Source organism: Antedon mediterranea, chromosome 5, assembly GCF_964355755.1.
Source record: "Antedon mediterranea chromosome 5, ecAntMedi1.1, whole genome shotgun sequence".
Classification (NCBI taxonomy): domain Eukaryota; kingdom Metazoa; phylum Echinodermata; class Crinoidea; order Comatulida; family Antedonidae; genus Antedon; species Antedon mediterranea.
Genome location: NC_092674.1, coordinates 10,074,731 through 10,216,378, shown reverse-complemented (window position 1 = coordinate 10,216,378; position 141,648 = coordinate 10,074,731). Strand labels below are relative to the sequence as shown.

The 141,648-nt window shown below is 32.8% G+C and overlaps 2 protein-coding genes and 1 pseudogene across 4 annotated transcripts; 1 reads left to right on the top strand and 2 right to left on the bottom strand.

The window, feature by feature from the left end:
• Positions 1-23,280: 23,280 nt before the first annotated feature.
• Positions 23,281-52,316, top strand: LOC140049248 (DNA repair protein RAD50.L-like). Its single transcript, XM_072094093.1, has 41 exons — positions 23,281-23,349; positions 24,102-24,287; positions 26,542-26,625; positions 27,030-27,131; positions 27,933-27,995; positions 28,496-28,537; positions 28,881-28,954; positions 29,847-29,952; positions 30,749-30,817; positions 31,321-31,410; positions 31,873-31,933; positions 32,315-32,392; positions 32,771-32,847; positions 33,433-33,534; positions 35,657-35,726; positions 35,822-35,922; positions 36,458-36,562; positions 36,967-37,068; positions 37,191-37,303; positions 37,396-37,494; positions 37,795-37,881; positions 37,976-38,068; positions 38,635-38,760; positions 39,128-39,263; positions 39,365-39,478; positions 39,733-39,825; positions 40,269-40,416; positions 40,746-40,803; positions 41,357-41,558; positions 41,715-41,744; positions 42,193-42,273; positions 42,372-42,430; positions 42,791-42,938; positions 43,160-43,333; positions 44,307-44,432; positions 44,761-44,813; positions 45,175-45,260; positions 47,446-47,588; positions 49,812-49,945; positions 50,300-50,428; positions 51,117-52,316. Exons 2-41 carry the CDS (start codon positions 24,159-24,161, stop codon positions 51,172-51,174), a joined length of 3,945 nt encoding a protein of 1,314 aa, XP_071950194.1. The 5' UTR covers positions 23,281-23,349; positions 24,102-24,158; the 3' UTR covers positions 51,175-52,316.
• A 2,531-nt stretch (positions 52,317-54,847) lies between these two features.
• Positions 54,848-132,007, bottom strand: LOC140049177 (rho GTPase-activating protein 6-like). Of its 3 annotated transcripts, none has more exons than XM_072093996.1 (9): positions 130,340-132,007; positions 85,611-85,764; positions 71,665-71,775; positions 71,341-71,510; positions 67,681-67,905; positions 59,818-59,968; positions 59,365-59,516; positions 58,910-59,086; positions 54,848-57,491 (listed from the first exon to the last, which is right to left on the bottom strand). In XM_072093996.1, exons 1-9 carry the CDS (start codon positions 131,066-131,068, stop codon positions 56,346-56,348), a joined length of 3,015 nt encoding a protein of 1,004 aa, XP_071950097.1. In that variant the 5' UTR covers positions 131,069-132,007; the 3' UTR covers positions 54,848-56,345. The 3 variants fall into 3 exon arrangements, with proteins under 3 accessions (XP_071950097.1, XP_071950099.1, XP_071950098.1); XM_072093998.1 differs by lacking the exon at positions 130,340-132,007 and adding an exon at positions 105,197-105,438; XM_072093997.1 differs by lacking the exon at positions 130,340-132,007 and adding an exon at positions 100,364-100,444.
• On the bottom strand, positions 70,003-70,120 carry LOC140050550 (5S ribosomal RNA; annotated as a pseudogene).
• Positions 132,008-141,648: the final 9,641 nt, after the last annotated feature.

Sequence of the window (141,648 nt, the reverse complement as noted above, 5' to 3'; positions counted from 1 at the left end):
AATATTTTGATCTTAATAACCTATTATAACATAATACATAGGGTGGGGTGATAAGGTGATCCTGGACCGGAAATTTAAGAAGTACAAACGCTCGATCCAGTTCAGGCCGGTCGGGTTTCTCCACGAAATCTAAATGGGGTGATTTCCGATATCCTCATTCCTTAGGCCTACCCCAAAAGCTGGTTTCCTCATCTCATAACCCAATATATGTGGTCTACAGATGTCACACCATACCTGGTCTCAATAAATGTAAATTTCAATCATATAATAAGTTTACAATCATAAATAGATACAATTTTTAAATTTGATTAAAATATTATTATTTATTAATTTACAATACCAACAGTGGTAATTACCGTTACTAGTTAGAAGAAATATACAAACAGGCCTACAATACATTTGTTTGTTGTTTTTTTATAATCGGTGCTCTACGAAACCAACATACCATATATACATTCACGAAACATGCCAGGATGATCCATAAAACTCTGTCTACACTATCAAACTAGTTTGACAAAAAAAGTGTGATGTGCCTAAATATGGTAGCAATAATATGTCCGAATATGGTAGGGATATGACATCATCATGTCCATATATGGGCACATCAATTTTGTTTGTCATACAGTTTGATAGTGTAGAGAGCTTAAAGCTGATACAGCTTATTTCTAATGTGTTCCAATTAACACACAAATCTAACATAGGGCTCTGTATAGAAAAAATAACATTGAACAAACACAAACATTGATTATACCATGAAAAAAATAAAAAATAAACAATTTGATGGACTGATAAGCGTTAGTTCGACACAAAAGCTCTACAATTTCTCTCTGGCTACTTTATCATTTTGCTTTGCTTTTTTCTACATGTAAATTTTGCACTGTATTTTTTTTATATTGAATTTTGTTTGTTGATAGGCCTATGTGTTGTTGACGTGGGTTTGGTTCAGCACATCTTTTGATGACAGTTTAAACCTTTGCTTTTTACCTCGACAACCCCGTTCAACTTTGTTGTTTCTGATTGTCGAAAGATTGAAAATAAAAAAAAAAATAAATTTTATTTGTATCTCCATTGGTATCCAGCCACTGATACACGCAGAGCATTGTTATTTTTCAGTAATCTGCCTTTGATTTATATGAATATCGGTTAATAAACAAATAAAGCATAACTATGATGATAGCATTCCTTCACAAAAGGACAATAATCTTAAATGTAGCAAAATGAACAACTTTGACCATTGTTATATATTTTTTACAATTTTTCTTAGAGACAAATTAGACTCTTTGGTTTACATCATTTTGGATACTAAACAAACTGATTTATACTGATATATTATTGACAAGTTAGAAAATAATTTGCTTGAAAAAAAGAACAACCTAACAATATGGCATAGTTATTTATATATTGATAACAACCAGGACCGAGAAAATGTAAAAGCTAAGCAGATTTTGCACTTACTGTACTCCACACAATAATAATAAAATCAATTATTGAAAATACACTACAAAAGTTAAATATATAAAAGTTAAGTATTTATTCAGAACATCAATTTTTAAATATTTGAACTTTGTACGTATATATAATCTAGGAAGGAAACAATGTTGGAATAATATGCTCTATTATCTGCGGCCATCTTTCAATTACACTTATTGTCGCTATTGCTGGTCTTAGAAATATTTAGTACGGCCTAAATCATGAAATATAGGCCTCTTGGCAATAAAATCAATGATTAACATACGGGTAATCGTAAAAAATTATTTAATGTTTACCTTATCACCACTGTTCTATTCTGTATTTAATCTTATTCTGATGATGGGAAGTTGTGTGTTCATTTCACTGAGCCTTTATGGGAATCGCGTTAATGTTCACTTTTTTAGTCGCGTGCAACGCGTAGTTTACTATGTCGGTCGGTCGGTAAACACTAACTCAAATTTGCGCACGCGACTGCAGCCATGTATATGGCCTTGTTTTTTTTTTTATTGAAGTCACTTAGTATTACTTGTCATTTTTAGTCGCGTGGACGCGACTCTATAGTTCACTATGTCGGTCGGTCGGTCTGTCTGTCGGTCCGGTATCACTATGCGTTTTAGCACGCGACTTATGGCTGTTGGCCTTGTTTTTGTTAAATTAATTTGAAGTAAAATTAGTTACACAAAATGAATGAATGAACACAGCGTCACATAATTTTGATGTTTTGTGCATGTCAAAATTCAGGCCTAGTTTTCTGACTAATTTGGTAAATGTGTTTCATCTACTTTGTAAACGTTCACCACAGACACATATCCAAGAAAAAAACGAACAAACATAGTTTCATTAATGGAAAAACCTCAACTGACAGCACATATTTCGTGTTACATTTTTTCTGTAATCCTTTCAGTGGGTTCCATTTTTTCTATCCTGGTAAACAACCACTTTTATTAATCGTCAATCGACATCAAATTATATTACATTTCATTCAAAAAGATAAGCTTTCAATATATCACTTGCTTTTTAGCCACTAAAGGTCCAATGATAAACTAATTAAAACATAGGGTAAAAACAATATTTTAAAAAGTGATTGAAAGACAGACAGATACAATAACATTTACATGGTTAAAAGATATATAGGCTTACAGTATCTTTGCAAATGTCATCATTGTAGCAGAGCTTTCCTTTTTGGCATCTTTTCATAACAATTACTATTTGGTTTGGTGTTTATTTTCTTGCATCATATAGGCTAGTACTTGGAGGCTATGCCTACTTTATTTCAGTTTTGTTAATGTATATTTATTTTGTATCCAATTATGGATGCTTCTTTATCAGCTTGAATGTAGGTGATGCGCACACAAAAAGTAAACGAAGCTTAATGAGCTGGTATTCAAAAATTCAAAATTCAAATTCAAAAATCTTTTATTGTCCAATTACATACAAAATACATACATGCCATTGGAAATGTGTCGTTTGATACACTACATACATAACAATTAAAATTATATAGAGTTATACTGTACATCAGAAAAGCACACGTAACTTAAACTAAAACTTAATTGCGCTGATCCTCACCAAAAGTCTGGTGAGTCGATTTCGTAGGAGTTTAAAAGTAGGCCTACCTGAAGTTCTCTTTTCAAGAGACCAACGATGTTAAGTAAAAATTGTGTTTTCCATATCCCATAATTCACAGTAATGCTACAATTAGGTAAAGTTAGAAGAAGACGTTTTCTTGAACGTTATACCATGGGCAGTTTTAAGAAGACACATGCTACTGCTATAAAGCAAAAACACAAACACAAAATGTCCAGGTAATTCATTTTTAATTTTTCTTCTTTTTTACCAGGACACAACACAATCTATTTTGACCTTTTTTTGAAACTTTTTTACGAAAATCCTTTAAGCAGAATACAGGTGCAGATAAACTTGATTTCATCCTTCGCAGGATATTTACATGATCACAGTTCTAGAAAACTTAATTAACACTTTAAGTAAATGCATCAACAGATTATCTCTGAAAATTGTCGTAATCATTATATTATATATATTTCAAGACAATAAAATTCATGGCCGTGATCGTTACAAAGAGTACATGTTACTTATCTGTCAAATCATCTACTCTCTCTGATATGGGTAACTTAACTTATTCTTAATGTATATTCAAATATTCTTCAAAATCACAGCATATAATAAACACAATACGGGATGGGGTGATTAGCTGATCCTGGACGGGCAATTGAGAAGTTCAAACGCTCGATTCAGTTCAGGCTGGTTGAGTTTCTCCACGAAATCTAAATGGGATGATTTCCGATATCACAATTCCTTACCCCAATGAAAGCTGGTTTTCTCATCTCATAATTAAGATGGTTCGAGTATACCTTTATATAGATGAACTGTCACACCATAAGCCTAGACAATATCATAACTAGATACAATGTTTGATTAAAAACTTTAACCCGCTATTTATATTATACCATTTTTCTTAGAGACAAATTAGTTTCAAATTAACATGTTTGATACAGAAACTCTGTAGTTTACACCATGTTTGTTACCAAAAAAAACTGTGATTCTTCAAATAGTTTCAAGAAAGATAGAGCAATTTAGAAAATGAATAAAATAATAACCTGCAATATGGCATAGTTAAGTAATTAACACGTTTGATGCAGAGACTTTTTGGTTATATCATTTTGGATACTAAACAAAACTGATTTTGTGTCTTCTGTTTTAAGCAACTTTGATAGGCGTTGTATTGACGGAGCAAGTTACAAAATGAAATTGGTCGAATCAGTAATATATATTGATAACCAGGACTGAGAATAGGCGAAAGCCAATCAGATTTTGCACTTACTGCACACAATAACCAGATCACTTTTGTAAATTGAAAAATTATTAAAAATGCAGTACAAAGTTTAATATTATATAAAAGTTAGAGAAATAAAGTGTTTAGTTAGAAAAGCCATTTAAAAATCTTTGAACTTTGTACGTATAGGTAATCGTTCGTATAACCTAGGAAGGAAACAATGTTAGAATAATATGCTCTATCTGCGGCCATCTTTCACTGACACTTATTGTCGCTAGAGTCTTCAAAACATTTAATACGGCCTAAATCATAAAATATAGGCCTATTGTCAATAAAATCAATTATTATACGGTAAAGAAATGTTATCATGTTTACCTTATTACACTGTATATATAATCATTTATATTTTTCTCTTTTTTGCAGCAGAGGCACAATTCTTTACAGATGTGCAAACAAATAAAAGTACATACAAGTGGTTTAAAAACATACATAATAGTAATTAACAAAAACAACTTATGAAATTATAAGTAAGTAAGTAAGAAGAAATAATAATAACAAGGTATTATACTAAGGTTTCATTTCGTTCTTTCAGTTTTTAAAAATAATTTACAATATTTGTCAAAGATTATAGTTGTTAGTTCATAGTTAAAATTATTATTATTTGTTTAATTTGGTATTCTTTATAATTTTCGAGATTGTAAAAAAAAAAGTGTGGTATTTAGGTTTAGGGGGAACTGTTCTATTCTCTATCTGTTCCATCTTATTCTGATGGTGAAAAGTTGTGTGTTCATTTCACTGAAGCTTTTGCGAATCGCGTTGATGTTCACTTAATATCTTGTGTATTGCTTGTAATCTTTTCTTGTTTATTGTTATTGAAATAAAATTGGTTTTTAACAAATGAATAAATGAACACAGAATCACATAATTCTGTTGGCTAAATTGATCATTATTGGAGTTTCAAGCATGTCAAAATAGTTTTCTGACTAATGTAATTATTGATAACAAAGTTGATAACTGTGTTTCATCCACTTTGTAAACGTTTGATGTCCCCGAAGAGACTAAGTTTCTATCTTTTTGACCTTTTGGGCCTATTAGCCAATGATGTTACTCAATGAATTACTAAGATTCGAAAATGACCTAATATGGAGAAGTGGATGTTTAGAATATGGAAACGGTCTTAATGATTTGAACACACTAACAATAGTAGGTCTATGTTTCCAAAACATCGTAATATGACATTAATATATGATAATTTCCTTTTTAAAATCCTATATGATTGTGAACTTAGTTTCACACTCAATGACCAGTCCCGGAGATACATGGATTTCTTTGATTCACAAACCACACATTCCATTATACAAATTAAAAAAATGATATACAAAACAAGACACATACAATTTAAAAAACATGTTTAGTTACAAAACAAACTAAACATGTTTTTTAAATTGTATGTGTCACCTTTGTTCACCACAGACACATATCCAAGAACAAAACGAACAGCAAGATAATAATGACAGCACATATTTCGTGTTACATTTTTTTTCTGTAATCCTTTCAATTTATTTTGTATTCATATTCATCATTATCCAATTAACCCTTATTATCCTCATTCTATACATAATTATACATTACATGTTACATAGGCCTATATTATATTTTTTATTTTACAACGTGTTGTAGATGCTATATATAAGTATGTAATATGTTATAATGTTATCATTATTATTCAATTTTTTTCTATCCTGGTAAACAATCACGACAATCGATCAACATGATGATAAATAGTAATTATTTATTACATTTCAAGATGCTTTCAATATATCACTTTTTAGCCACTGAAAATTTAATGGTAAAACAAATAAGGATCTTAAATATACTTAGGATAAATTAAAGTTTACATGTTTAAAAGATATAGACTTACAGTAAATGTCATGATATACAGTATTGTAGCAGAGTTTTCCTTGGTTTTTGAGTTTCAGTTTCTTTATTTAAGCAATGAAGGCCAATTGAAATACTGCACATAAATATCAAAATAAAACTAAAAATAAAAAAACATTTGCGCAAAGGAACAGATCTTGATCATAAGAATAGCCAAGAAAAGTTTCCTTATTTCGGTGTTCATTTTCTTGCATTGTAGTAGTTGGAGGCTATGCCTATTTTCTTTCAGTTCTGTGTATGTTTATATATTTACTATGTATCCCGTAATGCACGCTTCTTTATTAGCTGAAATGTAGATGATGCGCACACAAAAAAGTAACCGTCCATACGAAGGGGTTATTGAACTGGTATTGTGCTGACCGTTACCCTATAACGTGCACCAAAAGTCTGGTCAGGAGTTTGAAAGTAGGCCTACCTTTTTCATGAAGTGCTCTTTTCAAGAGACCAACGATGAAAGTGTCTCGCCAATCTATGTGGCCTATTCTACCTAGCCAAATGCAAATCTCACCTACTATAGGCTAACCTATAACAATCGGTTCATCAGTCAGTGGTCAACAATTGTTGTTTATTTTTTTTGCAGAAAAAAACCTGCAAACATAACAGCTACTGGATTGACTATAAAAGAAACGGTTAAAAAAAATCTTTTCTTCAATGGTCAAATCGGCCAAAGGACCATGTAAGCCTGAATCTTACCGAAGAATTGTGAAATGGACACTTCTTTCTTATATACACTACTTTCTTTTTTTTTAGTTTTCTTTTTATATTTCTTTCTTTTTCTATTCTGCACACTCAATACATCTTCTTAATTTGATATCTCGGTTAATGACCTATTTAGCAAGTTAAACATTGATGTTGTTATGTGGTTTATTAGGAAAAGAATGTCATATCAGTTTCCAAGGTTTACCTAAAGTGAATAGTTTCCTTATAGAGTAAACCAAATGTTCAGGATGCGAGATCGACCTCATTCATAACCTTATAAATGAATACCGATCTTTTTTAAAAAATCCAATAGGCCTAAAAAAAAACAAGGCCAACAGCCATTAAGTCGCGTGCTACAATGCATAGTGATACCGGACCGACAGACAGACCGACAGACAGACAGACAGAGCGACCGACCGACATAGTGAACTATACTGACCGAAATTACTGAACATGTTTAAAAATGTTGAAATGTTTAAAAACATTTATTTTTTTTAATTTACACGTGCGTAGCCTGTCACTTTCGACGTGCTCGTATAACGTAATTTCGAGTTGAAAAGTAAGTCAAGAAAACAGAAATCGGGCAAAAGAGTGCGCAATAACATTTAACGCGCAGTGCGCGCGCAGAAATATGCGCACTCATGGCAATTTTGTAAACGCTTAAAATTGCCTGAAATGTACTCTTATTTCATCGAAAATAAATTTTGAAAATGTAAAGCGCGCGTACGCATGCGTTACATGCGCTACGCACGTAATTGTATTGCCATATGATGATTTATGCCCTGAAATTTATGAGTACCACATTTTATTTAATTGTGATTCATGGTTGTGAAGATATGATTACAAACGTGATTTCGTTAAATCGTGCGTAGACCGCGTAATTTTTTATTGCGCACCGTGAAAACATAACCACATTGATTCCTGGCCATAAGGGATATACTGTGAAAAATTGACCTAGCTAGATTAAACTGATATCAAGATAAGGTCAGAAAGCGATAAAACGCATAGTGATACCGGACCGACAGACAGACAGACAGACAGACCGACAGATAGACCGACCGACCGACATAGTGAACTGAAATTTTTAAAAAACCATGATATATTGAATCAAGGCTTACCGTATATTATATTAAGCAACTTATGAGTGTCCAAAACAAACATGCCCTCACCCCCCCCCCCCACCCTTCTAGTCGCTAAGAACCATTTCAAAAGTATTCTATTGCACTAGTTCAGTAACTATATTTTATTTTTGATACTGTTTGCAGTGACTTTTCTCATAAACCTCTAGATTTGAAACAAACTAAAATCATAATATTGGAGTACAACAAATATAGTTACTGAAGATCATTTAAAACATAGGCGTGGAACCAGATTGGCCGCATCCATCACTAACACCATTTCCCTGCCACCTTTACTCCTTTGTGGCAACAACAATTGGCATAGTTTCACTTCAAACTTTATTTCAATATTGCATCTAGGTGGCATAAATTGGCAGATTCAAACCATAAATAAAATCTTAATCTAATCGTTTTTATTACATATATTACATTAATATGATAATTACACGGCCTTAACATGTTTAAACACCGGTTTTCGTCAGATCAAAGTTAAACAACGTTTGGCCCAGCTTGGATGGAAAATCATATGGGGATATCAGGTGCTGTATATTATGGAACTGGGGTCTCATTAAGCATTTGAAATCAGCACTACTGACTCTCATGGCAGCCCCTAAATCTAGTATCTGCATGACGTATTGGCTTATGCTCTCCTCTGGTTAAGGTGAAAGAAGCCCTTGATCAATGATAGGACCAACCAAAGTGCTTTAAACAGTCTTGGCTTAGTTTCGTCCATCATTCTGACATTGTCTTTCGTGACAGACGTCGGCCGAAGAAAGAAAAAAATTACATAATAATTATTATTATCATTATTAATATATCCTTATCAGTGCTAAACCGGTTTTGGTCAAATGACGACAAAGGCGGAAGTGAGGATGGGATGTGTATGACAGAATTAACATTACAAAAGCATAACTGTTTTAGTGGTAGATTTTAGGAAATTGAAGAATTACCGGAAACAGGTAAACATGTATTTATCACAGGAGTTCATTTGCAGTCTGAAAATATAAAAAATGAGTCAGATTTGCATATCTCTATTTTTACTCCGCCCCCAATTATTTTCTTATGCTATAAAATTGATGTTTTACAACTCAATCGTTAATTGTTTCCAACTTCTTTCCAACCTGAAGATCAATACCGGTATAATTATTAACTTATACCTATTTTCTTTCGAATTTCAATATGAATTTTTCAGCTGTCAACTTTTGTACCTGTTTATTTATTTGGTTGGTGTGCGTGAATAGCATGCCGTTGTTAGAAGACAACAGTCGAAGTTTATCATCGATAGAGGAAAGTTTAAATAGATTTAGAAGACAGGGTTCTGTTACAAATCCTGATATTTGTATTTACAAAAGCAGTACAGCACTTTATTTACAGTCAGACGTACTATCGTTTAAGAGTCTTCCTTGTCAGCCTACTAATATAACAGGTATGAAATAGTGGTTTTATTTAAATCTTTTTTTAAATAATTCCAGAACATTATTTATCTTATTAACAAAGATTTATACTCATTGAAGTATTGATAACGGTTCGAATATGTTTTTCATTAATGTAACTTAATCTTTTTTTTAGTATCTTCATAGGTCTATACATAGCTTTTTTAGTCTTTAATTTATTGCATTTTTGTAAAAGTCTCTACTGATTAATTTTTGGCTGGATGGACCGCCCTCGTAACATGTTATTTAAATTTTTTTTTAGTTAAAAACAAATTAATATGATTAAAGGCTAAATTACATTCATGACATGTTTTAAAAACGTTTGAAAAAGTATACATAATTTTTATGTTTTTATTTGTTAACATTTTGTTGTTTTATTTATTTATGTATTACGTATACTTCGTTTGTGTTGATTATTACCACTTGTTAAACCAACTGCAGTATAAACAAATTGTTTTTTTTTGTCAATATAATTTATTTTATAACTTTAAATTACTTTATAATGCGCAATTTGTTTTTGATAATTAATACTAATAGAAACAATATTATCCCAATTTAGTATATTTGGTTATCCGCACTTGGCGGATAACCCCTTGTTATTGTCAGGATCTTTTTCTATGTTCTTCTTTCTTTCCACGATTTTTGTTCGCAGCGTATCTCTAATTCTGGCAAACATATGATTCTATAACTTTGTCAAAAGATTGCTCTGTAGCTGTAGATGTGCAAGAAACTTTTTTTTTCAAATTTTGAGTCGCGCAGCGTAAGTTACGCGCGATTTTGTGAATTTCAATGATTGATCATAGAATAAAAACTGAAATTCGCTTTGTATTGAAACTTGGTGAAAGTTTAAGTCATATAATGCGCAAACTTTCTATTGGTTAAAAATGGCATGTTTCACAAAAAGTTACGCGCGCACGCGCGTTTCAAATTTCAAAATGCGGAAAATCAATTTCTAATCAATTTTCTACGCGTTTCATGTCATTTTAAGCATTTCAAAAATTCCCAGGCGTGCGCAATTTTTTTACGCGCGCGTGCGCACGTAGCGCAAAAACATCTTTTTTTTGTTTGATTTTTGTTTTTCCAGCCTTTTCTACTAAATTTACCAATTTTCAATCAATTTCGACTTAAAATTACGTCATACGAGCACGTCAAATTGAACAATTTGCGCGCATTTTTTATGAAAAAGTTCAAAAATTCGTTAAAATTATGCCTTTCTTTAAAAAGTCATAAATTCTAAACTCCGTGGTGAACATTTTTAAAATTTCAGATTCTGGAAGTAGATGAGTTGTAGATATCGAATCATGCATCGATAGGGCTAACCGGACATTCTGACGTCATCGTATGGCCATTCGAATATAAAATATAGGATTTTTGTCTCTTTCACATAGCTCATCACATTTAATAGAGCGCATCTCCACTTATCCGTATTCCATTTCCCCCATTTTGTTATATTGTCTAGGCCAATCAATTATCTTTCGCACGATTTACCATTTTAAAAATTGTGATAACGTCATCATGTTCAAAAGCGTCAATAACTTTGGTCAGTTATTTTCACCTTTTCTGCACTGTATGTAGTACGTATACAGTATATAGTGTATACCGTATATACTTAGACGTGACGAAAAATAGAGAGCACACTGAAATTGTTTCAATGCCTTAATCGTTTTTCTGCGCGCAATATTCCAACGTATGACGTGCACGTGGCCTTTGCGCTGCGGATAACCTAACTCGTCCGTAGTGACGAGTTCAAATCTAGTTTATTATTAGTTTAGTATTATTTTCTCTTGCACAACTGAATTGAATTTATATTTTGTATAGAATTTATGTTCAAATCAGAAGAGCATGGTAATGGTACTACAAAATTTCGATTAAGACCAGAAGGCAACAACTTTCTGTGCCTGCTCGAAAACAACAACGATGTAACATTGTCTTCGGTGAGTTTAACTTGATTCCTACGATTCAATATTGCTTGATCGATATTATGTAGCCAAATGCATAGTCCGTCTCATTTTTTCTGCGTTCTTCAAACTCTTATAATATCTTTGTATCTGCACATGTGTTAAACATTGATTTTGGAACAGAATCGTTTTTTTAATTCCATGCGTTAATAAATTACCGAATTGTGTTCTACCAGTGTACTCTTTAACATGATGCTACAAAACACATTATTGAAACTGATATTCAAATTAATTTCAGTTTATTTGGCGTCTTAACATAAAACATCATAGTATAACAAATATCAATATAGGCCTAGAATAAATAAAAAATACATATTAAACATTAAAATACATCAATAAAAATCATTAAATAGAGTGTATAACAAATGGCCTAAAGTCGTTAAAAATAATGTGGTGCCTAGAAATGATAGCAATTCTCTGTTCTCTGTTGGAGTCCCCCGGGCCTTGTTCATGTACAATATCCGGAATAAATTGGATTGAATTGAAGTTTAAATATGATAAATTATTCTATGTTTAATTTTTAAATATTAATGTTTAATTTTAAATATTGATGATTAATTTTAAGTATTCATGTTTCATTTTTAAATATTAAATTCATTATCTTTTGTTTTTTTACCTGGTTTGCAGAACTGTGCAACTGACGATTCAGTTTGGAAATTTTCTGTAGATGGTGACAATCATAGATTGTGCCAAGGTAATGGTACTGGGGTGAAGTGTTTAAGCCTGAATGGTTCAAGCATTACAATGTCGGCGAAAGACAACACCAGTAGCTCTATCAACATGAATTTTACCCAGACTTCAAACAGTTGTCAGAGCATTTCTTGTCCAACATCCTAACTGAATTATTTTTGTCTATTCTTAATACTATGCACTATATCAAACAAAAATCGATTTTGAAAAAGAGTAATATGGTTATTATTGTATTAAGATAATCTTGATATTTCATTGTTTGTTATTATTATTATTGATGTTATAGTTCTATTGTTCTTATTCACTATTTATTCATTCACGGAAATAAAAAAAAACAACATGAAACCGGCCAGCAAAACAGAAATAGGCCTAGTCAATAAGAGAAACTAAACGAGAATTAGTCGCTGAGATGTTACAGTGGGGGCGGATTTAGAGATAATGGATGGGGGGAGGTGGGAAACAGGTGGTATCTCCTCCTTTCCCTACATGGCACTGTGACGTTACCATCTGCGTTTTATCATGCGTCCCGATGTGTTTAAACTCCTTAGGTTTGTTATAGGCGATCTCTAAGAAGGGTTATCATTAATTATATACCTACGCCTCCTACTCCTGATACGAATTTATGGATCCGCCATTACAATTCAGTCTCGCAGATTTTCTCATTTCATCGTTATGCAAAATTACTATTGTAAATTAGAATAAATATAATTGATCGCTACTTATCTTATTTATTTATTAGTTTAAAAACCTGTACAAAGTTTAAATAACTGTAACATAATATAATCAACAATGCTGCGTATAATTATCATGCCAATAAATTTCCAATGTTACATTCCGTTATAAATTACTGTTCATAGTATTTAAATTAATTTAAATAAAGCTTTATATATTTATATATATCATTTGTAATTTGTCATTATTTCGTCTGTTAAGTAAAAGGCTAATTTTATTCACTGCCTATTACTTTTTGTACTTAGAATATTTCACAGGGTAGGATCAAAATAAATGTATACACACCATAGCAACCATTTTAGGGTAAATTCATTTGACATTTTTAGATGATAAGACATACAAACTGACAAGAAAAGACGTCAAAAGTGATTAAAATTGTTCTTGTTCGGGTGGAGAAGCTATAAACTCAGGCGGAGAAATAATTGAAAATAATTCACAGTACTTTACTGATATCCATGTACAATTTATATGAACTGAATGGAGAATATCTAGAAGACTTTCTCATATGGCCAATAAGCATAAAGCAGTGGAACTCAATCTCGCGTTGGCTGCTGCTAAAGCCTATACATTTTATTTGTAAATGTGGAGTTTTTCAAGTTTGGAAACATTTTGCAAACTTCAGAGCAACAAAAAATCAGTTGCACGTCCTAACTAATGTAAGAACTAGCGAACCTTTTCTTAAAGTTTGCAAACTAAAATTGTTAAAGTTTTAATGAAGTTTGTAATACTCTAAAATTTTAATTACATGGGGTCTATAAGGAGAAGAGAAGACACGAAACAAAAAGTAAAAAAATGCTCAATTTTGATAATATAGATTCGCTTGTTATAATACACTTTTTGCCAATTTTGTGCTATCTTATTTACGGTTATAGTTTGATGGAATAAAGGGCTTCTTTTTATTTAAAAAAAATATATTTTAAATTAAAATGTAGTTCATTTTATTTCATAAACACTTTCAAAAGGAGGAAGAGATAAAATAATAAACATCAAAACATACACAGTACACAGCAATCAAGAGCAGAGATTTTTATTTACCCATAAATATAAAGTATAAACATTGTAGCATAGATAAAACATAATATATCAAGAGAACGGCTAAAAAATAGTCTAATCAAGTTCAGCCCCTAAACATTGAAATATACATATAGTTATATAAATAAATTAGGGCTACCTTTTTAAAAATTAAACATTTTTTTAAACACACTTTATACAAATTCTCTTATGAAATAAATACAAATCTTAAACAAAAAAATAATATTTTTTAATTTTTGATTTATTTATTTAAAAAAAAATCATCTGGGATGTTATTCCACAGCTTTGCACCAGAATACACGATTGTTCGAATGTTGCTTTTTAGTCGCGTGCAACGCGACTCTACAGTTCACTTTGTCGGTCGGTTGGTCGGTCGGTCGGTAAACACTAACTTATATATGGCCTTGTCTTGATATCAGTTTCATCTAGCTAAGTCAAATGTTTACAGTATATTCCTTATGGCCAAGAATCGATGTGGTTATGTTTTTATGGTGCGCAATCAAACATTAGGCGGTCTACGCACGATTTAATGAATTCACGTTTGTAATCATATCTTCACAAGCATGAATCACAATTAATTAAAATTTGGTACTCATAAATTTCAGGTCATATTTCATCATATGGCAATACAATTACGTGCGTTGCGCATATAACGCATGCGTACGCGCGCTTCAAATTGTCAAAATTGATTTTCGATGAAATTATAGTACGTTTCAGGTTAAACCTTAGTATTCACTATTCACCCGATTTATATTTTACAACCTTTCTTTAATAATATCATCAAGAATCTCCATGTAGGGCTTTCTCTTTCCAGCCCTTGGTTTTCTCCTCATGCCACCTCTTCTGATAATCTATAAGATTTCCTTTTTCATTAACACCTCCTTTAAAGCAAATTGCAGCATCTACTGTAGTATTTTTACTCTACTCTACAGCTCACTATGTCGGTCAGTCGGTTTGTCGGTCGGGAAACACTAACTTGAGCACGCGACTGCAGCCATGTATAGGCCTATGGCCTTGTTCTTTAAGAATGCCTCAAATTTACATAGAAAGTCATTCGTTATAGTGTTTTAATACTAGAAAAAAGTTGTGCAGCGCAACACAAAATACTTTCCTAATATAATGTCGAATTGGACAAAATTGTTAAAATCGCGCATTTGGATAGATAAGATAGTAATCCGTATTTACGTAGCACTTGAAACACGATGAGATTGGAGTTGCTGTGCAGCGCAGCGTACATTCTTTGATGGTCAGATCATGGCAATTACGTAGCGCTTGAAACACGATGAGATTGTATTTGCCGTGCAGCGCTGAGTACTTGCTTTGATGGTCAGATCATGGCAATTACGTAGCGCTTGAAACACGATGAGATTGGAGTTGCCGTGCAGCGCTAAGTACTTGCTATGATGGTCAGATCATGACAATTACGTAGCGCTTGAAACACGATGAGATTGGATTTGCTGTGCAGCGCTGAGTAGGCCTACTTTCTTTGATGGTCAGATCATTGCAATTACGTAGCGCTTGAAACACGATGAGATTGGATTTGCTGTGCAGCGCTGAGTACTTGCTTTGATGGTCAGATCATTGCAACGTAGCGCTTGAAACACGATGAGATTGGATTTGCTGTGCAGCGCAGAGTACTTGCTTTGATGGTCAGATCATGGCAATTAGTTGGAAAGAAGTATCGTATGATTTAATTGGAAATAGTGTAGGAAATTGTTGTATGTACTGTGGGAATATATACCAATAGCGGAAGTAGTACGATGTATTGTATTGGAGTCAATACAGTTCACTGGGATTGATTACACCATATTAAACCAGTAGCGTTTTCAAAACGCCAGTCACTGCCGATCAGAAAACATAAGAGCATGCGCAGAATGATTATTTAACCTAGTTACATGCGCAGTACGTACCAGATACAACACAGCCACATCAACCCTCTCACGTATTTAACACAGTGAAACATTATTTTTAATTCCCTTTATTAAAGTTATATAAACTTTATTCAAGTTCAGTAGAAAATATTGGAATGGTAGGAATAAAGATTGCACTGGGGAAAAATGTCTGTATCTTCAAAGTGAATATTGTTATATTGTACATTTGTACTCCAGGAAGGTTATAGTAAACAACACAGAAGAAACTTTCACAACTTTAAATATTTCCGTTTATTAGGAAGTTCACTATAGTTTACCGCAAACAAGCAGCCGGAAGAAAAAAAAAAACAAGATATAAAAATGATATATTATATATAATATGTCATTACAAGCTAAACATTTATTTTAAAAAAAGATTAAGCCTATAAAAATATATTTAAATAACTAGTTAAAAAATAAATAATTCTATTAATTGTATATGTTAAAATCAAAATTCGTTCATTACAATTAGCTATTTAAGAGTTGTAATTGGTTTTCGTTTATATCTTTCCGCCCGAGCAATAGTCATACTTTCAGTTTATTGTAGTTACCTTTATCCTTTATTTAAACAATAGGACCTATTATAACTATTTCGCAGGTATCTGTGACATCACGTTTCTACAGGAGGTAATTTTTAAAGAAAATCTTCTCCAAAACTAAGATATGGTTAAAATTTAAGAGCCATTGTCTGTAAAAATCAAAGATTTGGTGGCAGATGTAAAAAAATGGATTTCTCTCAAATTTTTACCATGAATAGACATTTCAATAAAAAGCATATCTACAACATTCATTTTAATTTTTAGCCTCCGTTGCCATGACAACGGTCAATTATCCAAATTTTGATGTTTTTGCCATTTTTCACAGATTTTCTATAGTGAAAAAGTACAAACTTGTATACTTATTTTAACCAAAAATACTTACAGTATACAGTTTTTGTTTATAACAGTGTAAACAACATGTATTAAGTTCCATTTAATGTAGAAAAAAAATAAATTACAAAATGGAGTTTGGTTGATACCATTATTTTAAAAAGGGGTGTTTTAAAAAAATATTTTTTTATAAAAGTATACCTCATAAACGTACCTATAACTTCCAAAGTGGTGTTTTTAAATCAATGAGGTTTTTTAATTTGATAGTAAATAGGTGTGTAAACAATAATCACGAAAAAAACACTGGGGTAAATTTCGTACATAGGTTTTGTGTTGCCAGGAAAATACGAAAAATACAAAAAATATAACAAAATATCAACAAACAAAACACATGAAACACAATTTAAATATGGCTAATCCAATAATAAAATGTATATGTGGCTTGTCATAATGCTACTAGAGTCATACAAATAGTTTAGATAAAATAGGAGAATGTGTTGCCAGGTTTATTTCAATTAATTGCCAGAAAAACAGTATTTTGCATTGAAATATTTAGTTGATGGCAAATAATGTTAAACTTGGAAATAATTGCGTCAATGGTTTTTATAAATTTTTAAATCTATTTTGTGTAAAGAGATACAGAAAGACCTCCAAAAAAATCTGACCTTGTAAATATGTCATTTGAGGTCAAAAGGGGTCAGAATGCAAAACAGGACAGGTCCCCACTTTACTACAACTATTAATGTTTGATCAAAATTTACAGGATAGTTCATAACAATTCTCAACAATTTTCATATTTTACCTATAGTGTTACCTTAGCAACCATTTCTATGTGTAACTAAGGAAAGTAATGTTTTTTTAAACGTAAAAAATGGCGTTTTTATAAATACAAAGAATTGATTGCATTTGTAATTTTTCTCAATTTTACTTCTACTGCATTCCATTAATGACAAACTTGACCTTGTAAATTCATTCATTCATTATTTATTCATTTTTTACCATAGTAACTGTTTCTATGTGAAAATTTCCAAAAAATAAGGGGTTTTTCATAAATACAAAACATTTTTTCTACATAGTTTTACATTTCTACTTTTTGCCAAATTTACTTTAAATACTGAATCCTAATAATCTCAGAAAGAAAGTCTTGACGAATCTGAATAAAGGTAAAAAAAATGACCTTTAGTGTTATCTTAAACCTGTTTACGTAACTAATGATATTTAAAAAAAAAAATTAAATATGGAGTTTTCATGAAAAAAAAAAGTTTTACATATTGAGGTCAAATGACATCAACATTTTACCTATAGTGTATTGTAGCAACTGTTTCTATACGTAACTAAGTACAATATTTTTAATATGGGGTTTCATGACTACAAACAATTGATTACATAGCTTTACTATCTTTTCCCAAATTTACTTATCTACTGAATCCCAGAAAATGTCTGACCTTGTGAAAGGGTCATTTGTTGGGTCAAGTTATGTCAAAATGTATTATTTATTGTATCTTAGAACCTGTTTCTATGCATAACTAAGGATAATTGTTTTTTTTAAATACAGTTTAACCTCCCGTAAGTGGCCACCCTCGGGACCTGGAAAAGTGGCCGCTTATAATTGTAGGCCTATTATTATTTATAATCAGGTGGTTTAGTATTTTTTAGCATTTTCAGACAAATTTTAAAAACTTTTATCATATGAAAAAGGGTCGGTCAAAATCTGTGTAGTTTTCTCATCTCTTCACAGTAATGTTTTTAAAACCTCTTCAAAATAAAGCTAATATATAAAGAAATACAATAAACATGCACCTCTAATTCATAGGTCCATGCAATAAGTATCACATTTTTCGATTGGCCGCTTACAAAAAATCTCATTTTTTGTATAAAAAGGTGCCCCAGCTGCTTACGGTAAGCACCAAATGCACTAATTAGATAGGAAGAACAAACAGGCTTTTCAAAGTGCGTCCGTTATAAGGGAGGTGGCCGCTGTAAATAAAATATGGGGTTTTCATGAATAAAAATAATCACAGAAGAAAGTGCTTACGAATATGACCTTGTGAAACGGTAATTTGAAAATGCAAATAAGGCATGCCTGCTAATAATCTACAAATTTAAATTTGTATGAGATAAATATGCAAAATCTAAAGAATATCTCAATTTTAGTTACCATAGTAACTGTTGATATGTATAACTAAGGGAAATTAAATAAATATCAGATAATTATTAATTAATAATTAATACTGAATCCAACCATCACAGTAAAAAAATATAGAATTTAAAACCAATATTTAATAATAAAGTGTGATATTTTACATGCTGATCTTAAATGAAATGAAATTTCAAATCAGGGCTTCAATATTTGTTATGTAGCATTAACATACCATGAGTATATCATTGACTTTTGATTGGTTCTATTTTGGGGAGGGGAAAGTGGTGGATCCAGGACTTTTAAATAGTTAGGGGGTTGAAGGCGAGGGTCTAAAAACTTAACTTTATGTCCTATCTTTTGCATTGCAATTTTTAAGTTGGGGTGGGTGGGGGCTTGGAGAAAGGGGAGGGGGTGGGATGGAGGAGTTTGAATCCGTCTATTCATTAAGGCGATACCAGCGGCAGTGTGGGTGGTGCTTGAATGCATGCATTTGACACTCTATAGTGGATGATCGACCAAAGTGTTGCAGTTTATCTTTTTGTGGTTATAGTCGGGGTGCGGGAGGGGCGGAGGGAGGGTGGTAGTCGAAAGTGGTGGTGGATGGGCATGTGGGATCTGCTTAGGTTAGTAAATAAAAGAAGTAAACAAATGAAAGAGGAGCTTCAAAATAAGAAAGGAGTAATCTGTTGCAAAGATTAAAATTCACAACGATCTGATAATTTATTCAAATTTCCAGAGGATATAACCTATAAAATGACATTAAAACTGGGAATTACAGAATCTATAATTAAAGATTTATTTTTTTTCTCACAACACAACTAGAACTATATAAAACATTAAGAATTTTTCTGACCAATGAGTTTCAAATCAAATAATCAAAGAAAATAAAATGTTTTTACTAATATACCATGTTTTTTTTTTATAAAAATGCCTATGTTTCTCGCAACACTGCTTGTAGATTTTAAATTTACCCCAGTATTTTATTTTAGAAATCAATTATTAAACATTAGAACTACCTATTTGTAATAAATCAGCTAAAAAAATACACCACTTTGGGCGTTATGGTGAAGTAAAGTTTAGTTGCATTGAACAATTTAAAAAAAGTGAAAAACACCCCTTTTTAAATAAATGGTATCTCCCAAAGTATGAAATAAAAAAAAATTAAAAAATTTGAAACAGGTAAACAATGCATTGTTATTATGCATACACTAATTATTTTTTATAATTAAATGAAGAAAACAAAAATATCGTTCATCAAAATAGTACCAATATCCATTTTAAAAAACCTTAAAAAAGGACAAAATTTGTCAAAAACACAAATTTGGCCGTTGCCTTGGAAATATACATGTGAAAAAAAAAATACTTCATATTTGATTTCTCTCAACACATATATAGCCATGTGCAAAATTTGAAAGAAATCCATTTTTTTGAGTCTGCCACTCTTTTTGATATTTCTTTGATTCTTACAGACAATGGCTCTTTAAGGTTTAAGGTGTAAAAAAAAACTTAGAAAACAGGTAGTAATTAATTTCCGAAATCTTTAAGATACTCTTTTTAAATTAGTTACAACAAACATTATAAATTCGTTAATATTATTATTACACTGTTAATTAAACTATTGCACAGCATATCTAAATTTCATAGTTTATGTGAAATACAATTTTCTATAATTTATTTGTTTTCATTCTTTCATTGATGTTATTTCACTGTTGATGGAATGTCATATTGCAGATGTAAACTAATTTTTTAGTTAAAGGTCAAAGTTTTTCCTCATTTATTTGTTTTTAGTTGTTTCGTTAATAGTTCTTTTACTTTTGATATTTTGAAACTTTAAAGTAAAAGTTTTGCCTTATTTTCGTTATTAGTTATTTAAATTTACTGTTGATGGAATGCCATAATCGTAGTTTGTTTAAATCAATGACGGACATATTTGAGTCCCTACGTCGTTCCTCGACCAAATGATACTTTGTTGTTTTGTTTTATACATTTGTTGATGTTTGTGATTTTTGTTGAAATAAATGTTGAAATGAAGGTGCACAGACTGGCAGTACATAACTTACAGGCATAGTTAGTTTTTTTTGTTGTCTTATGTAGGTTCGAACCACTTTTATTTCTTCATCAATAAAAAATGAGGTTTGTGAGTTTCTAAGAAGAATTAAAAATGAATCACCTCAATTACTGTCACGGTGCATAGTTTCATGATAAGTAAATTGCCATCCATCCATCGACAATAAATTCATAATTTTGATTTTTAAATAACAATTTAGCAAACTTGCTTGTTTGTTAGTTATATTCATTCATTTAACTCAAAATTCCAAAGATAAATTAAATTCGTTGCTACTACTGTGTGCACTTTTATTTATTATGAATGTACAGTATATTATATGCAGTAATTCTCTGTAATGTATGTGCCAACGACTCAAATGCCACGTACCTTCAATTATATACGTGACATTTTAATTTTTATTTATTTTATCATATCATAAAGAATTCTTTGGGATTAATAGTTGTTTAGATTTATATGTTGGTGGTTTAAGTTTTTCTGGAAACGAGGAATACCCGGTTGTATGGCTTCCTATACGAGACCTTCGTTTAAGTATACGGTAATAAACGGAAAAGTATTATCCCATATACCGATGCCACAAGAAAGGGCGGTCGGGTCTTCACCACCAAATAAAAGAATACTAATCTAAATATTTTTCTGTAATTAAAATGTACTTCATGGTTTTTGTCTATGTATTTCACTCTTCCTTGGTATGTAATGTCCTGGATGTTCATGCATTAAAAGTTTTTTTTTTAGTTTCCACATTAACGGAGCTTATCAAATAAGATGTTCTAGTTAAGTGCTTTTTATACGTAATATAGCCTATGTGAAACAAAAAATGATATCAAAACCAGCGACGAATCATCCGAACTGTGTGTGTATGTGACTCGTAAAAGTTATTGCACTGATTGAACTACAGAGACCCAATCCATAATCGTATGATATCATCTGGATTTGCAATTAGATGTGTATTAAATTATTTAACACTTGTCGCGGGTGTGGTAACACAATAAGGAAGTATTTGGGAGTAATGACTTCATGTACGATCTTTTCAGAAATACTATATTTCCTTCACAGGCAAAATAGAGCGGGTAAAAGGCCTCATAACCTGATTTGATTGGTTATCTAAGACCAGGTATATTAGAAAACACCAATTAAGGTATACGACACAAGTTACACTTCTATCGGGTATTAAGCCTATTCCTGTCACAGTGCCTGTTAGCAGAATAAAGGAAATGGGTTTCAATGAATGGGAGTTAAAGTTCAGAAAAAAAGGACGGGTAGACCCATAAACCTCAGAGCGACCCGGATGTTTGGTTCATACAATGTTCTCTAATAGGGCTAACATTAGCACATTGTATGGACTCTAACCTTACGGTTCTCATAATATCCATTCCATGCTGCTGTCATTCTAAATATATTGTTTCCAAACTGTTGTATTCATCTCATTAACTTCATCCATTTTGTCTTGGTAAAAGAGATGATATATTTAATTATTCCTTCTACTCTGAGTTTATAGCCGAAGCAACAATTTTAAGCAACAATTTTAATATCTTTTCTTGCCATTTCATCATCTACAAATGTTTAAATGGAGGAAAAGGGATTTATTTTACAAATTGTTAATATGTATTGAGAAATCGAAATATAATGTAGAAAAATGTTTTCATAAAAAAATGCGACTCTGGAAACATTTGAACACAAATGGAAAAATTTAACTGACTGAATACAACAATATAAACTATTTATATATTTTTCAATGTTAGCTGGCTTTTTTTTAAACTGACGAACTTTTCTTTTGTTGATTGTTGTCGGTCTTTTTGTTCAATGTATTGAGTATATAAATATGGGGAACATTTTACCAAAAAGTGTAAGTATTGTATGTATATTAAGAATATATTATATGACAATAAAAGTGGGACAAACCCATGAAAGAAGAAAAAACATTTGTATAAGCCTAGCCTAACATAAATACAAACGTTCGCCGTTTCAACAATAAGTTGTGCCCGTACTGCAATTCTATTCTAATTCTATTTTTCAATTCAACATAATTTTAATTAAAAAAATATACTACATATAAAATCTTCACAATTCCACTGACAAAGACTTTGTTTATGTAGAGCATCTTGTTTGTCGAGTAAACAGGATTGCCACCCTTGAGAAGAATGTTAAAACTAATCAGGTTATCTTAATTTGCCTGAATAAAAATTAAAAGAATAAATCATAATTATTATTTTTTTTTCATATTAAAACAAATTGCAAAACGCCCCACCCTATTATATAATTTCTCTTTTACTTGGCAAATATGTGCAGTTTCTTACTGAATTTCTTTTTATTGGAACTTAAAAGCATTTAAAGTTAAGTCTAATTAGAGAGTCTAGGCCTACTCATTTTAGCAGACTTTTCAGTGTTTGTGTTTTGAAAGACGCCCTCTACCCACTTGCTTAAGAATTGTACTGTCGATCGCGCGCGAAGAAAACATGTGGAGTAAATAAACACATTCACCTTTGGTAAACTAATTAAAGGTAAACAGTTTTAGTTTACATTTGTCATATAAAAAGCTAATTTCAAGAAGTGAGTGTACTGCAGTAGTAGTTATAGTTACTGCATTGGCTAGGGCGAGGCGTGCAGTACTACCCAGCTTCTTATTAAGCCTAGAGAATCTAGCTAGGCTAGGCAATCTGAATGGCATCCGACTTGGTGGTTGGCTGCTGCCGGACTGGGAAATTCCCACCCGACGATTAGAATGAAAAAGCCTCCTACTAACTGTCTAGGCTAGGCGTAACTAAAGCTCTGTCTACAATATCAACCTAGTTATTTTGTCACATAATAAAGTTTGATAGTGGAGTTGTGGCTTGGTGGTTATGATGCTTTGTTTGGGTTAAAGTCCCGTGACATTATGTCAGGATTTTTTCTAAGGACCAAATTACTCAACTCCGATCCCAAACAAAGACTTGTAATAAGACTTTGTTTATGTAGAGCATCTTGTGTATATGTTTGTCTTGTGAACCTCTGAGGGTCCCTAATGATCAGCAATAGCTGGATGGATCACCCTCATTAAATTTAAATATGGTTTAAAAAAAAAAAAAAAAATAGATCAGGGAAGAGTGAAATTACACATTTTTCAAACAAAGTACAGTCAGTCAGTTTTATTAATAAATAATTTGGTGAAAAGGCAGTTGCGAACAATGACATTTTGACAATCAATGTACAGTTGGACTGAAGCTTCCTTTTAAATAAACTAATGCATTGATTGATAATATTTTTAACATTTTAGGGCAAGGCACCTATTGCGATTGTAAGAAATCGGAATACCTAAATGTAAACAAACGTAATGTCTTCAATCAAAAAACTTAGTATTCAGGGGATAAGAAGTTTTGGTCAGGAAGATGGTGACATGCAAGTTATTGAGTTCTACACCCCACTCACCCTTATTGTTGGTCAAAACGGTGCTGGGAAGACGGTAAGAAAAAAAACTAAAATTGAACATAACAATAACATGTCGACTTGCAAAGAACGTCACATCCAGTCAGTCTAATTACCGAAAACTTTAGAAACACCCATCAGTAGAGGGCGACATTAAACAAAATATATATGTCTATTTCGTGAGATCCCTACCTGTATAGACTCTACATATGCCATTATTCCCAATATGGACACCCCTCGAAAGGAAAATGGAATAGTCCAGCGGGCCGTACAAACGTCTCTCACGCATGACATCGTCCTCATATTCCTTTCACTTTCCATGGAAAGCGGACGTGTCACCTTGAAACCTTGAAGGAAAACTAATTAAAAGAACAATAACAAAGGACACCTGGCTAGTAACGCATACCTTTGTGGACTTTATTGTGTTTAGCAGCATTCTTGTGAAGGAAGCTTCTATCAACAGTATCCTTATTGTTTGTAGCCATGTCTGCTCGTAAAGCCGCAGCCTGTTCCGTGTGTGGCGGGCCCCGCCCGTCCACGAAACTGGACCGCCATTTGGCGTGCCCGCGCTGCCGCAAATGCAGCCAATCTGCAACCTGCGAGATATGCATACGCTGACCTGCGGCGAAATTCATTACCGCCGATGAGTGGGCCTTGGCGCACTCTAGCCCCCCTTGTAGGCTTTGGTGCCCAGTGCGTGCGATGCAGACATATGTTAATCGCACGCAACATTTACGAAACGGAGTGTCACATCTGTTTGTGACGACAACAAAACCCCATGGCCCCGCCTCTAAGGATACGATAGCCCGTTGGGTCGTTTCCGCCATCAAGTCAGCGTATGCATCTTCACGCTTGCCGCCGCCAGCTCATATGCACGAGGTGCGCGGCTCAGTGGCTTCGTGGGCGTTATTTCGGGGTGTGCCCGTTTTGGATATTTTAGCGGCAGCATGGTGGAGAGCTCAGACCACTTTTTCATCTTGCTACCTTCAGGACGTTGTGTCGTCCCAGGCGACCGTAGCGTCGGCTATTTGTCGGCCTTCTAAATAGGGTAAGTTTGGGTTTAATCATAATCGCGCCCTCCTGATGCCGGTGCTACTCTGCCATATGTAGAGTCTATACAGGTAGGGATCTCACGAAATAGACTACACAAACCAACAGTGGTGTTGGTAGTCTATGAGTGAGATACCTACCTGTATAGCAATCCCTCCCGCCTCCCTTCGCCGTGATCACGTGGATCTCGGAATATGAGGACGATGACGTCATGCGTGAGAGACGTTTGTACGGCCCGCTACGGCGCCTGGACTATTTCATTTTCCTTTCGAGGGGTGTCCATATTGGGAATAATGGCATATGTAGAGTCTATACAGGTAGGTATCTCACTCATAGACTACCAACACCACTGTTGGTTTGTGTAATTTGAAATATATATATTTTGTTTAATGTTTTGTTTTCGGTATTTAGATTTTTCACGCTGCTGCTTTAGCCCGCTACGTCCCAGGAGGATGACTCATTAAGAAACCGAAAGTAAAGCAGCAGTTATATATCTAAGGTTGACAGTTTTGCTAAAATGCATACTCGACTGTAATTTATAGGTACCACCAAAAAACGTCTGGGAAAGAGTCTAACGGTTGAATGACAAATCCCAAAGCATTTGTGGTATTTATGAGTCCCATGATATTATATAAGGATAATCAGATGATACTTCACACTTGAATGAAGTATCTAGGCATGATGAAGTGACCCCCAGACTTGACCTTAGCAATAAAATAAACTAAAGTGACTGATATGAAACACAGACTCTGTAACAAAACAATAATATTTCACATTATAAAAAAAGAAAAGAAACATTTAATTATAACTCAAATACCATTGTCTGACGACAGACAATTTAAGTATTTTTTGCTTTAAATTACATTTTTTCAGGTAAAATAACTATTATGTGACAATAAAATGAGACAAATTTGAAATAAAAAATATTTATCAGAGGGACAATATATCTTTAAAACTGTTACGTCAATAAGCGAGCAGCGTTTTTTGTAAGAAATATTTCTTGTTTAATTTTGTTTTGGTTTGTTTACGGTTGTTTGTGGTTGTTTTCAGTTATTTTCGGTTGTTTTCGGTAATTAGACTGAACCGTCACATCAATTGATCAAGAATACTAACAGAAAACATATTTAGGGATTGTTTTCTTAGTATAAATGCACATTGGTTTTTCTGTTATAAATACTTTTAATGTAATTTATTATTTAGGATATTTTGTACAGTAAAATGTGTTTTTCTTTTTTTATTAGACCATTATTGAAAGTCTAAGATATGCTGCAACAGGAGATATGCCACCAGGTGTGAAGGGAAGCGCCTTTGTACATGATCCAAAGGTATATATTCACAGAAACAGCTATACATTACAATATGATCCTTCAAGAGCTGCTATAATACTGGCTATTGTTGTGTTTCAAGTTTTTCTTATTTGAAAACAGTACTTGACTGAATGGCACTTAATCAATTGTGGCACTTAATCAACTGTGGCACTAGTGACACTTATTCGACTGTGGCACTTATTTGACTGGGCACTTACTCGATTGTGGGACTTGTTCGACTGTGGGACTTGCACAACTGTGAGATGTATTTGACTGTGGCACTTACTCGACTGTGGCACTTACTCAAATGTGGGACTTATTCGACTGGCTGCTTACTGATTTCACTTACTAGTGACCTTTGTGTAGCATCGTGTATGCAAACTAAATTTACTTAATATTTAAAGCAACTTATTTACATGCAGGTGGCAGATGAATTGGAAGTGAAAGGACAAGTGAAGATAAGAATCAATGATATTGCTAATAAACCAATGGTTGTGACACGAAACATGATTGCTACACAGAAGGTAAGGATGTAGCAAAAAATGTGGAAAAAAAGGGGAATAACCAGCACTCAAATATTCAATTGTATATCTAGCCAGGGGCGGATGCAGGGATGTTGCCCTAGTGGCCCGAGCAACACGCTTAATTTTATACTAAATGTTTTTTTCTGCCACTAAATTGGAATTTAGATCCCATTTCATCGTATACAATATCCACATAAGGTTATACACACTGTCACTAATCAAGAGGGCCCCTTGATTGTCAGCATACGCTGTTTAGGGTCACCCTCTATAAATGTAATAAAAATAAATAAAATAGAAGTCCAAGACTGGAAGAGAATATTTGTAAGTGCATCGTAAAATTTAACCACTAGAGTCACACCAATACCGTGCACAATGTATCGGCAGTTAGCACTTACTGTATCTGGACTCTTTGGGCAACCCCATTCAAGTAGTCCTGCGACCACCGCTGCTAGCCCACAGGTATAACAGTTACTTTATGTACAAAATACATGCATAATGCACATGTACACACACTGTTTATGACTGAGTAGAGTAGCGGTATATACAGCACCCAACGTGATTCCCAGACGGTCTCCTATCCAGAACACAACCTGTCAAAGCATTGCTTAATGATCTGGTCAATTATAGCAACATTTTGAAATAAAATATATAGGTTTGTCTTTAATTGCTCTCAAAACAACATTCATTTAGTAAAAATTTGATGCAAGTTTGAAGCATAGAAAAAAATAGCTCACCTCAATTTCTCATGCTATATTTATTATTATTATTTATTTATTACTTTTGAACCAATTAATTTTGCAGCCAAACAAAGTTGAGTTCAAAACGGTTGAAGGTACCATATTTAGATTCACCAAACATGGACAAGTAAGGCTAATTCATGATTGAATCTCTAGCAAGCAATTGTATACTGTATTCATTATAAAGTGAGAGTGTCAAATGGCTTAGCACTTAAGACAGTGCTTCCTAAAGAGGCAACACTATTGACCCGGTTCGATGCCGACTCGCTCCTAGTTCTGGTGGAACAAGTCTTCTCGGATAAGGACTATAATCTGTAGGTCTGGTGTACACATTTTAAAGTACCAAGTTCATCATTCGAGACAAGTAGGGAGTTACCCCGGTTCACAAAATAGCCCCTGTATCTGGAGGATTAATCCTTGCCCACATGTGCCTAAAAAATATATAAGAATATACAAACTACCAATTTGTAGCTAATTGACTGAATTACATGGTGAAATGCAAAAAAAAAACCCCAACAAACTACATAAAAGCATTTACAAATACACCCTTAATGTGGTACCATTGAACAGCGCCCTCAGTGGGATAGTATAACAGTATACGCTTTAATCAATTTATCTTCATTTCAGAGAATAAGCACAAGTTCAAAGTGTCTTGAACTCAACAGAGAGGTTGGTGTATAGTAGGATTATTTATTTATTTTTGCAAATTCACAGAAAATGACTATTTAAATTTGTTTATGCAAATTAACATCTTAGGATTATTTAAATTAATTAAAGCCTGTTGGCATAGGATAATTTAGATTCGTTTATTCAAATTATTATTTAAAGTGTTTATGTAAATTAACAGAGACCTTGATAGAATGATTTAAATTTGTTTATGCAAATTAACGTCTTATGATTATTTGAATTAGTAAATCATACTATTAACTAAGTAAAATTATGTAAATTAACAGAAAGGTTTGCATACGTTTAATTAAATGTTTATGGAAATTATTTGGTTTCCCATTACCAGATGGAAAGGTCTTTAGGAGTGTCCAAAGCAGTTCTTAACAACGTTATATTTTGTCATCAAGAAGACTCTAATTGGTAAGTATCTTTAAAATAATAATATCATTCTTATACAGCGCTCAATGCCTAAAGCCTCTAAGCAGTTCACGTTATTACTCCGGCCTTTTTTTGATCAAACACATATCATGTATCCATTTTGTACACCGGGATGAGAGGCAAACATAAGGAAAATGTCTTGCCTAAGGACACAAGCAATGCGACGAGCGTAAAAATCGAGTCCAGTGCCTAATACACTGAGCCACAAACTTGTTTTTACAACTCGCAATGTCCCTGTTTGTGATTTGGTAACAAATGCATTGGTTCGTGATAATAATTGGTTTGTATGCCACTAATGTCACATGTTGTGTGGAAAGTTCCCAAATAACCCTTTTTTGCTTGTCAGTTTTTAAGAAAAAGAAAAAGCTAATTATTTGTTTATTTTTTATGGTTTGGTTTCAGCTGGCATTGCACAGTCATATATTCTAGTGCCATTTGTTGAAAGCCTTAAACTGTCCTATTCAAATCAGTGGATACAATCTCATTAAAATATTCTCCATATTCAACTCATAAACATTATATTACTTGAAAAAAAAAGTATAAGTACTTGCTTTGTTTGTTAGCATGATTTCCACAATTTTTAAGTTATTGTCCTGAATTTTTGGGTGTTAATAGGTATACACAGAACATGCCTATTGATTTTATGGAAATTCATATATTGGTCACGTCACATACGAGATATGAAATAGCACACCCTCTGTATTTTTTTAACATGGACCAAAATATCAAGTAGTGAGCCTCTCTCTTTGAATAATGTTTTCCCTGATATATTTATCCAAGTACTTCACTCAGTTTCTGAGTGCCTTCAGTATATTATTTGTATACCATAATACTTGATTTTTGCATTGATTTTCTGAATGTTATTTTATGTTAGGCCTCTTGGTGAGGGAAAGGTTGTGAAGACAAAGTTTGATGAGATTTTCGCAGCAACTAGGTACATCAAGGCTCTGGACAGCATTAAAAAAGTCCAGAAGAGTCAAGTAAGTATACAGTTTAATTGAAATTCACTATACTAAAAATACATACCATAAAATGGAGTCTTTTTGAGAAGATGCCCATCCCGGAAAAAATCCCCCTTCTTTGGTTTGCAAAGTAATCTAAAAAAGAACCCCATCTCAAATTGGGCTTATTTTTTATATTGTATGGCCTTCCTTTCGAGATAGACTGTATTTGAACGTGAATGGAATAGAAATGTGTATTATCCTGTTTTTCATATTATATCAATATATTAAGTACCTTACAACCCTACACAATCAAGCCTATTTATTGTACAATGTACTGCTTTCCAAATGGTACTTTGATTGTATCTTGTATCTTCTTGTCTGCTTCCTTGGCAAGTATTTGGCAGGGAATGTCAGAAACTTACATTATTGCAATAGCAGTACAAACAATTTACAGCATTTATTTCGAAAGGAAGCCCACCCAAGAATCCTAAAAAAAATAAGCCACAACAACCATACACACAAGAAAGGTTAAAATGCAAAATTAAAATCTGAATGACAAAAATTATTTCAGACGATTTTGCCAAACCACACTCAACGTATGCAAATAACCCAAATTTCTTCACCTTAAACTAGTATGATTCGTATTAAAAAAAATGTCTGGATGGATGTTTTAAAGTTTATTTGCCCACCATCATTTTTGGTTGCCATGGCACCTCGGGCAACTGATTCTGCAAGCACTGATTTCTAAAATTGTAAAATGAAGTACTAAAGCCTAATGCATGAAGCAGGAATCCTACCATGTTATTTGAATATTAATATTTGTATTTTACAGTCAGATGATGTGAAACAATTCAAAGCAGAATTAAAGTATCTAAAAGAGAACAAGGACAGATCAGTTCAAGTAGGTTAACTTAAAATAAAAAAAAATTTATACCGATTAAATTTAAATAATTGACTGTTACCAATTGGGTATATAATAGGCTAATCAATCTAGGTGGAGAAACACAGTTACAGCGTGGTTCCCACTAGCGACGCAAAGCAAAGTATTGATGCCAAGTGATGTATTGCATAATCACAAGTGGAAACTGACGACGCGACAGTGCTGCAAACATCGCAGGTTTGATTTTACGCAGGTGGGGGCGAGCACAATTATTGGAAGGGGATTTACGTAGGTTGTGTTACGTTGCTTCACTAGTGAGAACCAAGCTATGAGCGTCTTTGTGAGATGATGAATCATGGTACTGTACCTACTCAATTATGTTGGGAAGGTCTACACATTGCCACATATATATTGTAGTGACTGTAGCATTGTGATGGAATACAACTTAATCTATATGGCAGTTTGTAGGTTAGGCACACTCTAAACCATTTAAAGGAACTGGAATTTTTTATGTTTCTTTTTAGCTGGAAAAAGACCTTGAAGACATGAACACACGGATGGAGGTGTCAAAGGACACAGTTACCCAGATTGCTAATAAGTTGACACCTATTGAGGTAATACAAATGAAATATCATTAACAAAAATGGAATTGATACTTCCTATATAATATATAATTTTACATTTTATTATTGTATATAACCAATTACAATTTTTAAAATAGATTCAAATCTTCTTCTATAAGACTTAAACTGTTCATTGTATATATGACTGTGCACTTTAAAGAAACTATCTTTCGGAAGAAAAGGGGTTTCATCACTGCCGTCGTCGTCATGAACAAATGAGCACCGTTTGAAAGCAACTCAACACCCTTGAATTGAAAGTTGTAGGTGTAACATCGAGTCCACAGAGATTTCGTACTACTACTGTATAAAGCACAAAATATATACAAAGTATAGCGATGTGAAATGTTTGTATTAGACTCTATTAAATATTAAAGTCAATCATTTTTAGTAAATCTAATTGTTTACTATTTTAAATTCATTTCATCATTTATTTATTGTAATAAAATCATCTAGGAAAGACAGAAAATGATTATCAGTAAACAAGGTGATATAGCCAACCTGGAAAGCAAAGTTGGTGAGTATACTTTATATTTTAGCCAATCAGGCTTTCAGTCTAAAGAATCACAGGTACAGTAGAGCCTTTCTTTTTCAACATCCCTATTCTGGCACCTCTATTAAGGGGACACTTTCTCATGATATGAACTAGGAGTATCCAACCTAACCCTTTTTATATGCAAGGTGTACTTCTATTAAAGGAACACTTATCATTTTTTAACAACTAACCCCTGCTTAGAAGACACTCCTAGTAAGGGGACACTTTTTGGGTCCCGAAAGTGCCCTCTTAAGGGCTCTACTGTATAAAATATTACTGTACGTTTCTAAATTATATTTCAATTCATCTTTAATCCACAGTATTGTAATTTATTGGTATAATTAATATATTTTAATTTGTTAGCAAAACTGAAAAGCGACAAAGAACATATTGTAAGAAGTCGAAGAGAAATAGAAGAAAGTTTGGAGGAGATTTTCGACGGTAAGTTATAAGTTGTAGAGATACTGTAGTAAGTTAAAATGTGCATCACTATCAGCATCTGTAGAACACCATTTTAAGAGTAACTTATGTAAATTTGTTCATGAATATTTTATTACATGTCTTTTAGCAAGTTTTAGCAAATACACATAAAAATGTATCTAGGATTCCTTTGAGGCATTCCAATTGCTATCGACGAAAAAGAAAATTTATAGTGCTTTGGGTTGTAGGTCCCTTGCCATTAAAAGAACTGTAAGGTTGATGGTTGAATGCTTAAGGCAGTGGTGTTATAATACATAGCTGCTTCATGGCTGACACCCTCTCCATTAGTAAGTCTTTGCAGAGTAATTTTTAGATAAAATGGAGTATTTATTTTTATAGTGACAACGGAAGAATTAAAAGCAATGATTCGAGAACACAAATCTAAAGTCGTTGAAAAAGCTGAAAGCCTAAAGCAGGTAAGGCCTGGTCCTAAAATATGATATGACTAATTATGAAAGAAAAATAAGCATCTGCAAAGTTCATGTTTCAAGAGTCAGATTCCTCTAGATTCATAATACAAATTTTCTTGTGAGGTGTAACCCAAATTCCATAATAGAGAGCTTGTGATTAGTGATGACTGACGATCAACTTAAATCAGGCCAATTGATGTGTCGTCATTCTTCGTCTGGATCTAGGAACCATCAAACCTTTGTCGAGGTGGAGAGAGAGGACTTAGTCCCGTTATTCCTGCCTGCGCACAATGAACTACTGTAACATGACGTAGTTTAGTCACCGTTTGTTGCAAATCCAAAGCTTCTTTGTGTCTTTCTACAATGCTTCTTAAGCTCTGTCTATACAATCAAACTTTATGTGACAAAAAAACTGTGATGTGCCCATATATGGACATGATGACTACCATATTTGGGCATATCACTACCATATTTGGGCACATTACACTTTTTTGGTCAAACTAGTGTAGGCAGAGCTTTAGAGCTTTACAATAATTCTTTGTTATGACCATAATTTTGAATGTTTATTTTCAATTTTGTTTTTGCTTTCAGAGTGAAAAGAGAATGAGTAGACAGACAACATATTTACAAAATCTCACTGACGGGAAATCACGTCAAATGGTTGCCCAGGGCAAGTTAGAGCAAGAGGCAGAGGTAGATATATATTTTATAAAATTGTTATTAATTTTCTTAACCAAATATGTTAAAAATGGCCAAGTGTGTGCTGGTTACCTACCTAAAGAGCCAACAGTATTGGCATGGGTCTTCTCGGATAAGGACTATAAATCGTAGTGTACCCATGTGCACTTTAAAGAAACCAGTTCATCATTCAAGACAAGTAGGGGGTTAACCTGGTGAAACGGTTTACAAAATATCCCCCGTATCATTACCACCTGATAGGACAGTGATTAATTCGCTATTGGCAATTCTTGGCCACATGTGCCAAAAGACATAAAATAAAATTTAATAAAAATAAAAAAGCACAGTGCAGCTATAAAACAATAGTTACAATCGCATACAAATACTCACTATAGCAAACTTATGAAAGGTAAATTATACAAACTAGATGGTACGCTCGCTTCGCTCGCGTACCATCTAGGTTGTGCCCACAGATGGTTCTCGAATACACAGTAATTTCAGCGTAACAAAACTGGCGATTTCAAATGTACGTACCGCAGAACTACAATACATTGTCGTTTACAGAAACGAATAAATAGACACAATGATTTATGTAGTCAACTAAAATTAGCACCCTGGGAATTACTTTCGAGGGAGAAACTTATCACAAAATGAGAGCAATTGTTTAAGTCAAATTTAAACAAACTTAATAAGGGTTGAGGGATGGGGAAGAGGATGGGTGCAAAGAAGAAAAATTTTTAAATATATTCTTTATCCATTTAGTAACGAAATATTTTAATATTTCGTTAATTAAAATTGTTTTCATGTTTTACAAATAATATACCACTAAACACAGTAAAACATTGCGATGTAATACTTTGTTGAAACTATCACCGTCCTAGTCGATTGAAACTGTACAGTACATGGATTGTAACGATACATCACTACGACGTGGATATGTTTATATATGTAAAACAATTTGTGAAAACCACCTCTATTCGGGGCAAATCATAAATTCGATTTAATCGTCAATAAATATTAAATTATCTACTCAACTTAATTAGTAGGCCTAATGGTTTTCAATTGTTTCTTAGAGCCAATTCATACTTTAAGTTGGTTCCTACCCTACCCACCAAAGTTGTTCTGCGTTTAGGGCATGTGATGCACCGTAGGCCTATCCTCTACTGGCTTTACAACGCTACTCATGCCAGTGAGGGAAGGGTGATGATGTGGGTGGTTTAACTGCAATAATAAAGATTTGTACATAATATGCGGCGACTGAAAACACTAGTTCATTATCCGTTTAAAAAAAATCTATATCCAACCTCTGCAGTACAGATTGAAAAAAAAATGGATCAAATTTCTGTTATGAGTATACAGTACTTGCCTTTACGACGCCTGAGGGAATAGACACTTGAATTGTGGAACAGAGATTGGAATGTTCCATTCATCGCAAGTCAATACATTTGTATAAACGTATATTAAATTTATCAAAATAGTATTTTTTAAAGAAAATCGGCCTGTCTTCAACATTATGATGCTGTACTCGAGCTGTTCAACCGGTTTTCAGCCATTAAAAACAATTATCGTAGGAGGAGATAGGAAAATGTGAAGTATCCTCGTATTATTGTGTGCAGGTATTTTTCAAGATGGACATCCATTAGACAGTGTATACCACGATCGAAAAACACCCCTATTGGGGGAAAATCGTTGAACCTAAATTCGTTTTAATTGTCAATAACAAATTATCGAACTCAATTTAATTAGTAAACAGGGTTACATCAGGTGGTTTAAATCAGTACCGAGATTCTAACCAACTTTATATACCATCGAGTAAAACATTCTCGAAATAACGTGCGATTTACCGAATTTTGCCCAATACGTAAATTTATATATAGAAGCATGCATAAATAAAAATTTCCAGTCAAAAAGTATCTGTCCACAATTGCAAGAGGCACAAAATGCACTGAATAGGTAGAGAAAAAACCATCGCCGGCTTTTGAATTGTTGTTCTTAATGGGAAGTGAACACTTACAAAAGGTACCAAAGATACTGATAGATATGAAGAACAGGTATTTGATGATTTTCCATTATATATGATTGATGCCCACTTATGAGAGAGGTGCAACTGTATAATAATTTAATTTTCTCTGTTTAGAACCAAAAGAAAAAGATTGGTGATAGAAATAAGCTAATACAACATACTGTATCAAGTCTGAATATGGCTGGTAAGTAATTTTTTTTTTATTTTAACAGAGATATTGGCTACTTTAACTTGTTATAGGTAAAATCTGATTTATTATTTAACATTTTTTGGGTTTAGGCTTCAGTCATTCGGACTTTGATATGGCAGATGTGAATAGATTTCTGGCAGAACTTACAAACATGATAAGTAACCAAAGCGATGAGAGACAACAAAGAAAGGTATGTTAGGCAAATAATGCTAATTACCAAACAAATGCTTATATATATTGTATGATGCTTAGGTAATGACATTTTTTTCGACCATGAAAAAATCGTCAAACTTTGCCAAGCCAAAGAATTGAACCTAAAACCCTTAAGCTCTGTCTACATTATCAAACTAATTTGATAAAAATATGGTAGTGATATGATGTCATTGTGTCCACATAATTGTGTCTTACAATACAATATAGTAGATTATTATATAGATAATTAACATATCAGTTATTTTCTATATTCCAAATTTTCTTATATTTCAGATTTCTATTCTTATGTAATTAATTTTATTTTTTGGTTTTTGTTTTTCTTTTACTTTTTTTTTATTGTATCTGTTCTGAGGGTCCCAAATGATCAGCAAATACTGGATGGATCACCCTCATTAAATATGGTTAATAAAAAAAAAGAAAAAAAAAAAGATTTTATGTTGAATTGAATAAGTTCTTTTTAGCTGCCTATATTTCTAATAATTATCTTGTATTGATATTTTGTTGTCTGATAGGAATCTTTTGAGGAGGAGGAGGCAACACTTCAGATGGAGGTGGATGACATAAGAACAACCCGTACAACCCTCCTGAGCACAGACAAGATGAAGACACAAATGATGGTAGTTATTTTATTTAGCTCTGATTCACACAGATTAAAATCTTACAAAATGTAAAATATTTAAAAAAATTGATACCTTGGTTCAAATGTGACATTGAAACAAGTCTGTAATCTTTACAGGTGTCAACATTGCCTGTAAAGATTACATTATGTAACCCAGCAATACATTTGCACAATGCTTATCTCAAATAAGTTTTTGAATCTGTGATTATATTACACTGCAACACACTAGTGTTTGAATACTTGAGAGAGTGTAAGTCGGAAAGATTGTGCCTGGAGATATTTATTACATTTTGTTGCATTTGTACCACATGTGTGAGTATTTAGAAGTAGTATAATTTATCTTTTTTTTAAATATTACAATACATTTTTAGATGCCTAATATAACATTCTTTATATTAACAGAAAGAAAATCAGGCAGAGCTTAAAACCATTAAACGAAAACTACACAATATGGAAGAAAATGCACACAAGTTGACCAATCTGCAGAGAGAGTTCCAACAAGCAGTAAGTTTGTTAATTTAACAAGTAATGCACTCAAGTTAAATTGGTTTTGTATATTGGGGTGATGCTGATTTTTTCATTCAAATTCAGATTCTCAACATTTAAAAATCATTTTGAATTTATAGGAAAACGACTTAAAATCAGCTGAGAAAAGGCTAAACCTAGATCAATTCAAAGTCGAAATTCGGGAACTGCAAAACGAAAAAAAAGATAAGGATCGTAAGATAAGTGAGCTCAAGTAAGTTTTTATGTGTCTTGCAATATTCATTAATGAATCCATTGATTATCATACATAATGATCATACAATATGATTTCTTTTTAATTTTTAGTAAAGAATTGTCAACCCTGACTCAACAATCACAGATAAGAACACAACATAGTATGCTTCAAAAGAATAAAAGTGACAAGGAATCAGAAATTAAAAAAATGTAAGCAAATTAAATATTGAATGTCAAAAATGTAAATGTGAGGGAATTGCGGTGTGAACGGCTCACTTTTTTCTCCTCTAAAGGTCCCTTCATGTCGAGTGCTGTCATCAAACCGGCGGTAATTATCGCTGTTGGTTTCGATTGAATAAAATAAAATAAATGAAGCTATTTTATATATGATATATGACTGGTATTGGATATTTTGTATGTAATTATACTGTCTGGAAGTATAGAAGCATTTAAAGTATGGTATGATTGAGGATAAACTATACATTTGTTGTTTTCCTCATAATTTTTTAGACGCAACCGACATGATGATGAAGTTCAACAGCTGCTTGGTCATTTTCCAACAACAAATGTGAAGTCTCAACTTCAAGAATTTTGCATGTAAGACCTTTGGTTGTATTAGTCCTCTAGGCCTATCACACAAATACTTGACAAGTCTAATTTTGTTTTATGATTTAATTATCATTTAATTAAGGAAAACAACTAATGAGCTGAGGCAGTGTCAAAAAAGATTACAGGCTGGAAAATCTGAAATATCTGGAAAGGAGACAAAAAGAGCAATGATTATGTAAGTTTGAATTTATTTTTTTGTAAAATAGTGTGAAAACCTGTATTTATATATATTTATATATTTTCAAATAAATGTTCATATTGGAAATATCTGATTTGAAGTATGTGTTTGTATCATTGTTGATTTTGTATCATGTGTAGTGCATTATTTTCTTCCATTTAACGATTGGTGATATTATTGCACAGTCAGATATTAGTAACAATTTTGTTGTGGATCGTGAATGATTGGAAAACCAACCTTCAGTGTTCGCAGTCTACTAATGTTCTATCCTTTGACCCTGAATTTTTAAATGGGCTTAATCGAGTGAAGAGGGAAGTGGCAGATTATTAATGTTAATATAATTGATCAGGATAGACATTGGGACTGATGGTTTGTGGCTCTTGGCAGACACAGTTTGGTGAGAGTCTATTGGTGAGAATAGGCTTTTGTGGACACAACCAAAATACAACATATTGTATGACACACACGATGGAAAGATGTGGAGAGAAGGTGTAGCAAATATCTCTTGTAAAAAAGTTAACAAATTCTTTGCTAATCTGTATTTAAAATCTCAAAATGTATAGGGACCAACTAAAGAGGAAGGAAGATGAATTGCGGATGTACGAAGAAAGATTATTCCAAGAGTGTGGCAGTCAAGATGTTGATAGCAGCCTCAATGAACTACAGACAACTATTAATAACCTCCAAAGGTAATGTCTTACCAAATCTGAGGTGATGGTATTAATAACAGTAACAATCTTAATGAACTCTAACGGAACGATCTTTTATAATTTATTCCAATTATATGCATATTTATAATCTTTTGATTTTGTCTACTTAACTTTGTGTAGGCTGTGTTGTGGTTTTGTAAGATAAATATATTATATATAAATAAATATAAAGATTCTGGTAAATATTTCAAAATATTTATTAACAATACAGACTGTTTCATGAGAGAGATAAAAATACCTCCTAAATCTTCAGGTGTTAGGCTCTGAGTAAAGTAATTAGAAGAGACTGTTTATAGTTAATATATGCAAGCGACAGAACAATATTATTTATATCGTTAATTTTCAGTGAAAAGGGAGCCCTCTCTGGTAGCAAGCACCTATTTGAGCGTTACATAAAATCGCTGAGGCGTGCTGAAGCTCAATGTCCTTTGTGTCATCGTGGATTTGATGGGGAGGATGAAGTTGATGAATTAGTTCAAGAGGTACATAATAATAAAGTTTATTTTCACTATACTGTTATTTAGAATAAATGTAGCCAAATAGGACGGTCACATGACAAGATTATTTTTCGTTTCGAATTTAGCTGGAGAGTAAACTGCGTATGGCGCCGCAAAAAATGATTGAAAAAGAAAACTTAATTGAGCAGAGTATGGTAAAGAGGAACAAACTTGTACACATGAAACCACTTAAAGAAAATGTAAGTAACGTAATGTATTAACATAGGCACCATAAAAAAGGGGGTTACACCAGTGTGTACACACACAGCCACTTATCATAACTGGGTTCTGGGAGAACAGTCTTTGACTGAAGAGGCCACCCAGTATAAAGAATAAATAATAATAAATTTATAATTGTTGTTAACACAGTCATCCTCCTCAACAATTATCTTCAACATCGTCTTTTTGTTGAAATATTCTGTTTTGTTGTCAGTGCGTATTTGTTTTATTTTAGATGAAGAAGTTGTCTTCCGAGATTCCTGACCTCAAATCAAAGGTCACATCAATTGGAGATGAAATTGGTAAACTACGCAGCACTATATCCCAGGTATGATCAGGTTCAATGTGTTTCTCTAAACTACAGTGGAACATCTATTGATGACACTTTTTGAACCCAACAAAGTGTCCCCTGAATAGGGTTTGGCCAAAGGTGTGTGTCCCAAAGGAGGGGTTCTACCGGCTACTACTGAATTTATCAAATGTGAAATCAAATCAAATTTACCACAACACAGTCAGCATTGTTTACCAGTAATGTTGGTATTATAATTAGAATTTTTGTCCTTTTGAACTTTATGAAAAGTCTGTTTTGGATGAGTTATCAGTTTTGAGAGAGTCCGTTACTGGCAGATTTCACGGCATTGACATGTATGAGAGAAAAATGGAAAAAATAAAAATTAGCTTTAGCACTCCTTTGCCCCATGTATTCTGCCACTGTTCATCTGTGGTTACTTATTATTTTGTTACTGTATCAAGATGCTTTTTTTGCAATAGGAGGAGGATCGTATGAATTCCTTGCAGTTGGATGAATCAATGGCCAATGAGATTAGACCAGATATCATACGAATGGAAGAATGCCAGAAGGAACTAGCCTTACTTGACCGAAAACTGAATCAGTTGTCAATGCAAATGGCCGGTGCAGGTAAACCATTCTAGCAGCTAGAGATGTATATCTATTTTTGTACTTCTTATTTTAGTAGGATAGACAGATGCCTTTTCACTCAAGCTCCTGTGAATACTGTGTTCCCGCAAGCTCTTATATGGGAGCTTCAAAGTGCTGGAGAACGGAGCGCCGTAAATGGTTCCTCTGCTTTTCTCTTGTTTGGTTATCTTAAGATATTTTGTGAATCATTTTTATGTGTAAAGCACTTAGTTATTTTAAAATGTTTATTACTGCTGTATATTTATACTTTTGACTTGCCTTGAACATGGATGCACTGTGTTATTTATTTTGTTCATTTTGACTTCCAGATACAAGCAGAACTATTGAAGTTGTTGAATCTGAGCGTAGAGATTTGGAAATCAAGTTGTAAGTACCTTTAAAATATTAGAAAGAAGCCAAGGACTAAGGTCCTGTTTCTGCTTCTAAAGAACAACCAGTTATTAACCATGTGGATACATAACTCTAATTTCTTGGCAACAGAAACAGAACAAATTTTCAATAAAAAGTTAAATGGCAGCATGAAAATAATGGTTAAAAACACCCAATCGTTATTTAATCGGTTATCACTGTGCAACTTGTAGCTGCAACACAAAATAACGGTTATTTGATTGACAGCCACTGACCTTGATGCCACTGTTAATGTTTGAATTGACCACCAGAGCCCATTGCTTTTTTAGTATTGTTAACGATTTCTTTTTCTGACCACCCACTGATTTACTGTAAACTGTTATTTTGAAGCTTTACTCAAGAAACAATCTCACCATCCAACTCTTAAATATTCATAATATTATTTGTATACTATTGCGCACCATGTGACCCACAATCATTCAATCAAATGACAGGAATTTATTTATTTATTTATGATATATATAATATGTAGCTGTCCAGGTTCATAGGTTTCTGTATAAATTATTTGCAGAGAGGGAATAAATAAAATGGTTGAATCAAAACGCAGACAAGTCGAAGAACAACAGGAACGTCTACAACTCCTGAATGCAAAGTTGAACAGCATAACCAGCGAAAAACTCCGACTGACGGAAGTATTACAGCACCGAAAACAACTAGAGAATCAACAAATAGAACTTGCATCGTCCAATCAGCTGTATGCTAGAGAGATAAAGGTATTGAACTTGGTTACTCAATGTTTAAAGTATTTGTTAATAGACAGATAAACTTTATTTGTCAAAATAGAAAATGTTTGCATGGACACCATTTTGAAACCGCATGTGTATGGATCACAATACTCCTAATCTAATATTTTCTTTTTTTAAATACAGGATGCACAAGACCAACTTGGGCCAATAGAGGTAATGTTTACTATATTTAGCACTTTGCTCTGCTGACAACATCCATGTTGAACAAACTTTCTGATGACATCACACATACCCTTACTATCCTTGTGATTTGATTAGCTAGATTGAAGCGAAAGCAAAAACATTTCCTTGGACCAACTCTAGCGAAGTCACGCGCTGAGCCTTCAATAGTTCCGAATTCACCGCGTTGAAGTTGAGAATCGCACGATGCCTACAAGTTTGATTTGATGTTCATCCGTCGCGACAAAATTATGGTTTGATTTGACGTGTTGCGCTTCGCACGTAAATTATGCCTATAATAGTAGGTTGAGATAGAAGTTTCTGGACATATGAATAGTGATTTTTAAATCTTTTTCAAAAATATGTTTTTGGGCGCCCAGATGAATGTACCAAAACCTGGATGAATGATGATGAATTACAATTGTTCATTTTATTTTTTAAGAGAAAATTATCAGAATTTACGGAGAGAAAGAATCAGCTAATTGAAACCAAAGAAAGGGAACTTGAGAAACTAAGAAAACAGGTCAGTAAACAGTTTGTTTATTTCATACACATCCAACATCAAGAAAGTCTGTCTCATTATCATTGATTTAAACTATTTATCTTTATTGATCATTTCAGATTGATCAAATCACTCAAAGACAAAAGGAAATCAGGATCTTCAACAATGAAATTAAAAGGTAGTTTTGTTGTTATATGTTGATATAAAGTTTGTGGTACATAACGTATAGTTCTGAAAAGAACTGTTTCTCAATTACAAACTTTTTCATTTACGAACGCCTCTCAGACCAAGGGGTACGTAAATGAGAAGGTCGACTGTATGTTTATTTAGTTTAGTTTTGACATCATTTGATGTACAGTATCTTTATCAATATCAAGTGTAAAAAACATATTTCGTAAGGATTTTGTGGGGAAAATCCATCTTTTTGGTAATGGGTAAAAAAGGGGAAATCCAATAAAAGAAGAAGCTGAGGTCTTATGACTTAAATAATAGCTTGTTTATACAGAGTTCTAAAAAGCAATTTTGTTTGTTTATTTAGATATTATGATGAGGGAAAGGATGAAAAAATTAGACAAGGACTGACAGAAATCCAAGCAGGTGAAAAAGAAATATCATGCAAAGAACAGGAAGTAGAAGAATTACAAAAGATAATAGATAAGTTGAAGGAAGATGTTGCCAAGCAGCAGGTAATAGATCTTCGGACGTTAGTAATCCAAAGTTCCCTAATATGCCGTGTAAACATAATCCTCTATAAATAAGTTTATACAAAAATAAATAGTTAGACAGGAGTAGAGAAAATATGATGCTATACTAAAATAAGAACAATATAATTTTTTTTGTTATAAGGAAAAAGAGAAAACTTACACCGTATGGATTTTAAAAAGTGCCCATTTCTGTATTATTACAGGTAAATGAGCGTACAATGATGGACAACCTTCAACTGCGCCATAAAGAAGCTGATCTTCAGGTTGTCCAGGGCAAGCTGTCAAAGCTTGAACAAGATTTAGGAGGATTCAACCATGTTAGATTAGAAGAAGAAAGAGTACAACTGAATAGGCAACATAATGATCTGATGAAAGAGGTAAGATGATTACCTATCTGTAATATCTGGTAGGCATTTATTTGAGTACTTACTTGGATAAACTGTCTAAAGCCATAGTTTACCTCTGCCAAGGAGGTATATGTAATCGGTAGCTTGTGTTTGTTTGTTTGTTTGTTAGCAGGATTACTCAAAAAGTAATTACAAGATCTTTACCAAAATGAATATACAGATAGATATGTGGTCAAAGGACCATTTCATTAAATTTTGGGACCATTTGGGACTATGGTCCTAATTCTGGACCACTTTTTGAGTATACTTTTCAGACCTGCTAGTGTTAAAAGATAAGACAGAATTTTTCAAAAGCCGGCGAGCAGTCTTAAAGTAACAAGTAAACTGAAAGTGCATTTTCTCGAGAACTACTTGTCCAAAAAACTTCGTTTTTGTACAAGAGGAAAGAGTTATAATTTGTGATTTGTAATTTTAAAACATAATTTGATTTAATGTAGACATTTTTTGATGCGAGTAGTTTAAAAAACCTATTTCTTTTCAAATACACTCGTTTGATTTTCGCGTTGCTTGTTCTATTGTTAGTCAACTGAAGCTATTGTTAATAGAAGGCTTGTTACATAACCATTACATGCGTGTAGTGAAATTAGCCTAAATCACAAACAGCATTAAGACGCACTCAAATATATATATATTTTTTTTTACCGGAGAAATCTTATGTAGGAGAATTTTACAGTAGGCGGAGGTGGCTTTCTAGTTTTTGGTTGTAACTCACAGCATAAAACTTAAAATACAATATAAAACATGAATGAAATATGTACAATTGTTGTCTGTGATATCCTGGTGGAAATACTTGGATAAACTCTTTTGTGACATGTTGCCTGACTGCAATAACACCTATAACATTATTTATGTTTTTTACTGAATATAGCAAAAGTATGTGCAACCATGCTACCTGTTAATACATAAATAAATACATATCTAAGTATTTCTTTACACATTTTAGAAACATAATGCTGAAGGACGATTAGCCATCCTCAAAGAACAAATTAAGAGAGTCAGTAAAGATCTTCAAAGTGATGCCTTGAAAGATGTGAAAGAAAAACACACTAAGATGCTGATTAAAGTTAAGGTGAGAATACTACCGTAGTGATCTTTGCCAAACGCTTTGACAAAAAAAGACATTCTAATTTTAGGGAAAAGTTGGAGAAGTAAATTGTAATGAAACCAGAATGTTATAAAAAAAAATTAAGCATATTATATCTATGATAGGGTCATAATCAGCAGCGCTTCACATACTCTCATAGCATTGGTTAAAATAAAAGGTCTTTAAATGTTTTTAAACTGGTCATAGTCATTCAAATGATGCTTTGTATATACCGTTCACACTAGCAACAGCTTAATAATAGTAATGATAATTTATTATGACATATTATACAAGTTTCTTTTTTTGTTTACAGACAACAGATGTTGCAAATAAAGATCTTGACAAATACTATCAAGCACTGAACAGGTAGGTTGTAAGATGTTTTGACATAATGTAATTCCTTTCACTTCATGCAATGCATGAAGTCTTATTTTCTCCTGCATGAAAAGATTCAACTTTAGGCAACAGTAGCATACAGATTGCATCCTTAGGCAAGATGCTTTACTCTCATTGCCTCAACCTTCAGATGGGATGTAAAGCCGTTGGTCTCGTTGTCATTTAGTGCATCATACACTTTTCGAAAAGGGTAAGAATCATCTCCTGGTGTGCTGATCTGGTAACTGGAGGCCTAATCTGAATTTCCTTAGTTTCCAGTTAAGGAACAGGACAGGACTTTTGGTACAAATGCCCAACAATGCCAAACAAGTATGCATTTATTTATTTACAGAGCAATCATGAAATATCATACAATGAAAATGGCTGAAATTAATGAAATCATCAGAGAGCTGTGGAGGAACACTTACAAAGGAAATGGTATGGACATTGAGAATTATTTATATTTATTAATGTTTTATTTCTATTGAAGATTCAAATTTTATTATCCAAATATAAAATTCTTTCGTAGAAGCCTAAAAAATAGCAATACAGTACAAACATATTAATATTTGTTATTTACAACAATTTTTTTATACAAAATTTAGTGATGTAACTTGTAGGCTTATAATCTAATGCACCATTTCCACATTACGTAGCAAAACTTTGGAGTTTACACACACCGGAGCTCACACCATACAAGGTGCCCGTGTTGAAGCCCAGGCATGTGTAAACTTTGGAGTTTACACACACCGGAGCTCACACCATACAAGGTGCCCGTGTTGAAGCACAGGCGTTTGTAACTCTGGAGTTTACACACACCGGAGCGCACACCATACAAGGTGCCTGTGTTGAAGCCCAGGCGTGTGTAAACTTTGGAGTTTACACACACCGGAGCACACACCATACAAGGTGCCCGTGTTGAAGCCCAGGCGTGTGTAAACTTTGGAGTTTACACACACTGGATTGCACACCATACAAGGTGCCCGTGTTGAAGCCCAGGCGTGTGTAAACTTTGGAGTTTACACACACCGGATTGCACACCATACAAGGTGCCCGTGTTGAAGCCCAGGCGTGTGTAAACTTTGGAGTTTACACACACCGGATTGCACACCATACAAGGTGCCCGTGTTGAAGCACAGGCGTGTGTAACTTTGGAGTTTACACACACTGGATTGCACACCATACAAGGTGCCCGTGTTGAAGCCCAGGCGTGTGTAAACTTTGGAGTTTACACACACTGGATTGCACACCATACAAGGTGCCCCTGTTGAAGCCCAGGCGTGTGTAAACTTTGGAGTTTACACACACCGGATTGCACACCATACAAGGTGCCCGTGTTGAAGCCCAGGCATGTGTAAACTTTGGAGTTTACACACACCGGAGCTCACACCATACAAGGTGCCCGTGTTGAAGCACAGGCGTTTGTAACTCTGGAGTTTACACACACCGGAGCGCACACCATACAAGGTGCCCGTGTTGAAGCCCAGGCGTGTGTAAACTTTGGAGTTTACACACACCGGATTGCACACCATACAAGGTGCCCGTGTTGAAGCCCAGGCGTGTGTAAACTTTGGAGTTTACACACACTGGATTGCACACCATACAAGGTGCCCGTGTTGAAGCCCAGGCGTGTGTAAACTTTGGAGTTTACACACACCGGATTGCACACCATACAAGGTGCCCGTGTTGAAGCCCAGGCGTGTGTAAACTTTGGAGTTTACACACACCGGATTGCACACCATACAAGGTGCCCGTGTTGAAGCACAGGCGTGTGTAACTTTGGAGTTTACACACACTGGATTGCACACCATACAAGGTGCCCGTGTTGAAGCCCAGGCGTGTGTAAACTTTGGAGTTTACACACACTGGATTGCACACCATACAAGGTGCCCCTGTTGAAGCCCAGGCGTGTGTAAACTTTGGAGTTTACACACACCGGATTGCACACCATACAAGGTGCCCGTGTTGAAGCCCAGGCATGTGTAAACTTTGGAGTTTACACACACCGGAGCTCACACCATACAAGGTGCCCGTGTTGAAGCACAGGCGTTTGTAACTCTGGAGTTTACACACACCGGAGCGCACACCATACAAGGTGCCCGTGTTGAAGCCCAGGCGTGTGTAAACTTTGGAGTTTACACACACCGGATTGCACACCATACAAGGTGCCCGTGTTGAAGCCCAGGCGTGTGTAAACTTTGGAGTTTACACACACCGGAGCTCACACCATACAAGGTGCCCGTGTTGAAGCACAGGCGTGTGTAACTCTGGAGTTTACACACACCGGAGTGCACACCATACAAGGTGCCCGTGTTGAAGCACAGGCGTGTGTAACTCTGGAGTTTACACACACCGGAGCGCACACCATACAAGGTGCCTGTGTTGAAGCCCAGGCGTGTGTAAACTTTGGAGTTTACACACACCGGAGCACACACCATACAAGGTGCCCGTGTTGAAGCCCAGGCGTGTGTAAACTTTGGAGTTTACACACACCGGAGCACACACCATACAAGGTGCCCGTGTTGAAGTCCAGGCGTGTGTAATTTTTTGAGATTTTCTAGGCAAAAGGTTATACCTTGGCCAGTAATTCTGTCTAAAGTTTCTTTTATGATTGCCTCAACAGATATTGACTACATAGAGATACAAGCAGATGAAGATGATACTAGTACAGCTAGTAGTTTACGAAGACAGTACAAGTACAGAGTTGTACTCATAAAAGGATCAATACAACTTGACATGAGAGGGCGCTGTAGTGCAGGTCAAAAGGTTGGTCATACAAGTTTACCAATTACTTTAGAACATCTCTATTCAGAGTACAATTTCTTGAAGTGTAATGTTTTACCACTACATAATTATGCTTATTATTGGTCAAATAAATATTACCAAACAAACAAACAAACAAATACAACCAATGTTCAGGGGACACCTCTATTAAGAGGACACTTTGTTGTGTCTTAAGAATTACAAAGATTGCTCAAATAATTAAAGTTAATATATAAATCACGCTTTACATTTGATTGTGAGTGATTTATATTGAATCTACAGTACTGTAGGGTAAATACAAAAAGCCAAATATACAGTATTGTACATTTTAGCAATCAAATTTACAAAGTATACCCCTTCCTGTTTACTCTTGTTTAATGTTTTTAATGTCTATCCCTTGCTTACCACTACTAGGCAAATGTTATTCATTCATTCTTTTCCCGTATTTCGGATAGTACATGCATATACAAAACATATAATAATAATAATAAAAATAATATTTATTTGGCAAAATTCATCTTGCCAGGAGCAAGTAATAGGCATGAGCCCAAACAGAAAACTGCTCTTTGTTTTTGTTTGTTTTATCTTTATACTGGGTGACCTCTTCAGTCAAAGACTGATCTCCCAGAGGGCCCAGTTGGTGATCAGTGGCTGTGATGTACTAGTACACCGGGGTAACCCCCTACTCGTCTCGAAAGATGTACTAGGTTCTTTAAAGTGCACACGAGCAAGTTGTGTACACTGGACCTACGGTTTATAGTCCTTATCCGAGAAGACTCGTTCTACCACCAGAACCATGGAGTGAGTGAGCCTCGAACCCCTGCCGATGTTATGGCTACGTGATTACGGTTCCACTGTCTTAACCGCTCGGCCACTCACTCTTACTCCATCATTATTATAAAATACAAAAATAACAAAACTAAGTAGTACAAATTAAGTAAAAACAAAACAAAACAAAGTTATAATGGGATACACAAATTAAAAATAAGCTGCATTGAATAAACAATATAAACAATTACAAATTAATATTTTGAGATCAAATGTTTGGTGAGTTGGGCTTTAAAGTCTGAAATAGTAGTACATTGTTTAATTTCATTGGGAAGTTGCTCCCATAATCTAGGAAAAATAACAAACAATGAATTTAAAAATGTATTGGTCTTAGCCTTCCAATGTATACAAAGATAAACAAATTTCAATTCGTCAAAAACAACCTAAAATATTAATTTTGTTATTCTTTCGTACACCATTTTTACCAGTTGGGAGCAAATTTACTCAAAATTAGTATCGGGAGCACACACGAACTGGTGTAATGTGTTTCGCCGCGCTTCATTGAAGATTCTTTTTTCCTCTCTTTTTTATCTCCTCCACTTTGTAATTGATTTTGATTCAAACATAGTGTAATGCCTCATAAATAGCTTAATCCAACTTGTCTTCTGTGTTTACATCTAAGTAGTACTCATCATCTAACTAAGTCATTTTTGATTAGATGTGCCTACAGCAACAAATCCAAAATGATTACAGCTCATATGTGTATCTCATGCATTAGCCTGTCAAGTATAGCACGCTGGGTTAGATGAACCATGGTAGAGAAGAGAGCTGACTTTTGTATACATATTTTGATTTGATTTATTTCGAAGCCAGATAAAAAAGAACAAAAAACGCAATCATTTTGTATGTTTTGTTTGTAATTAACACCTTCTGTCAAAAATAAAATTTTCAAATAGTTACATAAAAATACAAAATTACTGCGGTACGGTTAAAAATGTTAAACTGTGTACAAAATTACTGCGGAATGGTACTGAGGTAACATAAAAAGGATTTAATTTATAAAAATGTTAAACTGTGTACAAAATTACTGCGAAATGGTACTAAGGTAACAAAAAAAGGATAAAATTTATACAACTGTTAAACTGTGTACAACATTACTGCGGTATGGTACTGAGGTAACAAAAAAAGGATAAAATTTATAAAAATGTTAAACTGTGTACAAAATTACTGCGGAATGGTACTGAGGTAACATAAAAAGGATAAAATTTATACAACTGTTGATGTACAAAATATTTCAATTATTAGGCATGCAAATTATTAGGCATGCAAATTATTATCAGAAGTAACAACATCTTACTAGTACAAAATATAAATCTTTTTACTTCAAACGCGAGAAAGTAGTAAATCCAGAATTTGTAGAATTGAAGTACTTAAATTGGTAAATCTATTATTTTCTAGGTACTTGCATCCCTTGTGATACGGTTAGCTCTTGCTGAGACCTTTTGCTTGAATTGTGGTATCCTAGCCCTAGATGAACCGACAACCAACTTGGATAGACCGAACGTTGAGAGCCTAGCATGTGCCCTTGTCAGGTGGGTGTTTCACAGTGCATCTTTTTGAAAGAGTAGGTTACCAGTGTCTAATCACATGACAGCCACCACTTCATTATGGAAACCCATCCATTGGGACATACTTTAGGGTCTTACTGTAACTTGCACAATGATTATATATTGTTTGAAGGTTTGCATGGCGAAATCAAATGTTGATATAAAGTTTGTGGTACACTACGTATATTAGATTATATGAGATTCTCGCTCCTGAGGACGATCAAAGCATATGTCGAGAAACTCAACAGTTCTTTTCAGAACTAATATACTTGTTGTACCACAAACTTTGTAACTTAAAATGATTGTAGTAAAATGTATTAAACTTTATTTGTACTCTAGCATAATTGAGAACAGACACGGACAGAAGAATTTCCAACTGATTGTTATCACCCATGATGAAGAGTTCGTTGAACTTTTAGGACATTCAGATTATGTTGACTATTACTATCGTGTTCGAAAAAACGCAGAGTAAGCTATGTCTCCATATTTCATTGTGAAAAATTATTTGGTAGATGATGTCTAAACTGTTTCTTGTAGCTTTATGTGTGCTTGTATTTTTGCATCTCAGATACAGTAAATTTATATATGTAAATGCTCCAGATAATCCTTTTTAATAAAGAACTGGGGCCGCGGCAAAACAACTCAATATAATCATAGGATCAAATTCATCAATATAAAATAAATATATGTTTATCTTAAACATTAAACATGTATTGGCCCCCAAACATGAAACATGAAGATTAATTAAACAGACTTTGAATAGGTTACTTTGTAAAAAACAAAATATAATGTTTTCACAAAATAAATAAACTTCAACCAAAAACCCAGGTAAATAAATGTTGTTTTCGATCTAATTTTTGGTCAAAGAGGATAAATATCATGTGACATTAAAATGGTATATTCAACAAAAATTGTTTTAAGAATGATTTTTTCTTTTTTATCTTTAATAAATACAAATAAAAAGAAGAAATGAAGACATAAAAGATTCAAGGGTTAACACAACAACTTTAATTAATGTGGTCCTTAATATATAATAATTAAGAGAAAAAATAATTGCATGAAATTGTTTATTTATAGTATGTGAATTTGTAAATAGAACTATAAAGTTTGTAATTTATTATGTTTGTTAAATATTTACTTGTTTCTTCTTGTTCAGGCTCAAGTCACGGGTGACCAGGTTTGATATTGCTACTCTTAATGGTGGTGAAGACTAAGGTACTTCCAAGATATTTATGAGAAACCAACGACCAAATAACCGGTTAAATGTTGTACTGATTAATTTATTTACATCAAGAAGAAACTTCAAGAAGAAATTTCACAAAACTGGTTTAAAATAAAAATTTGAATAGGTTATCGCTCTCGCGTGGATAAACTATACTACCCTAGATCTTTGGCTGCTTGATTGCGGCATATTTTAGGTAGTGAAACTTTAGTCAAAGACCACTTACTGATTTAAAGGGTTTTTGTGATATATAACCATAAATTCAGTGGAAATTTGGTGTGTGTATACATTTATTGTTAAACCTGTTTTCATGTTCTTTGGCATTATGCAAAAGAAGCAGGTCCCGAGTTATAAAGTTTATTACTACAGGTCATGTAACAGATTTTACTAGCCTGCCTGCTGATAAAATATTGTCTGCAATGACGCAAATCATAATCTGTAATACATGCTTGATGATACTGGTTTTAATTTTTACAGCCCACCTGAGAATAGATTGACTAGTCTGGACGATTTGTTTCCACTACATGTCCTAAATGAAGTCATGCGCACAAATGTGATTTCAAACCAAATATATAATAGCATGCAGAAAAGATTCCTAATGATAATTTCTTCCATTAAATATAGTCATGAAAGATATTGATACATTTAAAAAAAATATATTTGAATTAATTAATTGTATCAAAGATTTAAAGAGAGAATGGGAGTTTATGAAAGAACTTTAATAAAAAAAATTTTGGAGGTGATTTTGAGATTTTTTAGATTAATAAACCGTACCAAGTCTTCAACTAAGCTTTGAAATATTCTCTGATACAATTAGTGATTCTAGTGTTTAAAAATAAATATTTTTCTCCTCATTGATAGTAAATAGAAAAAAGTAATAAATAAGAAAAAAATGATCAATGGAGAAGAAAAATCTGTTCAATTTTAATTTTGGTTTTTAATGTTTATTCCAGTTATAAAAATAGTTCAACAGATAAATATTTCACAGTATTTGATTCCAAATAGTTGAATGAGAATTTGATTTTCTTTATTTTACACTTAATTATCTCTAAATTTTAATTTGATCACAAATTTACTATATTTAAGAAAAATAGGTTAAAAAATATCTAAAATATTGAACAAATAAAATTGCAAAGGTGGAAAAAGAAAGTTTAAATGGTATTCTTTTTCAAGTTGTGTAACCACAATTCAATTTGCATAATGCCTTTAAAAATAAAAATTTAATATAATCAGTAATTTTTGCTTAACCTCACATGAAAAAATGTACTGTATATACTGTATGTATGAGAAAGCTTACCAACAATTGTCGACAATCGGAGTTTGTGCTTGGTTGAGAGTGAACTGAACTACCAGCAATATCATGGCTCTTTTATGCGGTGCCCCTGTCTACAATGCTTATTTACCTGCGATACAGTTGAACCATATTTTCCCAAAGGATGGGTTCAAGTCTGTAGCCAGAATTGGTATCGGGAGATTTTTTTTTCTACAAAAGGAGAAAATTAAAGTTACCTTATCTTCAGTTCAAAAGTGGGAATGAAATAGAAATGGGTCAAATAAATAGATTAAATCCAGAACTACCAACACTCTCAGAAGTTAAAATTCCATTTCACTGTTGAAGTACTGCAACTGAAATGCAAATAAAAAAGGTTGAATTGCTTCTTTTACGTACATTTCTTCTTCCACGAATTATATTCGTGGAAGAAATGTGCCATGATTAAAACCTGTATCTAAGTTGGAGCTGTTTGTATCAGATCACAAAGTTCAATCCATGCCTGTACTCATCATAAAAGAGTTCTGGTTAAGCTGTTTAACAAAATCTTTGGTACATTGTAGCTCCAAACCACTCCCATCAAATGCAAATTCATGGCAAGTTGTTTATTTCATTTGCATATGTGATATATACCACAAGATCACCTGATGGATGGAGTTGCCGAAATAGGTCTCATTCAATTTTTAAATGTTTTTGTATTGTTAAATGATTTTTCAAATCCATTTCTATTGTCAACATCGATTCTTTGTACCTATTGTATTTCTAGTTCCAAACCACTCAAATTGGATGAATTCATGGTAAGTTAGTTATTTACACCAGTACTATGGCTTGAATTAAAAGTTTTTGCCTCATTTTGCATATGTGATACATGTCTGATCACCTGATGAAATTTGCCAAGTTAGGTCACATTCATTTGCATATGTGATACATCGATCGTCTGATGAAATTTAGGCCTGCCAGATAGTCTTCAAAAAATTATTCAGTTTTAGAAGTGTTTTTATAATAATATTGTTTTTTTTAATCAATTATTCCTGGATGGAACACTTTTTGATTTTTGTAAATATTGACTCATTTTGAGTAAATTATTTTGTATTTCTCTGTTATAATTCTTGATGGTTAATTTTAACTTCTACTTCTTGCTGAATTATTTGAAAAAGTGTAAAGAAAAAACAAACAAGCATCACATGTTCTATTGTTTAAACTTCTTTTGTTTTGTGTTAATTGAAGCATGGAGCAACCAAGTGGAAAAGTACCATGACCAAAGGTAGCATCATTTACTCCATGTCATGATGGTAGGAAGTCAAGGACTAAAAATCATGCCTTAACCTGGACATAACCTGCTATATGGTGAGCTTTACTTTATGCTATCATTCTTGTTATATTCTATTATATTATAGATTAGTTATCACCTATAGTTACCTTTTCTTCTAACCTGGAACTCTCTGCCACATTGCTGGATGCACACTCTTCTTGCCTCCTGCTGGCATAGCCCAATGTGCCTAGGGAGTACATAGAGGTTACTTTCCTCCATGTTTAGCCTACCTATTTTTACACTAACGCTGCTATAACCTAGAGTTCTCCAATTGCTATAATCAACAATAGTGTTAAAAAATGTCCATAATAGAAAGAGAGTTTACGTGTCACAACAAATAGTAGTTCTGCACATGATTTCTTAGTGATATTAAGGAGGCAATGAGTTATAACTCGTAGGAGCTGCCTCCTCTCTTATAAGTTTGTCGTAGTTGTTTTTAAAGTTTTAAGTGTTAGAAATACTAAGAATTACATTGTTTGGCAAGGAGTTCCGGAGATTGACAATTTAAGAATTAAAAAAAGATGAACGAAGAGTAGTATTAAATCATTTCCTGCGTATCCTAAGTGACCTCTTGTATTAGATACGTCGGATGTCGGTATTTTTCTAATCCCAAGTTTGATGATCAACGTAACTTCAGATGGAAGGAAATTCAGGAATTAGTTTGATAGCATAGTTTTCAACTTTCTCTAGGATATCAATGTCTTTTCGGAGGTGCGCTGATTTTGTTTCCACCACTATTCAATAGCCTTATGGCAAGGGTTCCTCAATGGTCTTTCCTAAAACCATAAACCATAGGTCCAATGTACACAACATGCTCATGTGCATTTCTAGAGTACACAGAGACGAGTGGGAGTTACCACCATGTACTAGCTCAAGCAGCCACTGTTGTGGACAGACGGAATAGCGCCGCCAACACTGACATGATTTAGGAGAGAAGGATACAGTATCCATCCACAGTGCATTGAGATGAAATTGTTTGTGGAAAGCGCTAAAAAAAAATACAATAACATAGTTTTTCCAACATAACTGAAACATCATCAACAATTAATCTTAATTCAATTGCAATTATTTATTATGCACGCAGCCATGAAAAATGAGACAATTTATATTCATACAAATGTACAATATAACAATAAATATTATTTTTATATATAGTGAAGCATTCTATATATTACAATATTCTCAAAATACCTTCTTCTTTTTTCAATTTAGATCATAATCAATGCTCGTACAATGTATAACATTATATTTGTAAATTAAAATCTATTTCTGAAAAGTAAATTACATGTTAATGTTGATTGAGTTGTCAACATATTTGTAGAAGGAAACTTTCTACTTTGTGACAACCAGGAAGGATTCTACTGTATGTCTAAAGTTATTTAAATAATTTCTAGAAAAGATAGGTCCAGCTAGAAAATATTCAATGATAGTGATTTTTGGATAAAACGTTTCTTTCCACTTAATCTACCTGTCAATTATCTTTAAAAAAGTTAATCATTTGTAAACTCTAAGCAGGTTATAGTTGAAGCTAAGAAGCAATGGCAAATCCAGAATTTTAAGCACTACAAATTTCTCTGGCCTGCAGAACTAGTTTGCTGAAAACAGTTAACATAACTGATTAGATTTAAAGTTATAGTACATAGCATCCTCTATAATTTATCCCAATTAATGTCATCGATTATTCACGATTTTTGCCTGATAGCACACTGGGTAAAAAATAATGCGGCATGGGCCCTATTGTATGAGATCTTAATAATTACTCAAGGGTGAGGACCAGTCAGAAAGTATTTTCATGCTACTGTACCCCTGGATTTACCATTGTCATAGAAAGTTACAATCATAGAAAGACGTAGGCTTAATTTTGAAATGACTCAAGGCCACCTAAAGCCTTGATAATGTCATCATTTCGACCATAAACTATAATAAAACTGAGGTAATAAATATTTACCCTGCATACATCTACAATACAAAGTATTAAAAATCAAAACTTCACTTATTTACAAGTTTAAAATCTATCATAAATGTTGTCGATACATTTTCATAAAGAAAAGAAAACTAAAGCAGTTCCTACTACAGTCTATAAGGGGATACCTTTCTGACAATAAAGCATGCCTCTAAACAGAGGCTGCTTTTCCAACAATGTTTCCTCTTGATGGGATGTCTCAGCTTTAAACTGTATCTATAGAATATAAAATCTCTTTAAATACTACTTGTTAAAATAATTTCCTTTTTATAGAAGCATATTGAACAACATTGTCACTAATTTGGTTTTAAATAACTGTTTTATATATAAAAAAATGTATTTCTCCACATAGATCATTAGAGTAAAAGGATTTTGTGCAAACAAGCATTGCAATTTTATTAATCCAAAAACATTGTATACAAATCTTATAAATGTTGAAAATGTCCATGCAAGCCACAAAACGAGATATCCAGAAGCGATTGTAAAACTTGCAACAAGTCATGAAAGAAATGTTATGCTTTCTGATACCGTTTGCACTGTTCAGATTTACTGTACTTCTTAAAATGTTGTCTAGATTCCCTCTAATATCACATGGCTCATAGAAAATGTAACTTTTATTTAAACTAATGTTTCTTGTCCTAATAAATCTCCTCTATTTTCTGCTGCTATCTTTTCCCACTGTTTCCATTGCGTTTCTTCTTTTATTTTGTTATGCTTGTCTTCATCACAGTCCGAAAAACTTCCAGAACTAAGACGGTGATTTTTCATTATTCCATCAACAATTTCTGTGGGATCAAGTGGCGATATAGGGGGCGTGAACCAAAGTTCAGAATCAACACTTTTGTAGCTACTTAGGCTTGGCGTGCTGTGTCCAACGCGAAGTCTTAATTCTGTCTTTTGATGATCCTCATCTTGAATAGAGGCTTCCGCATGTGATCCTTTTTGGATCCATATTGGTAAGCTAGCATTCTCTTCTTTTTGTTTCTTTTCTGCAAAGGCTGCTGTTGCAGACCTTCTTACTAACTTTGGACTTTTCATCTGATTAACAGGGCTTTTATCGTTATGCGTTGTTTCTGTGTTCGTAGTTGGTGCAGCAAGTAACTGATCGTTTTGAGGCGTTTGCGAAATATTACCAACATACCTTCTTTGCATACTGGGTGATCTGTGCGCTGAAGACATCTGAATATTCGGGCAACCACTATTACCCGAATTAATCTCAGCATATTTAATCCTACGTGATGTCCGTGGCGACAATGTCACCGGATTTTGACGTTCCCGATTAATTAATGATTCAGCAAAAACATTGTTATTATGATTTTTCATTCCAAATTCCGGCGATGAAGAACCACGACTTAATCCTTTATTGTCTAGTTGTGGTGAAACCTTAAATCTCCTACTATTACTCGGGGGCGCACACTGTTGTTGATTATTTAATGAGCACTGATTTGTTTCGGACGATTTATAAATTGGATACGGACCAGCATATGATAATTCCTCTGGATCTTCTACAATCTTTCCTGATAAACTGTTTGATGATCGTGCATGTGATGGAAACCGTGTCTGAAATGGATCAAGTTCTGTGGAAGATGCTAACGATGTTGATAGTTCATTGTCATCATTTAGACTACCGGTACTAGTTGATTCTAAATCGGTTGATTCTTTAGAAGTAACGCAAGATGCTTTGCGGTTTAGAAGATAGTCCAGTGCATCTGGTTCGGTCTCTAAGATGTTATTTAGCACTTCATCTAATAAACTAGCAGGAACCTATAAAATAAGAACAAATTCATTTTAAGTTACAAAGTCTATAAATGCAGTATTTTTAAAATAACATTCTATAAATCACATATGCGTTCTGTAAAAACATGACTAACACAAAATTAAAGACTACTCGGGAATGCATGTGTAAACTTCTATCAGAAAGATTTCGAACGCATTGAGTCGGATGCCTCTCATCCTCTCCACAAAGTGATCATAGACCAACTTAATCCAAGTGGTAGATTGAGGTTCCTCAGTGTGAAAACAAATCGATTTGCTAAATCCTTTATTCCCTCCGGTATCATCCAGTACAACAGGAAGTCAAGAAGATAATTTTATATTGTAATTTTTTAGATGTTTTTATATGAATGGTTTTATGCTATATTTGTTTTTATAGTGTTTTCTTTGTTATTATGACGAGCAATGAATTTCCTTTTTGAGGATCAATAAAAGTTATCTTATCTTATCTTATCTTATCTTATCTTATCAACTTTAATATGCCATAATAGGCTCTATGAAAGAACATCAACATTTAGGAAAAACAATAGTTTCATTTTGTACTGCCTTAAAAAACATGAAAAATGAACATTAATAAAAAAAACATTGCATAGACCATTTCACAGTTTTAATCACTTTCTAGAAAAAAATATTTGAAAAAAATAATGTTTCACTTATTAAAAGGCAAAATAAATGGTTATGTTCAACCAAAACCCCATTGACTTCTAGTTTATTGCAAATACTTTAGATTTCATTATAAAAATGAGTTTACAATTTTTAGTATAGAGCATAGCATAACAGCAATATTTTCGGTAATCAAGTGAAGTGTGTGTGTGTTTCTTGATTTTTATAATTGTATGATCTGATTTATATGCAGCTATAATAAATAATAATTTGTTTTTACACTTTTTTTCCTGACCTTTTTTATATGTACATTATCTATAATGATTTATAATCAAAATTTGTAATAAATATCTATTTTTTTTTAAATAACAATTTTTTTTGCCAACATTTGATTTCTGCCATTAGAAATGGTTGATTACACATTTAATTATTCAGAATTTTGATGTGCTTGCACCTTGTGTATAAAGAATGATTTTATTGCAAATCGATTTATTTAGAATATTTTATACATTATGTACTTATTTACTGATACTGTAATGTAGAAAGAAAAAAAAGAGAACTCATTTTTCAAATACAGTAATGTAAAAATGAACATGTTTTATATCTTGCTAAAATATATTTTTATAACTTAAACTTTTCAAAAGGTAAATTTCAAGGCTTATAAAAAGGATGAATGCATATGCATTCTGTAAAGTAAATACATTTTTAAATGTGCACTACCTGTATGGATTTTCTGAACCCATTTAAAAAGAAAAACATTTCTGTCCACTTTATATTTTTCTATAAAAAGTATAAAAAAAACTTGCCATAAAAATATCCTCATGATGGTCAACCAATACTGTTACTGTTACAATGACTTCCCGACTTTCTTCCATTTGTTCTAATGCCTCTCCATGCACTTCTTGACCTGCTTTGGTTTTTCGAAGGATGTTTGGTCCAAATAATGTACCAAGATTTTGGACATCCATCTTGTTGCCAAGAATCTATGAACATAGTGCAAAATGCATAATAATGATTAACTTAATACAGTCCTGTAGGTAGTAATCAATTTTGTTGTGGTGATGATCTATGGGGTACCGAATTGAAGGTGTAATAAGGCTTGGAGAAGATTTTAAGTAGTCCGATAGAACTTCTAAATCTGTGTTTTCCAAAATGTCTTGTTTTCAAATTGCATTTTAAAGAGATGGAAAAAAATGAGGACCTCATAAGAAGACTTTGTTCTTTTAATGATGTTGTAGTACATGTACATTTAGGTTAATACCTCTTCTCCAGTTTCATCAACAATATCTTCAGCATTGTCTGCAACTTTTCTAAGGAACTTTAACAGAGCATACAAAGTGTCTCGGTTGGCTGTTGGCAACAAGTAAACTAACCACTGTAGAATCTGCAATTGCTTTTCTCTATCACAAACTCCTACAGTAGAAATTAAAAGCAAATGATTATGTACATACATTTAATTCTAGATTCTTTAGATTTTGTACCAAAATAACTATTATCTGGATTAATATTGAAAAAAAATTGAATATTAAAATTATAATTATTTTCATGCAAACATAATATTGTTTTCTGTTGCCTTGCCAAGTAAAAAGAAAGCAAGCATTTCTTTTACAGGTTTTGATAGACTTATAAACAAGGAAGATTGAACCCATCGTTCTTACTTTATTTTATGTTGAAACTACGTTTGTTTTAAATAAAGTTGATAAAAAAAACTTACTTCCTGCAGCAACAAAAGGAGTGTAAAGGTCTCTTGTCAAAAGAGGTTCAGGAAGGTCACGGAAATACTCCTTCAGGAGGGCGCCAACATCATGTGGGGAATGAGACTCATTTAACCACACTTCTGTTCCACTGTCAAATTTCTCTCTGAGCTGTGAATGGAAAAGAACTAATTAGAAAAAAATATGTGATTGGTTTTCTTTTAAAAAGCTTTTGGAGATTTTATTTTTCTACCTATAATCACACTTTATATTAATTAAACTGAAATAGAAGCATGAATTGCATGTTAACAATAAGCTCATGCTTTTCAGAAAATAAAACATAAAATAAAAGATAAGTGATTTCCCATCCAATCGATCTCTCAACCCATCAATATCTTCATTCATTTTGGTTTCTTTACTTTTGATCTTTCCTCTCGTTAATTAATTTATTGTCAGGAGTTCATTTCCAATTCATTCAGGACTCGTCTAATAGTAAATGATTATGAAAGATTCTTCCTAGCCAACATTCTAATGTCATCCATCATTCTCTTTCTTCCTATTGACTTCCTTTATCATTGATCTTTCCTCTCAGGAAACCTTGATTATGAAGCAACTTGTCTTTCCTTATCTTTTTCCTCTTCCTAATGTTATTGATCATTTTCTATTAACTGTAATATTTACTTTGCCGTTGTCTTGAAACTTAATGAAATAAAATTCTCCATGAGAAAGACATTTCTACAAGGTATGCTATGGTATACCTTATCTTCTATATCTAATTTTACCCAAGAAAGATAGTTGGAAAATACAATAATTCTTCCATGTTTTAACCAAGATTTAAAGATCCACACATAAATTAAACGGACGAATAGATTTAATTCAACATATCATGGATTAAATCATTGTTATATTAGGCAAGGAAACAAAACTTCAAGAGACAAATAAGAGTCTTGAAAAAGACAAAATCATGTACAGAACATTTGAACTGTCACCAACTATTTATATTCATTCATTTATTTTCCAGAAAACAAACACATAAAGAAAAGTATACACGGTGGTAAAAAGTTGGTCTGATAGTCTGGTGGTACAACCAATTGATGGCACACTACAAGATGATTAAAGTTTGAAGCATTGAAACCTGTCTCACAAGCAAGTAAGTTCTACTCAGAAATGTATACCTGGAAAAGATTTCACAAATCTTGCTGTATTTGAACACATTCAACAAAAATAATTAAAGAAAATCAACACATTTTCTGTTACCTCAACTAAATTTTAATCAAAATTAAGATTGAATTACTGATGCATACATATATAATGTAAATTTAATCTTTAATACAGTACAGTACTAAAATTGTAATGTATCTCATTTCATGTATAATTCATATATCCCACCAAATTGCAATTTCCTGTAGCAGCATATAGCTTTATGTGTAAATAATTAATCAATAACATTTTGATTTTCACATAGTGGTTTTGAAAATGATTTCTCTAAATGTTTAATAATTCCACACGTGGTTTGTTTGCAAAATGCCATAATTATTTTGCTTGCAACAATTGAAAGTTATCATAATGTAGCTTTTATCAAATATAATCAGTATATTTGTTAAATGTTATAAGCTCATTAAAATTTAATAGCTCACCCTCTGTTGTGTACATTTTGCTGTTTTTGTGTACTATTTATTTTAATATTTCTTTACTTAACAAATCAAAATGAGCATATTTGTTATCATTCCATCATCAACTTAATTTTAGCATAGAGAATTGGCCTGGTTTTTATTGTTCTGTACTGCATTTCTGAGACCAGTTTGGTATTAGAAGGTTTCTTCCATTTAATAGTCAAGAAGCTTTTTTGAAGTTATATCTTTTCATGGAACTTTTTTCTGATTTTTTTTTGCCAACGTAGGGAGGTTGAAGAGTTTTCCACTTACTGTACCCTTGTTTCCACATTGATTTTATTTATATTAAACATTACAAATTCTAAACTCTTTACCCTTTAAATACCAAGCAACATTTACAAGTTTATATCAATGTATTACTGGCACTGTACACATTATACATAGAGGCTTAATAATTAACTAAGGAAGGGAAAAGAAATTGAACTGAGTATTAAAATGGCATAAGGTCAAAATATGTAGTTATTTGCCTTTTGAAATAATAAAAAGTGACTTCTAAAATGCACTTTAATGTCATGGACATTCTAAAATGCCAAATACACACTGAAAAAGGTCAATTATTATTAATATCAATCTTTAATTCGCTGAAACATGGTTTATAAGTTCACATGAAAAAGATCTATTAATTATTTTTAAGAGGAAGTTTCCTCTGACTTTTATTTGATTCTTCTTCAGCACTTACATTGAGACTCTTTAAGCTAAAAAACTAGATAATTAGATAAATAATAAACTATTATACTAAACTTCTTTCTCTACAATTGTTTCCAAGTACAGTAGTTTATCTGCTTTTATGGTAGATCCAGTTGCAACAAAGTGTCCCCTTAATTGTGGTATCCCAGGGTCTACTTTATAACATTTCCTTTCTGTAGTTTTGTTGATTTTGAATAAATTGGAATACTACTGTACATGTTTCACAATCCCTTTTAATTTTAGTTCAGCTTCTTCTTGGCGATCAGCCTATGTTTGCTATTAAAGAATTTGTGATGTGTGATGAACATTCACACTTTATAAAATATTAATTATGCATATTTCTGATAGACAAAATTACATATGTGTGAAAGAATATTAATCATTTATAAACTGTACTAAAACAATTATACTAAATGCTGTTGAAAAACTAGTTTACTAGAAGAAACTGAAAAGATTGACAAGTTCGTCAGAATAAGAAAAGAAACATAAACAGCAGTGTCTGTTACACAGTAAAAAAGAAATTAAAATGGTATGTAGCAATATAATACACTGAAATACATCCTGGCCTGTCAGATCATTTTGCCATATTTTGCAAGTTTGATCTTAAACGGCCCACAACCCGTAAAACTGTAAGGAAAAGTCGCAACCTAAAACAAATTGATATTGAGAAATTCCAAAATGACATTCAAGCGTGTGTGTCTAATATAACCGATGTAAGTGTGATTCTTGAAGATAGTGTAGAAAACTATTCTCATCTCAGAGCTGTACTTGATTTACATGCGCCAGTTCAGAAAAAAACAATTAGGCAAAAGGAAGCTAAACCGTGGTATACAGATGAAATTCGATCTGAAAGGAAATTACGTCGTCAACTTGAACGTAAGTGGATGAAATCAAAGCTTCTTAAGGATAGACAGGAATACTATGACAAAGATGTATTGTAAATGGACTGATTGAAAAGGCCAAGACGCGGTATTACTCTAGTCTGGTTAGTGACTGCACAGGTGATCAAAAGAAACTTTTTGATTTAGTAAATAAACTTTTACATCGTTCCAAGTCATCAGTCCTTCCTTCGTCTGTCTCAGATGAAGCTCTTGCTGAAAGATTTTCTGTATTTTTTATAAATAAAATTAAATCAATTCGTGATTCACTAGAAAATGAAAATACTGCAGAAGTTACAACTGCTTCTGATAAATGTATAAATATAAATAAATCTTATGATTTAACTAGGTCCATACAGCTTTCTCAGTTTGAACCTGCAAGTGAGGAGGAAATTCTAAATATTGTAAAAAATTCTCCCTCAAAATCGTGTGCACTTGACCCGGTACCAACTTTACTGATAAAGAAATGTACTTCTGCATTTATTCCATTAATCACACATATTGTAAATAAGTCTCTTGAAAGTGGTTGTTTCCCAGAGTCTCTTAAAGTCACTCATGTTCGACCCACATTGAAAAAATTAGGTCTAGATCCCGAGATTCTGAAAAACTACAGACCTATCTCGAATCTTAGTTTTTAGGAAAAATAATTGAGAAGTTTGTTTCTAAACGGATATTGTCGCATGTACAAAACCATAGTCTACTTGATCCGTATCAATCTGCCTATAAAGTGCATCATAGTACTGAAACTGCATTACTTCGTGTAAATAACGATATCCTACGTGGGATGGATGATGGAAAGCTAACTGCTCTAGTATTATTAGACTTAAGTGCAGCATTTGATACGGTTGATCATTCTGTGTTGTTAAATAGACTCAGTACGTATATTGGTATTGAAGGAAATGCACTTGATTGGTGTCGGTCATATTTGGAAAAAAGGCCTCAACACGTATGTATTGGTGATGCTATCTCAAAAGCTTCTTTTTTAAACTTTTCGGTACCACAAGGATCTGTTCTTGGGCCGCAATGGTTCACAATTTATTTACACCCAATACGGGATATCATTAGTAAAAATCTGTACTATCATGTTTACGCTGATGATACTCAGATTTATATTTCTTTTAAACCTACAATGACACACATTGACATTTCTTTGGAACTGCTCCAACATTGTATCCATGAATTGCGTGTCTGGATGAAAAACAACTTTCTTAAATTAAATGATGAAAAAACAGAATATATTCTCTTTGGATCAAAGCTGCAGTTGGAAAAACTGCCACCAAGTTTTATTTACATTGGTGAAACCCAAATAGACCCGGCTAGGCAGGTTAGAAATCTAGGGGTTGAAATGGATGCGGGTATGACTATGATTTCTCATATCTCAAAAACTATTTCTACGTCGTCTTTTCACTTACGAAACATCCGAAGGGTTCGAAAGTTTATTAATGAGGCAGCAGCTAAACAACTTGTTCATGCTTTTGTCACTTCACGACTGGATATGGGAAACTCATTGCTATATGGGCTACCACAAAAACAACTCCACAGGCTTCAGCTGATTCAAAATACAGCGGCACGAGTTGTTAAAAAACTACCAAGATATGCACACATATCAAATACCTTGGAAACTTTGCATTGGCTTCCTGTTAGGTACCGCATTGTTTTTAAAATATTACTCTTTGTTTTTAAGTCTATTAATGGCATGGCTCCTGAATATATTTCTGACAGCCTATAGGCTGTATGTTCCCAGACGGAATCTGCGTTCTAGTGATACGCTGCTTCTACATCAACCTAAGTCTCACCACTCATGGGGAGACAGAGCTTTCACCGTTACTGCTCCTCGTCTATGGAATGCTCTACCGAGCTCTATCAGATTTTGCAAAACTGTTGATACTTTTAAAAAATTATTAAAAACACATTTATTCATTAAGGCATATGGAAATCATGAGGTTTCTTAAAGGGGGGTTCCGGGTTTAAAATGAATAGTAAAAAATGTAAAATATATTTGTTTGTCTCTTGAACGGTAAAAGTTTCAATTTATATAAGCGCCCAGTGAAGCAGAACGAAGGCTGTGAAATGAGGCCAGATTACAAGTGCAGCTACGGCAAAATCACACTGTGGTTACAGAATACGAAATTCGTGAAATGGTCAATCTTCCGACGACTCGTTATCAATAACCATATCAATTACTTTTGTAAAATTATACTTATCTGATGTAATTTTAGTCGGTCTTCCCATTTATAAAATCAATTTTCTATGAAAATCCATCAAAACAGTGAAAAATTAGATAAGTTTGCACTTTACGTTTGCCGATTTTCGCACTGACTTAGGGAAAGCCTTCAAAATCAATGAAGCGTAACGTATACATTCCTGCTGAGCGAGGAGAGCGAGACGACGATACACGTGCTCTCTCTGCCCATGCCTGGCATCGTCACGTGATAAGCAGATACAGTATACAATACCAAACTGGTCGGGTCGAGTATACCCCGTCTATATCACAACATGAACGATGTACAGTATTTGATTGAAGGTCGACTCAACCTACCGGAATGGTATAGATAATATAGCTCGAATGAGAGAGTTGGAATATTTGTAAACATAAGTACAGTATTGCTAATTTTAACAAGTGTAGCCTATAGTAAAAGGCCTGGTAGTATCAATTCGCATAGGGTCTACTACTACACTAGCTAGCTCAATTTTTAACTGGGCCGGATCGGCTAGGCTAGGCTAGGTCTCCTTCCTACTACCGGTCTACTTGCTTGATGCAGTATACGATTTTTTGGAGAGTAAACTAGGCCTACTTATTAGACCATACGTGCGGACGGCGATCGGACCTTGTTTTGCCTCAATATTTACAGCCGATTTTTGTAGAACGTTTTAGGTTTAGATTGTTTAGGAGTTTGGTTGATAGGATGGGTTTGGAATCCACTGAGTTTTGTTATTTATGGGCCAATAGTTTAGTAATAGGCTAGCTAGGCCCATGAATGATGGCCATCGTGGCATGGAATCCCTAGTCAGAAATGGCTCTCACCCCGGCATGAATAAAATGATTTAGTCTAGGCCTAGCCTAGTACGTGAAGCCGATATACGATCTGTTACTATTAATTCGAGGTATAAAAATAGTATAATTTATGACTCCGTAATCTGTACTAAATTTTGTATTTCATTAAATGTCAAATAAATATATGCTACTGTTATTATTACACTTTAGGCCTAGCTTCTTAGCAAATCTACAAAAAATGTATTTCACAATGATCGGGTGGTCGTCGTTTGACAGAGGAGAGAGAACACAACGTACAAGCTTGACGTCGCGAGTTTGGAATCCACTGATGACGTGATTTTGTGAATATCTCATGAATATTAATGAGCTTCCCTAAGCTGCTGAAAAACAGACTTTCCATGAATTTACCCTAAAATGTATATGAAATTTAATTTTTTTAATTTCTCGTTATTACTTCTTCATTCTGACATGTCTATATTGTTATAATATTTTTTATTTAATAAATAAACGATATTTAAAAGCAATTTTAAACCCAGAATCCCCCTTTAAAGTTCTAGAATTGTATAGTATACTTTTTCCTGACCAGCATTATCTTTGGGGGTGCCTCTGTCTTGGTTGTTGTCTCTGAGCACCTGGTCGTCTGTGGCAAGGCAAATGTGTATCCTGTTCCTTTGTTTGGTCACCTAGGTAGGGGTCCGGGACCGCGACAGAACGAGAACGGATGGGGACCCTCCAAAGAAATTGCATTTTATTTGTTGGGCATTTGTATGATTTGTTTTATTTTTTTTAATGCGCCTTGAGCACTCTTGAGTTGTATGTGCGCTATAAAAATCCTGTTATTATTATTATTATATTTGTCGTATTGGAAAAGTTGAATTCTTGAGATAGATATACTCCTCTTAATTGATATTAAAATGTTTGTATCTTTGCACCGAACCAGTGTCTGTGGTTTGTTTCGCCTCTTGTTGTCTGAACCTTGCTGATAAAAACAAATATAGTATTTATGTATGTACTGAACTACTGTAGAGGACTGTTGTCTGCGAATTTTTAGGCTCTGCAAGTTTGTCATTTAAAAAATGACTTTTTCTTATCGTGATAAAGATTATACTGGTATCATTATGAAAAGAATATGAATGGCACTTCATATGAATACAGCTTGCTCTTAACTTAGTAATCCTAATATCCAACTGGCAGACAGAAGAGGAGAAAGGTGAACGATCGTATCATAACTAGTTTATCATTTTCTGAAGACGACAGCAAGCTACGTCACTACAAAACCCATCTCTTAAAATATTGTCACATTATTTCATAGACATTAAATCACAGAAATGCAATTATGCCAACATTTTTAAAGGGGATGATAATTTAAAAATCTGTATGGACTATAAATCATTCATATTTAATTATAAATGATTACAATATTTCCTGAAAGCTTTTGATAGTTCTTTTGCATTGGCTTTGAGATTCAGACAAAATTTATAATGCTTTGCTTATAGTAGACATGTGGTATAAATTTCAATATTCAATATAAGTGTACATGATTGTTTAACTTGTAATGTAAAATTCCTTAATTGTTTACAATTGAAAATATGCTGCAGTTTTTCCTACAATGCAACCCACCAAATTTAATTTGATAAAAAGATATAATACCTGTCTTGTTCGTTTCTTGGATGCTCCAACTCGAAATATCCCAACTGTTCTCATTCCATATTTTTCCAGATGTCGGATACAGCCCATTACAACTTGCGGAACCTGTGGTTCGCGTGGGTTGAGGCTTTTCCGTCTTTCTCGTCTGTGTGTCACGCTGCCAGCAGTTGACAATGACAGGGCATCTAACAATGATGTTTTGTCAGCACTTGGATTAAAGTTTACTCCCTAGAAATCAGAGAATAAATTCCAGTTACAAAGGCAATTATATTGATAAGCTTTATCTCAAATTATTCTCAGTAATTTGTTTCAATCGTTTAACACGTTCACTGCCACGGCGTATTTATACGTCAAAAATTGCGTGTCGCTACTTGCCAAGACGTAATACTACGTCAAAATCGTAGCACTTTTGTATTGTATGTAGAATCGCTGGCAGTGGTGATTGGAACAGGAATTATCGCATGGCAGTTTATGAATGATGTACGTAAACGATAATCTAAAAATAAATGTCATATGTTTGTTTGTGTTTATTCCCTCATGCATTGAATATGGTTGATACGATGGCGCCCTCACACTCAATATAATCATCTCAAACATGTCATAAATTGCGCTAATAGTAAATAAAAATAATAAAGGATGAAATGATTCAGTGTGGTTTACTGTTTTTATCTCTCGATGATAGGTTTGACCGATTTTAGCGCGGAAAATCCCCGACGTATATTTACGTTCCTGGCAAAGTCAATAAAATTGTTGGACCATTGCCAGTGACGTATTTATACGTCTCAACGGTTTTTCCCGCCATCGTATTTTGAATGACATCATGATAGTCTGTGACCAGATGTTACACTTTCAAACTGTAATTTAATATGTAAACGGGACTTGGCACTGGGACAGAAATTACGGAAAATGCCTTGGCAGTCAATGTGTTAATATTAGATTTATTTTGTTTTCTTTTTCAAAGCTACCTTTTAATTTTGTTTATTTCAAAAATTGCACTTTCTTTAGTTGCAATACTGTACATCTCTTTTTGACCTGTGATTCTTATTTTGAGAGGAGCATGCCAAAATCTTTAATCAGAGAGAATTTGTGTTCAATTTTTATTTATTTAATTACTTTGACTATGTTTTTATACTATACATTACTTAGTTCTATGAATTTAACATCATTCAAAAAAAAAATCAATCAACTTAATTCTAGTAACTATAAAAATAACTTGATTGTAAATTTGACTCTCAGTTAAGTGAATTTCACATCTGTCTGTTCTACATTCATTTTATCTGGAACTAGAATTCTAAATTTAAACTAAATTAGGTTTCTTTTCACTGTCAACACTTTCAACCACTTACAACAGTTGTGTAGTAGTTTTGACAAACAAAATCTTTGTGAATGCATCAACACAATATATTTCAACATCGCCAGTCACATAATATAAACAGCTTTAACATTCCTAAGTGCGGACGACAGTATGTAAACTATGGTATTGCAGATATTGGGAATGCCGTAGGCGTACCCCTGGGTATAATTCATGTATAAATTAATTAAAGCAAAGTCTGTGTGTACCATAAAATTTAATGTATAATATTGTGTAATTAATTGAAAATGCATTCTCGTACATGTAAATTGTAAATGCGGTTTTCCAAAAAGTTGAAAGGATGCAAGTTGCATAATTAATTTTTCTGATTAGATTAGCTTGGAATCTGTTGACATATATATACTTATTTGCAAAGTTCACGGAATATAAAATTGGAATCACTTCAGATGTTTGAAAGGCAAAAACATTTACACAGCCTTGCATTTCCTGACTAGTTTACTATGATAAACCGACAGGCCTTTTTTCCTGCAGCGGTAGGAGAACATAGTCTCAAAAGCATTTGTATAATATATTACACAAATACAAAGCCTTCACAGTATACCAAAGTCACAAAATCAAGATTTTCTAGTGTATTTTATTGAGACATATTGACTTGGCAGTTGCAATCCGGTTAGGATGCGACTTCCATGCCAATATGTCGCTCAGTCACATATAATTTTTTCTTCCAAGCAGACATATTTTATTTTATTTTTTTTTTTATTTATTTTTTTATTTATTTATTTATTTTTTTTATTTTATTTAATCGAAACCAACAGTGATAATTACCGCCACTAACAGGTTTGATACAAACAAAGCCAGGACTGTTTAAAGCACCTTGATTGGTCCTAACATTGATCAAGGGCTTCTCTCGTCCAGTGCCCACCTTGACCAGAGATCTGAGGCAGATACTAGATGCAGGGGCTGCTATAAGAGTCAGCAGTGCTGATTTCAAATGCCTAACGGGACCCCAGCTCCGTATACAGCACCCGTTATTCCCAGATGGTCTCCCATCCAAGCTCTAACCAGGCCCAACGTCGCTTAACTTCGGTGATCTGACGAGAACCGGTGTTTCAACGTGGTAAAGCCGTACTATGTCTTCTATTTATGTCTTCCAAGCAAACATATTTTACAAAGCCTTTGCAGTATACCAAAGTCACAAAATCAAGATTTTCTAGTGTATTTTTTTGAGACATATTGGCTTGGCAGTTGCAATCCGGTCAGGATGCAACTTCCATATCAATATGTTGCTCAGTCACGCAATTTTTTCTTCCAAGCATACCAACTAATTTTCAATGGCTTCTAGGATGATGAGATAATTACCATTAGGTCGAGGGTTAAATGTTTTTTTTTGGAATCTATAAAATGTTTTTTCTTTGCTTGGTCTTAACTGCCCTTATCTTATAATGTCTCTCACACACACATATTTTTATACCTCTGTATCTTTCTACACCCCTAAATTGTTACATTTTCTCCCCCATCGATATATAGCAAATTCAAACCCACATATTTGCTTTTCTATGCTTTAGCTATTGTTTTAATTTTCTACTTGTGATGGATTTTACCATTAATGTAGTTTTACTTCTACAAATGGATTATTTATATTCATGTGCGAACACTGAACATTTATTGTTGCACAACAATTCCCTATTGTATAGGAAGACATTTCATCTTTAAGTAATTTATTAGTATTTTAAATATTTATTATAAAAAAGAAAAATAATGCTATGAAGATGAAATAGCATCTTGGAATCGTACTAAAGTGCAAGGAAAAACTTTTAAATGAATTAGTTTTAAAGTCATAGCTAATTTAGTTTTTAGCTTTTATTCAATTCAATTTGTTGCTTTGATTGAATCAAATGAACAAGACTAGGCCCATTGAAAAATATTGTGCTCAGAATTTGGTAGAGCAGCTAAGCAAACAACACAGGTTGGTTTTCCATGGCGTATCATTCAGCCTAGCATGTCGTACAGAATTCTATGTTTATAATCGTTCAATTAGGAGAGGATATGCATGTCACGTGATATTCAAAATCAAGCAATAAAATAGACTTAGTTATGTTAAATTGAAGTAATGTCGAATGGTTACAGATGAATGACTTAACAGCCAAATATTGACTTAATCCACCCGTCTGGGCAATAAAAACTTCTATTTCTTGCTGAAGCATGATCAATATTCATCCCCAGAGGCCTTAAATATAATTTTAAAATTCACATTCATACTTAAATGCACACGTTTGTGTTTGCCATGAATATAAATTTATCAACAGTATGTAAAACATGTAAAGCTTTTTGATTGATTATTCCGAATTTACCTTCTTAACACTTTTCAACTGTCGAGGTGTTGGTCGAACTGAGATAGTATGTGCAAGATCAAGACTTTCACGTCGTTCTCTCAACCGTGATGATCGGTATTTCCGTAACTGGTCGTCATGTGAAATACATTTCTCTAGGGAAATTCCAAACATTAACCCAGACAGTGAATCTGAAATTAACAATTGTGCTGTATTTTATATTTCTAAATCCTGAAAAATAATTACAATCCATCTTTAAGTACATTTACACCTCAGGATGGTTCATGGTGTAAATAACTCTCCGGTTTTGTACCACATCAATCTATTTTTAATGTTATTCTTTACCTTTTCCATCTTTGTTGGATTCTTTGGACTTTAGTAAATCTATTAAATTTGTGTTTTTCTGTTTACTTCGTAAAATACTGCCACCTTTCTTGGGTCTTTTGAGTGCAGGATCTGTTAAAAAAAAACAAACTTTAATGTAAACAGAAATCAAAATATATACTCTTCAATTTAAATTCAAATACAGTTTTCTCTCGAAGGACCATTTCGGGAACCAAGATTTTAGTTATGGTGTCTGTGTCCCAATTAAAACAAGACTTCCAACACGTCAAGCAATTTTGAACATATGCAGATTAGAATTGTCTGGCTCATTAGCATAACAAAAGCCGACACACTACTAATTTGACTGAAAGTCTCGAACGAGCTATCTGGTAGAGTTTTTTCTTGATTTATAAATACATGTGTTTTTTAATTTTACAGACATAATTCATGTACTGAACAACCATTCTTACTCAAAAGAATAGCATACTACAAAACAGATTTTCCAGATACCAAGTACATTTTCAGGAGTCAAGGGAGTCTAATTTTAGGAAAGACCATTTACTATATTTATCATTCTATAGAGCAAACGAGAGAGAAATTATACAAATTGAACATTTTCAATAAATAGTATAAATCATTATACTCAGGGCCATAGCCAAATTTTCAGACTCACTTATCTTTAATTTTCAAATCTTTCAGAAAAAACTCCACAAATTTAGAAAATTACAGATGAAGCAAAATACATTGTCTGCTACTTGGTATTCATTTTAATCTAATTTACAAATAATTATGGCTATGTATTGATTTTGAATTACTTCCCTACAAGAATCTAAAATAAAGGCGAATTGAATTTGCTAACACAGAATTGTTAAACATCAGCAGTATTGTGACTTTCATACTAGACTAAAAAGATATAGAAAACATCAACATTAGATTAACCACAATCGATTACGATAATTCAAATAATCTTTGAAAATAGAACAAGCCGATGATTTATCACATGGATAACTTTGATTATGAGGGAAGATTGACACAATAAGTTCATCATCAATTCATTCATCAATCATTTTATGTCCTTTGAACTTTGATTGAGAAAATCGAAAGAATTTAAAAGTAGGGAAAAATTACAATTTTCAAGTAGGGAAAAATTACAATTTTCTTACGCATGGGTTAAAGTTAGCTTTTAATAAAGAATGTTAACATGTTACAACATCTAAAATGGACTCCGGAACTGTTACGTCTTGCGTCTAGAGTTAAGAATACAAGCAGCGCATAACAGAAAAATAACGAATACTTCTTTGTAATACATCATTTATTTGAAGCTGGCCAAATGCACACGGCTGCATGCTATCTGTGATGACAGAACTTCCATTTTAAATGTTAATCATTGGGAAAGTTATGGTTGAACAAATTGCCTAGAAAAGCTCTAGAAATTATGACAAAAATCCCTCAACATTAAGACAATTATGCACACACACACACACACCATAACAAAACCCCAGTGTTGACATCATGGTGTGTGTAAAAAGTTTTGCTAGCCAATCAGAAAGGGGAAATAGACTACCATACACATTTTAGAAACCTGTTATCTCAAAACGGTTTTTAACTCAAAACTCTTTCAACTCTACCCCATAAGCCTCAAATCAGACATAGTTTTATAAAGCATGATAAATAATATAAAATAGTTTATCCATCCTGTAATTGGCGAGTTACTCGCTGTTGGAAGCATATGAAATAAAATTATAAATTGTTTATAATAAAAAGTTGAAGAATCCCTAAACAATAAACAAATGATCATAAGAAATTGATACATACAATATCTATAGCTATTTTATAAATTGAACAATAAACAAATTTTTAATTTGGAAATATGTGAACTGGGTCAGATAAAATATCAATTTGATATCAATAACATTCATGTAACCTTTAACATTTCTTATTAATATTTTATGTTCTGTTCATCAAATAATATTTTGTATTGTTGATTGCTAAAGTGCAATGTACGATTCCTACGGGAAAAGATGGTAAAACCATGCCGGGTAAAAGACTGATGTAACTGGCTCAGTGGGGAAAAGAAAAAACAAGAGTAAAAATAACACAGGGATTACATTTAATTTGGTCGAGAAACTAGGCCATGGTTTTAAATCCAACTGCCTATCTCTAAAGAGAAGCTATTTCTAGATGTTGAATATAAACAAAAATAAGTAGTCACCCCATTGTCTACTAAAATAGCAACACACTTTAAAGTTTTAAAGCCCTTTCAAAATAAGTTTAATTACAGTATATATTGAGGCTATGCTATCAAATGGGTTTATTCAAAGAGCTAAAATCAATAAGGATACTATATATCATATTACTGATTGTTTTTATTAATATTAATATTCCTGCCTTATGCATTTCTATTTTGGGATTTTAAAAGGTTGAATATAAAAAAAAAGAAATTAAGCTTTACTTACTTACTTACTTACTACATGTAGATGCACACACATTCAATCATTAAATAGTCAATCCAAATTATTCAATCAATCATTAAATATTCAATCCAAAGTTATTCAATCATTAAATAGTCAATCCAAATTATTCAATCAATCATTAAATAATCAATCCAAAGTTATTCAATCAATCATTAAAGAATCATTTCAAATTTATTTAACTAATCGTTCCAAAGTTATTCAATCAATCATTGAACATTCAATCCAAAGTTATTCAATCATTAAATAGTTAATCCAAATTATTCAATCAATAATTAAATATTCAATCCAAAGTTATTCAATCAATCATTAAACAATCATTCCAAATTTATTTAGTCAATCGTTCCAAAGTTATTCAATCATTAAACATTCAATCCAAAGTTATTTGATCAATCATCAAACAATCAATCCAAACGTATTAAATCAATCATTAAACACTCATTCCTAAGTTATTTATTTAATCATTAACATTCAATCCAAAGTTATTCAAGATATCATTAAACAATCATTTCAAAGATATTTAATCAATTCTCAAATAATCAATCCAAAGCTATTTAATCTATCATTAATCATTCAATCCAAAGTTATTCAGGCAATCATTAAACAATCATTTCAAAGTTATTTAATCAATCATCAAACAATCAATCCAAAATCCATCATAAAACAGTCATTCCAAAGTTATTCAATAAATCATTAAACATTCAATCCAACGTTATTCAATCAATCATTAATAATCAATCCAAAAAGTTATTCAATCAATCATTAAATAATCAATCTAAAGTTATTCAATTAATCATTAAACAATCAATCAGTCAATCCAAAGTTATTCAACCATTCATTCAACAATTTATGTTTCCAATTATAATCATTTAATGAATGAATGAATCAACTTTATATTTAATATGCAAATTTATTAATCCAGAAGCTAATAAAAAAATCAACCACAAACAATCTCTGAGAACTGCAATCTATTGAAATTCCAGTCTATATACAGTAGTACTAAACACGACTGAATGAATATGACAGGAGATAAATCCTATGGAGCACACAGAACTAAAACTTTAGCTAAACATAAAAAGCTGAAAATGTACAAAATACAGTATTAATCTTTCTGGTAGCATGCCATGAATTTGTATTAATGACAACTGCAGAATAACGGTGACTGGGTAATAGATAATCGAAGACTACGTTGTTTTTAAGTACTTTCATTGTTGACAGCTTATTATCGAGGGATTTGATGGCACACATAAGTGACAATCTGACTGCTGAATAATATCATTCATGTACTGAACAGTGGGAATTAATTACAGAGAATCAATTTTTCATTCATTGTTAATTCATTGTAATTCAACAGCGCAAAAAAATATTGATAACATAAGAAATTAAGTTTTAAATGATCCAATATTAGTGTCGGTACTTTTTTTAACTACAGAATGTTAAAAAATATCCAGTATTGAAAATAGGTAATGGCTTTAGGTGTGTATGTGCATTAATTTCTCTAACTATAGTATTGTGTGTAAATTTATTGCTTTGCACTTTGTATATTGAGAAGTGGTCCAGTTCTAAATTGTACACTTGTCATTTACCAATAATAAATGGTAGTATACAAAAATTCAATTCTGATCCCCACCCCTTGGTACAAAAAGTCAACAATGGGCAAATATTTGGATATATCTAGAGCACAGCAATTTGTGGAACAAATATCTAGATGACATGATGATTGGGGAATAAATAATAGGGTACATTGTCCTGAACCTGTCACAGAAACGGTATCGCTAAACAATAATCCAATACTGTACTATTGGCGCTAATATCATCAAGGACAAATGTAAGACATTATTTAGAGTATGAGACACAATACAATTATTTAGGTTGACAGGTTTAAGGAACCATCGCAACTAGAGCATTTGTCAAAAGTCCTTATATAAGACAAGTTTTACTATGAAAAAAACTGTACTAAATGTATTGTTATTGTTCAGGATTTAAGAATGTTAATTTTGTGCATGCGTTTGTTTTTAATCTGTCGGCCTACGATCATAATAAATTGTAGAAAAAGCTTTGAATTGGATGGTATGTTGCATGATGACATCATGGATAATTGGTGTAAGTGAACCTTTCTTGTTGACACCAACTTTTTATGTAATATCTGTGTGTGCACCATGCCACTTGTATAGGAAATTTCTTTTTTTCTTATTCAAATATTGTAGTGTAGAAACATGTGTAGAATTAAATTGAAGTAACTTCACAACCTTGAGTTTAGTTATATGCATGTTCCATTTCAATGCATTGTGTTGGTATACTGTATTCGCATTCAAGCTTTTGAGAACCATGCATTTAGAAAAGGTCTGGTGTAATTCCCCACATTTCTTTGACTTGCCACTTTAGTTTTATGTAGCGCCACCGATAAGGCATTTTGGATTCCAGACAGTTATGGCACATCATGTGTGCAAAAATGCTTTTATTTGTACGAATATTAAAGCCAAATTGTCTAGAAACTAGACTATACACGTGTGAACTCATTTTAATTTTTGGTAATACCATCTATTATGGTAAGATTACACAGATATTATTTAACTTTTGAGACAAATCTGGGGATTAGTTAATTAATGCCAAATTAATTGACACGTCATGTCATAATTGAAGCCATTATCTCTATCATTATGACACAATACAATGATGACAAAATTAGAAATTGTCTAGATCAAATGTTACCATGAAATCACAATCCATTAAATCTATGCAAGAATGACCATGAGTTTTCAATGCTTTTTACGTAATTTTATGGTTAATTTTGTCTTAAATGTGTTCTTCAGAATCAAATTTAATCATCCCTGATGGTTTTCATACTGAATGACGTAGACTAATTAATCATATTGAAAAATAAAGATTCTAAACCAATCAATAGTGAAAAATAATATATAAAATGGTACGGACACAAACAATAATCACAACTGATCAAGGTTATAGCCAGTGGCGGATTTTTGAGGGGGCCCAAGGCCTTCATTTGCAAGGGTGGATTCAGAGGAAGAGGCATGGTAGCACTAGCAGTGCACATTCACCCTTTTAAATACAAATAAATTTATGAACTAGTTTTTAATATTGGCAGTTAAAACCTCGAAAATAAAGAGCTCTTTGGTTTACAAAAGTAATCTCGAAAAGAAGCTCATATCAAAATCAAGGAACAGAAATAAACAATACAAACACATGTAAAGTTTGTTGGTGATTCAATGCCAGACTAATAATGTATGATCAAGTTTATATATTTGTTTTACAGTTTATTGTTTTTAAAAACTGTTTCAAAAAATTGTTTTGATTGCATCCTGTATCTTCTTAATCTTCTTTGTCAAATACAGTAATATGTAAAATTGGCAGTGAATGTCTAAAAAAATATAATTTTATTAGCAATTACAGCATTCATTTCAATAAAAAGAAGCCCCAACCCCAATTTATTTGATTTTGAAAAAAGCTCATCTCGACAATAAGCCTTTAGACTTAAAAACCCCTGAGATTTTTTAGGTTTTATGGTATACTGTACCTATGTAATAGCACTCCCTGTATAAAAAGTCATAGATACACCCCTGGTTTGGAATAAACAGAATCACCTATTCTTATGTTTAAATTAGTAATTTGAATTCTATAGTATTAGTATGGTATTAATTCCAACATACTTAAATCATGTAATCAACCCTGTACAATAAATCAACTTTGTAAATTAACAATTATTTAACAATCGTTAATAACAATTTGTTGGATAACAATTAAACGTGCGTGCATGTGGATTGTAAAGAAATCTCTCGTCATGTAATCGAATCTGTACGATAGAGTCGACCTTAGTAACTTTCTTAATAATATTGATGAATATGCTTTGAGGTTTTAATGAATTAAATAATCAAACTTTGTTGTGAAAGAGATTTAGTATTGCGTGTTAACTTTTACGTAATTGATCCTGTTAAATAAATTGACTTTATGTCTGTAACAACAAATCAAAGAACACTTTGTGAATTTTAATGATTTTGTCGACAATTGGACGGATTGATCAGGAGCAGATAGAAAAATGCCTGAAATGGAAGATTTTTTAATAATAACTTAACAACTTGACCATTTCCAAGTGTGCTTTTTTATTATTAAGCCTGTAAAAATAAAGAGTTCATAATTTAATTTTGACTGTCAAATTGAAAGCATGCAAGACAGCTCCTGAAGAATTTAATTTTTGTTTCATTGACCACTGTTAATAATTTGTATATGATAGATGGACTAGCGCTTCTGTGATGTTATTAAATTATGTTGGTAATTATGAACTGAATATAAACACTGAATTTGAAAATTTCATAATGTATATTATTTGACCTTTTACCTATGATCACTCTATAGTATGGAAGATCACAGTTTACTTTCAAATCGGGTGGGACGTACCATCTAAACATATACGGTTAAACTATCCTTTTTATTTTAATTTTGAGATATATTTCATTGTGTTGCAACTATTATTTTTCCCCTTTCTCAACCATAATTTACACACACTGGTGGATTTTGTTAGACAATATAAAACGAGCATTTGTAGTTCAGTTGCTTTCACAGTTTATGTTTTCAAAGAAAGAAATCAAACAAAGTCTCAATTGTTTGCACAAGACATATCATACCAATACGTGTGTCTAACCCGTACTAAGTCATGAACAACCATGAAACCAGGAGCCATTGAAGGATAGTACATTTGTTAATCACCCAATTTGCAACAAAGCACAATACTGTATAAGCTAATATGAAGAGATGCATTAACATTTTAAATTATCTTCAAGGTAATTTCACAAATGGGTTTTTTATGCAAGCCTTTATAATTGCAAAAAGTACGTCCTGATATCCATGTTAAATAAAAAAAAAAGCTGGTTTTATATAATGATCAATTCCATGGTTAACAAGATTAAATTCTCTCTAGTCCATTTAGAGTCAGTTTGGATGTAGAACGAAAGTTGTATTTCAAACAATTTTTAAAATCGTTAATGAAAGCTGAACATGCAATAGAACCATTAAATATCACATATATATTAAGTAGAACTAGACCTGCAGAAGAACTATTACCTGTAGAACTAAAAACTGAATGGCGCTTGATGTGAAATGAACCAATCAAATGGCAAGGATACGATCAGGTGTTATAAATATGTACATTACATTTTTCTTTTTTTTTTGTTTAATACTAATGTTGTTTTAAAAATTTGATGGGTCTGAAACCTGTGTTTATTTATATCACATATTTTATGTATGATGTGTTATACATTTTTATATAACACCTATATAAATTCCTGTCATTTGATTGGACGAATGTGGGTCACATGGCGTGCAATAGTACGCACTATTCAACGATCGTTAAATAGTACTTTTTGAAACATTTTTGTGTACGAAAAAAAAACGTCTAGATGTTATATAAAACAAATAATGAATGTTTTGTATTCGTGTAATGGTACAAATAATGGCACTTGGTGAATGATGAAAGGTTATATCAACTCGGCTTTGCCTCGTTTATATAACCTTTCATCATTCACCTCGTGCCATTATTTGTACCATTGCACTCATAAACATTCATTATTTGTATAATATTCACAACCATATCTTGTAGAATAGGTTTAATTTGTGCTTTTAAAACCTTTGAAATTTTGTCCTAGGATAAAATCATTTCTAAGTATAAATTTTATATTTTAACGTAGATACTAATATGTATATTTTTCTGAATTACGTTATAGCATTTTATGCTTGATTCTGCGGTTTTTGTATCAAAATTCTGGGATGATAGTTTTCATCGCCTTTTATCACTCTCAAGAGGGAAATTCCACTTGACTAGTGTATACATTTCTAAGGTTGATCTCAAACAATTGATTGAACAATAAAAATTGTGCATATTGTTTTTCACGTTTTGTTATGCGGCGGGGAACTTCTGAACGCTTTCAGCTCTTGCGTAAATTTGTAATTTTTTCTATGAACTATAGAATCTGCAACCAAGGTTGAACAAATGTAGGTCTCTGAATAAAACAGACGCACTTCTATACATGAAAGAAATTTCAATCTCGTAGACAAGACTAATTTATTTTATTTTATAGTCGTATATCAATTATCCTGACTACCAATACCTAACTATTTGTGTTTATTATGTGTAAGTAACAGATTACAGTTAATCATTAAGAATTCCATGAATGGTATTAACAAATCATGAATGAGGTTGTCCTTTAAAAACTAGGACGATGTCACCGAGCTTAATTTGTCTTTATTTTTATTTAAAGGTCTTCCACCCAGTTTAATTTAAATATGAGGAATGGAGCTTGGAAGGACATGAATTAGCATGGCAAAGCTATGTCCTAGGTCAGCATAATGTAACATATAAACACCCATACTTAATTTATAATCTTAAACAAGACTTGTGAGATGTTTATTTATTTGTTGACCCATTCACCTTTGAATCAGTGGCACTCACAACATGCGGTGCGGTCCAAAAAAACAAAACATAATAATTTGAAAAAGAAACAAAACATAATGAGAAAAAAAAAACTAAAAGAAAATAAACTATATACAAGCAACAGTCATTGGGAATATTTCAACGAAGACCGTTTTTCCGATGACAGCTTTTACAGAATTTATCAAATGCGTTGTAAGAATTGTCAGAGAGAAGAATAGACTCTCCTCCTAAGATAAACCTTAGTTTGCTTTCATCATTTGCATTTAAATATTGTATCCATATGCCATAATCATTACAGAGTGTCAATTTATTTTCTAGTTTTCTTAATTCTTAATGTGTACTTTAATCAAAACAGAAAAAAAGCTTTCAAAAAGCAATATGTTTACTGCATATTTGGTAAAAGTGGTCATTTTTCAATATTCGAATACATTGGTTATATTGTGATTACCAACATGAGAATGAGATAGTTGGGAAGTTCAGTCGACATTTCACACACCTGATTGATGACAAGAATCATGCACTTTCAATAGATTACCATTAAAGACCCCTTCCCTGCAATTTTGGACGTTTTTTGGAAAATAATACATATATATCACTTTAAAAACATTAAACCATGTCATTCCTTGTCTTAAATGTACGTTTTATGGTAAATTATGATAAAAAGTGAAAAACAATGCACTACCTAAGTAGCTCGCGGCGATCGACCTCTCGTGGACGGTCTTAGACCTAGCCTAGCTAGGCTTAGTTTTGTAGGCCTAGCTGGTAAACATCGGTAACGTACGAACATCGTACGCTAGCTATATACCTAGCCTGACGTTGTATAGTTGCTGCATTAATTGTCTTTCTATTTTTGCCAGACTCAGTTGATACAAATTGGGGAAAACCCGGTATTTTCGCTGAAAAGTTAGGAGTCTTCCATTTGTTTTGGCCTCACGATCGATCGAAAAGTGGGCGAATTACAGGTGAAAAACAAAAATATCAATCCGCGCGCAATGCATTTTGGGATTTTAAAGACGAAAAAAGTTATCGCAATAAGACCATATAGTATTATTTTTACATTAAATATAGTTTGTGATCTTAAATTAGATCTAAAAAACGTAGGGAATGGGGCTTTAATAGCAAAAGTCATGCAGCTCCAATATTTGATGAGGGAGGAGAGGTGGTACTTAACATAGCTTAATGTAAATAAAATAGAATGTATGTTTCTGTCTTGCTGGTATTGCAATTTGAATGTCATTTCTTAATGTAGTACATAATAGCTTGTCACTTATAACATAATCTAAATCTATTGCATAAGAGTTAGGTTTAGAAAGATGCCAAACATGTACGGTAAACCTTATTTAACAATAATTTATATACAACATAAATGCGTGACAAATATATGATCAAGGACACGCTTGTGTGTGTTCTTACAAAATGCATGTTTCATCTGAAATGACTTTGAAATTCAAGATGGTTGGTAAATAAGCACAATCAATAATTGATAAAACAACAAGAAATGTGGCAAATGGTACATTTTTTATTACATATTTCTAGCAAAAACTAATAGTAGATAGAAAAATAAGGTTTCTGGGCATGCTCAGATACAGTCAAGTTTTGTAATCTAGGTGCCGAATAAATGAGATTGAAAGCTTTCCATTAATTAGCTAATGTATTAACATTGCTGAGGTTTTGACTGTAGGGCCTCCAATAATTCTACAATTTGAAATGAAAAATATAAAACATACCAAACTATGCTGTGCGAGACACAATATATAGTTATTAATAATTTATATTTCAATTTTATAAATAAAAAATAAAAAGAATAACATGTTATGCAATGGTATTTTCAAAAAAGTATCAGTAACGAAAACACTAACAATTTGGAGCCATTTCAGACTGCAGTCAAGCTGTTTAATCAAAATTGTCATTTAGGAATGAAACAAAAGATAAACAAGATTTTATAGACTTACAGTATTAAAAGTATAGTTGGAATAATAGGCAATATATATATGCTGCCCTCTATTTGTAAAAATTTAATACAGACGTTCTCAGTGGCACCACATGTGAAATATTGATTTTCTGTGATTTTATGCGCAAAATAATAAATTGTGATATCATTCATAATGTACATTTCTTTTATTTGCTGCATTTTTCGGAGAAAAAAAATTAAAAATAAATTAAATACTTGCATTTGCAACAGTTGATCCAGGATATTAAAATTGATTTATCAAGGCTCATAAAAAGTAGCATAATTCCTTATCTCTTTGCATGACCTATGTGGACCCATTTTTGGCATGTTTCCCGCCCCAAATTTCCACTCCACAACACACGCTCACGTTTGGAAAATTCTGATTTTTAAATAAAGATAATTGATTTTTTTTCTTCAAAATCTTTAAGGACCAAGAAATTTAACATTAAATATTCACCAAATTCACCAAGATTGGTTCAATATGGTTGCTATGTAACAGCACACAGCCACTAAGGATGACTTTGTTGCTAGGTAACTTCACAATACTGGGTCATGTTTGTTTTAATTTTGCTTACAATACTTGAGTTGTGACCCTCATTTCATATAAAATTCCTCCCCAAGAGGTTTATAGAATACTTGATACAATTTCTAAAATTTAATCCCCTAATAGTACTACTGGGTTGAAATAGTACTACTGGGTTGAAATAGTACTACTGGGTTGAATTTGATTAAATTTAGTACATTTGTATTGTTGCTTCTAAGAAAATATCTGACCAGTTTCATATACTGTACCGTATTTTCCGGAGTATAGGTCGAGACTTTGTGGGAAAACATGTTTGTAATTGCGCGATATTTTCATCTATACACATGCGCAGTTTGTTTGTTTGTTCGTAATTACAATTACTGCGCATGTCTATTCATAAAATAAATTCTCCTTAGTCGGGCGCGTGTACATTTACAGATAACGCGATTTACAACTACTCGCCTGTACAATTAATAAGCTTCCTAACGGAAAACTCGTTTTAATTTATTCGAGTGACGCGAAAAACATCGCTGATGGCAAGTAACGCTACATCGCTGTAATTTATTATAGGCTGGTGAAGACGGCGGCGAAGTCGTCGTCATTACGTCCGTCCAATATTGATTAGGCCTACACTTTAATAATATAAACAAACAACCACATTTCATACATTTCTAGCCTTCTTTGAACTTTAAAGTAAGTTGTGTTATTAGCCGATTTTGGGGGGTCGACTTATATTCAGGTCATACCAAAATCAACGATATTCTAGGCCAAAGTTGGGGGTCGACTTATACTTGGGGTCGACCTATACTCCGGAAAATACGGTATTCTACCTCATCAAATCTTACAAATAGTTGTATTCAATATATACAAAATTCATCATTCTCATGTTTGGTTCATTGCTAATCTAAGTAGACCCTAAAAGAAAAACAATAAAATCCTGAACATGAAACTAACAGTTTAAAAGTTTCTTGACTTTCCTCCTTGGATTGAAAAAAAAAATGAGAAAGAAATTCCCAGAATGTTGGTGTTGCATGATACAGTGTATTTCTCTCTGATGCAGTGTTTCAAAAGGAAAACAATTCAGGATATATATAATATAGTAGACACCAAATTGGAAGGAGTACTTGAGATATTTGTGAATTTTGTGAACCCTGCAACCTTATACCATTTCTCCTGTATGACTGAGATGTATAGCCAGCATATGCTTAAATGCTCATTTATCAAATTTATTTCCTTTATCGAATTTAATTAAAATACAGTACATTAATTGCCATAAAAAGTACATTATCATAAATAAAAGAAAATCAAAATGGGGGAAAATGCTACTATACAGCACATTATACAGATTCTTATGACATTAACAACTAAAATGTATGCTTGGAATAATCAAATTTAGTGTTGTAAAGTGCAACATATCACATTAATGTTCAAAACTTGAAATCTCATTTGTTAATATTGTATACACAAGCGTACTAAAATAAAAATCAGAAAAAAGGTTTTAAGATGCAATCTACATTGAATTTTTGTACACATTTTTTTTTCGAAGAACCTTTTGTGCATACTATAGGTGAATTCATGAAACCGGACCTAACCCCCCACTTAATTTTGTCAATGTACTATTTTTTAGAGGAAATAATTGTTATTATAAATGTTTGTACCACTGTATCTCTGTATAGTTTAATCTTTTGAAAAATATTTTAATTGTAATTTTTCTTTTCGCTATGCATCACTTTTTCAACATAACCAACAAAACTCTCGATCTGCCTCATAACGTATAGTTATGTACAGTAAAATATTTTATACTTTAAATTTCTGACACTAAATCTTTTTTTAAAAATTCTAATCTAGAGCCAACAACATAACTGTGTCATGTCATGAAATATATCATTGTTGTGACAATTTGCCATTAATCCCTAAAGTGTGAACATTTATTTGTAATAAAACGCAAACTAGGTTTGAATTTAAAGTCCTATAGACAGATTGTCTGTAGAACAAGGCTCTGTTTCAATATAACAAATAGTATACAGATTATATTTAAGCCTTGGTTTTTAATTAAAAACAAAATGATGACATTTTATTTATAATCATAGATTATTAATTACAGTCTGTGTAGGATTAGATGTATTGAAAAAAATATAATTTGTTAATACAGAATTGGTCAAAATTAAAATTAATTTGGAAATTGACATTTGGACAACTGTCTTTGGGAGTCCACAAATTGTTATTTTTAATTCAAGAGACAACAAAAATAGTAGTAGTAGATTGATTGGGTTCAAACTGCATTATATAATATTGCTTATAGCACAATTCTAAGCAGATCAAAATGCTTATAATGTGCTTTATATAATAACTCAAAGTGCAATGAACTACATATCACAGTGGATCGCAGTACTGCTGCCACCAAAGAGTGCTCATTCATCTGTGTGACAATGACCGGGGCAGTGACGGACCAGTACACAGAAGCCAGCCCAGTTTTAAGACCTTTAGTGAACACTTGTTTTACCACCAGAACTATGCTTGTGGCGAGTCTTGAACCTGTGCCCCTCTGCCACTCCATTCAAATATATAATGTTTACAAACCTTTAGGAATGGCGACATGTCCGACGTCTATTGCTTGAAGTTTGTGTAAAGATATCTTCTGAAGTTGGTTAAATTCAATGTCTGATATTTGTTGAAGTGGCGTGGCGGATAATTGGACACTTCGACCATTAACACTTGACCATTGGCTATTTCCCTAAAAAAAAATGTATATTGTTATTACTTTTCAATAGCTAACACAGTATCTATATGACAATTGATTGAAAAGTTGAGAAACTCAACAGTTCTTTTCAGAACTAACATACATGGTGTACCGCAAACTTATCAACATATGACAAATATTATGTGTAAAATAATTTCTCAGATACGTACAATAAATCATACGTTTCAAAAATCGTTTTTGTATGCTGATCAATGGTTTTTTCCACCCCCCTCCCCCTCCAAAGGAATTCATAAAATAGCTATCTTGCAATAGATAATAAAAGATATATGAAATATTACGTATATAATTTTATGTTTAGCATACAACTAAATACAGTACTCGAGTAATCCCACCTAATGTTTCTCAAACACATTTTTGTCAAAATGTCATTCAATCTATTGTCCCAGCTCTTTTAAAAAAAATAATACCGTGCGTTTATTCATAAAAAAAATATGAATACTGATACTACTGTATAATTCACTCTCTCTATCCATCATTCAAAAGTGTCATATCAAATTGATTATGTATGCATTAAACTTTAATACAGAATTTCAACTGTCAAACGTAACCTTCCATAAGAATGTAAAGTAATATTTTAGTTAATGTCAAGTAATGAATACAATCAATCATTTATTTCATTTACTTGGGTGTTGGCTTAAACACTAATTTAAAGTAAAATATCTCAAATAAAAAATTGGGGGAAAAAATTATTTTGTTTGTTGAAATTGAAGATATGGTCCAGTGTGAAAACAACAATATCATCATTGTTATTTTTCTGAATGCTAAAACCTTTAATAAGCCTGTTCTAATTGCAACTAACCACAATGCATTTCAAATGTACTGATTGCCTATCAAACATGGAGTATGTTGTGTTTACAAAAGTTAGCACCTGGGAAATGCTGCATGGCACCAAAGAACTGAAACATCCTCAAATAAATCCAATCAGTGAATGCTTTGTTGCATTGACTTTATATATTTACATATCTTTGTTTTTGTTCTATGAGGCTGTTAGATTAAGATTTTTTTTTTCTCTCTTTTGCTATGGATATAATATTATGTCACCATGATATTCCGAAATAAAAAGATAAATGAATGAATGAATGAATGAATTGAACGACACTAACAATGATATGGCACGCAAAAGTAGTATTAGTTCTTATAAAATCCTTTTTTTCATATCTAAAAGGTCACTACAGTCCACAAGGGCCGGTGTGTACACTGCAAATTTGCCTGTTACCTTCAGCCTCCAACCAAACAGACATTAAAACCTTGTTAAAAATTATTAATTACCGAGTTAGGGAAAGATGTCCCTGGAATTGAACCTCAAGTTTTGTAAACATGAATCCTGTTGAAAGTTTCCAAGTAATTGCAATACATCATTTTTTTTGGTCAAATTTATTACATTATCCATCAAAACCTGTGAAACTATGCTTACAATTGTTCCGGATGTTATTACTTTCAACCTCTGAAACCCCAAACATATTTGTTGTCTCTTTCTATTTCATAACAACATCCTTTTCATTGATTGGTATTATCATTACAGAAAAATAAACAAAATGTTGTACATATTAAAATGTGCACATGTCCCGGTCATTAGTTCAAACCACAACATAAACAGTTACAAACCTCAAAGGAGAGTTGGTTATGCAAACCTCGACCAAATGCCAGGCACGAGAAAAACATTTCAGAACGCTGAAGGACATTCAGGAAAACGGGAATTAAACCGGATCCCATCCTGCCTGATTCATCATCATCACTCAACAAGTTTGTTTTTTATGATGCCGCGTTTACCTATTATCAGCATACCTTTCTTACTCTATTTCCTTGCCAACGCTACCATACTTGACATTAAAAACTACATAATGTAGGCTGCCCTAAGTTCTGCACCTGTTTCATTATAAATTAGCTATCTTTCACACATAGTAGGCCTATATTATTGTATGATAGAATGAACATTGTGTAGAGGCTATTAACCTCTTGATTATGTTATAATTCTTCATAGTTTACCCCAAACCCAAGGAATTTTTAGTTATCCGCATTCAGCGGATAACTCCTTTTAACTGTCCTGTTTCATCATCTTTTTTTTTTTTCCTGTATTATTCTTCTTTCTTTCTGTCATTTTTGTGTCACGTGTATCTCAAAAACTTGTAGATATAACATTTTATAACTTTGTCACCATGTGGGCATTTACGTGAAGTTGTGCACCTCCTATTGTGAATGACGTCAGAAATGCGTAACGCGACTTACGCGCGATTTTATGAATTTTGCGTATTTAACATAGGTCAAAAACCAAATAACATTTTAAATTGAAACTTTGCAAAAGTTTAATTTATATCATGCGCTAACTTTTTTTGATTTTTGTATCTTTCATCATAGCTCATCACATTTAATAGAGCGCATCTCCAATTATCTGTTTTCCATTTTCACCCCGATTTTTATATTATCTAGGTCAATCAACTATCTTTCGCACGAGTTAAAAATGTTTTAATTTTTATGACGTCATCATGTCTAAAAATGAAAATAACGTGGGTCACTTATTTTCATCTTTACAGTAAATTTCAATCTGTTATAGCTCGTCAGAATAAAACGTGATAATCATGATTAAAACGTTTTCTGAAGCTATTGGATTGTGGATACGAATTCATGTAAACATTTTGCCAATCGGATGTTGTGACATCATCATATGGCCAGTTGAATAAAAAAAGTCGTATTTTCATATTTTTCGTAATAGTTCATCACATTTAAAAGGGCGCGCATCTATATTTTACGTATTCAAATTTCTTCTATACGTTAATATGTGGTTGCTGAGATAATGTCCTTCCGAAATTGCTATCTTAGTGTTTCATTTTGATACCGTCACCATGTTAAAAATAAGAATAAACGGGGGGTCCCGTAATTTCACCTATTCTACACTGTATGTAACATGTTTACAGATTATACCGTTTGCACTGTCTATACTATATGACACAAAATTGACAGAATTCAGCACTTACAGCATATGATATTCTTCAGTTCAGGTCATAATGCCATAATCTTTTTCCGTGTGCAAAATTCCAACGTATGACGTGCGCGTGGCGTTTGTCGTGCGGATAACTAACTCGTCAAAGTGACGAGTTCAAATCTAGTTGTATTTGATTTTCGCATTTTTGACTGTGACTATTGTAGTCCATAGACTATAGTGAGACGTAAACCTATCTCCACCACTCCCCACCCACAACCCCCTTTGCTAAAGTGTACTTTTAAGACTAGATATTAGCAGCAGAAATGGTAAATAACAGTAAGTAACAGTATCACACTTAGCTCATGATAATTTTTCACCTTTTATGGAAAACAATAAAACCCTATAATGTAATCTGAAATGAAATTTGAAAGTAATGTTATAATATTATTAATAAGATGTTCAATACAATATCTGCATGTAAACATGTGCATTTTCAAATCCCAAGTTACACCATACTAAACCTGAATTTCCCTTGAGCATTCAGGGCAGTTTAGGTTTTGTAGTCCCCCTGATTTGAACCAGTACTTCTCAGTATAGCATAACCATCAGACCACATAAAATCTGGATGGTTTATTACCTATTTAATTTGTTTAACAAATAAACTTTTAGTCAAATTTCCTCCAGGTCTTTATAAATGTTTTTATATTGTTTTGTAGATCATTTAATATTATTATTCTATGAAAATCATATATAAAATCATAATAAAATTATAATATTTTGTGAATCTCATAGGTAATAGAAGTGAACACCTGTTAAGAAATAGATACTTAAAAAAAATATGATAAGAATGTTATTAAAGTATTACATCAATAATTCTATTAGCAAGAAGATTCAGTAAACCTTCTTAGGTTCACTTGAGGTTCGATGAGGCTCTTTATCCTAAGAGGTACATGTAAATAAAACTGACATTTGAAAGGCTGTATGGTTCAGAGAACTTGTGTCTTTTGTGGATAAACCATGGATCAGTTACACAAAGTAGAGAATTTAGCATCTCTTTTTAAATGCTACTGGATAATCCCCAAAGGCTACTCAAAACAACATTTATAAGTAAAGGTTAAAAGATTTATAAAAGTTTTTCCCCAAAGCGTAAAACCAGAAGGTTCCGATTAAAATAAAGACTGAATTATTTGCTTATGTTTTAAGAATCAAGTGCTCTCAGGTTATGGTTGTATAACCAGGGTTATTGCAACAATATAAAATCACTTAATCTTTTAACAAAATACACAGTGGATTTGTGTACTTTTGTTTCGAAGACATACGGTACTGCTTTTTGTGAGGAGTGGCCAAACGCTATTAATATGAAATGGAGATGGGAACGAAAGCTGTTAGTATTTAGTTTGGGGTTCAACATTACCTACTTTACCCAGTAAAAAATGTTTTATTAATTAAATTATAATATTAATGATTAAATTAAGGAAAAAATAATGAATGTAAAAAAAATGTATTACAATGAATAAATTGATGAATACATAGGAGCTTTAAATAAATTACGAATGAAAATGTTATTGAACAAAATAATTTTATATGAATATGGAAACAGATACAGCCAGAAGAATATATTTATAATTTTTTTTTTTGTGTTTGTTTAAACTTGCATTATAAATTTATAATGTAATCATTTGATAAATATTAAAACAAAAACTGAAATCAAAATGAAAAAGGTTGTTAAAAACAATTCTACTGATGATTTCAATTGTAAAAATAATGTTGTTGATGTTATTAAAATGTCTTAAGTAGGTAAAAAATGAAAAGTAATTTAATAAAAAATCTGAATTACAACTTATAAAGGTTTTTATAGTAAGATGGGAATATATCAACCCTTTATTAGTTGCATCCGTTGTTTTGTTGTGAGGTTGTTCAACCATTTGACGTCAGTTTCTAGCTGGAGTCGTTATCATATTTCTTTCGGTTATTAGCTTAGAATAGAACACATACAGTGCAACTACCTGAATGAAGATGGTATTCATTTTCAAGGAATTAGCAGGAGTAGAATACACAAGGGAGGCAGTGTACATGTTATTAAGGGTTAAATGAGAAATTACATTACAAAATGCACATTATCATGACAATCTCCTTATCAAGGGATAGTAGGAGTGTTAGTTCAAGATGTCAAAACCAATAACCCAGTATGAAAGGCCCACTGAAAACATATTCCATTTTAAAGTTCTCTTATACTGTAGTTCAATAATTTTAGCATCAGATCATGTGCCCTCTATACTTGATTTTTCCAACATAAACTAAAACAATACATTATATTCTAGCCACTCAACTAAATTTCACATGCCTTCAAGTATTAGCATTCATATACAGTGACGTGTGTATTTCATATGTAATATGGTCCTTTTCTGGAAATGTGGGTTAGGCCCTCTAGGGACGTCCATCACAACAATGAGGCAATAGGCATGCTCATAATAAAGTATTGTTTCTTATATCATGATGAGTTGACATGAGAAACGATCCACATAAAAATCATATCATGATCTATTTATTGCTAATGAGGTGTCTTGTTGCATGAAAGCTGCGCCATACCAATAAAATTATGTAAAATACTAAATCAAATACTGATTGGTTGATTCTGAATTTATCAAGTTCTCTCCCCCACCCCCAAAGGTATGTTAGGGTGATTAAGTTGTTCATAATATCATCATGTATATCATATATGATCATGTTAGGTTCACATTACATTTTTCCTACTTTCTAGGATTTTAATCAGATAATCTATATTGTTTTGACTACTCTTGTAACATGACCACAGTGCTGATTTTGCCATTTTTCCTCCACCTGTATACGAGAATAAAACATCTTGCCTTAGGATACAAGAATATGACACAGTCCTGTTCATTACATTACTCTCACACCATATCACCATCTAATACTACAACCGTTTGTAGATCTTGAATAACATTATTTAATAGGACATTGTGATAAGTTGATATGATCTTGAATTATAGATATATTTTTTCATTTGAAATAAGAGATGTTAATAGCAAAAATTGAAATAGATATGTTCAAAGCTGTAAAACAAGCGATCGTTTCTAAAAGAAATATGCAACATAAGTTTGCATTCAGCTACTGCATATTTTGTCTTGAGTTGTGTGTTAATATAATAAGGCAGTATTTCTTTTATTGTAACATGGGGTCTAAAGTGATGAAAGCAAGAACTTTGGACTGGGGAACCTGCCCCCCCCCCCAATTGTTTAACATAGGCCTACAATCGTACAGTAGTAAACAACAGCAGTAGTACAATCAAAACAAATCACTGCTATTAGAAGGACATTGTACTGATCACCTGATCCACTGATAGTCTGTAGTTTGTAAAGGCGAGTCCTGTGTTCTCTGAACGTAGGGGAATGAGCTGTTAGGAGCTCATTGTACTAAGCCTCGGCATTATGTGGTAGGGTAGCCAGTTTCTTTCCACGCCGCCTTTTTTCTCCCTAGTATTTTCAACCAAGTACTCATTTACAGCTGAGTGGACTGGAAGTTGTCGGGAATTGAACCGGGTCTATCTGTATGACAGTCAAGTGTCCTAACCACTCAGCTATCCAACTCCTTAAGGAGATTCCTTGAAAACGTGCTTGGTGCAATTTGCATTATGAATCATTATATATATAAAGTGCATATTAAGGACGATTAATACATGGTGGATATCCTTAACTGGATAGGATGTAAGATTAGAATCAGGAAACTGGAAAGATACAATTGCTACACCTCCTTAAAATTTGTATACATGTGAAAGTGTCATTTTTATTCTATAGTGCTGTTTCAAAGCCTTTAATAATAAGCAAACTTTTAATAAAATGCATTATAGTATATTAAACGAAATTGAATATTGGAATATAATTTTGTACTATGAAACAATATGTAATTGATAGCTATCATCAATAACACTATAAATTCAAATTGTAAAAATATATACTTTATGAAGATAAATTAACTATTGAATAAACTAGTTTGATTGAAGAATAATTTATATTTTTTTTTGCATAAACAGTAATCTTGTTCATATTTCAACTTCTAGTCTGTGGAGTTTCTCTTTATCCATGGTTGGTATGAAATACATCTTTTGAGATTCTGTCTTGTGGACATATTATATTTCAGTGTGTATATTTTACTTGATTATAGGGTACGGAAAACCGCTAATATAATAACTAAACCCCAGTTATCTAATGGTAGTGTACCTTTTCAAACAGAATAACTAAGGTTTCATATTCAAATGTATAATGAATAGGAAAATACTTCTATATTCCATGATTTATTCAACATTCAAAAAAGGTAACAAAAATCTTGTTAAAAATAGAATGCGATTTGAAATTGCTCCGTTGCTTAAATTGCACAAGTGGTGAACCTCAGGAAATATGAATGCGGGTTGACACAAGTAGGTCCTTATTGTCAAGTGTTGGTAAGCCCATCTATTAGTTTGTGCGGAACCAGTGGATTCTACTGTCCACTTCCATGTTTGGAACTGAGGAAGTGATCCTTCCCACACTATTTCGATGGAACTATGATTCAAAACTAGTTTAATGAATTATGCTAGCTACTTTCTAATGTTTAAAATAAATAGTGTATAGGTTTGCTGATCTTATCAATCATTATTTTTCAGATTTGTTTCTATTTTGGTGGAATGTGCCAATATGGTAGTCAACTCTCCCAATACCCAGACTCATACAAAATTCTCTGAAAACCAGATTTTTCTTGAGGTCTAAATTTGTTTTACTGTTAAAAACACCATCGGAATACCAGACACATTAGGCTAGTGTGTGCAGTAGGAGAGTTTACTGATTGTAGGATTGTATTTACATTTACATTGTTTACAAGTTGATAAAATCTGCTAGGAGATATATATTTTAATAGTTGGTGACTTATGTGATTGATAAAATGAAAAATAAATACAAGGCCTAGCTTATAAGGCAAAAACTAACAAAATCTAAAAAAAACATCTAGACTAGATGTTTTTTTTAGCTGTTGTTAGTTTTTGCCTCATAAGCTAGGCCTTGTTGTTATTTTTATTACATATAAGGTGAGTCCCGTGTTCATTCTGAACGTAGGGGAATAAGCTTTTTCCTCCTAGTATTTTCACCTAGGTACAGCTGAGTGGACTGGGAGTTGTCAGGAATCGAACCCGGGTCTATCTGTATGACAGTCAAGTGTCCTAACCACTCGGCTATCCAACTCCGACTTTTTACATATAAAAAAACAAAATCTTCACACAATATAAAACTATATATTATGCTGCTATAAATCTTCATGTTTTTTTTTCGAAGTTCATAGCAAAACAGTTGAACATTATACTGAGTTCATGGCAGGACATTTTACCTTACATTTACATTTTAATAATCAAGATTTTTCTTGCCGTAGGGAAAGTTTATACTTCAACTTCAGTATTGATTATAAAGTCATCAAACTACCTCTGTTTACAAAATGATAATTAAATTACTGTACATCTGAGATGAAAATCATATTATAATAAACTCTGATCTAAAAATAATGTTTTTTTAAACAGTTCATTTAAGAGCTAGATTGTAAGGACATTACAATATCATACAAGAAGTAATATCCCTCATGGAAAACATTTTATTCTGAAACTTAATGTTTCTCTTGAATGAAAATTATTATTCAGCTATTGGCTAAATTAATTATTGATAAATGCATCATGTAAACTTTTGATAATGCAACATATTGATGTAGAATTTAAAATTCAACAGTATTTCAAATTCCTAGGATAATATATCGTTACATAGAATTAATAGATTTCTGAACGTTTGCACCCTTCAACACTACACAAATTAACATAAGGTTTTGTGCTATTAAGCCAAATATTTACAATAATAATTTTATTTTTTGTTTTGCCTTTTTTTGGTTAAAAGGCCTAATTCTAAGATTTCAATTCATTCCAAATTTGTTTTACAAAAAGTTTACAAGATTTATAAAATATAAACAAGTATATCTACTTTAAAAAAAAAGGAAAGTGTTCCCTACTAATGAAGTAAATTCTTATTATATACTGTACAACACAACCCTCTTTTAGGAGGAGACATTTTCCGTTAAAACAAAGAATCGGAATTATATTTTAACACTATTGTGACACTTTGGTGGGTCTGGAAGGTGTCCCTTTACTAGGTAGGAGTTCTGCTGAGGTATCATAATCTGTATTTCATATGTAAACAAACTATTCAAACCTTAAGCTAAGTATGAATAAATGTCACTACTAAAGTGATTAATGAACCAATGCCTAGTGAAATATTGTTCAATAATATTTGTAAAGCCACGGAAGGCAGTTGATCAGATTTTATCCAAATCAATAGGTAATCTGTTTACTCAAGTTATCAAATCTGATACAATAATGCTTTTAAATGTCTCATATACATATTCAGTAATCTCCTAAGCAGGTTTTGCCAGTAAGATTTACCGAAATACATTGCTTCCAACCATAAACACATGTAAAAAAGAAATATTTCTTACAAAAAACGCTGCTCGACATTTTAAAATTAATTATTGTTCTTTCTTCAGATATATTTATGATTAATTATTAAAAAGATGTCCTTTAATCGCAAAAAATACATACAAATCAAAGATAGTTCTTTAATTATGGATTCACATGCCCATTATTTAAAAATGGTAAATTTTGAACTTTAATGTGCTGTGTGTGTATGTGTGTGACCTCAACCTGTTGGCATGCCACTGAATACCCCCTAGAGACAACGTGACTTCACGAAAATTCTTCCCTCCCAGTCTGTTGATTCGCGTCAACCAATCAAAGCGCGAGAATCCAAAATCCTTCAACCGTGAGCTCTCAAAGACTCTCTTTTCCCAGACGTTTTTTGGGTCCAGCAACTGGGATCTATAAATTATAGTCGAGTTTACAAAGTTGCAAAACTGTTGGCCTTAGATACTATAACTGCTGCTTGCTTTAGCTTATGAATGAGTAGTCCTCATGGGACGTACTGTAGCTGGCTAGAGCAGCAGCGTGAAAAATATTACATAAATCAAACACTTATCTTGTAGTGGTAGGTTAGGCCTGGCCATTAAACACATTAATGTTATTAATTAACATTAAGAGCAATCAGAAGAAAAAATTTATATTGGATACAAAATCTAGGATTCGATACCTTGATTTAAATATTCGAGAAAAAATTTTTCAACTTAATACAGAATCATAAATATTATCTGAGGGCCTGTTTTTCCTTTTATTAAAAACCTGTAATTGAAATCAAATGGGTGGTTGTCGATGTTAACATTACCCAAAATGCTCAGGTGGTCAAACATTTTAGGCTCATTGGTCACTTGTCCTAAACGGCTTGTCCATGGTCACAAATGTGTTGCAAACTCAAACCTAAAGTATTGGTTTACCACATTAGCATATTTAATATAAAACATTATTAATATAAATCCTATTTTTTTTTATTGTATGTTAATTAAATCCCTATTAGCCTAGCCATTGTCTGTGGCAGTTAATATCAATAGCTTACTATACTATATACCATACATACTTCCTATGGTTGTAGTGTCCATATCTGAACTCCCACATGAACTATTTTGTGGTTGTTTAATGATTAATGAAAACCGAATAGAATATGTGACGTAATTGTCTGGCACACCATACATCATTAAACTAAACATATAAAAATGGTATATCACCAGAAATGAGGCTATTAATTTCAGTTTTGTATTTACAGTGTTATGTAGGCACTTAACGTCCCTCAAGATATTTTTTATCGGATGCACCAATGTAAACCAAAGCTTGCCTTCACTTTAATCTTTTAGCAAACAATTTTGACAAGGGTCAATTTTAAAAGTGGGCTTATATATTCCCTAGGTTGTGCTCATATTTTAGAATTCAGTAATTAAGAGGTGCTTAATAAATAGGGATCTTTAGAATGCTAGGCCGAGTGTGTTCATTACTACTACTACAGGAGTGGGTCCAGGATGTTGTGAGGAGGCGTGGAGCTGTGTCCCCACTTCGTAGAAGACAGCAAAGGAAGGTCAACAACCATCACTTTTTTTGCTTATTATTGTAGTCATACACATCAAGGTTTGATTATATAAACATTTTTATGTACCGGTATCCCAAATTCCCACTAACTTCACAAAACATCGTAAAACAGGATTATTGAATTTAACTATAATTTATTTCTCAGAAATGAGTTACGTCATATAAACATACATTTTTATTTATTTTATCATTAGAATGTGAACAATAATAACATTTGATGCTCAAGAAACATCTCTAAATCTCTTTCTACACTATCAAACTTTACGTGAAAAAAAATGTGTCCATATATGGATGTCATATCACTACCATATTTGGGCATATCACACCATTTTTGGCTTTTTTTTGTCAAACTAGTTTGATAGTGTAAACACAGCAATGAGTAGCTGAATGGTTTCTCTTTTTGTTTACCAAATATTGTTGGGTTGAAATGGCTCCGTATAGACACTTTCACATAGTACTAATAACTTTTCCATTCTACCCATTGAAAGATGCGCAATCTCCTCTTTTGACAGTTAAAGTGAAATTATGTACTCATTTACGATATCTATTTTTTTGCGCCTCCCTATTTTAACTATTGAAATTACTGTATTGATAATTGTAGTTGCACCAGTTTTGGATACAAATTGGAAGTTCATTTGTTTGGCAACAGAATCATGCATGCAATTATCAGTTAAATGGCATCCTACAGTAAAAGGCTATACACGTAATAAATCAATTAAACCTGTTATTGCAAATAAAGTAAAGTAAATAAATAGTGGAAATGGTTTTTTATCAAAATAACAATTTAGTTTGTGTTTTGCAATGAGGTAAAAGTCCTTTGGTCAATGTACTGTACAACCATTACAACAATTACTTCATTACTGTACTACAGTAGGTGACTGCAAATTAATGGCAAAAGGGCAAAGACCCTTTACAATAGCCCCCATTTATGATATCCATAAAAAAATATTAGTATATAAAAATAATAACCTAAAATTAAATTAATTATCATAATAAGAATATATATTTTTTTAAATACAGTACAGTTTTTATAACATACTCTTGTTAATGGAAATAAAATTAATTAAATAATATATAAATAAATAAATAAGTCTTGAATGTTTGCACATTGCACAATAAATAAATCTTAATACAATATTGCATTCTTGCATTGATACACTTAACAGACACGCTGCTATGCAACCGAGTAGTGGTATTCATATTGGGTTTTCCCTCCATACAGTGACAGTGACTCAGTCAAATTTTGATCTATAATCCAATTCTTATACTTTATAGAAAGTGATATGAAGTTCCATAGAATCATTAGCTGGTGAGTAGGCAATCATGTAACATCACTGGATTGTTTAAAAAACAACTTTATTTAAGTAAGATTAGAAATATCATGAAGGATAAAACTTATTGATCATGGGACATGGGAAAAATAAATACTGAGTGCTATAATACTGTAGGAAATCATTTATTCCTACTGCAGTAAGAACCTAATGCTGTGCAAATGCATTTCCCAGTTTGGGATAATAAAGTTTGATTGAATTGAATTTACACGGATCCATTTTGGAGCAGAATGTTTTGTTTCCAAGTTAAAAAATTTGTTTTCTCGTTCAAAAGAAACGAAGACTATGAAACCTATACCACATGTGTCAATATGTCATGCATGAATGGTTGATAGCAACAAACAACCTTTTCATTGACGTGACCCGTACACTTTGCAATGCATCTCAATTTTTTATTCCAAAAAGTGTAAATTGTTGAAATTGAAAACAGTGGTATCCATTCATCATGAAAACAATGGTATCCATTTAACATGAATACAGTGGTACCCATTATAAATGGGTGAAGGGGTGTATTGATTCAGCAAAACACTTTTTCAAAAAATGTTGTAAGATTTATATAGTCATATTGTTGTTGGTTAAATTCTAACAAAATATTCTTTATAGTAGATTTCCATTGCTACAAAACTATAGAGTGGAAATATATCTCAACTTCACTTTTAGTTGACTGTAAAGCATTGTAATTAATACCAGACTATGGTTTTGACTGAACCCATTCTATTAATCAGGACAATTCCACATTTCATCTTCCTTTGATTTAGAATGGGAAAAAGTGAAGAAAAGTGTAGGAGAAAAACCGATTTCTCCTTCCTCTTATTCTACACCCCATATTCTAACATCCTAGCTACAATTCTAGCCTCATTTAGCTACACAAAAGTGTAAACCTAGAACACTATATAAATTTCGTATATTCACCAAAATGGAATGTGGGCTGGCAAAATCTACAATTTTAAAATATACTTGGATATTATTGGTTTATACTTTGAAATTCACAATTAAAATGTCAGTACAGAGTCATCATTCCAAATATGGAGGGACAGACGTGCATATTTTTTAGCAATACCGTATCCTAGCTGATAGGAATGGCACACTTTCCAAACTTAATACATGTTAAGATTAGGTTTAGGTGGTGATTTACTGTATATATTTTTTATCTACAGCAGTTAACGCCATTGAAGGATTAGTAGGCTGAAGATTTACTGATTTTGAAGGGTTTAAAAGGGCATTATATAAATGCATGATGAGGTTACATGCAAACATATAATTATATACAGCATAAAAATGACATTACATATTACATTATATGTATATATATATATATGTATATATATATGTATGTATATATATGTATGTATATATATGTATGTATATATATGTATGTACGTATTTTACAACATACTATAACAACATATAATACAGATGGTAATTTTAGTGTTTTTTTGGTATAACATTGATGTAATCTGAAACCTGCAATAATAAAAAGAGTACATTCCATAAATATAGGGAAAGAACCCTTGGTGTCAGAAGATATCTTCTTAGATTAATTTAAATATGCTTATTAAAACTATAATATTCTTACACAACCTCCCACCACTGACTATGAATTAAAGTGCTGTATATACAGTAATGAACCAGATTTTTTTTACAGATCTGATGATCTTAATCAGCATTAAATTAGAAGTAAGAGTTACTGTTAATCATGATACTATTTAGTAAAAATAGGCCAATTTAGACAAAAATGTTAGTTTCACATCTCCTCCCTCGTCAAATATTTGCTATTACTATATATTGACTATTTTTATTTCTTGTTTAAAAAAATATATATTCAGTAAAAAACCCATTAGATTTTCCATTATTAAATGTCGTTATCGAGATGTCTAAATGGAGACTAGACTTCTATGATTCTCAAGTTTGCATAACATTGCTATTAAATACAGTACAGCCCCTGAAGAAGAAATTAAATCTCAAGACATAAAACTAATTAAAAATATATATATAGACAAGAACGAGATAAACACTAAATCTAACGCATAAATGCAAGTATTCCTATACTGTATTAAATACAAACGACATTTTTATACTAGAAACCATTGCAGACAGAATCTAAAGGCCTTCTAGCCCAAGGGATGTATATTGCTTGAACACAAGCTGAGAAAACATTTTACTCAGGACTTTACATTCCTGCACAAAAGTCATAAATGATTGCGCCAGGCTAGAATTTTAGCTGTACATGTGAATGAACGGTTTAATGATAATCATTAAAGACAAACTTACCTCTTCTTCATTAGGGTACCAAACCCAAGGAAACATTGTGCTGTTTTGAAATCTCTTCATTTCTAAATATCTCCTAGACTGATGAACTTGCAACAGGCTATACTAAAAACCAACTGATACACTAGGAAATTTACATGTATTTAATCAGTTGTTAAATTAGCCACAAGCGTAAGATGACACTACAAAGTCCACCACAATAGCATTTTAAAGTTTGCCATAAACCACATTTATCTGTTGCACTTTCAGGGCACACGGATGCATAGTCTGTTCATCAACTCTTATAAAATCAACTAATATATGAGATAATGTAAACAGTTAAACACATTCTTTTCAGCGATCCTCTAAGCTCTGAAACACAACGCTGTCCCAAATGTCTTATAAAGGTCAAATTTTCCTTCCATCTCATATAAAGGACTCACAACTGAGTGGGAGGATTTTTCTGCTTCTTATCAATTTGTAATATATCTCGAGGGAATTTGCATCAAATTTAAGAATAGCTAACTAATTCTACATAAATTGGAATTTTATGCCCTTAGGTTGAAAGAAAGGTTTAATGTTTATATAATATGGTTCATTAACAAACTAGTCAACAAGCTTGTTAAACACTGGGGAAAACTGAATCAATGGTGTTGGAAATGCTTTAGATTGTGTGCTCCCTCCCCATCTCACACCCTCCATCTCCATCTCACATCCTCCTCCCCCACCACCCAATCACACTTTTCGATCTTGAACCGCTTGAGTAACATCCCGTAGTACAGTAGGACCTACGTTTTACATATGGTATGGTACCAAAAGCTGCATGTAAAACATGGGATAATCCGTAACATCCAGGTTGACCTTAACTTCTAAACATGTGGAGCATGCATGTAAACTAAAGTCGGTTTTGTTAACCATATAGCTAGACCTAAAAATTTAAAGCTTTTTCCATAGAATCCTAAATAAATGTTTTCTTGTGGTTCAAGATAGAAATAAATTAGGCCGGGTTTATAATTGTTTTTGCTGTCTTTTTTTGTGGGGACGAATTTTTTCTATTGACTATTAAATTTCTTTAACAACTTTTTTCACATTATAATATTTAAAATAGAGATGTATTTAACCCCAGGGAATGCTCTAGTTGATATCAATTTAAAAGAAAAATTTTAACTAATACTGTATCAGTTAGCCTAAGCATTTGATATCTTACAGGAAGAATATAATGAATGAATAAATGGTGATTTAACTGAACGACTATTAACTATCAATGCAAGTACTGTAGCTATGACATTGAAGAATCATTACGTTGGTCATCATGTCTCCTCAACTAAACTTCATCGATGATCCGTAAGCTTTTGTAAATTGATTCATGTATTATACTGGCCATCATCGTAAGGTTTTTTTTAAAGGGAATGAAAATTGAAATCAAAACTTGAGAATGAAAAGCAAATCTAATAATATTCAGTTGTATAAATTAGTAATGTAGTAAGATATAAATAATGCAACATTGTTAAATCCTATAGAAATTACAGAAAAAATGACAATGCTGTCGGTATCAGTGGCTGAATCTATGAACATACAAATAAAATATGTGAAAAAGCTAAATCAAAATCTAAATAAATAAAAATAAAAACTGATGATTTACAGAAATTCAAATCAAAATAATATATCACAGGGCCAGATATCTCTAGCTACTTCTCTCAACAATCCACATCGATGTATGAACATTTTACAGTAAGAAGTCAAATTTGATTTTATCTCTCAATTTTATGCTTGTCTTTGACATCAAAAAAATATTTTTAAAAAGTTCTGGTTTTGTTTACATTTGCGTTTGACCGTGCCATAATCAGAGACCGTTGAGTGGTACGGTATCCATAGCAACGAGACATTATGTTATGGCAAATCCTTTTTCGTAATTAACTTTCAATAAAACATTGAAAAAAAAATCTGTGAAGACAAATTTCTTTGAATTTTCATTTATTCTAGATCCTTTAATTTGCTTATTATAAAAAAAGATTAAAATTTTAAAATTGCTGAAAGAGTGGATGAAAGTTTTTGTTTATTAAAAAAAAGTGTACTGGGTAAATCTTTTTTGTTTTGAGAAAAATTAGTGAGCTGGTTGGAAAAAAATAAAAGCCTTACATTCAACATTAAAATATTATATAGTATAATGTATAGAATCCTTCATTCGAGACACACAAATGATGGGTAATATAGTTTTTAACGCTATAACCAACCCCTATTCATTGGACATTTCTTGATGAGTCATTTTCTGTTTTAACACTATGACCAACCATTATTCAAGGGATACCCCTATCAAGGAGACACTTCCAGTGTGAAAACGAACAATGCTTTAAAACTATGTCCAGCCTCTATTTAAGGTTTTCAACCAGAGAACCACTTTAAATAAAACTATACTATACAAATCTTTATGCGTGTCTGTCTGTGTCCGTATAGACTAGAGGATTATAGGGTTTACAATGTCAATCGTCAGCTCAACATTAAGAACATACATTCATGCTTGATGTGCACTACACCAATGTGTTTATATGATTACAAAAACATGACTTTTAATGTCCTTAGTGACAAACATGATTTCTTGTTTTGATTACTTTTTAATCAATATGTAGCTATTATCTTCTGTTGTTTGATTAGTTTACAGAAGACAAACAGAGCAAAAACAACATTTATAGTGACGGATACAGAAGCAGTGATCCACCATTAAATATGGGATTTTTTTTATTTCCACCATGTTTGTATATGTAGTAAAAATTAGATCAATTTTATACACAAACACGTTTTTTCCCCCCACAAAATTAATACTGAAATGAAAATCTGGTGATATTCTTTTTATTCTGTTTATATTTCCAAAAATCTGTAATATGTGAATGCAAAAGTATCAGGCTTACATTAGCACTGTATGGGATAATCTAGGCTGTCATATACTTATGACCAATGTGTTCCAATTGAAGTTGAATTACGTTAAAATTGAGAATAAATATTGATGATGATCGAGCCGGACTGCCAATAATTTAAACATTGTTATGCCCTTTCCCTGTCAAATCATTGAATTTGGTAAAATCAACGCAACTCGCCACAACTCAACGTCGACTGGAAAACAGGCTTAAGTTGGTGCGACATATTTGCATACCGGTATGCCATTAAAATATGTGATGAAAGAGATGAAGCCCCTTTTTAAAAAAAACATTACAAACATTAATATACCTCCAAACAAATTAAAAACAAAATCAAATCAAAATTGTTGCGCTATACCTTTTACATATTGACAATCTTCAACCTAACCTTGATCTGTCGTATGAACTTCACACAATTCCTAGCTTATCTATAAAAGTTGTTTTCACCCTATTATAAAATCTTAGCCTTTATAAAATCTGATTCCTCAGCCAACACTGTGGTTTTTTCCTTATACAATCTTTTATGATAGTAATCTTTTGACTTTATTCCTATTGTAGTAGGACAGTATAGATTTCCTCTGCAAAAACTAGAGAATATTTGTTGCTTTCACCCTAATAGCTTTGTATTGTAAACAGATTATCAAGTTATTATATAGGTAGTATTATTTCATTAAAATCACAACAAGCAGGATTTTAAAGTTCAACAAATGAAGGTAGTTTGCCTTTTTCATAAACAACAAGGAAACAATCTATGGCTTAGCTACCATACCAGTAAACATACAAATACCTAGAAAACATTACACAGAAAGTTCTCTACCTGTAAAGTTGATAAAATTAACTTTAGATACAAAATTGTATGTAGTTTACAAATGAATTTTTTAGTCAAATCTTTGATTTGTGTGTGTAAAAACAGAATGAATTTTGGGTGGACTTAATAACTATTTTTCTGAATACGAAAGACAATAGATACTATTTACTTTATTTTTTTTAATTTATTGTCTGTAGACAATAAATCAATGCAAAGTCTTAATAACAAAATTAAAGGAAAAATTCTACCCATGGTAACATGTAAATGTTTACTATATAACATATTTTAACAATTTTCCCGGGCCAGGGCCCTTAATGTTCCCAATATTTTTTCTTTTTGTTTGAAATGTCATGGCAAAGTCTGTAACTAGCACTTTTTATTTATCTACAATTATTGGGTCAAAAAAATATTCAAATAACAAAATTTCGGGATCTCTAGCCTCAAATGTAGGAGTTGGCATATTTGTGTCAAATTATTCAACATGGTAAAGCAATATCAACACTACAGAATAAAACATCATGTGTTCTCTACTATGTAAAACATCTATTATTTTGAAAGAGTATCGAACCTTATATTTGCACAGTACGATCATATTTCATGTACAGTACTGTTTACACAATACAATATTGTAACCACACTATACTAATACTTTTCACTGTCAATACTTCGGAAATATCAATGTACCCAAACATCACCCAAGCTCTTCTGCTAGATGTAGACTTTGAGGTATGCCTAAATACAGTACTTTTTAAAATAATAATAATAGTTCATTCTTATATAGCGCATATAAGCAAGCTCTCAATGTGTTGTACATAAATTGAAATAGACGAGAAGTAAGACGGCAATAAGTTAAATTAAATTAATGAAAAACTTGTTCAAAAAGGAAAGACACTAACTGGGTCTTTAAAGAGTACTACACTGCTACTACTGATTGAAATTGGTAGGGAATTCCACAGAGTTGGAGCTGCCACAGCAAAAGTTCTTTCACCATATGTAGATGTTTTAGTCTTAGGAACTATCAGACATTGGCCACCTGATCTAAGAGATCTAGTAGGCTGGATTTTAACACAAATCCATTATAAAATGAAATAAATTTGATTTGAAGTTTAATAAAAGCAAAAGAACTATCTGTCTTACCTCCTCCATGGGGTACTGGATCCATGGGAACATAAAGGCACTCATGCCGCTGAATTCCAAGTAGTTTTAGGTAAATTCCAAAACAAAAATGAAGTGTATATTCCTTTACAAATCAACTACTGCTTAATATCAATATCATTTTGATTTAACAAAAGTTGTGTATATCCAAAAGTTAAAAGGTATATATAAATATATATCCGAATGGTCACTTCACACATTCCTATACTGTTTTATAAGTGCAAGTTTTTCTTTCTACATGTGTATTGAACAATATACTGTACTTGGCTAAACACACAAATATCAGCTACATCCACAATTGAATATCATAGACTATTGATGTAACGCCTCACCAAACACCAATTCCTTTGCTTTTATTCACAATTATTGAACCTTCACTACATGTTCTGTACCAGATGGTATTAAACTGATTCTCTAATACTCACCTACCTTACGGAACACCGACCACGAATCCAGGAAACTCATTCAATTCCTTGATTTGTATTCTGTATGGAAAGTTTGTGAATGTCTTTATTGTAATTACAGTTCCTGTTGGCTTATTATTAAAACTATTTCATTTTCATAAATTTGAGTATTGTATACACTATTGTTTATAAGCACCCATTGTGATTATGAGTATATTAGTCACTATAGTCACTGATGTAATAGAAATAAAATCAACAAATAATATTTTCTTTATTGTAATTAAACCAGTCATGATTTATCATGAAGTACTGTACCTGCAAGAATCATAAATTTGTTTATGGGTTAAAGTTGGTAAGTGTCAATTAAGTTTAAAGAAATCTTTATTTTCGTTTGTTTACTATACTTGCTGGGGCATTTATGCTAATATTCCATTTATTTAATGTTTTATGTCTTAATTTTGCAATTAAAAATTATAAGGAAGAAGAATAATTTAACATGAAGTACTTTGTACTTAATTTATTATTAACATATTTTAACGTAAATTAAAAATAATTTTATTTTATAGTTGTTTATTTATAATTGAATTTAGCATTTACATATATAAACTATAGGCTTAATATAATTGAGTTATTCTTTTAAATATTAACTTTATCATCATCTATATTATATATATTATTTGTAATAATTTATCACTGGTTGGAGGTACACACCTAATGGGTGACAGTGGCTTAGGCTGCTTTTGTGCTTTACTGGCAGCTAGTGACTATGATTTTATATTTTCTTTTGCGTTGTTTTTGTTTAATTTGCTGATTTGTATTACATTTTGTAAAATGTATCTTTTGCCTGAATAAATAATAATAATAATAATAACATTCTTCCATCAACAGCAAAAATGTATACAAACATTAATCTATCTAAATATATTAAAAATATTCATCATTCTGAAAGTTATATAGTTATAATGGAGAAAATTTTTTTAGGTCACAAATTGTTATTCATAATTTCTTTAAAAGTAATAAATCTTCTTTCCATCTTCCAACTTATAAATAAGCCTGGACCATGTAAAAATTATTCTACTGCAGTAACCACATTTGTAACTGCAGTAACCACATTTGCTTACTGCATATGGTTTTAAATATTTTGTTCTAAAATGTGATGCTGTATCTACAATAAAGTGTACATGATTAGTTAAAAAAAAGCTTGCTAAAGAGTAAATGAAATAACAGTTAATTTTACATGGTCCTGGATGGTTTTTCCAACAGTGTCGTAGCTACAATAATTCTCTAAGGGTCTGTTTCTGCTGAAAAAATCAAAATAATCGATTTTTTTCAGTCACCGCAAACCACAAAAATAATCGCGTTGCAATTGAAAATTGCTACGACTTTAATCGGTTATTCAGGTAATCGGTTTTTAAAATCACGTCATCATTCCCCCACAGCGCAGTTCAAGTTATGAAAGGCCGATGAGAGTTGGTTTGTTTACATCCTATCGCTGCCTAAAACTCTCACATGTAGGATTAAAAATTACTCTTACGTAAAGCTATATTATTTCTAAAATAAACATCTAGGCCTACTACCGTACCACATACAACAGAATAATGATGCAGTGTTCTCCCCAGGCCTTTGAAGCGTCACGGTACCGTGACGCTTGGGTTCTCTACCGTGACGCTTTACGGTCGGCCGTGACGCTTAAAACCTTATCCGTGACGCTTAAAAATATCAACCACAACAATCTAAAAATAGATTAACAGGCAGGTACGGTACTTTCTCTAGAGCTGAGGCGCGGCATGCATAAAGAGCCTAATGCATACACGAGACACGTGACATGACCACTAGACGAAAAACAAAAGACTGCGTAACAAAGTGTTAAACAACTGAGACTCGCTTTCACCGGCCGCCGCCGAGAGATGTAAACACGTGTTTTGTTACTGCCATGTCTCTCTTTCGATCTCTAGTTATTTGGCTGTTGTCTAAAATGTAGTAACTTGTATATTGTAAATAAAGTAAATGATTGATTGTATTGTTTTTCTTCTAAAAATGTTATGTGTATTAAAAATAAATATCGATGATATTATTATTTTCAATATCACACTGAATTAATCGACTCTATCGGTGGGATTTACTCTTTCGTCGGTAACATACGCACGTCATCAAATGATTTCTAGGCGCAATTCAATGCTAGCTGCTTTGATCGTATAATACATTCAAGAAGGCTACGATCGTTTTCCTATTTGCTAGTGCGCTAAAGTCTTATTTCACTTAACTTAAGGTACATTTAATGTACCTTAAGTTAAGTGTATTTGTACATCGGTGCTAGAATGTTTTAGGCCCTACTTCGTGAGAAAGTCGAGTGACAAGGGATATCACATGGTATTGTGATATCAGTACTGCGATACTGTATGTCACATGGTGCTTTCACCGGCGGCCGCCGCCGAGAGATGTAAGCACGTGTTTTGTTACTGCCATGTCTCTCTTTCGAATCGTTTTCCTATTTCCTAGTGCGCTATGAAGTCTTATTTCCGGGCAACTAGAGGTGTCTTACTAATGACATGGAGTAAAGTTCTTTACTCCATGCTAATGAGTAGGCCTAGTTTTATTTCATCGGGACTTGCCCCCGATGTTTGTATTTGAACGCAAAAAATGTTTTTTATCGCATATGTTTACCCGCCGGCGAAAAAAAAAAGTAGGCTACGATCGTTTTAATGTTTGCTAACGCGCTATGAGGTGTCGTTTCCGGCTAACTACAGTTGACTACTGATGAGTAGGCATATTTTTTTTTTCATATATCGCGTACAGTATGTTTACCTGCGGAAAAGTAGGCTCAATCGGGCTGTTTGCTAGCGCGCTATGAAGTGTCCTTTCCGGCCAACTACAGAGTTGTCCTACTGATGAGTAGCATTTTTTTATTTCATCGGGGAAATCCCCTTGACGTTCGTAATGAACGCAAAAAATGTTTCTTATCGCGTATGTTTACCGGCCGGCGGAAAAAGCAGGCTACGATCGTGCGGTTTGCTAGCGCGCTATGAAGTGTCTTTCCGGCCAACTACAGAGTTGTCCTACTCATGAGTAGGCCTAGTTTTATTTCATCGGGGAATTCCCCTTGACGTTCGTATTGAACGCAAAAACATTTTTTTATCGCGTATGTTTACTGGCGGAAAAAGTGTGCTACGATGGTTTTACTGTTTGCTAGTGCGCTATAAAGTTTCGTTTCCGGCCAACTAGAGTTGTCCTACTGATGAGTAGGCTAATAGATTAGGCCTATTTTTTTCATTGGGGCTTCCCCCTGACGTTCGTAATTAATGCAAAAAAATGTTTCTTCGCGTATGTTTACCGGCTGAAAAAGTTGGCTACGATCGTTTTGTTGTTTGCTAGCGCGCTATAAGTGTTATTTCCGGCCAAACAAGAGGCGTCATTCAACATAAATGTTATGTGGGCGAGAGTACCATTTCCGGCCATCTAGGGTGTAAATTACCAAAAATCGCTTCGCCACAGCCCCAACCATGGTGGGGCTGTGGCTCAAGTACTTAGTGCCCCAATGCCCCCCCCCCCCCCGAGGGGGGGGGGGGTCAACCGTGACGCTTGATGTGAATCCTGGGGAGAACACTGAATGATGTTATATTAATAAGGACACGTCGGCGAAAAAAGTTCGAAGTCTACCTTCGGCCTGCTAGGCCTATGGGCTATATATTTCTACCGAAACAAGTCAACAGACAACAGGCCTAAAAAATGACATGTAAAACATCGTTAGCCTGGACTGGTGGTATGTAACAGGTGTACTTGTAACACAGAATCCTGGAGTCTCTTGGTATAATTCTCCCCCACAAAATAATAAAAATCAAATGTTTAACATTTGATTTTTATTCGGTCTACATCGCAATCGTGGTTTTGCTGATCGTTGTCGATATCGCACAAATAAACAGCATGCTTTGTGACGTGAATACTCTAGAGGTCAAAGTGAGGTCAATAATCGCTATTTGTGTTGCAGCTCAAAACTGCTCCGCAATAATCGGTTAAAACAAGAAATAATCGATTAAAACACGCAATGGATTGAGTGTTTTTAATCGGTTATTTTTAATCGGTTATTTTATTTTGCGCCGTTTCTGCTGCCCAAAAATAATCGATTAAAAAAATAAACGGTTAATAATCGATTATTTCTGCTCAGCAGAAACAGGCCCTAAAGGTACTTTTTGCTAAATTATCCATATAGGATTGTGGTTAAAATTGAATTGAAGAATGTTTATTTACTGATGTAGCAATAGTCTACATTGTTATTGTATTACTGTACTATTATGTTCAGTCTGACGCCATGTAACAATTCTTTCATTTATGCAACTGTTGGACACGCACTAAACAAATTTATTTCTTAAGGATGTGGTCATTCATATACTGTAATCATTTTGTGGCGGATTAGGAATCTCCAGCACTTGTTTGTGGTTAATATTGGTTCAACTGTATAAATTAGGAAACAACATTTACTGAAGGAGATCACGTTCATGTGAACGGAATTTAGGGAATGCTAAAGGATGACGGGTTCATAGGTCATCCGATGTTATTAATAGATAAATGGATAATATTAATAAATTAATTTGTATTTTTTTACTTAGTCTAAGCAGATTGACGGTAAGAGAAGCAGATTGAGGGTAAGAGAAGCAGATTGAGGGTAAGAGAAGCAGATTGAGGGTAAGAGAAGCAGATTGAGGGTAAGAGAAGCAGATTGAGGGTAAGAGAAGCAGATTGAGGGTAAGAGAAGCAGATTGAGGGTAAGAGAAGCAGATTGAGGGTAAGAAAAACAGATTGAGGGTAAGACTAGAGAAGGATGTTTTTCTGTTACCTGATGTCAAAAGCTACAAATTTATTAATATACCAATCCACATAATGTTTCCTTGAAAAGGTGTAGTCAACAATAATGGAATTAATATGAACTAAAAATAACGAACTACACATTGTGTAAAAAAAAACCGTCACGGTCCAATGGCCATACTTGAAATTTATTAATGATGGCCATGTCCTTATTAAGAACTTTATTATCTAGTGAAAGTAGTATCTAAATCGTTAATCCATTGACAAACCAATTCAAGAATTTCAATATCTTTTCATTAACACATCCTGGTTTCGGACAAGTATTAAACTTTTATTATCAATTTGTCCTTTGAATATTTAATTAGGTTAAATATGAATGCATTAAATTAAAAACAAGTATTTAAAACTTTACTACTACACAATAGGTTTTCTAAAACAAGTACCGTAGTTCCCCGGGTATAATCCCACCCCCCTTGTACGTGAAATTTGCCCGAATTTGGGAGGTGGGACTATACCCGGGGATTTCCCGCTGCATGAACTGAAAATGACGATATTTCTTCTAGCTACGATTTAGGCTATCTAAAAGCTATATTCCGATGTAGGCCTAGCAATTAGACGGCCAGGCCATCTAGGCCTAGGCGGCCTAATTGGTCTTACCTGTGCTATGCCTACCGTATAGATTTTCCCCGAGATTTCTACTTAAAAAATACCCTAAAATGTGATCTAGGCCTAGCTTCCTAAATCGACATGAACTCGATCATACGAGTTCTCCATGTTCACTCACACGCTCGAGCTCTCTGTGTAAATCGCATGTTGTTGCATGTGACACAAACTCTACTGTGCACAAGCTGGTCGGTATAGAGGGCGGTGTTTTTTTTACGGTAATCAAGCATGCACAGTAGTGTAAACAACAAGAAAGAATGTACACGACGGCGAAAGGATGTACAGAACGTGACGATCGGGGCATGCTAGCCTTAAGGTTGTATTCAACTTAACAATGTTTATGATGAGTTTTAAGTCAGCCAAATTCAGAGAAATCACTCTATTTTTTTGGTGAGAAATTGACGTCGGCCTAGCTAGCTACAGTAGGCCTAGGCCCACCTCTGGCCTAATGTAAAATTATACACTACGACTTTGCCCGGGGATATGCTTGCGTGTGAAGGTAATCGTAAAGTCGGGGGTGGGATTATACCCGAGGTGGGATTATACCCGAGGAACTACGGTATGTGTTCCTGTTATATATAAGGCCTAGAGATTCTGCCTCAGTGTGATTTGTGTTATTGCAAACATACCATGAAATCTGAATCGATTCACACAAGTTTTCTACGAATTTGATCCAACTCGGCCCTAAACCGTCTCGGCCAAAGCTCGGTCGCGCCCAGCCTCAACAAGTTCTTTCTAACTTGTTATTCATGAGTTTCGCACCCGCAACATCGAGTGCATGACCGTGTGTGTAACACGCACGTGTGTGGGCTAGCCTAGCTCGATCATTTCGAGAGGGCGCACGTTTTCACGGACAATCGTATTCGATTAGTATCTATGTATCCGAGAAGTGTATACGCTAGGTCCATGCTATAATCAACTGCAGAATATACTAGTCGAATACCGTACACCATGTGGCCGCCGAAGGGCTTGTGCTAGGCTAGGGGTACGGCGGTCGGCGGTCGTGCGTATAACTATAAATAAATACATTCCAATCGTAAAGCGCCAAAACCAGCTCTATAATGAACAAATCTTTTTATCATATTTAGTATAACATTACGCTAAAATGCCTTGAAAACTAGGCAGAATCAGGTTGCCGTTATGTTAGTACACTGTGGCTAGCCTATAGGCCTAGCCTATTCAGGCCTAGGCCTAGCCTAGCCGCGCCAACAAGGTGACGATTATGTACAATCTGTGTGGTGAGGCACTTATGTTCGATGTATAAGACGCACCCTTAATTTAGAGGTCAAATTTGCGTGTCAAAAGTGACTTATACACCGAAATATACGGTATATGTCTTGTATAAACATTTTTATTTTACTGTATTGATCTAATAATATCTATCTAATATCCGAGAATATTCTGATTAATTCTGAATTGACTTGGGGCCGACTTGACTTTGGCCAAAACAGTTTAGGGCCGAAGTGGCCTGCATCCTTTTCTACAAGTAATTCAATGGTTTACTGAACGTAACATTACTTGGCCAGCAATTTTGTGAGGATTTACCCAGTAGACCTATTTTTTTGTTGTAAACTTCTCATAGCCTGTTGAATAAGATGTATTTTTTTTAAAGTTAAAAACTCTAATGCATTGTATACCTGCCAACTTTTTCAGTGGCCAATGCATCAGAAATTAATTAAAGACACCTTCCCTACAATTTGTGACGTTTTGTAAAAATAATACATATATATTACTTTAAAAACATTAAACCAGGTAATTCCTTGACTTAAATGTAGGTTTTATGGTAAATTATGATAAAAAGTGAGAAACAATGCACTACCTAAGTAGCTCGCGGCGACTGACCTTTCGTGGACGGTCTTTAGGTCTAGCCTAGCTAGGCTTAGTTTTGTAGGCCTAGCTGGTAAACATCGGTAACGTACGAACATCGTACGCTAGCTATAATACCTAGCCTGACGTTGTATAGTTGCTGCATTAATTGTCTTTCTATTTTTGCCAGACTCCGGTGATACAAATTGGGGAAAACCCAGTATTTTTCGCTGAAAAGTTAGGGGTCTTTCATTTGTTTTGGCCCCACGATCGATCGAAAAGTGGGTGAATTACAGAAGAAAAACAAAAATATCAATCCGCGCGATGCATTTTGGGATTTATAGCGGGCCGCTATAATTATTAGAATCGACTTATTTTTCACATTTTTAACCATTAAAGACAAAAAAAGTTATCGCAATAGGACCATATAGTATTATTTTTACATTAAATATAGTTTGTGATCTTAAATTAGATCTAAAAAACGTAGGGAAGGTGTCTTTAAATTAAAATTGTATATATTAATTTCAAAATAGTGTTTTTCTGAATATTTTTTATGGATGTGTGGGAAATAGCTACGTATGCGTGAGGCATAACAAATCGGCCCTCATGCGTGAGACTTGCGCATTAAGGGTGAGAGTTGGTATATAGTATTGTTTCAATTTTTTATTTCAATGACATTAACAGGAAATTCCACATATAATTAATTTAATTATTGATCCTGCCCTCTATAGTTTGGATTTTATTTCTGATATGCTACACTGACACCAAACATTAGATTACCTATTTGTTATAACTTGACATATCAACAGTAAAACCCCTATTAAGGGGACATGTGAACTCTTTAATAGGTTGTCGTAAGGGTTGGCCTTTGTGTAAAAACATTATATTAGTATTTTGCCTATTGTTCATTCAGGAAAGTGTCCCTCTTAAATGGACGTGTCCCCAAAAAGGAGGTATTCTAATAGTCAATTTTCTCAGATACCACAAATTGTACAGTATATTCCCCTTAAATTAGAGTTTCCTGTATTACTGTTACCATTAGTTAATTTAAAGACATGTGTTAGGTCAAAATACTGACGATAGACATCATTCACATAGAAATGACTTTATCAGTGCGACATGAATGAAGCATGGAGGTATACCTCCATGAATGAAGGTACAGCAAGGAAGTGTTCTTTGTAAAAAACTAGATTGCAACATTTACCTAACCTTATGACTATAAAATGGTCATTCACTTTATGACCACTTGAATTAATCTTTGCTCTGACAGCTGCTAATGGTCATCACATGATTGAACTTTACACTGACCTCTGTCAACTGTAGTGCAACCTAATTTACTTCTGCAATTTTGAGGGTTTGTTTACACATGGTCATATGACAGTTATTTTTTATTTCCTTTGTCAGTAACAGGATATGTGTGAAGAATCATGTTACCACCCCTAATATGTAAAGTTTACATCACTGAAATGAGTGACAGTTAGCTAAAGCAATAAAGTCCAAACTTGACAGTCTAGCACGCCTCTACTTCAGAAGAGGCAAATGCTTTTATATGGAATTTTGTGCTGAAGCTTACCACAAATAGCAGCTAAACATAGAACCTATTAAGTCTTTCGCATTCGGTGTAATAAATATCGACAGTAAATATAACACCCGCATTATTTTATTTTTATTCTATAAATTGAAACATATGAAAATCTAGAATTAGGTTAGGTAACAATGGCCAACTACATCACTTTACCATAGCCACAACGACAATTCATCTTCAAAAGGATAACATTAAAATGCCATCCAGTCAAGAAAGAATAAATAAACAATTGATTATACTTTTCAAATGAGAGACTCTGCAAAGTGCCTGTTGTTAAAGAGATGATTAAATCTTCAATACTGTCAACAACAACTCATAAATAAGCTAAATTACTACATAAATCGACTTATCCATCTAAAATACCGATACACAGAACAGGGGACTCACCGGCAATAAACTAATAATGCGATAATCCCAAGCGGCGTTTATGGCTAATGTACATTACATTTGATATTGTTGTCAACTTGCAACTGGATTGTGAAGATTACAGAGCTTTAAACTGATATGCTATCATTTGCATGAACGTTATTTGTATTCATCACCAACAATGTGGAAAATGTTGAACACTACATTAATTACATAGCAATTAAAATAAGCTCACTTTATTCATTCTGGTTTAGTTTTTATCAATAACAATAATAATAATAATAATAAAAAATATTAGTCTGATTCAGAATTAAAATAAACACAACTCAACTATACATAAATAAAATAAAAATAAACAAATTTTAATTACAAAACTCTTTATCAAAAGGTATAAAATTGGTTGTTAATGGAGATATCTCTAGTTATTATTTTTACGTTGTGCAGTTGGCAGACATTTTAAATTCTGTAATCGAGTGGATAAGACACTTGACTGTCATACAGAGAGACCTCGGTTCAATTCCCGACAACTCCCAGTCTACTCAGCAGCCGTAAATGAGTACCTGCTTGAAAATACTACCACAGAAAGCAGAGGCTTATAGTAAAATTAGCTCCTAACAGTTCATTATCCTATGTTCAGAAATGAATACAGGACTTGCCATATGTATGAATATAGTTATAATTTCAAATGTGTGCGAAAATGTTGTTCTAACTATTATTTAGCCAAATTGACACCTGGGACCAACAATCTCTAATTGCCGAAACAGGAACATTAATTGGGATATCACTCAACAATTTTTGGTAATCAAAATACAAATATTAGTATTTGCATTCCAACATATTTTTATGATAACATTTTAAACAAAGGTCGTAGATCTTTACTAGCAATTATAATGCATTGTTTAAATATAAAGATTTCATTGATAAAATATAATAGTCATACCTTGTTGACCTGACAAACATTTTGGAATATTTGTCACACCTGGTCTAAAATTATTAGGGTAAAAACATTTTTAACAAATTACTTTCTTTGATTTATAACCTCCAGGGTCTAATTAAACCAATTGTGTTTTGAAATGCCCCACCACAAACACATTCAACAAATAATATGATATCATAAAGGAATGCCAATAAAAATATATTTATTAATCAATGGAAACATATCAAGATAACGTGAGTGTGTTGTACATTAAAATGTACAATGGAAATTGTTACACCTTTGTTGCCATGGTGATGTCACATAATTCTCTGTAGTAGGCCTTATAGGTAGACCTACATTTCAAATTCAAAGGAATTCTCAAAGAAAACATACCAATAAAAATATTATAATTTATTAAAATTTTTTTCTCTTCTAAGCACATCCTTGCTGAAAATAAAACAACTTGTAGTTGTGTTAAATAATGATATGATGTTGCCTGATAATTTGGATCTATCAAAATTTAATACATAGATTAACAAAAAGGTTTTTATACATTATGTATTTATTTATTGTAAACAAAAATTAAAAAATTGTTAGTTTCACAATTAAAAATTGAATATCTCAGTTTAAAAAAAAATCCTGTTCAGTCAAAATTTCATGATTCAAGATTGTGAAATGTTCTTGTTTGGTATATAATGTCAAATAGGTACAGTAATTGTAAAGCCCTAATAAATAATTCAAGTCAAAGAAATTGTATTTGTTGGTTCAGGAAAATGTAACGTAGAAAGAATACTTTTTCAACACAAATCATTTCTAAAAAATAGGTTTGTCATATGTCTAATGAAAAATGATTTACAGTATTACAAATTATGATTAATAAATCATTTAGAGACATATTTTTATAGTTTATATCATATTTATAGGTTTCTGCATTTTTGAAAGTCTGTATGTCATGTGCAGACTAGCAATTTATTATTATTTATTGGCAATAGAGATAGCCCCCTCTATAGTTAGGTTAAAACTGGTGAAATAGTGTAGAAGTACGCATAGATAAATATGTACGGAATTTAGTGTGTCATGTGATGACAGAAACTAGGCCATATTTAAATATTGTACTTTTATTATGAAATGAAATTTCAACACAAAAAAAAAATTTCTTTTCTGTACTGCTAAAGTATGTTCATGCCACTTTGTCAAATAAAGAATACATTTTGGTATAAATTGATCCTATCAGAGGTGTAGTGAAAATTGTAAAGTGGGATTGGAAAGAGTTGGTTATCATTCATCATTATTATTCAGTATACTGGGCCATAGTAGGGTTGGTAAGGCAACTTAATCCCTTTTTTACAGAGGACAATTGCTCTCTTTTCCTGCAATCACCACACCACTTTATTTCTTGTGGCATGGCACTGATTTTGATCAACATGTGATAAACGCACATATTTAAATCTTAATACAGTAGTTTTTTTTTTAATGAAGATACATTTTAATGCAAATTATTATTATTATTATCCATGGTATTACATTAAATCAAATCATGCATATCATAAATTCTAAACTTTCAAACAAAAAATCACTGTTCAAAAAGAAGAATCTGAATCTCCTTCAAATGAATAACAGTTAAACAAACTATTAAAATGTATCGATTAACAGACCTTACAATAAACATGATTTGCTAATATCAGCAACGAACATTAGAAAGATAAATGTAGAAGATATGGGGCTTTAATGGGTTTATGGATAATAGTTCATGGACAATAATGATCAGTTTGTGAGTATGTAGGCTTCATTAGGATTCTATGTAGGCTTCATTATATCCAAACTCGTAAATCACAACAAACTCGTTGCTAAATTATCAGGTGACAAATCATACAACTTAATTACAAAATGCTTTTAAAATTGGATTGTTTGTTCATTGAGTCTGTACAGGGTATATGTCCCTGAAATATCAACTCATACAGTTTTGATCTTTAGTACACAAATAGAAAATTATTGTTATTGTTTATTTTATTATTAGTAATAAAACTGTCATACTTTACAATGCCATGTTATAAAAAAAGAGGAATACCCAGACTCCTCCTCATCAGCGCATGACACACATGCAGCAGCATAAGCATGCTCTACAGTATTCGATAAAATTGTAAACTAAAAGTAAACAGAAAAATTATTTTATTATTAGTAATAAAAAACTGCAGTGCTATTTACATACGTCATGTTATAAAAGAAAAGGGGAATCCTCGGTGTCAGTGATTGACGCATGCAGCAGATCAAAGGTTACATTGTATTTTTACTCCCCACTACACACTAGGCTTAGCTCATTACTAAACGAAGTCTTCTGCTGCCTAGATAGGCTTAGGCTAGTTTCACTCTGGAAAAAAAATGTCTACATAATTTATGGCTGTTGGCACACCATACCTGTCAGCCGAAATGAACATGACATATTTTGTCCTTTTTCATGAATTTAAGTGTTTCATATTACCGGCGGCCAAAATGACTGGCGGCCAAAATGCACTGTGACCATTATTTTTCCAAAAATGTCAGATCGTTGCTTTGACAGAAGAAGCAAAAATTGTGAAGTACAACGCTTCCACAAACAACATAAAAAAAACATTATAATATTGACACCTTTTTCAATAAATATTTCATTTTGAAATATGAATTTAATTCAATATCATTGCAAATCGAATTAAGGCATCAAATTTCAGATTATAAATTGAACTAAATTCATAACACAGTATTCATAACATTATTGGTGTACCCAAAAGACGAAATTCTCTGTTTATGTAATTTGCAAGGTTTAATCTTATAATGTATGCCTGAATTGAGTTTTGTGTTGCTGTACTGAAAGGCTTAATATCATATGTCATAAAATATTATAATAACAAAATATCTATAATGATGTAATTATTATACAATTTCAAATATACAATATGTTTAAGTAACTTATAAACATGTTGGTATAATATTCCACTAACAGCACAATTTGGTATTTGAATTGACTAATAGGTAAACAAAAAACTAGAATATATCTATCGCTAGTGAATGTAATGTTACGATGAAATGATCAGTTTAAGGCATGACCTAAAATAGATCCATGCAGGGCCTAAAGATGCAGTAAAATAGATCCATGCAGGGTCTAAAGTTAGATCCATGCACATCGTAAAATTAGATCCCTGTCGGGTCAAAATCAGGTCCATGCAGGGCCTAAATTAGGTCCATTCAGAGCCTAAAGTTCGGTCCATTCAGAGCCTAAGCATAGCCTAAACTAGATCCATGCACAGGCTAAAATTTGATCAATACAAAATTAGAATCATCCCAAAGTCACATAATATTGAGGTCCACTATGAAATTCACAATACACAATTACTGAAAAGAGACATGATTCTGTTGTTAACTTCTAATCCATCAGGGAACTTGATTATCTAACTGTTGTATCAATAATATTATATCAATGATATACAAACCTCTTTGTAGGTAACACTGATAAAACATCCTGGTGCAAGGGGGTATTTCCGAGGCATTGTTGACAAGAAAATGATGATAATCCGTAAAAAAGGTATTAAAATTAATGGTAAACTGTCTGTAATGTCTGAAAATGCATGCAACAAACCTTCATATAGTCACAATGGACACGTTTGTCCTTCTAAAGCTATCAGTCCATTTGACTGAATCAAAGCTACCACTGCCAGTAGATTGAAGGAGGAAAAAAACAAAAAGTTGGTTGACAATTGAAACTTGATAAGCATCAAGAACAATACAGGTAGATATTCAACTAAGGCCAGCTTACCTAATACTTAATAACTGCATGCCTTGAAAACGGCATAATTGTTGTATCAGTTGATTCTCTGTTTATTGTTATATGGAATGTTATTCAAATAAGGAGTATTGAGGTATTTAATTTGTTAGGTTACCAATGTAGAATATGAATGCCTATTATTTGGCCATGGTAAACAATATAGAGGAATTAAAAAAGAAATAAAAAACAGAAATGAAATTGGTTTAAAAAGATTTTTATTTGAAATTTGTATGCAAGATTTAAGATTAAAACAAAACAAAACATGAAAAATAAAGTTGATTTGCCATAGATTTCAGTTATAAAAAGACAAAATAAATTGTTTTAACTTCTAGAAACCTATTGTTTAATGATGGCCTTCCGTTTTTTTTCTTTAAATTACAGTTTATTATTAAATAAATAAATTCAATTAAATTCAATTTTTGGTCAAATGGATTACTAAAATGGCTTAAAACATTTGTAAAATTATTTCTTCAGTGAAAAAGTTCAAACATTAGTTGAGAAACCAAGTTTCCAAACTCTGTCTATGTAAAATAATACTGTATACCTCTGAACAAGAAATGTAGTTCATTCCAATGCTTGTAGCTTAGAATTATTTATCAGTCGTAAAAGAATTTCCCTAATGATTTGCACTGATGAATGCATTATCTTGACATAGTACCACAGCAAGAGAAACGCAACATTAGAGCATAAAAAAGATAGATGATACATACATTTTAAAATAAAGTTGCAGTAGTTTACTGCAGTAACTTCAAAGATAATTCAAAATGTTAATAAAGAAAAACCCTAGTCTAATTAGCTGTAAATGACTACATGGGTGAAAATACTAGGGAGGAATGGCAATGTGGAAACTAATGAAATGGTGACCCTTTAGTACAATGAGCTCCACAGCTTATTCTCATGTTCAGAGGGACTTGCCTTTACCTGAAAACTATGATTAATTATCTTCAATGTCTAATCAATTAGTTTGCATCCAAGCAATTTATTGCCAATGTTGCCTACAGTAAAACGTAAATGAAAGAAATACTATTTAAATGCAGGCATTAATTATCACTAATGTTTTAATATAAAAGTAGCTGGATAGATATTAGTTATCTAATGGAAAAAGATCTTCATGATTGAAGTCAAAGTTTCAATGGAATTAAATTTAAAGGGGAGTTTACATCATTTTAGTACAAAATCATCTCATCCCATAACTTTAAGTATATTTTGTCATGACATTCTGGATCACCTAGAATTCTGTAAATGATAAAAACAGTTCTGGTAGTTGTAATGTGAGTTTTTTGCAATTTCCTCTAATTTAGTTAAATGTGTTCACATTCTATCCACGCTGAAGATGACCTGATATACATTGGTATATGATATACATCAGTATATCAGATGTTTAATGTATGTATTGTTTCCGATTGAACTCAGAACAAGCTAATGTAACTACGATAAAGAAAAGAGTGTGTATAAACATAAGTGTAATGCAAAGCTCATTTGAAATACATTATCCATTTATCTGGTATAAAATGTCATACAGACGTGGCTACAGTAGTAGTGCATAGTATTTCTTATCTTCACCAAGTAATACAACCACCAGAGGTCAAATACAACCACTAGAGGTCAAATACAACCACTAGAGGTCAAATACAACCACCAGAGGTCAAATACAATACTTGCCAACGAACTAAACATAATGTTTCCAGGGCTCAAAATGGGTGATATGTATTTAGCTTATATAGTAATAAATAGCAAAGATACCTGCTTTCGCAAAACCTTCATGTTTTATGCAATTTCATTTTGTGACCTACAAACGCTGTTGTAATACAATGATATGAACCAGCGTCACTGAAAGTGTAACCTGAATTGCAATCGTTCCCAATCAAGAATGATTACATCACACCCGATCATCATCTAAATAGCGTATTAGTTTGATAAGATATTGTATTCCATATAATACTGATTTTGTCTCTTGGGATACATTAAAAGCTTTTGTATGCAAAAAACATCAATGACTGATATCAATGTCGATATATCTATACAAGTTACTATAGTTACTCGTAAAATATTGTTGTAAGCAATTATTGCAAATGCGGAGTTACCATGAAAATATCTTTGTTCTACAAAATCCATTTGGTAAATAAATGGAAAACATTTATATCGAAAATGACGGTTTTAATCATTATTACTGATAATAAACCATCATCTGTTACTATCTGACAGAAAATGTAGGTGTATATAGTCTTAAAATAAGTCATTTTTATAAAAGCAGACAAAATAGTTCCAAAATAGTTTTTAATTATTATTATTGCTGATAATCATCCAGTAGGCCTAATGTGTGACAGACCATGTAGGAGTAATCTTAAAATAAGCTTCTATTATTTTTACAGAAGCTAATAGTTTTTCTCTAAATCTTGCTAAAGCCATTGTCATATAATACAAGTTGACAGTTAGCAAGTTCCTAAATAACTTATTTCACAGTGCTATTCAAAATTGAATTGTTCAGGAATAGCACAAAAGCAGAGAAAATAGGCTAAATTTTAAGCTGGTTTCTCCATGCCATCTAGCATACTGTAGATGGGATAATTACAAACTTTCATTATCCGCTCCCATGTAGATATGCTGTCAAGAAAACTAGAAATTTCAGATAGTGGTTTTTATTTTTCAAAAAGCAGAATGAATTTGGAAAACTAAAAAATCAATTCATATTTCTGCATTTTCTAGACACCCTGTGAAAGGTTCATATCAAGATCATAATTATGATCAAAGAGAAGTACATTTATAGCTTTCTTTGTATCATTTTGAGAAGATGATATCTCAATAAAGTATGAACAAAAGGGCCTGATGTACATTTAGGAAAACACTAATAGAAAAGTATTCTTTTGTTTGTTTTTGCGGAAGACGGAATGTAATCCTTTTCCGGATGATGCATGTGTTGTCTTGTGTTAAAAGAGAACACCTCTGACAATCAAGTGGTTCTTACAAGCAGATCCCTTTATGCTTTAAATATGATTTATTATTATAGATATTCCTTTAAAGCCCCATTCCATATGTTTTTTAATTCAATGTAATTGAAGGTTACAAACTTCAATTCATACAAATATTATATGGGCTTATTGCGATATTTATTTCGTCTTTAAACGATAAAAATAAATAATATAAATCCCAGCATGCATTGTGCATAGATTGATATGTTTGTTTTGCTTCTGTTATGCACTTTCGATCCATCGTGAAAGCAAAAGGAATGGAAGAACCATAACGTTTCAGTGAAAATACTGGATTCTGCTAGAAAAAGAAAGACAATTAATGCAGCAACTAGACATGTCAATGTTAGTACGTTACCACTGTTTACCAGCTTGGCCTACAAAACTAAGCATAGCTAGCTAGGCTAGGCATACACCGCAACCATAGAATGTACATTTAAGACAAGGAATAACCTGATTTAATGTATAAAGTAATGTATATGTATTATTTTTAAATTTGTAGGAAAAGTGTCTTTAAAAAAAGTATTCGAGCCCTGCTATAGCATGCTGATTGCATCCTTTAAGCAAGATGCTTTACTTTCATTGATGGGATATAAATTTGTTGGTCACATGGATTGCATGTTAAAGAACGTTGCATTATTCAAAATGAGTAGGGGTTTGTCTCCTGTTGTGCTGAACTGGTAGGTGCTGCATTGAGAGCTGCTGTGGGTCCATAGAGGATATAACCGGAATTTGTCCTCAAGTTTCCAGCTCAAGGACAATAATTACTACCTTTACTATTTATGCTACTTACCTGTACCCTGTATTGCATATATGCTTGTATGTATTTGTTTATGTTCGTTAAACAGAACAAACTAAGCTCTCTAATTAAAACTGTTTAATTCAAGCGATCTTATCTTAGTGAGAGGGCGATGGTCGTTATGAGTCATAATTATCGGAAAACAAGTATAGAATTTCATCTGAATACCTACTCTGAAAATTCTGGAGGCAGGAAGAGAGAACGATGTGTTGTTTGAAATACTCTTAAGGTGCACTCGCATTAATTACTTTTTCTGCTTCAGTGATTATTTACTGCTTTCCTATTAATAAACATTGTTGGAAATCAATGACATCAGTAATTCGGCTGTACCTTGTAGTCAAGAGTCAGGGGAGAGTATAAAATCAAATATCAAGTGTTCATTGAAAGTCAAAATAGGTACACAGATGAAACAATTTCACTGTTCATAGAAACAATTTTTACCAGGCCTAGAAATTTACTTTATCAGCCAGGAAAACAATGCAAAACTTTCTAATCAAACTAGCTACATATGCAACCCAACTAGCAAGAAAAGCACAGACTGTTTTGTTTACAAAGATTGGCATATATCATACCACAAGAAAGCTATTGGCTAAAAGTAATTTTGTCCTAAAAATTATAACCAGCATCCATTAACTATAGTTTATCTAGGTTCAAGTTCAAGCTCTGTATTTGGTAGTAAAACAATGATAAATAATTTGGAGGTATCAATTACTGTATGTGATTATATCATAATATTGATTTACATTTTTGGTGATAAACCTAAATCATATTTCAGGAGTGAATGCATGCATAAGGCCTACTAAATTAAATTAATTAATTTAATAATTTATGTTTAAAAGGTCAAAGGTTTTCATTGCAATTGGTACTGAAGGCATCAAGTGGTTGCACACTGATCATACTGATCATAAATAGAGAGGAAGTTGTAGGGAGCTACTGATACATTGTTGTAAAATCCAAGCAAACAAAGTATGATAATTCATGACAATACTTCCAAGTCCTTCAAGTTACGGGGTACTAAGTTCAATCTTGATTAATTTAAACAAACTAAAAACCAATCATGGCGTAAGTACCACTATCTAATCTATTCTGAACTAGATTTGAACTCATCACCAGGACGGGTTTAGGTGATCAGTGCAAATACAATGTAAAATGGAAATATGTGTGCAGAAATTTATGATATGATTGATCATATCAAGCCTGGATAAAGCAAGATGAAAAGTTTTATATTTTATAAGTTATAAGTTTACATGGACAAAAATCAAAGTTAATGCAAATTCAGATAATTCAATTGATAAAAAGTGTGGTTGAGAATGTCAATGAATATAGTAGTTGAATGAATCGTGTCTAAAAACACCTGTTCTTATGAATTGTGGAAAATGATGCGAGTTTCATTAAGACTGCAGGGACCACATAAACGATCTTCTCGCTTTACATATTCATTTCAGAATTTTAAAAATAAATTTTGTAGACAATATAGAATTCATATGTGTGTGTCAACAAAAGTCGAAATATTTAAAAATGGGTAATAACAAAGGTTCCAAGCCAAAGTTCTCAAAGATTTGTTTTTCTTAAATGGAAGTGGTCTGACCATTAGCCAGTGGCGGATCTAGGGGGGTGGGGGGGGGGGGGGTGAATAGGGTGGCTAGCCACCCCTCCTTAATTCTAAAAAAAAAAGATGCAACCTATTAATTGACCGTCTCTAGACGTGGATTAATCTTTTAAGAAGAGTTAGCCTACTAGAGCTAGGGTTAGCATTAAAAAAAAAAAAAAAAAAAAAAAAAAAGAAAAAGAAAACGCGATTTAAAATCTTCGGAAAATACCCACAACTGAGTTATTTTCAAAACACATGCACTCCTAAAACTACCAGCGTCACGTTGTCTAGCTCGCTCGTCGTGTGAATACTGACGTCATCACTCTCCAAAAATACACCATTTTCCATTGCAGTTAATTTCCGCCGCCCTCTGGTCCGTGTACGTGTACAAGCGTTAGCGTGGTATATTTACACCCTCCCTGAGTGGAGAGTGTAAAATCGGGAACTTTTTTCTCGCGCAAGAAGCTTTTTTGTATAATATTATAGTATGCAGTATAAACAATAAAAATAAACGATAAAAATAAACGAGAAACATGGTGTTCTTTTATTATTTTATAGGCATAAAATAAACATGAAATGTCTTGTATGTACACGGGACGACCGAAAAAAAGTATGTGGCGTATTTGGCGTTTTTTCATTTGTGTTATAGACACGGCGATTACCGCAATCATTGTATACCAAATTACATTGAGTTATTCACCCGGCTGTAGGGTGTATATCTCTGAGGTTAACAGACCACCAAAACACGGTACACAACACATGCACTATCGAGTACCGCAAGATTCAAGATTCAAGATTCAAGAAATTATATTTGTCCATAAAAATGGAAATTCACTTTGCTTGGTAGATTAAACAACAATAAAAAACAAACATAAAAAATGTTGCAACAATTTAAAACGTGCAGTATTATAAACAGATTAAAATACAAGATAAAAAGTTAAAAATAAAAAAAAACTGTTAAAAATGTAAAACTATTTAAAAATTGCATTATCGTCTTACATTAGAATTAAAAATATGAATGCTATTTACAACGAAGGATTTTCTAGTTCTACAAACAAGATTTGCTCTTGGAGGTCGTAGCCTAATACCTGATCTATTTAAGTTATAACAGTAATGTAACGGATAAGTGGGGTATTTAACGACACAAATTTTACCAAGCGGGTCGCCACAGTGCATGTTTGTTTGTTTTTATCTTTATACTGGGTGACCTCTTCAGTCAAAGACTGATCTCCCAGAGGGCCCAGTTGGTGATCAGTGGCTGTGATGTACTAATACACCGGGGTAACACCCTACTCGTCTCGAAAGATGTACTAGGTTCTTTAAAGTGCACACGAGCAAGTTGTGTACACTGGACCTACGGTTTATAGTCCTTATCCGAGAAGACTCATTCTACCACCAGAACCATGGAGTGAGTGAGCCTCGAACCCCTGCCGATGTTATGGCTACGTGATTACGGTTCCACTGTCTTAACCGCTCGGCCACTCACTCACTCGTGTTCATTTTGTTTGAAGGTTTTTCGATCAAAGTTTATTATTATTAGTTCGTCGAAAAAGATCCGTACAGTATTTAGGAAGGATTTATTTAAATTTACATTATGTAGTATTTGTTATTAAGTGTGATGGAACCAGTTTCTCTAGCCTATTAAACAGTGTCTAAGCATCTATTTTTTCAAAAATTTTTGGAGCCTCAGGAGGGGCACACCCGCTCCGAAACCCTCCTCCGCTCGGTGATACGCACCTCGTTTGCCACTTTCGTGGCCACCCCCCCTCGTCAGATCCTAGATCCGCCACTGTTAGCATTAGTATATTGATAAGCAATAGGAATAATTTGTAATTCGTATAGCATATACAGTTATCTTATCTTTTTATATTAAATTATTTCCCAATGGAGTCCATTAACAATGGTTTGATAAACTAGTAATACAGATAACCATGTTTTTAGATTTAAGCAAAAGGTTCCATATGTGTTGTTAACATCAACAACTTCCTGTTTCAGAATGTTTCAGATAGATAACTAATATCAGTATAAATGCCTTTAAATATTCCTTCATCCAAATTAAAAAAGCTTAAACAACATTCAATTCCGAATACAGGTTCACTACCAAAGTTGACAAGTAAAACCCATAACAGGCCTGTACAACCTCTCATTACAAACAAACTCGTTTTTGGAAAATGTCAAACATTTAATATAACCTTTTATAATTAAAATCATTATTTTTTGTTTTAAGGAAGGAAAATTGCAAAAGTGAATTTATTATTTAAAACTATCATTTTTCCTTTATTATGTTAATCTTATGTTTTTGGGCAAAAGAAGAATGACAAAAGCTTAATTTTATTTATCCATATTTTTCATGTTTTTGGGACAATACATCTTGTTTAAACCTTTACAACAATCTTCAATATTTGCTACTAGTTGTGAAACACCTGAAAATCAATGTTTGGAAACAACTGATAAAAGGTTTGGAATGTTTGGGTAAGATTGGAATCAATTTAAGAAAAAGCAGTAGAAAATCCTAATTTCAAACAACATCATTTTCAATGCTTGCTACCAAGTTGATTTGTTTGAAAAGCCTTCTTCAGGGTCATGCCAGGGCCATAAAGAGTAGATGGTTATTGCCTTTCCCAAGAAGTTCAATGAAAACTGTCTCAAATTGTTCTTAAATTAGTAAATAATTTGGAAGCTTTTTGTGTTCTAAAATATAATTTAAACAGAATTTCAAGGAATTGGATTCTTCTTCATTGAATACTCTTACCTGTTATAACTGAATCATATTTATTTTTTTTATATATAGGCTACTTTATTTCAGTTAAAATGTAACTGCACAACTGTTTTTGCATTGTGTCTTTCTCGGAATTAAGCATAATTTAGCATATATATACAGATAGTATTCTTCCTTTACTAAAATAGTTCCTATACATTGTATTGCACTATGAAACTAGATGCAGCTAAACATGAATATGTTTATTGGAGTGTAAACTAGCAATTTATCCATAATTAGACAGTTTACTCTAGTATTTTATATTAAAAATAGAACACACATTCATTTGTTATAATCCATATTTACAACAGTGCATAGTTTTCATATCTGAACTAAATGAATATTTAGTGTATAAGTGTATACATATAGTGTGCAGGTATAAATATATTCATATTTCAAAGTTCTGTTTACATTAGAACCTAGCGCATTTAGTTCAGAACTATGAATATTATAAATGTATAAATAATTAGTCATGTTTTCAAGAATAAAATAATACATGGTAAATTTGTTAAAATACTTTTTTAGCAAACTGAATAAATTGGTTGATATCTAGAGGATGTCAAATTAGATAGTAATAGTAGTAGTAATCTGTTTGTTATAAATTAATTTTTCCAATTAATTAGAATTTTATTTATAAAATGTATAATCATCATTCATCACCATAATAATTATTGTTCAGCTTAGTTTGATCCTAAGGCTACTGGTACAGATAAGCAGACTTCATGCATAATATTTCATTATTTTCTTTTTGATGAATTTCCAAACTTCTAATTAAGCATAAACTTAGAACTGGATGTAAGCTCTGACTTTAAAAACCTAGGAATTAAAAGCTTGATTATTACTGTCGTCCTTCAATATTTTCAAATTCCCTTTAATGAGCTTTAATTCAAAACGAAACAAACCTTGTAGTTTTTAGCTAATTACTTCATTTGAAAGAGCTAATTACTTGAAAGAGCTAATTAATTGTCATACGTTGTTACAATTATCATTTACATTAGGCATATTCGACTGGTCACTTATGACCTCCTCAAAATGCTCAAAAAAGATCTGCTCGCAATAAAAACTAGTGTCTGAGGATTAGATCTCCCAAAAAAGACCAGACAGATAGCACTATAACATTTTCTGCTACCATCTGTTTATAAAGGCCTAACAAAATTGTTGCCCTGACTTATCAAATCTATGGGGAGGTTTTTTTTTAGCATCAAGTAATTTTGTATCTAGCGTAATTTTGTGGGAGGCAACAGTATTTAAACATGTAACAATGTTGAACAATTAAAATGTTGTATTAACTAATTTATTTTTAAAAATCAGATAAAACAATATAAGTTTGTATTATCAAATTACTACATGTCTCTTATTTGACAACAACAGGAGTTAAAAACATCAAAAATCGAATCAGAAATGAATTTTGTATTTATTTTGTATTACAGATATGAGAGTTCAAAACATACAAAACATATTTTCAGTACATTAATAGATACAAAATCATCTTCAGCTTGTACAATATTTTGATTTTGCTCTATTCATCATTTCATCGAATTTGGCGCCTATCACGTTATTATCTTAGTCAGCCATTATACTTGAAATAATAACAAAACAAAAGCTGGTTTTTAACTGCCGCAGAGGTTAATTGATTCTCTACTAAGAAGATTCAAATCCATTAATTGTAAAGGAAGTCTACGGAAACCGTTGCTATGGAAATTTGGAAACAAAATCTGTCATAATGACGGATAAAGTAAGATGTTAGCATCTTAATTTATCAATTTTTGTTGTTGCTATAATTTGTTATTTTATGATTATACAAGGTGTTATTATTAATATTCTTTTCTCACTTCAAATTGTATTTTTTTTTATGATAAAAAAAGTATTGCAAATCAAAACAATTATATTTTTAATCAATTTAGAATACATAAATAATCATATTTTTACACAGTTCTAACTGTTCCCTTGTCTCTTGCAAGTCCCTATACCTCCCCTACAATTTAATATTGCCAAGGGAACTCAGTAAAGTCAACTATGAAACATTTTTTTATTAACTAGCTACAATTTAATAAATCATTTTTAGTGAAAAAGACTTTGTAAGAATGATTTATTATTTTTGCAAACTGAATAACAATTAACTTTTGTTAGCATAAACTAATCAAGTTCATGAATTTATGAATTAAATAATGCTTTTTGTACCTTATTTTGGTAAAGATACATCCATTTCAGGAAACATAATAATACAGTATTGAATTTATTTATTAAAAGCCTATTAAACTGGAAATTCTCAAGAAATATACAACATCTCACTATGGTACAAAATTATCTATAATTAAGCCATGCTGAGTAACAAGCTAACAAGTAATATGAAAATTCTCTTTCACAAAAGACCTCCTATCTAACTGGTAATTTTGTTGCACATTGAGATACCACAATTTTATGTTAATAATGATTGTTTATGGAAAAAGAAACATGTGCATACAAATATTCTTTTTCTAATTTAGATCTGTGCACTGTTATAGTTACATCAATGCACTAATGTGTGTGTGTTGTGAGAAAAAGTGGAAATATGTTTAAACTTAAAAATATTTGTTTTCATCGTCCATTTTTTTATATTTGGAGTAACTATATGATTGTATCAATGTATTATGACATTTCAAAAGAATCATTGAATCAAAATATATTTCACTTACCTCTGGTGCCCAAACTGCTGTTGCTGGTGTAGGCTGTAATTTTGATTTTGTCTTCCATATTTTTCTCCGGTTAAACTTGTTTCCTTTGTTAACTGAAGGAGAGGGGGGATTAGAAATTGTGTCAGTAAATGAAGAACTTCTTTCAACTTCATAGGAGGGGGATGACCTTCCCTCCTCAACACTTATAGACTTTTGAAGCAGTGGTGATGTTGGGGATCTGTTATGACTTGTGGAAAACATGTTGTTTTTTAATCGCTGAAAATAAGTAAGTCGGCGGCGAGTAGCTGGTGATGGGACAGGAAAGTTATTCCCAACCTGGTATGAAGATTTACTAAACTGGTCATAAGACCTTGCTGCCCTACGCAAAGGTGGTGGTTTATTTTTGCCATCTTTTCCTAATTTGGTATCAAATAAGCTCTCTTTTGCAGAAAGTGGTCGTAGATTTGGATCCCAACTTTGAGCTGCTTTTAATGGCCGGTGGCCTTGTATCAGTGTTTCATTGTCCAATGGCAATACCTTTAATTTCAATGATTTAGGTCTTGAGTTTGATAAGGTGTTGTTATTTCCTGCATCAGTATTATTTCCATCATAGTGTCCTGGTAAAGATCTTCCTTTTTTTAGAAGATATTTCTGATGGCTTTCTGATACAGGACCATCATCACCATACATTTCACTACTACTTGAATTTGACAAAACGTTCATAACCTCTCTATCAGTATCAACATCCATCTTTCAGAACAAAAGATGGCTACGACATTCAAATTTAGGTTTGTATCCTTCTTTAAATATATTCCATAAAATCCAAAACAAGTTCATTTGAAATACCGCTTGCTTGATTGATCTTTGTTTGTCAGTAAACCAGGTTACACCAAGATCAGCTGAAAAATAAACTCCTTGATCTCTGGTCTTGGACTTGATGTAAACAACCTCTACCAGTTTAACAAGTCATTCATTTAATAGTATGTGAAAACAGATTGCTAAACTGCAAAACGGTGCATCCTTCAGATCCTATTGACTTTATTGACTCTATTCCTCAGCTCTCTTGATAAGCAAATGCAGGGTACAAAAACAGGTCTACACTAGTCCTCACGTATCCGATTTCATACCAAAGGTCCATCTGATTAGGTTCTGCTTGGACGCACTCAGGCTCACAGTTGGTCTCCAAAGCGTTCATTTACAGAAACAGAACAGAAACGACCAGATAATTATTTACTTTCAAATTATTCCAATGTAAAAGTACGATACGATATATCGTTTTTCCTTTTAGTGTTGTCGATTTCAAATGCAAAGTGTATTTTCATGCGCTGAAGGCATTGTATTGTACTGTGTTCATTCATTAACCATCAAGCTACACTCTGATTGGTCAAATCTCAGTCCTTTAATAAGAAAGTTTGAAGATCCGGGGGAAGAAACCCACTAAGCACTGTCAATAACCAACGCAGTAGCAGCAAGTAGAATAATTCCCAATGTAATACAGTAATCACAAACAATTTAATATAAAGCACGACGTGCGTCAAACAGCGATTTGATATTGGCTCAATCTTATCTCATTACCTCAGAGAATTTTGTAGAAACTTAAAAGAGGGCGCTACATACAATTTTTAAGGTTGCATATCATGCAACATGTTTATCCAAGCTAAAATGTTTTTTTTTAAAGAATTTATCGCAATAAACGGTTTATTTTCCTCCGTCACTATCAAAATATAAATACAGTAATTGTTTTTTAAATAGCCGCCATATCGTCATAATCATCTTATCGTTACCATGTCATTTTATAACTAAATCCAGTTATCATAAAATAATAATAATCATCATCATTTTAGCAACATACATTAGTCCTTGCCTATAGTCATTAGGGTCTAAACATTTGGCCCAATAGTTCCAAATCTAAAACTAGCGGTCATCATAATCATTTTCTTACACGCCCTTCCTCTTCTCTACCACCAATGTCAGTACAGACAGTCATCAAAAGTGTCAATTGTCATCGTTTCGGTAGCGTACACATTTTGTCAGTTTAAGTTCAGAATTTTTGTTCAGCCAACGATCCCCACAAAACTAATATCTTTTCAGCGATATGGCAATATTAGAGTCTATTTTCTATTTTATATTTAAACAAGATATCTCAATTATTGTTTTGCAGACACGAACTCATGCATGAGACTAATTTAGTCTATTTGATATTTATATAAGATATCTCACTTGTATATTTAAAAAAAAGGATGACAAGCGGAAATTATCAATATTCTTTGTTCAACACATTGCGTGGTAAGACTCGCCATTTATTATTATAAGTTGTTCTACTTTTTTTATGCAGAGTGGAGCACATACTCTTAGCCATAGTGTAAAGTGATTTAATTCTCTTTTGCGTCCCCTGCCAACTTACTTATGTATAGTTTTGTTATTGTTGGTTGTATGCTTGGCAGAATAAGAATAATTATTCTGATGAAAGATGAAAAGAATAGGGCCTATTTACAATGGTATGTTATAGGCCTATTAAAAAATGACGAAGGGTTTTATATACTGTACAAAATAATGTTTGCTTAAAGCAAAGGTTTTACTTTGTTCCCACTTTAACGCAATGACGTAGACGCAACGAGTGTGCGAGTTGACCAAGTGACAGTTCAGTGCGCGCACGTCTTTGCGTTGTGTCGAAGTCGGAACGAAGCTTTCTTATGGAAATATGTTCTTAAATATTTCATATTCAACAGTTGAGGTAGCAGGCATTTATAATATAGGCCTTATCGAATGTTGAGAGAGTAAAATAGCATGCACTCTCATCTGGTTAAATTACCTGAGATTCTTGGTTCAGTTACATCTCCTCCACCTCTGGAGGTCTCCTTTGCAGTCCCCATTCCGAGTAGACGACGAAAACTACCTCGCGAATCCAACCTGACGAATTATTTTTCCGACGACAAACAGTTGATAAAATTGGTATACGCTCGAAATATTTACAATTTACGTAAAGAAAAAACTGCATTTAAATATAAATCCAAGACACCTCTCAAAATTTGAAACATTTATAGCTGCGGAGGAATTATTGATCAATCTTCCGCTCAATATTGATCTCGTCTGAAAGGGTAAAACGTTCTTATAATATCATCCAAGTTGAAAAGAAAATGTTTTGCATCCAAGATGGGAAACTCGACTGAAGTAAATCAAATCGTTAATACAGCTGTCTCAAACGACAACGGCTTAAAAATAACAAGAAGTAAAGAAGTAAACACGCGACGATCTTAACCTCTCAACGTCAATCGATCAGGACGCAGGTGAAACGGCGCACGCTTACGTGACGTGCGTAGGTCTCACTAAGGACATCATTAACAAACATATTTATTTAAACGCTAATTCGAGCAATGTTCATTATCTGTATTTCTTAAAATAGAAAACGTCCTCATAAGAATGTTGTTACAACAAACGGGTAGGCCGACATGCTGCTGATAAGAGAAGATGGTTAGATAAACAAACCTGCATAGTATGTTTATTTCTTCTATGTATGTGTTTAGTCATACTTTTTGGATAAATGTAATACCAACATAATCTGTTAATTTTAAAACGAATCACATTATTGCGTAATTTTCAGGAACCCCGGAATTTACCATTTTGAAACGTTATTTTCGAAAAACAGAACATGTGCAAAAGGGTGACAACATGATATTTTAAATGTTTAATAAAATATGTTTAATATCATAAGTCATAACGATAAATATCATGTCATTAACGCGCACTGCTGTCTGCTGATTCCTTTTGTCTGTATCAGAGGGAGGAGGGGGGGGGGGGGGTGGCAGACATGCCCACACGACATAACGGTTAACCCTCTTTAATCACCGTGTAATCTGATCACCAGTATGCCCTTTTGCTTTCGTCTCAGTGATTTTGTTATTACTATAAAAAATGGCTATCATGTTGAAAACTATAAATACATGTTAAAACTAGATGTCATCTTTAAGCATGCAATGTCATAAGTTTGGCTAATGCTGTATGTCACTCTTCAGACTGTAAAGCTTTACTCTATAAACAGTGCGTCCAACGAGAAACACTCAGAACCGATGATGCTGAAACAACATAAATTAACTCTTTTCATTTAGCAAGCCTACTCTAGCAAATCTCAAGCAGCAAGTCCGAGTTAAAGTTTGCCAGTATATTGACAAGTTTTCTGAAACATCAACACATTATGGAAAAATAGTTTTCATGAAAACTCAGCGAATCAAATAATAGTCTTGTAGTCATGTGATCAGGCTGTAGTAGCCATACCCACAAACTTCTCCAAACACTTAGTGGCAAACAAGCAGTTGTCACTGTTTCTAATTATTTATTATTTAGGCAAATAATTTCAGAATACAGTATTAATATTGCACACAATTATTTCTGTTTGACATACAGTAACTGATTATTTTGATGGTTATGAATACCGTAACTGTATAAATACAGTAGTTTGCTGTTTAAAAAAACTTTGTTTACGTTGAGGGCGCTAACACGAATTAAAAATAAAAAATACTACTACTAGATAGCTGCAGCAATTAGTACTTTTTAAAGTGTGTCTTTCTCCGCCTATTTGCTGCGCCTTTGCTACGTTTACAGAGCAGAGTTGGGCCCTACATGGCAATGGGGCAACCTCTGATCCATAGGCCTACAGTAGAGTAGATGAGGGTGGACAGGACGGCTCTTTAGGCCTACAAGCTTGTCTTTATCGTTTTGACACTCTGAAACAACCTGTCGCAGCGTTATTTGCCTTAGCCAGTATATAATCGATTGCTTTGTCAAGTTTGGCATCAGACAAGATGGTGCATCAGGTAGTTGAACCCGAGCTTTCTCACTAATTAAATATGATGGAGGTTGGTGCAAAACCTGTTCATGTTATCCCTGTGTGTGATCAACAGTAGGCCTGGTCTTGCAATCGTCTTGGGTTGAACATAATGCCATTAGTGACGAAATAGATATACTGTAGTACCATCCTCGTCATTTAGACCTCTGGTGGCCATTTGAACTTTTGAAATCATGCTAAAGAAGATAGTGAAGAAGACAACCTTTTTTACCGGGTACATCGTTTTCTATTTGAAAATGTTCTGTGGGCTCAGTTATGTATCAACGTGGCCATTTCTGATCTTCGTGTAGTTGGATGAGGTACTAATAATGGAAGTGAACTGAAATGAGACCATCGTTGGTTGAAGAAGTGGAGTGTAAGTTAGTTAGTAGGCTTAGTGGTAATTAAGGTAGAGAAATACAGTATAAGGATTTGAGATTAGTGAAGTTTGTGGGAATAATACTGTTGTTCGATTTAGGGAAATGAGATGAATAGTGATCTGAGATGAGACCACCGATCGTTGAAAAGTGAGATCTTACCATGTCAAATCGACGGAATCCCGCCAGAGGTTCAGAACGAATTTGCTTTTCTGTAAGTATATGCTATGCAGAATTCGAAAATGTGTATTGGATTCTTCATCCAGTAATATAGAGTTAATCTAGATTATGATTATGGGAATTGTAAAATATACAACTACCTGGTTATGGTAAGTGTAAGTAGGGTTATGGCAGCTTATTCGAAAGGCTGGCATTGAGGACATGTGATTTGTGTAAATGAAAGTAAAGTTCAACGATGTGTGGGAAGTAAATAATATGGCGTGATTAAAGTAGGGATACGACAGATTGGATTTAAGAGGCAAATATATGGAACTGATATTTAGACCACCAATGGCTGAGAACTTAGAAATGAAATGATACCACTTAAATAGTCGGAATAACGCCTGAGGTTGAGAACGAATTTGCTTTTTTGTTATTCATGCAAAGTTAAATTTTAAAATTTGCCAACTATCGGCTTGTTCACCAGTAATTTAAAAGTGTGGTTAAACGTTGAAATCATTAATATGGCGTCATTAAAGTAGGAATACGACAGATTGTATTTGAGTGAGAGAGGCAAAGATATGGAGCTGGGATTTAGACCAGCAGTGGCTGAGAAGTGAGATGATGCTACGTCAATAGTCCGAGATTGACAACGAATTTGCTTTTTTGTCATTCATAAAGTAGAATTTTAAAATTTGCCCAGTATTTGATTATTCACCCAGTAGCCTACTATTTAGTTAGACTATAAGTGTAGTGATAGTTAATGTTAGGGTTAGGCTAATGGCCGTTTTTTCGAAGAATGGCATTCAGTCCATAAATATGACAGTGAAGTTGAACGGTGGAAGTAACTATGACACGATTAAGGTAGGTTGATGCAATGCAATAATATGCGCACATATAGCAATATCATCGCAAAATAATTGAATTTTAAAAAGTCAATATTTTTGGCAATTTTTCGAAAAAATCCCTTTGCTATAGTACAGTGCTATAGTACAGGGATTTCTTCCAAAAAAAGGCAAAATTTCGACCTATTTATTTTTCGAAAAAACTGTTTACTATGGCTCTAAAAGTTGATGCAATGCAATATATGCGCACATATAGCAATATTATCGCAAAATAATTGAATTTTAAAAAGTCAATATTTTGGCAATTTTTCGACAAAAATCCTTGTGCTATAGTACAGGGATTTTTTCCAAAAAGGGCAAAATTTCGACCTATTTATTTTTCGACAAAACTGTTTACTATGGCTCTAAAAGCAATGCAATATATGCAATATATAATTGATTTTCCCTGTACTTAGTACAGAGATTTTTTTCAAAAAAATTGCCAATTTTCGACCTTTTTTTCGATAAAACTGGTTACTATAGCACAATTGACATGCACAGAACCCATTATTCTAAGTTTATTATACTATAGTAACCATTTATGTCAAAACTGGTTACCATAGCACAATTGACATGCGCAGAACCCATTATTCGTCTCTGCGCATGTTTATTATGCAATAGTAACCATCTTTGTAAAAAAATAAAAGGGTCGAAAATCGGCCGTTTTTTCGAAAATTTTCCTGTACTATTAGTACAGAGATTTTTTCCAAAAAATGGCCAATTTTCGACCTTTTTATTTTTCGATAAAACTGGTTACTATAGCACAATTAACATGCGCAGAACCCATCATTCGCCTCTGCGCATGTTTATTATACTATAGTAACCATTTATGTCAAAACTGGTTACCATAGCACAATTGACATGCGCAGAACCCATTAATCGCCTCTGCGGATGTTTATTATGCAATAGCAACTATTTTTGTCAAAAAATAAAAGGGTAGAAAATCGGCCATTTTTTCGAAAATTTCCCTGTACAGGGATTTTTTCAAAAAAAATGGCCAATTTTCGACCTTTTTATTTGTCGATAAAACTTGTTACTATAGCACAATTGACATGCGCAGAACCCATTATTCGCTTCTGCGCATGTTTATTATACTATACGAAGCATTTATGTCAAAACTGGTTACCATAGCACAATTGACATGCGCAGAGCCTATTATTCGCCTCTGCGCATGTTTATTATACTATAGTAACCACTTATGTCAAAAAATAAAAGGGTCGAAAATCGGCCATTTTTCGAAAATTTCCCTGTACTATAGTACAGGGATTTTTTCCAAAAAATGACAAATTTTCGACCTTTTTATTTTTCGATAAAACTGGTTACTATAGCACAATTGACATGCGCAGAACCCATTAATCGCCTCTGCGGATGTTTATTATGCAATAGCAACCATTTATGTCAAAAAAATAAAAGGGTCGAAAATCGGCCATTTTTTCGAAAATTTCCCTGTACTAGTACAGGGATTTGTTAAAAAAAATGGCAAATTTTCGACCTTTTTATTTTTCGATAAAACTGGTTACTATAGCACAATTGACATGCGCAGAACCCATTATTCGCCTCTGCGCATGTTTATTATACTATAGTATCCATTTATGTCAAAACTGGTTACCATAGCACAATTGACATGCGCAGAACCCATTAATCGCCTCTGCGCATGTTTATTATACTATAGTAACCACTTATGTCAAAAAATAAAAGGGTCGAAAATCGGCCATTTTTTTCGAAAATTTTCCTGTACTATAGTACAGGGATTTTTTTTTTTTAAATGGCCAATTTTCGACCTTTTTATTTTTCAATAAAACTGGTTACTATAGCCCAATTGACAATGCGCACAACCCATTAATCACGTCTGCGCATGTTTATTATACTATAGTAACCATTTATGTCAAAAAATAAAAAGGTCGAATATCGGCCATTTTTTCGAAAATTTCCCTGTACTATAGTACAGTACAATGATTTTTTCCAAAAAAATGACCAATTTTCGACCTTTTTATTTTTCGATAAAACTGGTTACTATAGCACAATTGACATGCGCAAAACCCATTATTCGCCTCTGCGCATATTTATTATACTATAGTAACCATTTACGTCAAAACTGGTTACCATAGCACAATTGACATGCGCAGAACCCATTATTCGTATCTGCGCATATTTATTATGCAATAGTAACCATTTATGTCAAAAAATAAAACGGTCGAAAATCGGCCATTTTTCGAAAATTTCCCTGTACTATAGTACAGGGAGTTTTTACAAAAAAATGACCAATTTTCGACCTTTTTATTTTTCGATAAAACTGGTTACTATAGCGCAATTGAGATGCGCAGAACCCAATATTTGCCTCTGCGCATGTTTATTATACCATAGTAACCATTTATGTCAAAAAATAAAAGGGTCGAAAATCGGCCATTTTTTTCGAAAATTTTCCTGTCAATTAAGTACAGGGATTTTTTCCAAAAAATGACCAATTTTCGACCTTTTTATTTTTCGATAAAACTGGTTACTATAGCACAATTGAGATGCGCAGAACCCAATATTTGCCTCTGCGGATGTTTATTATACTATAGTAACCACTTATGTCAAAACTGGTTACCATAGCACAATTGACATGCGCAGAACCCAATCATCGCCTCTGCGCATGTTTATTATGCAATAGTAACCATTTATGTCAAAAAATAAAAGGGTTGAAAATCGGCCATTTTTTCGAAATTTCCCTGTCAATTAAGTACAGGGATTTTTTCCAAAAAATGACCAATTTTCGACCTTTTTATTTTTCGATAAAACTGGTTACTATAGCACAATTGACATGCGTAGAACCCATTATTCGCCTCTGCGCATGTTTATTATACTATAGTAACCACTTATGTCAAAACTGGTTACCATAGCACAATTGACATGCGCAGAACCCATTAATCGCCTCTGCGCATGTTTATTATGCAATAGTAACCATTTATGTCAAAAAATAAAAGGGTTGAAAATCGGCCATTTTTTCGAAATTTCCCTGTACTATAGTACAGGGATTTTTTCCAAAAAATTGCCAAATTTCGACCTTTTTATTTTTCGATAAAACTGGTTACTATAGCACAATTGACATGCGCAGAACCCATTATTTGCCTCTGCGCATGTTTATTATATTATAGTAACCATTTATGTCAAAACTGGTTACCATAGGACAATTGACATGCGCAGAATTCATTAATTGCCTCTGCGCATGTTTATTATGCAATAGTAACCATTTATGTCAAAACTGGTTACCATAGCACAATTGACATGCGCAGAAACCCATTATTCGTCTCTGCGCATGTTTATTATGCAAAAGTAACCATTTATGTCAAAAAATAAAAGGGTCGAAAATCGGCCATTTTTTCGAAAATTTCCCTGTACTATAGTACAGTACAGGGATTTTTTCCAAAAAATGACCAATTTTCGACCTTTTTATTTTTCGATAAAACTGGTTACTATAGCACAATTGACATGCGTAGAACCCATTATTCGCCTCTGCGCATGTTTATTATACTATAGTAACCACTTATGTCAAAACTGGTTACCATAGCACAATTGACATGCGCAGAACCCAATCATCGCCTCTGCGCATGTTTATTATGCAATAGTAACCATTTATGTCAAAAAATAAAAGGGTTGAAAATCGGCCATTTTTTCGAAATTTCCCTGTCAATTAAGTACAGGGATTTTTTCCAAAAAATGACCAATTTTCGACCTTTTTATTTTTCGATAAAACTGGTTACTATAGCACAATTGACATGCGTAGAACCCATTATTCGCCTCTGCGCATGTTTATTATACTATAGTAACCACTTATGTCAAAACTGGTTACCATAGCACAATTGACATGCGCAGAACCCATTAATCGCCTCTGCGCATGTTTATTATGCAATAGTAACCATTTATGTCAAAAAATAAAAGGGTTGAAAATCGGCCATTTTTTCGAAATTTCCCTGTACTATAGTACAGGGATTTTTTCCAAAAAATTGCCAAATTTCGACCTTTTTATTTTTCGATAAAACTGGTTACTATAGCACAATTGACATGCGCAGAACCCATTATTTGCCTCTGCGCATGTTTATTATATTATAGTAACCATTTATGTCAAAACTGGTTACCATAGGACAATTGACATGCGCAGAATTCATTAATTGCCTCTGCGCATGTTTATTATGCAATAGTAACCATTTATGTCAAAACTGGTTACCATAGCACAATTGACATGCGCAGAAACCCATTATTCGTCTCTGCGCATGTTTATTATGCAAAAGTAACCATTTATGTCAAAAAATAAAAGGGTCGAAAATCGGCCATTTTTTCGAAAATTTCCCTGTACTATAGTACAGTACAATGATTTTTTCCAAAAAAATGACCAATTTTCGACCTTTTTATTTTTCGATAAAACTGGTTACTATAGCACAATTGACATGCGTAGAACCCATTATTCGCCTCTGCGCATGTTTATTATACTATAGTAACCACTTATGTCAAAACTGGTTACCATAGCACAATTGACATGCGCAGAACCCATTAATCGCCTCTGCGCATGTTTATTATGCAATAGTAACCATTTATGTCAAAAAATAAAAGGGTTGAAAATCGGCCATTTTTTCGAAAATTTCCCTGTACTATAATAGTACAGGGATTTTTTCCAAAAAATTGCCAAATTTCGACCTTTTTATTTTTCGATAAAACTGGTTACCATAGCACAATTGACATGCGCAGAACCCATTATTCGTCTCTGCGCATGTTTATTATGCAAAAGTAACCATTTATGTCAAAAAATAAAAGGGTCGAAAATCGGCCATTTTTTCGAAAATTTCCCTGTACTATAGTACAGGGATTTTTTCCAAAAAATGACCAATTTTCGACCTTTTTATTTTTCGATAAAACTGGTTACTATAGCACAATTGACATGCGCAGAACCCATTATTCGCCTCTGCGCATTATACTATAGTAACCATTTATGTCAAAATCGGTTACCATAGTACAATTGACATGCGCAGAACCCATTATTCGTATCTGCGCATATTTATTATGCAATAGTAACCATTTATGTCAAAAAATAAAACGGTCGAAAATCGGCCA

Excerpts from the sequence above, each read along its gene's own strand:
- LOC140049177 (XM_072093996.1), bottom strand. The coding sequence starts at position 131,068 with ATGGATGTTGATACTGATAGAGAGGTTATGAACGTTTTGTCAAATTCA. Across the intron at positions 67,906-71,340 it reads AGTTGAAAAGTGTTAAGAAG|GGAGTAAACTTTAATCCAAG; the intron begins GTAAATTCGGAA and ends TCTGATTTCTAG. Across the intron at positions 59,087-59,364 it reads TTGATGAAACTGGAGAAGAG|ATTCTTGGCAACAAGATGGA; the intron begins GTATTAACCTAA and ends CTATGTTCATAG.
- LOC140049248 (XM_072094093.1), top strand. The coding sequence starts at position 24,159 with ATGTCTTCAATCAAAAAACTTAGTATTCAGGGGATAAGAAGTTTTGGT. Across the intron at positions 37,495-37,794 it reads GAATCAGAAATTAAAAAAAT|ACGCAACCGACATGATGATG; the intron begins GTAAGCAAATTA and ends ATAATTTTTTAG. Across the intron at positions 39,264-39,364 it reads TTGATGAATTAGTTCAAGAG|CTGGAGAGTAAACTGCGTAT; the intron begins GTACATAATAAT and ends TTTCGAATTTAG.